This window comes from Eptesicus fuscus, chromosome 5 (assembly GCF_027574615.1).
Source record: "Eptesicus fuscus isolate TK198812 chromosome 5, DD_ASM_mEF_20220401, whole genome shotgun sequence".
In the NCBI taxonomy this organism is placed as follows: domain Eukaryota; kingdom Metazoa; phylum Chordata; class Mammalia; order Chiroptera; family Vespertilionidae; genus Eptesicus; species Eptesicus fuscus.
The window spans coordinates 107,704,110-107,841,609 of NC_072477.1; the positions used below are offsets into that span (position 1 = coordinate 107,704,110).

Consider the following 137,500-nt stretch of genomic DNA (forward strand, 5'->3'; position numbering starts at 1 on the left):
ACTTGCGCTCAGAGGTTGGGGCCTGCACATCCGGGTCCCCACCGGCGCTGGGCGTGTGCTTTGGGGGCCCCGCTGCCGACACCACCACGCGTACCGACGTGGAGTTGGCGCCCAGCTCGTTGTGGGCACGGCACGTGTAGATGCCTGCCTCCTTGGCACTCAGGAGGGGCACCGACAGGGAGCCGTTCGTGAGTGCCAGGAAGCGTGGGGTTGCTGGAGGCGCGGGCCACGCGGGTGCCGGAGACGGAGTTGGAGCCTCCGTCTGCGTGGGCCCCGCCCCGTCTCCTCCCTCCTCCCCGTCTTCTACCGCGTCCCCGACCCCGTAGTCCTCCCAGCTCGAGACCGGCGGCTCTAAGACTACGGTGCCGCCCGGGATCTGAAGCTGCCATTGCAGGCGGGGCGTGGGGTGTCCTTCGGCGATGCAGTGTAGCATGAGCGCCATGCCGGCGCGCAGGGGGCTGCCGGACACCTCGCTGGGCGGCTCGGCGCTCAGACGCACACTGGGCGGCGCGCAGGACAGGGCGGGCAGTCGGTGCACAGGAACGCCCTGCAGCGCGGTCGGCGTGGCGCACGCAATGGAATCCCTCTCGGGTAGCGAGACTCGAGTGCTCTCGGCCCAGGCCTGCAGCCACACCAGGCTGCAGCCGCAGTGGAAAGGGTTGTGATAGAGCTGCAGATGTGACAGCGCACTTAGCGCGTCGAAGGTGCCGGGAGCCAGAGTGCGCAGCCGGTTGTTGTTGATGCGCAGGGAGCGCAAGTCGGGCAGCGCACCGAGCGCGTCCCGAGGGAGCGAGCCCAGGCGGTTGTGGTTCATTTTGAGCAGCTGCAGGGCGCTCAGGTTACGCAGGTCGTTCCAGGGGAAGCTGGACATCAGGTTGTGGCTCAGGTCGAGGTTCTTGAGCTGGCTCAGCACGGCCAGCGCGCCCGGCTCCACGGTGCGCACCTCATTGTGCGCCAGCCACAGCGACGTGACCTGCGTGACGTTGGCAAAGGCCCCGCGCCGAAGCACGGAGATCTTGTTGGCCGACAGACTAAGCGTGGTCACGTTGGCCGGCAGTCCTTCCGGCACCTCGTGAAGCTCCTTGTAGGCGCAGTCAGCGAACTGGTGCGAGTATTTGTCCACGCAAGCGCACGGCTCGGGGCACGCTCCCGCCACTCCCAGCAGCGCCCACACTAGCCATACTGCTCCAAAGGGCACCGCTGCGGGTCCTGCAGGGGGAAGCGGGGAAGAGGGGAGAAGGTGACTCCTGAGCCCCAGCTTCCTTCTCCTATTAAGCTCTGCCTCCCAGAAGCAGCCCAGAGTAGGCCCCCGTCACCTCCTTCAGCCCACGGGGCGTTTCTTGGCCTGGGTGGAGCTCAGTAGAAGCCTCTGGATGAAATGGTTGCTCCCTCTCGGAGCCCCGACTTCCTTTTCCAGCGGCCTTCTACCCGGCTCTGTTTTCTCTATCTACCCCTCACCCTAGTTAGTCCCTCTGCACTGGCGAGGCTGGTGGCCTTGGGCTCTGCACTGAATTTCGAAGCCTTTGTTTAATCCCCTGAAAGGGCTACACAGAAAGGGTTTTTCCTCCGTGACGGTGTCCTCCCCCGTACTCTGTGTCCCAGGTGCAGCACTTGCACACACGCCCATACAAGCGAACCACAATGCAAACACGCTGGGCACCGCCATCAAACCAGCAACGTCTGCAGGGAGTCACAGGCACACAACACGCTTTGTAGACGCACAAAGAGGCACCCAGACGTTAACACATTGTACATGGAGCCCGCATTGTTCTTTCAGCCCAACCTAGCGTTTGTATGGCGCTCTCCACATCGGTGCAAACGCTTTCCTACTCATCGCAGGAAGGGAACAGGACACAAGGACACAGCCCTCATGCAGACCCACCCCCACACAGGGACACAAGGGCGCACTGGCTGGCACACAGCCCTCCGCTGAGACCGGAACCCCAGCGGGTCAGCGATGCGGAGGACTTGCAAGATCCCTGGGAGGCAAGGACGCCTGCTGGCAGGCCCCTCGGCTGCTGCGACCTGAGCTGCCTGCTCTGGGCTGCAGCTCCGTCGGGGGAGAAGTGGGGGTGCTCAGTCAGCCTCCCATCTGAGGAAGGAGGTCTGTATGCATGGACCAGGAACGTTGTGGGAACACTGCTAACGCTCCCGCGCCCCTAGAGCAGAGCCCAGGCAGCTCGCAAGGGAGCAGAGGGGTCCCTAGCCCATGGGTGCTGGGGACTGCCACGAGCTAAGGCGGAGAAGGTTCAAGATTCTGCTCCTTTTCTCAGCTCTAGGATGCCCCAAAGCCCCCTCTCCGATAAAACCTTCTTATCCTCGGCCACACAAATGCACGCACACACAGACTGCCCTTCCGCCTGGGGCGCAGGCAGGTTCTGCGGGGACACCCTGTCTTTGGGAACCCTCGCCCCTCGCTCCACCTTTGCTCCCAGGGGACAGCTCCGCCCCCTCCCTCTTGTCTCCCGGGGTACAGCGAGTTAGGCCGGGTCTCACCACCTGGATCGGGGCTATGGGGCAGTCCGCAGCTTACCCGCCATTTGTCTCCCCAAGCACTGCCTGGGCTTCAACCCCTCCTCCAGACTTGACTTCTCAGAGACGGTGACAGCCCACGGGCGCTTCCCACATCTGTTGCTGCGGCTGTGGGGAAGAGGGAAAGGGACGGGTAAGTTTGGGGTCTCCCTGGCCCTGCAGCCCCACCTCAGTTTTCCTTTCGGGTCCGTTCCCTCCACCTCTCCCTGGCTGCAGACTGAGGAGTCCTTCCGCGCGCTCCCGGCTTGGCAGGGACGCGCACAGCCTCTCCCACCTCCAGCATTCTCCCCGTTTGTTAACGCCATGGAGGCTCTGCCCGGGAGACACCTTTGGCCCCATACCCACCGCCCCCGGCTGGGCTCACTGCAGTCCACCGCACCCCATGACCCATGTCCCCCCGTATTTACACATCTGCAGACATTATCGCTAGTTCTTATCACATCGCCCCCCCCCCCCACACACACACAGACCCTCATTCCCTCGTGTTATAATTATCTATCATGTAATAGTCGCGTCCGTGTGTTGAGCTCTCACTACGGTCACACACATTTCCAAAGGCACACACCTTCACCCGGACACCCCCATTTCCCCATCTCGCACGCACACACGTTCAGGCGTACTCACCCGTGCCTCGGGTCCGCCAGGGCCCCTGAGCTTCGCCGCTAATTGAATCCGAGCCGCTTACAAACCCCACAATACGTGAGACAAACCATCCTGAAAGAATTTGGGGGACGGCAAGGAGCACAACTAAAGGGGTCGTGTTTTGCATTTAAACTCTTTTTGCAAATGTAGGTAAGGAGGCAGACAGACCTCGAGTGGGATGGGCCGGTCTTGCGTGTACCCTTCCTTCCCACACCCCCTCCTCCACCCCCACCCCGGCTAGCCGCCTCCTCCCTGAAGCCACATTCAACACGATGCATAATTGATGGTGTTAGCAGAGCATCTCACCCTCCCTACCATTTTTGCCAGGATCTCGGCGAGGCAAGCCTGGGTCTCTCTCTCCCCCCTCCCCTGCCCCGCCCCACCCCGGCCCCGCCCGTCCAACCTGGCAACTCGAACGTCTGGCCCTGCAGTGCGTGCTGGGGAAGCAAAGCCTCCAGCTCCCCCCCGCCCCCCCCCCCCCCCACACACACACACACAGCCCACCGCCTACCCTGCCCAGTCTTTTAAGCGACTCTACGTTTGGTCTTTTGTGGCTACACTAGCGCTGAAGCCCACTGCCCAGCTCTCAGGCTTGTGCGCGCCGCTGAGGGGCCAGACGGGGCGCGAGGGTGTCAGACTCCGCTCCCAGGAAGCTTGCCTGGGCGCACCGAACGCCTCAGGTCTTGGCGGATGGAGGCGAAGGATGCCCGGGGCAAAAGCGCCGAGAGGATGGCCACAGGACGCCTCTCTTCTTGAGCACAGGGGCTGGGAACCCCGGGACCCTCACGGCCTCACCAGCAAACACACCGCCAGCCCCACAGCGTTTCCGCGGGCCACCGCTCTCCACGTCCCAGTGTCCACACACAGCCACCCTCGACACACAACACTCGCTGTCTCCGACTCTCACGCGTCTCTGGCTAAACCCCGACATTTATCTTAGCGACCAGGAAGCAGCGGCGCGGAGATACCAGGAATTTGGCCAAAAGTTGATTCCTGCCCCTGCACTACCCTCTGCAACCCCGGAGACAGCGTTGCTGTCCGAGTTAGAAAATGGGTACAGGGCCCGGACACACACAGCTCTGAGTCCCCAGTCCTTTCGTGGGCACTGAGCTTTCGGGTCGTCCTGGGCCCCAGCCCTCACCCCGGGCTGGGGGCGGGCGGTCTCCGCGGCGGGTCGTGGGACGCGGGTTAGGCCCTCCGAGCAGCTCAGTTTTCGGGTTTAAACGTGGGGCGTGTTATTGAGCTAGAGGGGTGGGGAGCGCTGCATCTAAGAGGATCCGGGCGCCGAGGGTCCTTTGTAAAGTAAATGCGGACCGACTGGCGCCCCCGCACCCCGCGTTCCTCCCTTTCCCCGCCTCCTACCGCCGCCTCGGGAGGCCGAGCGGGCTGGGACCAGCGCGTCCGCCCAGCCCGGATCGGAGCCAGAACTTCATCCCCTCCTCCTGTGGTCCCCACAGCGGGCCCGGGGGCGGGGGAAGGGGTGAGAGCGCCGCGGCCCGGGTGGGATGGGGGACGGGGGAAGGGTCCACAGTTGGGAAGTGAGTCCCTGCGGTTTGGGCCTGGCTGGGTGGGGGGTGGCTCCGCCGGCCGGGGACCCGGGCCAAGTCTCTTTGTCTGCGGAGCTAGGGGGTCTTCCCAGGAGGGTTGTCTGCGTCCTGGGAGCCCGGGGAGGCGACTCCAAAAGCCCTGACCCGAGAAGAGGGCTCTGGGGGGGGGGGGGGGGGGGACAGAGCCCAGCTCCGAAAATGGAGAGTCCGGTCCGGAGGGCGCGCTCTGGAGCCTCTCCTGGGGGGGGGGGGGGGGGCAGGCTCCCGGGTGTAGGCGCACGGTTTGTGCACCCCTCCCAGTTTCCTCCGCTCCGGGTTCTTTTTGCAGGAGGTGAGCGCAGGGGCGGGGCGTCTCGGAGGGCGGGGGGCGGAGGGCGGAGGGCGGAGGGCAGGGGTGGGTGAGGCGGTGTCGCTCCCTCTCCGCGGACTGTTTCCCGGGACCGCAGGGACTCGTCCCGCCAGCGACCCGGGACCTCCGGGACCCGCGGGCCAAGAGAGAACCTTTTTCTTGCTTTGTGGCCGGGGCTGCCCAAGCCGAGCGAGTTCCGCGGGAGGCCGGGCTCCGGGCGCCGGGACCGCGGCTCAGGGCGGCGGCCACCCGGAGGGGGCGCGGGTCCCACCTCCTGTCCGGAGAGCGCTTTGTTCCCGGACGTGCCCTCGGGGGAGACCCCCACCCAGCCGGCGACGGAGGGCCCGGGGCCCGCCCCGCAGCCGAAGCCGAGCGGCTGGCCGGGTCCGCCGGTAACGGATCCGGGCTCGGCCTCGGAGCGCGGCCGGAAGCCTGAGCGCCAGCCCGGCCGCCCGCCGATGACAGCGGCGACAGCGGCCCGGTCCCCGGGGCTGGGGCAGCGGGACCAGGACACACCCGCCGCCCACGTCCCCGGTCGTTAAAGGAACAGGCCCTCGTCAGGTGGGGGAAGTAGGTGTGAGGGGCGGAAAGAGAGAAGGGTTCAAGGACTCGGCGCGGGTCCCCACGTTCAGAACCTTTGGATCCGGGCTGAGGAGTGTTGGCGAAGTTGGGGTGTGGGCCCTAGACAGGCCCGGAGGCCGAGAGCTGGAGCTGCGGGCAGCCTTTTGCAGAACTCTCTCTAACTTCGACGTGGCGGGCCCTGGCGGTCCTCAGGGTGGGGTGGGTCCAAATCCAGTAGATCCGGGCATTGTCTTCCCGGGCTCGGTCCACTTAGGGTGTCTGGCCCAGGCCTGGTTCGCGCCCGCCCCCTGCTGGACACTGACTGCGGTGCCGAGGCCGGGGACCCGGCCGGAAGGGCTCCTGCTGAAACTCCGGCGCCAAGGCCTGCGGGACGCTCTCCCCCCCCCCCCCCCAGGGCAATGCTCCGAAGCGGGGGACTCTTAACTAAGGCACCGAAGCTTTCTTTCTCATGTCCACCCAGCAAGAGTTAGCTCCAGGAATCTGCAACCTCCTTACCTGTCTAACAGCACAGCCCCCGCTGTGCACCCCACTGTTTCCAGGGCCCAGTAGGCGCCGTCTGAACACTCCCTGAACGGACAGTCCCTGCACAAACCGGCGAGCTTAGTCCTCCCGGGACAGAACCTTCCCCATCCTCCCCCTTGGTGAGCTCCTTCTCTCGGAGCCCTGTTTGAAGCCCTGGAAGACTGTCCTTACGTCTCATGACTGTCGGGGCCCCATAAAATGTCTGAGATTGAAAAATAAAGTCTTTAGGCTCTAAGAGAGGAAAAGAAAACTGCAGTTGGAAGTAATGGATATTTGATTAAGGTTCAGTTACAACCATTGCACGCCGAGTTGTACATGCCTTGCGGCATATGGGTGATTTAATGGATGTGAGAGGGCCTCTAAAAGTAAAAGCCAGGAGGGCCTCAAATATGCCCAGCCTGGCAGCCTGCTCAGGAGACCCTCCCCACAGCTGCCCTACACCCAGAATCTCCTAAACCCTCAGCGCTTCCCACCTTTCAGCTTCTGTAGTCCTGTCACCCCCCCACCCCCGCCCGCCCCTGCCTCTCCCCCCCACACATTCACAGGGTTCCCTTTCAAAAGCGGCTTTCTTTTTCTAACTTCCAGCAGGAAGCCCACCCCTTTGGGAAGCCAGCCTCTGTTTATAACCTCCCTCCTACCTTCCATTTCATCTTTCCTTACATACACTTTACATACTGGTTAGGAGGAAAAGTTCTGCTATCAGACTCCACCATGTACTAGCTGTGTGACCTTGACCAAGTTACTAAACCTCTCTGTGCCTTAGGAAAAAAAGGGTGTGCATAAGAATAACAATATTATTGGGTTGCTATGGAGAATACATGAGTCAATGCATGCAAAGCTCCTAGTACCTAGCAGTAGTCAGATAGTGCTCAGAAATGAGCTATTATTTTTTTCCTTTTTCTTTTTTTAAATATATTTTTATTGATTTCAGAGAGGAAGGGAGGGGGAGAGAGAGATAGAAACATTAATGATGAGAGAGAATCATTTATCAGCTGCCTTCTGCATACTACACACTGGAGATTGAGCCCCCAACCCAGGCATGTGCCCTGACCAGGAATAGAACCATGACCTCCTGGTTCATAGGTCGGTGGATGCTCAACCAGTGAGCCACACCGGCTGGTGTGCTATTATTTTTTCAAAGATAGCTATCATTAGCCATCATCATTGCCTTGCAGAGTTGGGTCCAGCTAGGATGAGATGTTCTGTGCACATACCTTCACATGCTTCTGTCCTGACTCCCCCCCAGGGGAAGGACCTTGGCCCTGCCCTCAAACGTCTCTCTTCACTCCCCATCCCCTCTCCCCCCACCATGGTATAGATAGCAATCAGAAATTACTATTAGGACTTATGAAGGTTTCTAGTCTGAGGTACTTCCTCCTAGATTCCGATGCTGTGGCTGTCTCCGGTGCCCCTACAAGTGACGAGAGGCTTGTAGCTACAGCCTTGGTGGAAGGTTTTTAATTAAAACCACAATCTGTTTAAGTATTTATTGGGTTCTGTGATTTTAATTATTTTCTAGGGGGGCAGGGAATCCACATCTGCATATGGGAAGACTGTTGATTCTGAGGAAAGTAACAACCTGTGGCAGTTTGCTGGAGGCAACTGGGAGGAATTTCCTGAATTGTTCAAATGAAGCTTGACATTATTAATAATCTGGGATCCAGTCTATGACCTTCCTCCTAGAGCTTCCATGAAATTAGCTTAACATGCTGGCAAGGCCCATTATTGCCATCACAATCAATGGCAGCTCTTCCAGTGGCATCTCCTGTAAGTGTAATTATCTCACTGAAGATGAGGAACCCCTGCCTGGGAAAGGCAGCACTCCGGCCTGTGAGGGGCAACAGGCTTAGCTGTCTACCCAGTGCAGGCACCCCCTGGCTCTCTCTCCGGAGGGGAGTCCTGTGCGGCCAGCCCCCTCCATAAAAGGGTGAAGGGAAGGAGGACAGGGAATCATTTCAAGATGCTTTATCTGCAGCAAACACAATTCCCATTTTAAAGGGTTTTAAATGATTAAGTGAGCGAGAAGCAGGGCTGGTAGACTGAATGATATTGGCAGGCCCAGATTCTCTCTGTGTCTCTCCTCTGCCACCCTTAACAGGGTTGCAGCCTGAGACTGTGTTCTTTGGTGCCATTGAAGGGCTCAGCGGCAACTGGGGTCACATGCTTATTGGTAACAGACTGGTGGATAGAGAGACTGGACTCGTTCCAGAAGCCACAGCCTCTTCTTAGGTCTCATCAACACATTGACTTAGGGCTCCCCATCTCTGAGCCAGTCACTGGCAGAAGGGGTGAATTTACTGATTTAGAGTAATGATCATCTAGTCCTGAAATGGATGTTGAGTAGTCAATCTTAATAGTCACTATAAGCAAGAAATCCCCTTTAAAAAGAAGTGTTGGGAAATTGCATGATCAAAGTAATCTAATATTGTGTCAAAATGAATTTAAATGAGACAGGCCATAATTATAATGAACCATTTTAGACACCTTCTTATCTGGAGATAGACCAGTCTATATCCACAGTGTGTGAACAGGATCAGTACTCAGGGTGTGAGCAGAAGTAGGGCTCAGTGTATAACCAGGGTTGGGGTTCAGTGTGTGAGCAGGATCAGACGGCTCTCTTGGATAGACACACATACAAACTAGAGGATTCTCTGCTTTCACAGAATTCTTGAAAGGATAAAAATGTGTTCTTGGAAATGCCCATGCTGGGATCCAAAGCTATATTCAGAGCAATAAAAGCTTCAGTCTTTAGTTGAGTATTTATGAACAGGAGACATTTATGAATTCAAAGATGTCCGTTCCTACCTGACTTCACATCCTGAAGATGTCACCTGGTCCCGTGGCCGAGAAGAGAAGCACTTTCCTGTCCAGACGGAAGACAGAAGGGAGAACTCTACCCTGGTCTTTAACAAGTGCAGGCAGCACAAGGCTCCAGCTGCACATACTCACTGTGTGACCTGCGGCACCCCTAAGAACGGGTTGGATGTGCTCTGAGGCCCGGCCAGTGCTGCTGTTCCCTGACACCCTGGTCCTTGGGTGCTGCGGCTTTAGGAGAAGCAATTTGAGGATGAGTTGGGGCTTCTAGAGGCCTCCACCTGGGCTTCCTGCAGGAGGATGTCTTTATGCCCCTGGGCAGTTTCCTTGTTTTCCATCTCATCACACTTCATCTGCCTCATCTAGTGAGGTCATCAGCACACCTGGGCCCAGGAGCTAACCCTCCCCCTAAAACTATGGGGGGGGGGGTCCTCCTGCTACAAATCACTTCCTGAAGGCCCTTCACATAGCAGGACTTGGGGAGGGGGGGGGGTAGAAAGGGGACAGCATTAGAGATAAAATCTGATTACTGAATAGTATGTGGGCCCAGGAAGAAAGGTCAGTCTGCCAGGAGCTCCCAATGCAGAAGGAAGACAGGACTCTTGCAATTCTAGCCACTGCTTTCTGCTCTGTGACCCTCAGTTCTCTGTTGCCTGGTACCATCGGGGACACAATAAACACAGATTCCGAGACTCATCCGAGGCAACGTACAAGTTCAGGAACTCTCTGCCTGTCCTGTCCCAGGATGCTCTGTGGGGAAATCACCCCTCAAAGTTTGTCCTGATGTAGGCAGGGTAGTGGCTTCAATGAACTCACAGCAACCAGACACTGGCCAGGGCGTGCCCTGGGGACGGAAACTTCCAGGCATTTCCCTCTCTGTGCCTGTAAGCAATCAGCTCCAGTAGCCCAAGGGCAGGCCTGGAAAGAAAGTTGCAGGTGTGAGCTGTCAGAAGCAAAGCACACAGAAGCCAAGGGATGGGCATGCAGAAATGGGTCCCCTACGTCATTCGTTTCACAAGTAGTGATTGAGTGTCCCCATGTTGCCAGGCATGGGTACAGCTGTGAACCAGGCAGACGGCCTCTCTGCTCTAAGAGACATTACAGGCTCCTGCACCTCTCAGCATGTTCAGGCCTCCTTGTGTGAACCTTGGGGCTTCTGGAAGGCTAGCACCCCCAGGACAGGCTCCATCTGCTTCAACAGGTGACCTACCTGGAAAGACAGCCTGCACCCACTGTAATGAACAGGGAGCTGTCCAGAGTCACAGAGCATCAGAGCTTGGAGCCTGGAGGTTCTCTATCCCTACTCCTTCCCTTTATTGGAGAAACTGAAGCCAAGATGGAGGTCACAGAGTAGGTAGGACTGTGAAATGTCCCCAGTGTGCAGCTTCTCTGGTCCAAGACAGGCCAATCTTGGTGGCCATCACTGACCTTGGTTTGAAGGCCCTTGAGACTCTCCGATGAGGCCTCTCTGATGGTTTTTTTCTGGATGAGACAGGTGGTCCAGTTCAGGTCTGTATTAGCCCCCTGTACTCCCCAAGAGACTGAGGTTGTGCCTCAATTGCAGCAGCTCTAGTAATAGCATGCTGGCCACCAGCCGGGCCCCACAGAGAGAGTACCTCCAGCCAGGCAGCTGGTTGGGGCAGAGATCTGGAGGAAGGAGAATGCTTCCTGAGGTGGCATGCTACAGAGGTGCCTCTAATGCTACACCCAGGCAAGGCCAGTTCTAATGGTCACATCTTGGGGACAACCAGGTACAATTCAGTGTAAGGGAGTCTGGAGCAGGAGATCAGGATCAGGAGGTTGTACCTGCTTTTCCACTGACTTTTTGTGAGACTCTGGAAAGGTCTCTTTTCCTGACCTGTCTCTCCTCCTGTGCTGTGGGGCTAAATGTCCCTCCCCACCCACCTAGGGCAGTAGCTTGGATTTCTCATATTTTCACCCCTCAGATCAGTCCTTACCCATTCCAAAATGCAGAAGGTTCTCTCCAAGCAGTGATCTCCCAGGAGGTACAGCCCCAGGCTTAGCTCTCTGCGACCTATCTGAAGGCCCCGAATAGGTTTTCCTGGGAAAGCCAGTGTGGAGGGGCCAGGGAGGGTGAGTTCCTCAGCCTCCTCGCCCTGAGCCCTTATCTCCAGACCCAGCTGGAAACTTGATGTATTTATTTGCTTCTGCCAGGACCGCCTCTGTCCAGCCCCGTCTCTGCCTCTCTGCCGGCACTGAAAGAAAGTGACCTTCCTGCAGATGCTGTGTCTGGTTATCCAGGTGGGGGCTGAGGGAGGGCGTGCTGTAAATCCTTCCAGCCTGCAGGGTGACCCCATCAGGGTAGAGGAGACAGTCCAGGAGGCTTAGGAAGCTGGGAACAGAGGTACCAGGAGAAGTAGTTGGGAACAGAGTCACCTGGATCCTAAATGAACCAAAACCAAGAGAAAGAGGAGAGGGAGAGAAGGGAAGAAGGAAGAGGGAGAGGCGGGGAGTGGAGGGGAGGGTGGGGGAGCAGAGGGGACAGGGAGGGGGTGGGAGAGAAGGAGAAGGGGGAGAATCAACACAATGCATTCTCCTCTAGGGTGTTGGATGTATAGTTATGTTTCACTGAGCATTGCCAATTCACAAAGTTTAGTGCTTTATGTATGTTTTCTCATTTAACCCTCACAATTTTCTTCTTTAAATTAAATCTTTATTGTTGAAAGTATTACATATGTCCCCTCCCCCCCCACATTGACCCCTTCTAGCCCGCCGCCACTGCCTGCCTCAACCTTCATCACCTTATTGTCTGTGTCCATGTGTTATGCATATATGCACTTAAGTTCTTTGATCTCTTCCCACCCACTTACCCTCCCCTGTCCCCTGCCTTCTCACTGAGGTTCCGAAGCCTGTTTTATGCTTCTATGTCTCTGAACCTATTTTGTTCATCAGTTTATTTTGTTGATTAGATTCCACATATGAGTGAGATCATGTGATACTTGTCTTTCTCTGACTGGCTTATTTCACTTAGCATGAGACTCTCCAGGTCCCTCCATGATGTCTCCGAGGGTAAGAGAGTCTTCTTTTTTACTGCTGCCTAGTATTCCATGGTGTACATGTACCACAGCTTTTCCATCCACTCGTCTTCTGATGGGCACTTGGCTGTTTCCAGGCCTTAGATCCTCACAATTTCTGAAGTGTGTTATCAGCCCCAGTTTGCATATGAGACCAGAGGCTAAGCAGTCTATCCAAGGCCACAAGCAGGGCTGGCACTGGAACTGCCCCGTGGCACCCTTTCCCGCTCCCCAGCAGGCGTGGAAAAGGGCACCACCTTGGACGCCTCCTCCGTGGTTGGTCAGGTACGCTCAGGGTTGGGGTCCGCCCTGGTGTCAGCCAGAGCTTTATGGCTGCAGAACTCCAGGAGAGAGTCAGCCCTTGGGTCAATTCTGCCCCCAGACACCCTGCACTCAGTCTGGGCAACAAACACAGTTTTACACAATCAGACAAGTGACACTGAATTTCACAATAACTCCTATCACACTTGTTTAGCTGGCTAGCTTTGAGGAAAATATCTGTGGTTAGCTTTTGCAATCTGCTTGGCTATCAAATTTGGGATATTTATATTTATAAACTGACTTTAGCATAGTTCAGTCTTCAAAGAATTCCTCTGGGCTGAGTTTAAGGAAGTTCCTTGAGCCAAGAATGAAGGAATTTCCCCCTCACTTGTTAGCAAATGCATTTTGTAAGGGAGGGTAGAGACTTCCAAATTTTCCGGTTTGTTTTTTTTAGGCAGGGAGTCAGTTAAAATTCCAAGCCCTTCTCTCAATAGAGTCACCACAGGCATCTCTTTACTCAAGCCCAAAGAGTCTGGAGCTCACACCTGGATTCGGACACAAAAGTAAATGATGGTGCTATCCCCCTCCCTCCCTCTCGCCCTTCCCCAGCCTCATGTTCCACCACCTGCCACCCACCTCAGTCTAGGGCAGTGATGGGCAACCTTTTGAGCTTGGTGTGTCAAACTTCGCCAAAAAACTGAGCATAACTCGGGTAGTGTGTCACTTTGAGGAAAAAACATTATTTCGCAAATGTTTCATCCTCGGCATGTGGCCGCCTCAGCGGCCACGTGTCATCAGAAATGGCTACGCGTGTCAGTGCTGACACGCGTGTCATAGGTTCGCCATCACTGGTCTAGGGAGAACTTTGCCCATGTTCCCTCCCACCTCCCTGCAGCCTGCCTCCCCGCTTCTATGAGCTGAGCCAAATGGAGGGGTTGGGACCAGCAGACACTCCTGACTTGCATCGTGACTGGGGATATGGCCTTCCCTGAAATCATGCATTCTCAACAGGAGCAAGGTTACGCCACAGAGAATAAAAACCGATTCAAGGGGGCCACTAACAATCTTAGATATTCCAGTGGTTTCTGACCCTCCAAAGGACCAGAGTACATGAACAGAGTACATCTGTGTAAGGAAGAAGTCAACTGTTCTTTATTTGCAGGTGACATGATCTTGCATATAGAAAATCCTAAAAGTATCTATAGTATGTAGTATATTTATGGTATTAAATTAATTTTTTTTCTATACTTTATTTTTATTTTTTAAAACCTTGATCTTGATTGCTGAGAGTTTGCCCCCATTGCCTCCCTGCTCTCGGTTCCTGCCCTGCCCCAGGCCTTCACCACCCTATTGTCAGTGTCCATAGGTGCATATAAGATCTTTGGTTAATTTCTTCCCACACCCACCTCACCCCTTCCCTCGGAGATTCATTAGTCTGTTCCATATTTCCATGCTTCTGCTTCTATTTTATTCATCAGTTTATTTTGTTCATTTGGTATTAACATTTCATTGCAAGGAGTCATGACTAGAAAAAAAGGTCAAAAAAGTCAACTTATGGGAGCAAAAATGGAGAAAAAAGATTTGAGAAGCACTAGTCTAAAAGAAAAAATAGATTTAAGGTAAGTTTAAGTGCTGGTACTGGCAGGATGGGGGTGAGCTTTCTGGGGCCTGGATTTTGCATCTGATGAGACCAGCAGACCAGGAGGGCACAGGAAGGAGAGAGCAGAAAACGGACTCCCCCAACACACAGCGATGCACCCGGCAGCGTGGGCCCCAGATGGCTTGTCTAGACACAGGCTCCCTGGGGGCAAATCCCAACTCTGGCACATACAAGCTTAATGACCTTGAACAAGGTGCACAACCTTCCACCCTATGTTCATCTGTAACGTGAGGATGAGAATGTGAGCTCATAGGGATTGGGGGAAACTAAATGAGGTCACCTGTGCTAAATGAGAAAACACCTCGTGTCTGGCACATAATTATCTTTCAGTCATGTTGTCTGGGAGCATTAGTCACCTGGTTTTTCTAGAGGCTCTCACTGGACGTTTGCACCCCATCCTCACCCCCAGCAGTGAGTTAGGCAGAATCCCTGCTGGGTGCTTCTAGAAGAGGCTGCTGGGCCAGGGCACTGCCCTTGGGGTGGCATATTAGGGGTCTTCCCCAGAAGCTCCCGCCCATGTAGGCCTACAGCTGCGAAAGTGACAAGTACCTGTGGCCCCAAAGTGACTCTAACTCCATTCCTAATTCAATTCCTAACTTCATTTCTAACCTTAATCACCAAATATGACCCTACATTTATTATAACCCCAAATCTTAACTTTAGGCCTCACTCTAACTCCTAACCCACCCCATCCTTACCCTAATTCTAACCTGGGCCTTCACCTTTGCTCTAACTCTCATCCATAATCCTCATTCTTTTTTGGGGGGAGGGATAACCTTTGGAACAACCCCCTACCTACTCCCACACACACACACACAATCTTTCCAGGCCCAGGCCTCATTTCTGCCTGGCCCCTAGCCTTCTTCTGAGCCCGAAGACTCCCCTCCTCTTTACTCCCCACCCCTCCAAACCATAATCCTCATTCTAATTACAGTGGTAACCCAGGACTTTCCAAAATTAAGTCACTCACTCCCACAGTCACAAGTTTTACTATACCTTTGTTCCTTCTGATCTTACAGCTACTTAATGTTTGTCCTTAAATTAGACCTTCAGAGAATCTCACTGTAGAATCATTCTGAGCAAGTATATTCCACGAATGATTAACATTTTAAAAATGTTCCTCCAAGCACCATTTACCTAATGACATCTTCTGTGCCACCAGAAGCCCAGGCACCACTAGTTCCCACCCAGGAGAGCAGGGCCTCCACACCAGGCCCGGTGGGGCTGCTGCACCCTCTGCTGGTGGAGTTTGGGAGAAGCTCTAGCTCAGTTCCACTTCCCTCTGGGTGGGGTCCACAGTGTACTCTTTGATTTGGTGTTACTAGTTGTGGGGTTCCCTTAATTGTGAGTTAAGAAAGGCGAGAGAGCCAAAACCGGTTTGGCTCAGTGGATAGAGCATCGGCCTACGGACTGAAGGGTCCCAGGTTCGATTCCGGTCAAGGGCATGTGCCTTGGTTGTGGGCACATCCCCAGTAGGGTGTGCAGGAGGCAGCTGATCGATGTTTCTTTCTCATCGATGTTTCTAACTCTCTCTCCCTCTCCCTTCCTCTCTGTAAAAAATCAATAAAATATATTTAAATAAAAAAAAAAAAAAAGAAAGGTGAGAGAGAGGAGATCATGGCGGCCAAATAGGCAGACCTTTCTTTCACCTGGCCCAGACTGGTGTGGACAAAAGGGGCCACATGCTAACCTGACAGGCTCAGGGAAGGCCTGCATGGCGGTCTTGCAGACTCAGAGAACTAAAGTAACCACAAAGGATGGTCTAAAATTAAACTTTAACTAAAAGCAGTTATGGTGGGTAGTCACCTCCTAGGCCGGTATCTTCACTGACAAGGTCAGCATTTACCTTTACTGAGCCTATCTGTCTTTTTGCATCTATAATAACACTAGAGGCCCAGTGCATGAAATTCGTGCATGGGAGGGGGGACAGGAGGTGGGGGGAGTAAGGGAAGGTGAGCAGGGTCCCTCAGCCCAGCCTGCACCCTCTCCATTCTGGGACCCCTCAGGGGATATCTGACTGCCTGTTTAGGCCCGATCCCAGATAGGGCCTAAACTGGCAGTTGGACATCCCTCTTGTAATCTGGGACCGCTGGCTCCTAACCACTCACCTATCTGCCTGCCTGGTTGCCCCTAACTGCCCTCCCTGGCTGGCCTGGTCACTCCTAACTGCTCTCCCCTGCCGGCCTGGTTGCCCCTAACTGCCTCTGCCTCAATCCCTGCCACCGTGGCTTTTTCCGGAAGGATCTCTGATCTAATTAGCATATTACCCTTTTATTAGTATAGGTAAGTATTTATCATACTATTCTCTACTTTTCTATATGTATTTAAAATACTCCAGAAGATTTTAAGCAAATAAAAAATGGTCAAGTTGCAGAAAAATAGAAGTTTTAAAATACAACCTTGAAAGCAACATTTGCATAAAAGGGCATAAGTTGCAGTCGGCAACAAAACTTGTTGTTAGGATTGCTTGGTTAATATTCTTTTGTTGGAAAGGTGTGGTTTGGGCAAAGGAGAAAAGGAAACCAGCCCTATAAAAGGGAATGTCTGATTGGCTGTTGCCACAGCAGAGAGGGGCAGGTGCGGCAAAGGTTCAGGCTGTCCTACAGGCAAGGATGTCTGTGTGTATGGGACACCAAAGGACACCTGTCACACCTGAAACACAATTTGCTAACACTCACAATTGCAGAGCTCAGGAAGAATCACTGTTTTTAAAACTATTATTTCCCTGACATATAAAATATACATACATATAAATATACATGCCCTCTTCTGAGCTTCCCCTGTCCTCCACTTGGCTATGGCCTTCTTTTCATGTCAGCGAATTGGATGTACAGACATAATTTTTAATGGCTACAGTGTTATCCCTGACTGTTTGACGTTACTATGGTTTACTTCACTAACCCTTTATTGTGGGGCAGGTTGCTTCTGGTTTCCCCTGGCATCAAGAACCACAGTAAACATAATTGCTTATTTGACTGTTTACTTAGGACACATTCACAGACATGGAACTCCTGGCCCAAAGCTAATTCACTTGAATTTTGATCCTCATTTCCAAATTGACTTTCTAGAAAGTGCTTCTGTTTGTTTAGTCCATTGGTTTTAAACCAGATTACACTCCCACAAACAGGGTAAGAGAAAACTGTTCAACGTGCCTTCAGCAAATCACAAACTCTTGCTGAACTTGAGCCACCCCTTCCTGGCATAGCTGTCTGCGCGCTTTTCAGGGCACTTTTGAAGGAAGGAAGGAAAGGGATCCGGCACCCCTGTGGCTCTCCCACGGGGACAGAGCTGGAAAAGCAAAGTTTCCCAAGGAGGTGGAAGCGCAGTGGGGACCCTCCAAGCCGGGGAAGGGGTGCGCCCCGATGCCCCCATGCTCTGGGGCTGGGGCGGGGCACACAGGGCAGGGCCAGTCCTGGGTGGGCCATGGGGTGGGGCGGGGCAGCTTGGCTGTGTCCCCTCTGGCCGCTTTCCCACCAACCCTGAGTGGTAAGAGCCCCCCACGCCCTTCCCTGTCCCCTTTCCTGGGCAGGCAGGTAGGGACAGCCGGTGGTGGGGAGACCACATCGTTGCTCCTAGTCCTGACTCCCAAATCCTGAATGCTGTGCTACTGAGAAACCTTAGGCAAGGACATGCCACCGAGCATGGGACCAGGAGGATCTGGGCTGGAGGGTGAAGTCCAGGGAGGCGCGGGTGGCGTGGCCGAGGGCCCTGTGTGGGTGTGGGTGTGTGAGTGTGTGTGTGTTGCTTGGGTCCACGATCATGCACACACCCACATGCCCGCACTCTGGCTCTGCATCCTCGGCCACCAGGAACCTCCGCGGAGCCTGCCATGAGCTCGGATGCATCCAGTCGCAGCACCAAGCCAAGTCTGAGAAAGTTTCCCCAGACTGACGCCCCGCCTCCCTCCTCCCATCTCCTGCCTCCTGCCTCCCACCTCACACCCGCCCAGGCAGCTACAGGGAGCTCTGGAGGGAGCTCTGAGCCCCAGCTGGGGGCAGTGGCCACAGGGAGCTCTGGGCCTCGGGTTTGAAGGCCAGCCATGCCCCACGATCTCAGAAGACCCAGAGTTCCTCCGCGCCCCAGCTGGGGCCCAGAGCTCCCTTCCACCGCCACACCCTTGCCGGGGCCCAGGGCCCAGTCATTTGGTTGTCCCTCACTGCTCCCCCTGCTGGCCTGGTCACCTCCTGTTTGATTGTCCATTCAGTCATTTAGGTCGTGATGGACCCTGGCTCTTTATATATTAGGATACCCTTTAAAATGTCTAGGAAACTTGTAACTTCCCTTTTTCCAGACCCCTTGGGATACAACCTAATGTGCTGGGTGCCAGGACAAATACCACAAATTCCTTCATTATCATGTTAATCGTTCCTGCACCCACCTAAGTATGTGTCCATCATTTTACTTTTTTTTTTTCTTAAATATATTTTTATTGATTTCAGAGAGGAAGGGCGAAGGAGAGAGAGATAGAAACATCAACGATGAGAGAGAATCATTGATTGGCTGCCTCCTGCACGCCCCCCACTGGGGATCGAGCCTACAACCCGGGCATGTGCCCCTGGCTGGAATCGAACCTGGGACCCCCCAGTCCCCAGGCCGATGCTCTATCCACTGAGCCAAACCAGCCAGGGCTCATTTTACTTTTTAATCCAACCCCAGGAGTTTCCCTGCTTTGCTTTCTCCTGCCTCTCTAGTCTGTCACCAATGGATTTCATGTCACCCACCTACATCCCTTTCCTTTGATTGCAATGTATAAATATAAATGTAACCCACCAATCTCTGGAGCATTATTTCAACTCATTGAGGTTCTGCTTCCTGGCATATGTCAACAGTTTGGTTCAAATAAACTCACAAAAATTCTTTATAGGTTTCAATGGTTTTTACGTTAACATTACTTGGCGTAGTCACGGCAGGATTCCAAAGAAGCTTACCCAGGACCATCACTTGGACTTGGACTTGGTGCTAGGATCCATTGAGCCCGCTGGTTCTCCCCCCATTGGGTAAACTTGGGTGAGTTGTCTCTTGGATCCAGAACCTTCCTTTGCTTTGGTAGAGGGTCTGACTTTATTTGAGCTGTGTTTTAAAATCCTCGAGGTGGAACCAGGGTTGACAGAACCCAGGTTAAGGGTTGACAGAACCCAGGCTAAGGTGGGAGTGGAGGAAAAAATAGGTGGTTGGTTTTGATTTTGGCTTTTCAATTGGAATTGCTGAGAGTCTGAGCAAAAATAACCTTCACTGTATAAATGAACTGAACTCATTCAGCTCCAAAGATGAAGGGGCACATCCTCCCTCCAGTCAGATTCTGTCGTGTTCTTAGGTGACTAAGAATCTTTGTGGAGGTGTCAGAAGTGCAGGAGCCCCATAGGGAAGTCCCAATGCAACTGTAATTAACTAAATGGCTCATCTAGGGGGCCACCATAAGACTTGGTCTGCCTGGGCCCTGAACCTTTCCTGTGGTTTTAGACAGCCGGGAGAGAAACTAAGGCCACATTTGACCCACTACATAACATGTCTAGAAAGTTTGCTCAGACTACAGATATCCAAAATTAAAAAAATAATAATAACGTAGGAAATTGTGCCTCCAAGGCTAGAAGCTCCCCAAAACCCCAGCCCTCATTTAATACTCCTGATAAGAAGCCTTTACTTGCAAGTATTTTACAGAAATGGGAATATTTAACTAGAAAATATCAACTTAGAAATGGCCAAAATGCAGTTTGTTTTGGGTACCTATATTTACATTTTGCATGCAGAAATTAGAAAATGCCGGCTCTGAAATTAAACTGAATGACTATATGGGAAGCATATCCTGATTTGGAAATTAGAAGCTTCTAAGGAAAAGCATAGAAAAAAATTATTCCAATAAGGTGGAAATTAGTAAGAAATTTTAGAGACTGTCTCAGAACTATTCTGAAGTTGTTTTCCCCCCATAGGAAGCATGCCTCTGATTTATCTCCATAGAAAAGAAACAGTAGGTGGCTAGGCCATTACTGAATTTCCCCAGAGCAAACAGAATGTGGGGGTGGGGAGACACGTGGCCCATGGCACATGTCCTAGGAAGATTCCCCAGACAAAGGGAGGTAGAGGCAAATAGAAAAGACCCCAGCCCATTTTTTTGAATAGTCTATTGGGAGTATACTGAAATTCTAGAGAGGGGCAGTTCCTGAACCAGGGACAAGACATTGCTTTGGTAATTTTTAATGCTGGACATTCTCTGGTGTAAACTTTTAGTGTGTTCTATGCACCTGTATAAAAGTGTAGATGTTTTGTGTCTCTTTGTTGTTAACTTGTTTAAAGAAGAGGCAAGTCCCACTTCGGAGAAGCCTAGTTATGTGTGGTGGGGTTGAAATTGTGAGATTGCAGGGACCTCCCAGCAGCTGCCAAGAATTCTTAATCTTGGGGGCTCTTCTTGCTCTCTCTCAGGGTTCAGCCACCAGAAAGAGCTAATGAGATTTCTGTCTGTTTTCTGCAATATGATTTTGGTTTTCTATCTTTTAGGGATTTTGGTTTGCTCTTCTCTTGTTTATGAATATGGGGACAAAGATTACAGGGGGAAGTGGGGATTACAGGCTGGGTTGGGCAACAAGGTTAATGTTTCCATGATAATGGGCAGTTATTGAATGGTGATGGACCGCATTCAAAGGTTGACTCCCAGGTCCCGGGGGCATATGACTCCCAGTCAGGTTAGTACATCCTTTCTTTGAACAAAAAGGGCAATCATGGTTAATAGCATAATTAATACTTCCCATTACCATAACTAGTCCCCAATGTTCTATTTTTTTCCCCATAACACTGGGAGGAACAGATCTGTAGAAGTACCCTCTTGCAGTGAAGGGGGGGGGCACTCCTGTTTTATAAAGGAAAATAAAAATAGTACTTTCACATTAAAGCCACTGAAGGTTGCTGAGTTATCCCTGTTACAAAATTGGTCAAGAAAATGCTTTAGGTAATAATTGGCTTTAAAATCTCAAAGTTGTTAAGGCAAATATAGATATAACTAAAATGAAGAGTATATGGTAAAAAAATATATTTTTTTCAGTGCCTAAATTATATATGCCTAAACATAGTTTTCCAAAGTCTTTGGTAACAAAACTTTGAAGTTTGCTGAATTAAATAATAAAAATTATTAAATACCTAGGTATTTTGAAATAACAGAATACTGAAATATTAATCTGAGTTTGCCTTGTATGAAATATCTATAGGATAGTTTTGAATCTATTAAATAAGTCTTGTATTTTATTTGAAATATATCCTTAAAAATGTGAAAGTATTACTAATCTGAGAAATGCTAAGTATTTAACTTGCCACATAAAAATTTGAGGCTTCTAAGAGTTAAAAGTTCAAACTAAGTTGGGAGAAATTATATGGTTGTGATAATAGAATGCATGAAGTATGGAAATTCATTTTTGAGGAAACTAACTCTTGCATTTTCTCTGGAAAAATTAGTAGTTCAAAATATATTATAGCCCTAGCTGGTTTGGCTCAGTGGATAGAGTCAGCCTGCAGACTGAAGGGTCCCAGGTTCAATTCCAGCCAAGGGCACATGCCTGGGTTGTGGGCTTTTTCCCCAGTGGGGGATGTGCAGGAGGCAGCCAATCAATGATTCTCTCTCATCATTGATGTTTCTTGTGAATATTTCTCTCTTCTCCGCATCCAGCGAGGCTAGAGAGCGGTCCGGTTCCTGAGTAGGGATGGCTGGGGATTGAGAAAATGAAAGAAAGAGACAGACACAGAGATGGAAGGAAAAAGCTGGGGCCGGGTGGGACCACTGTCCTCTGATGGAGAAACAGAGACCCAGAGCCAATACAGCAAAAACCAGGAAGTTTTACTAAAAGCCAAGACAAAGGAGATTATGCACATTCTTGGGTGGGCCTGAGTCGTATTCATTCCTGGTGCTTGGCTTGATTTAAATAACAAAACCCACCCATGGCACCTGGGCTGAAGGTCAAGCTAACAACACTCCTGCCTCTGGCAAAGAGTGTTTCCAGGATGTGGCTCTGCCAACGCCATTGGATTCAGCTGACAATAATTAAAGAAATGCCCATGTGCCTTCCCAGGCACTCTCTACAGTTTCTATCTCTCTTTCACTCTCCCTTCCTCTCTGAAATCAATAAAGATATATTTAAGAAAAAATGTTTATGTGTGTCTGTGTACTATGTGTGGTAAAATTTCAGCCTAGGATATAATATTTTATTGGCCTGAGGGAAAAAAAGGGGGGGGATTAATTCTATAGTCCAAACCAAATTTTTAATATTAAAACTGGTTTAAGCTTAATTGATGTCCGTAGAATAATTACAAAGAGTGTGTGATATAATCTTTGGGTTGTATATATTTGACAGTCTTTCCAAGTTAAATTTCATGACTTTAACTGAGAGATAGCTTTGGGACATTCCAAGGACCCTGGAATGACTCAATGATTTATTCTCTCTTCTTAAAAGAAATATTTTTGAACTAAATTAGGCCAATTTAATATACTTGACATACATGGGAAGCTTTGTCAAATAAAAATTAATAACTATGTCCTATTTATATACATACTAGCGTTCCCATTGCAGGAAAAATCCTGCAATAGGGTTTTCTGCTACACTCTACCCTGCCCCGCCTTCTCCGCCAGCTTGCCTGCTTTTCCCTTCTCCCCCAGCCCCGCCTCCACTCCTCCCTTCTCCCCTGCCCCGCCTTCTCGGCCAGCCAGTCTGCTTTTCCCTTCTCCCCCAGCCCCGCCTCCGCTCCTCCCTTCTCCTCCCCCTCGGCTTGCTTGCTTCTCCACAGCTTTGCTCCCTTCTGCAGCTCTTGGCTTCTTTCTATGCTGTCTTGATATGCAAATTAGCGGCCATCTTGGTTGGGTAATTTGCATACTCGTCCTGATTGGTTGGTGGGCGTGGCTTGGGCGTAGCGAAGGTGCAGTCAATTTGCATATTTGTCTATTATTAGGTAGGATATTTTGTTGAAATTAATGTTATAGAAATTTCAGTCTGCTTCAGAAAGATTCAGAGAAAAGTTCAAACAGGAAACTTTCAGGGGGGTAGCATGTGTCCAGTCATGGACACCAGGCAAGTCAAGAGTCATGATTCCCTCTGGGGGCAACTGCCAGTGATACTTGGGGTATTTGCATTTCACATATTAGAAGTTCATAAATTATTTTTAATGCTCAATACACCACTTGCAGTAAGCCATGTGCCTCATTTTAAAATCTTACCTATTATTTATTCTGTATATGCTGAAATTATAATTGAATCTAAAAGTATACAAATTTTATACTAGTCTCTATGTCATTTTACAGGAATTATTATTTACCAAGAAATTGTTGTCTTGGAATGTTATATTTTATAGAAAAGCAAAGTTTTATCAAATCTATAACCATGCCACTTCTAAATTTTGTCATTCATGGATAGCTGTTGCTTTACTCTGATGCATTTGTAGGTATATTATATCTTTAGAAAAATTCATGAAAAGGACTCTGACTTACTCTAACTTGCAGGCTTCTAAGCAGGCCATATCTTTGAACTGGATGAAGATTTATAGAACTTAAAGGAATAACTGAATTCAAAAAAACTACTGGCAAATAACCAGGATAAACAAAAATAACTATGGGACTAAATGAATTAAGAATAATTATTCTTATGACTCTTTAAAATATTGTTGACTTTTAAATCTTTTGCTTCCCAAATATAAGGAAAAGTAAAAAGAAGACATTCTGCATTGTAGGAACTAACAAATCAGTAAAATTCATTTCACAGTACTTCCAGGAGACAAAAATTCAAAGACTACAACAACCCGGAGATTTTTGTCTATTGGGAAATACATTAATGAAAGACTCTCTCCAACAGTGTTAAAGGGACCTTACCTTATCAGGTTAAGGACATTTGCCTTACCTGATATGGACCACGCATGGACATTTGTCCCTGTCTCTGACACTGGCCTTTATCTCAAGGATGAGAAGCCGCCGACTACGGAGAATGTAGACAGCCATCCCAAGACATCAACAAGGCCTGTGTGCTCACAAATTGATGCTGCTAAACCTTGTTCTTCTATCGCCTAATTGTTATTGATTGAATGTATATAAAAATAATTTTTATACTGCTATTATGCTCCTTATGGTTTCCTAGTGTAAGCAATATCTGTCTCTCTAGACCCCTTTCCCTATTAGACATGAAAAATTTCCCACCTACTAGACAGTGATGTTCTGATTATCACCTATGATAATGAAGTTAATGTTTTGGGGGGGGGTTTTTTTGGCCACTATCAATATAAGCTTTGGTACATTTTTAGGCTATACCTATTATAAAGGACCTACCTTGGACAGACCTCTCTAAGAACACTTCCCTAAGAATTCCCCTGGTAAAATAATATATAGATCTAATCTAGATGAGTATTTTAGATGAATATTATCTAAATATAGGAATGGATAAAATTAACTGCCCAGAAGAAAAATTGGAACTTCTGGATAATAGCAGATACTTGTTTTCCCTCAGATCGTTCCTTATCTAATAATAGACATTTTCTGTTCCTAATCAGTGTTACTAGTTTATTATTGTTACTTTTGTTCCTGGTATGTAAATGTTATACTAGATGCAGAAAAACAAAACTTGACAAACAGCAAAAAGACTCGGATCATGGTGGCTCAAAAATTAGAAATGATCCAGAATACTTTTTAACAAGGACATATAGGATCTGACTGCCTCCCATTTACCTGCTCTTTTTGAATAATAGTAATTCGACCTTAAATGCCATCTAAGGTTATGGTCTTGTCCCATCCCCAGTGGTCCACCCTGTTCAGCAAGACATGCTGACACAGAGACATCCTAGGAATGAGCCTTCCTAGCACCATGGGACTCCATTATCCAACCAAAAAGGTGGTCATCAATGCATCCTTTGGATTGATTTATGACCAAAAGGGGATGTGTGGACGAAAGGGGCCACATGCTAACCTGATAGGCTTAGGGAAGGCCTGCATAGCAGTCTTGCAGACTCAGAGAACTAAAGTAACCACAAAGGATGGTCTGAAATTAAACTTTAACTAAAAGCAGTTATGGTGGGTAGTCACCTCCTAGGCCGGTATCTTCACTGACAAGGTCAACCTTTACCTTAACTGAGCCTATGTGTCTTTTTGCATCTATGATAACACACCCTTTGAAATGTCTGGGTAACTTGTAACTTCCCTTTTTCCGGAGCCCCTGGGGCACAACCAAATGTGCTGGGTGCCAGGACAAATACCACAAATTCCTTCATTATCATGTTAATTGTTCCTGCACCCACCTAAGTATGTGTCCATCATTTTACTTTTTATCCAGTCCCAGGGGCCCCTCCCCCCCACCGCCACTTTGCTTTCTCCCGCCTCTCTAGTCTATCACCAATGGATTTCATGTAACCCACCTGCGTCCCTTTCCTTTGATTGCAATGTATAAATACAAATGTAACCCGCCAATCTCTGGAGCATTATCTCAGTCCGTTGAGGTCCTGCTTCTCGGCATATGTTGACAGTTTGGCTCAAATAAACTTATAAAAATTCTTTACAGGTTTCAATGGTTTTTATGTTAACACTGAAAATAAAACTAAAGCGAGGAACATATACCCGGAATTACCAGCTGAGGTTCAACTGAGGAGGAGACTTATATCAAGGAAGGACAGAAAACACTTGGAGACTGGAAGGAAGGATGAGGTTGCAAGAGGAGCTGAGCCACTTCCAGGGGTGGCAGACTGAGAGTGAGGAGGGAGCTCTTGGCTATAGGAGGGTCTGTTCCTTCAGAAGATAGAGGCCCAGAACCCAGGCTCAGAACCACAGCCTGGAACACCAGAGCTGAGACCGGCAGCCAATGAAACATCCCGTGTGAAAGGCAGCAGAGCTGCTGGCCGCCAGTCTGGAGCTGGCAGACTGGAGCTGGTGGGAGAGAAAGCCTGTTTCGTTTTCTTTCTTTTTTTTTTTTTTTTTTAAACCCAGAGCACAGGAGTTTTCATTTGCAGCTACTCACCTGAGGCTTTGAATAATAGTAATTCGACCTTAAATGCCATCTAAGGTTATGGTCTTGCCCCATCCCCAGTGGTCCACCCTGTTCAGCAAGACATGCTGACACAGACATCCTAGGAATGAGCCATCCGAGGGAGGGCAGTGTGGACTCGAGGTGCCTAAGGAGAGGCTGGGGTGGGAAGCACTGCAGGGAGACGTGGGAAAGCAGCAGCCAGAAACCCTGCATGTGGTCCTACACCCCAAACCTAAACGGCATTTTTCCTGAGAGGAACTAGCTGCTCCCAGTAGCTGCAGGGCAGGAAAAGAAAAAACCCTCCCTACCTGCTACAGCCTGCCCCCCTCAGGAGCTCTGCCTGCCACACCCGCATTTTTCACCTTTTCAGAGGAAACAGAAGCAGAGGCCACGCCTAAGGGTTGAATAGTCTCAGGGAGCACCTGTGACCGGATTGAGGGAGGGGCTGTACACCCCACTGTTCCAGAACACCGGAGAGCTGATAGAAACTCCAGGTTTCCAGCTGAGCCCACCGGACTGCATACGAGGATCTCCACCCAGCCCAGGGCAAACTAATATTTTGGGCCACTTGCAGAGGAGTAGCTCTGGGACAGGGACACACACACACTCCATTCCCTGAAATCTGAACAGTGCCTCCCTATCACAGGAGACCCAGACGTCTAGACTCCCAATTCCACCTAAAGACCTTTCAGAAACAGACTTTTGAGTGATTAAGATTGACAGCTGGCTAGCAGGCAAAGGTGGGCAGAGGTGGATCCCAGAGAACCTGGGGAAGTTTGCTGATCCAGCCCTGGGCCCCATGCTGCTAACAGAGCTGCTTTAGAGGGCAGGTTGGCCTCTCCTGTGTACAGCCAAGTACTATGGAGACAGACACAAACTGAAGATCGCTTGAAGTTTCAAGCAGGTTGCTGAAAGCCAAATGATGACAGTTTCTCATAGTGGTTAACACCCACACACCTCACGGGAAGCCCAGAATTGGCAGACGGAGCAGTCAGCCGGTCATCAGAAGAGCGGGATGCAAAGGAAGCTTCCATGGGGCACTAAACTCCGCTGAAAGGAACGCCACTTCACTTTCTTTTCTTCTTTTTCTCCCCTCTTCTCTTTTCTTTCTCTTTTTTACTTTTTAAAAAATTTATCTTCTTTACCGATCTTCTATATTGACTTGTTATTATTCTAGACTCTATTGTTCTGTTCATATATGTAACTTCCCTCTTCCCTTTTCCTACTCAAAATGTTTTATTTTTATTTTTCACCTGGTTTCTCATCTTTTTCCCTTTTCTTATGCTGGGTTTATTTGCTTTCTCCTCTATTTTCCTTTTCTTTTCTTTCTCCTTTGCTTTAAACTGTTTTCCTCCCCCTATTCCCCTAACCCAGTATTCTTATGTTATTTCAGCTCTGCAACTACTTATTCCTTTTTTCTCCCCTCCCCCCCTTTTTGTGTTTTTTTTGTTTGTTTTGTTTTCTCATATTTTTTCTTCCTTTCTTTTCTTCTGTCATTCCTGCTCTCCTTTTTCTTTTCTAATTCTCTCTTCTCTGGTGGTTGCTTTTGTTGGTGCTGTAGGGATCTTGTGCATATTTTTGTTTTGTTTCTTTTGTTTTGTGTTTTGCTATTGTGTTTTGTTCTGTTTATTCAGCACCTCCACAACAGCTTGCATGATGTGGTCAGTTCCAGGGTGAGCCACATAGTCCACCAGCCTGAGAGGAGATTCCATACGTGAACAGTACAATAACATTAAAGACCCAACTACAACAGGAGGACACAAATAACTCAAGCAAGGGGCTCTCCTAGAGCACCCAGCTCAGATCTAAGAGACTGCACCACTAGGTCCCATAAAACACCTACTACATAAGACCAACCCACAAAGTCTGGGAGGCATAGCAGTTTGATCTAATACATAGAAACAAATACAAAGGGACAGCAAAAATGGGGAGACTAAAAAACAACCCCCAAATGAAAAAGGATGAATTGCTCGAAAAGGAAATAAATGAAATGGAGGCAAGCAATTTGTCAGATAAAGAATTCAAAAATAATGGTAATAAAGGTGCTCAAAAAAAAACTCAGTGAAAACTACAAGCAATTTAATGAGCAATCTAAGAGACTAATATAATGAGAGCTACACCAACATGAAAAGAGAGCTGAAAAAACAAATAAGAATCAATTGGAAATGAGAACTGACATAGCTGAAACAAAGAACACCCTGGAAGGATTCAACAGTAGACTAGAAGAAGATGAGGACTGAATCAGCAAATTAGAAGAGAAGATAGAAAAGACACCTATTCAGAGCAGCAAATGTAAAAAAAAAAAAAATTAAATAGCAGGAGGAGAGTCTAAGGGAGCTTTGGGACAACATGAAATATAATAACATTCACATCATACAGGCAGCAGAAGGAGAATATGAGAAAGAAATAGAGAACTTGTTTGAAGAAATAATGGCAGAAAATTTCCCTAACCTGGTGAAGGAAAAGGCACTCAAGTATGGAAACACAGAGAGTCCCAATTAAGATGAACCCAAGACCCACACCTAGGCACATAATAATTAAATTGTCAAACATTAAAGATAAAGAAAGAATCTGAAAGGCTGCAAGAGAGAGACAGAAAGTTACCTACAAGGGAGTTCCCATTAGACTGTCAGCTGATTTCTCAGTAGAAACACTTCAGGCCAGAAGGGAGTGGCATGAAGTATACAAAGTAATGAAAACCAAGGGACTGAACCCAAGAAAACTCTATCCAGCAAGGCTATCATTCAAAATGGAAGGTGAAATAAAAAGCTTCACAGCCAAAAAAACAAAAACAAAACAAAACCAAAAACCAAAAAACCCACACGCAACAAAAAACCCAGCACTGCAAGAAATGCTAAAAGGACTATTGTAAGAAGAAGAAATAGAAAGAAAGAGAAGAACACAGGCATAAAGAAAAAGAATGGCAACAAGTAAGTACCTATCAATAATAACCTTAAATGTAAATGGCTTAAATGCGCCAATCTAAAGATATAGGGTAGCTGAATTAATAAGAAAACGTGATCCATATATATGCTGTCTACAAGAGACACACCTCAGAACTTTCACTATCACTCACACAGAATGATAGTGAAAGTACCGCAAAAAAATTTCTAGGCAAATGGAAATGAAAAAAAAAAGTTGGGGTGGCAGTACTCATATCTGACAAAATAGACTTAAAAGTGAAGGCCATAACAGGAGACAATGGAGGTCACTTCAACCAAAGGATATAACTCTGGTAAGCATATATGTACCCAATACAGGAGCATCCAAATACATAATAATAATAATAATAATAATAATAATAATAATAAAAAAATAAAAATAAAACTTCTGGAGGATTTTAAGGAAGAGATCCACAGCAATACAATCACATTAAGGGACTTGCATACCCCACTGACATCACTGGAGAGATTTTCTAGACAAAAAATCAGCAAGGAAACAGTGACCTTAAACAACAAAATGGGTTAGATGTCATTAGTTGACAGCTACAGATATACATTCTTCTCAATTCCCCATGGGACATTTTCAAAGTTAGATCACATGTTAGGATACAAACTAACTCTCTACAAGTTCAAGAAGATTGGAATCATATCAAGCATCTTCTCAGATCACAGTGGAATGAAATTAGAAATCAACTACAGTAAAAACACTCAAAAACATTTAAACACATGGAGGCTAAATAGCATGCTATTAAACAATGAATGGGTTACCAAAGAGATCAAGGAATAAATAAAAAAACTTCCTGTAAACAAAGGAAAATGAACACACAACAATCCCTTTTACCATTGCAACAAAAATTTTAAGATGCTTAGGTATAAACTTAACCAAGGAGGTAAAAGACCTGTACTTGGAAAACTACAGGATGTTGACAAAAGAGATAGAGGAAGACATAAACAAGTGGAAGACTATACCATGTTCATGCATTAGAAGAATAAACATCATTAAAACGTCCATACTATTCAGAGCAATCTACAGATTCAATGCTATCCCTACAAAAATACCAAAGGCATATTTCATGGATCTAGAATAAACACTCCAAAAATTTATATGGAACCAAAAAAGATCCCAAATAGCTTCAGCAATCTTGATAAAAAAAGAGACAAAGTTGGAGGAATCACAATACCAGATATCAAGTTATACTATAAAACCACTGTACTCAAAACAACCTAGTACTAGCACAAGAACAGGCATATAGATCAATAGAATTGTAAAGAGAACCAAGAAATTGACCCAAGCCATTATGCTCAATTAGTATTTGACAAAGGAGGCAAGAGCATACAATGGAGTAAAGACAGTCTCTTCAATAAATGGTATTGGGAAAATTGGACAGGTACATAAAAAAAAAGAAAAGAAAAGAAACTAGACCACTAACTTACACCATACAAAAGAGTAAAGTAAAAATGGATAAAAGACTTAAATCTAGCTGAGACCGGTTTGGCTCAGTGGATAGAGCGTCGGCCTGCAGACTCAAGGGTCCCAGGTTCGATTCCAGTCAAGGGCATGTACCTTGGTTGCGGGCACATCCCCAGTAGGGGGTGTGCAGGAGGCAGCTGATCGATGTTTCTCTGTCATCGATGTTTCTAGCTCTCTATCTCTCTCTCTTCCACTCTGTAAAAAATCAATAAAATATATTTCTTTTAAAAAAAGACTTAAATCTAAGTTGTGAAACCATAAAAACCTTAGAAGAAACCATAGGGTACAATATCACAGACATCTGCCCAGCTGGTGTGGCTCAGTGCTTGAGCATTAACTTATGAACCAGGAGTTCAATTCCTGGTCAGGGCACATGCCCGGGTTGCAGGCTTAATCCCCAGGAGGTGTGCAGGAGGCAGCCAATCAATAATTATCTCTCATCATTGATGTTCTATCTCTCTCTCCTCCCTTCCTTTCTGAAATAATTGAAAATATATTTTAAAAAAAGAAATCTCAGACACCTCTCATAGCAATATGTTTACTGATACATCTCCTACGGCAAAGAGAACTAGAGCGGAAATAAATGGACTACACCAAAATAAAGTTTTTGTGCAGCAAAAGAAACCATCAACAAAATAAAAAGAGAGCCCACTGCATGAGAACATATTTGCCAATGATACATCTGATAAGGGGTTAATTTTCAAAAAATATAAGGACCTCATATAACGTAACAAAAGGAAGACAATCCAATTAAAGAATGGGCAAAGGACCTAAATAGACACTTCTCCAAAGTGGACATACAGAAGGACAAGAGACAAATGAAAAATGCTCAGAGTCACTGATCATCTGAGGGATGCAAATTAAAAGGACAATGAGGTATCATTTCACACCTGTCAGAATGGCTATCATCAACAAGTCAATAAATGACAAGTGCTGGCGACGATGTGGAGAAAAAGGAACCCTTGTGCACTGCTGGTGGGAATGTAGACTGGTGCAGCCACCGTGAAGAACAGTATGGAGTTTCCTCAAAAAACTAAAATGGAACTCCCATTTGACCCAGTGATCCCACTTCTAGGACTAAATCCCAAGAAACTAGAAACACCAATCAGAAAGGATATATCCACCCCTATGTTCATAGCAGCACAATTTACAATAGCTAAGATCTGATAATAGCCCAAGTGCCCATTAGAAGATGAGTGGATAAAAAAGCTATGGTACGTTTACACTATGGAATATTATGCAGCTGTAAAAAAGGATCTTTTACCCTTTGAGACAGCATGGAGGAACCTGGAGAGTATCATGCTAAGTGAAATAAGCCAATCAGAGAAACAGGTATCACATGATCTCACTCATATGTGTATTCTAATGAACAAAATAAACTGATGAACAAAATAGATCCAGAGACATAGAACAATGGAACAGACTGATGAATTTCAGAGGTAAGGAGGCGGGTGGGGAGATATTAACCAGGGAAGTTATGATACACAGACAATAGTGTGGTAAAGGCCTGGGAGAGGTATGTGTGGGGTGAAGGGGGTCAATGGGGAAAAAAGTGGGGACATCTATAATACTTTCAACAATAATGGTAAAATTAAAAAAAAAAAAAAAAAGAAAGGATCCTCTTACTCTAGGTGTAGGGGCTGGGGCACTTGGGGTGGGGTAGAAATAAGTCTGAAGTCAGAGAAGGAGGCAGGAGCAGGGCAGGGGCTGGGCCTGCTGGGAGGTTTAGAGTGCAGGATACCTCTGAGGAATGGAGTATTGTCAGGGTTGGGACTAGGGGTCAGAGGGAGTCTAGGGTAGGAATAAGAATGGGAGTGAGGCAGGCCAGTGCTGGATGAGGGGAGGGGTAGGGCAGGAGCATAACAGGGCCCGGAATCAGGTAGCAGCTAGGTGTTAAGCAGGTGGGAGAGCAAGGCTGGAGTTAAAGCAAATTTTTAAGTGACCTTTCTTGGATGTGAGTGAGCCCTCGGGCCTCAGGAGGAGGCACTGGAGCAGTGCTGAGCTGTCACAGGAAGTCTGCTTTCAGCTCCAGGTCTGTGTGGCTGAATTCTCCCATCTGGGTGTACTGGGGACACAGAGACAGCTACTGCTTAGCGACTTCAAGGTGGACTCCCCTGCTCTCCTTCACAGCTCCCTCAGACCCAGGGTCTGACAGATAACTCTGTCCCAGATCTTATTCTTCATCCCTCTGAGACACGCCCATGTACTTTTTCTTGCTGAGCTCTAATATCTGTTTATTTTTCTAACTTATAAAGTAGTAACACTGTCATCTAAGTTGTCTGTAAAATAAGATCTTACATTTGGTGATTCTCCACATATTAAAGAGCTATTTTCACTAACATTTTCTCATTGATTCACATAACATCCTATTAGGTAAAAATGACCTGTACCCCATTTTACAGAGTCAGCGCCGGACGTACCAGACCAGTCATGGGCTACTAGGACTGAAACTCGGTGTTCTAACCTCACGCCCCGCAGTCTCATGGCTAGCTGACATGGATAAACCAGACACAGAATTCAAAACTGAAGCACAGGCGACATGTTTGTGCTTGCTCTGAGAGACTAAACACTTCAGGACTGGAATCTGGGTACCTGGGACAGGGAGATGGGGTTAAGGGTGGTGACAGTGACCGAATCTCATTACTTGGCTGCTCACCCAGGCCAGGGGAGGGCTACCACTTACACTGCCTGGGCCACGGTAAGCCCTGCAGGCACGAATCTGACACCCAAGACAGCAACGCCTTAGTCACACATTGCTACCATCCTAGGTCTCCCCGACCTGCCAAGGGTTTTACCACCTGTGGCTCCGGCACAGACAGGGGACAAGATTACCCAGCAGGGGATAGAGGTGAAGTTCCAACAGACCTTGGTGTCTGGCTCCTGACTCCCTCTAGGGGTAATCCTTGAAGCTGGCGCTTTATTCCCCCCACATGGCTCTCCCTTTGGAGATAATCCTGGGCAGGTCCATGCTTATTACCCCACTTGGAATAGGGGGTTCACATCTGTGAGGCCCTTAGCAATGAGCCTCGTGGGGCTTTCTGCTCTGCTAAGTCCTGACAGGTCCCTACAAAGAACAGTTCCCTGAGGCCTGGAAGCACCCCCTTCACCAGGCAGGATGCTGCTCAGTGACTTTAGGGTGGGCAGCACGAGGCTTTGAAGATTCAAGTCTTTATTAAAGGCTATGGAAGTGGAGAGGGCAGACCAGACTTGATGATAAAAGCTGTGACAAAACGCACCTGAAGGTAGCAGGCATTGTGGGGCTGGGCTTGTGCTAGTGGAGCACTGCCCAGTCCAGGCCCAGGCTGCCTTGTGGCTGCCAAGATGATGGCATCACAGCCCGCCCAGGGCCCCAGGCCCCTCCTCCCTCTTCCCCTCAGTCTGTTCCTGCCAAGCTTCAGAGGCAGCACCTACTGTAAATTGGAAGCCTACTTTAAATGCATCAGAGTTCACTGTTAGATCCAGTGCTCTCGCTGCTCTAGCAAGATTCTGTGTAATTCCTTAATGGGTTTTCAGAGCACCCACAAGATGGGGGCTGAGGTGTGTGCACACAGACTTCACCTTTGTGAAAGCTGAGCCCGTAGAAGCTGGGGGTCTGGGCTGCATCCCAGTAGCAAAAATCGAGGAACAGGGATGGGAAGGGGAGGGGACACTGGTTCTGCCCGTCAGAAGGGATGGATGGCTCTGACCTGCTAGTGTGCTGCTACTGACCTCTGCTGTGCCCTTAGGCTGGGAACCTTAGCTTAGGGGTGGGGGCTAGGGTTCAAGAATGAAACCATCTGTCTACTGCCTAGTGGCATGCTGCCCATTCTAAAATCCCAGAATGGCAGGGTTGAATGGGACTCAGACCATCCAGGCCAACCAGCCATTTTACAGGTGGGGACAAGGGGACTCAGGAAGGGGCCTTATGGTAGGTCAGGACTTGCTCTGCTGCTCCACACTGCTTCTCCTTTGAGTGCAGTCTACACAGCAATGGTCCTGGACTCAGTCGGCATCAGCAACACCTGGACAGCCTGCTAAACTATACAGCTTGCTAGGTGCCACCCCAGAGTCCAGTCCAGTTCCAGAGGTCTGGGGCAGAGGCTATCAGGGGAAACCAGGTGTGGGCCTCTGGACTACACAGAGAGCAGCACCGGGTCAGAGGACATTCCTTGGCCAGGCTGAGGCAGGCAGTGCAGACATGGCCAAGGGCCATGCTGAGAGGGGTCAGTAGCCTGAGGACCAAATGGGCAAAGCCTGGCCTAAGGAGAATGTTTGTGTGGCCAAGAGGAAGGAAGCAAGTGTGGAGGGAAGTGGGCACAGGCATGGCACAGCAGCTTCTGTCTCTGCAGATATGAGGGAAGAGGACAGAGCCAGCCTGCAGGCAGGCAGAGGCTGGGAGAACCCAAGCTCATGAGGGGCAGTTTAGTTTGAAAGGCACTTTGAGTACCTGTGTGGCCACTGGTGTTGCAGGTGGTGTCCACGGGGGCTGTTGGCAGGTCCTCTGGGCAGTGGCTGGGAGTCAGGGAGGAGCTACAGGGACAGAAAATGGCAAGGCCATGTTTCTTCACCCAGGACCTCCCTGGTTCTGGCTCCTGCAAGGGAGGGGCCAACGGCCTGGTGAGTTAACTCACTGGTGCATCAGGGATCTGGTAGCTCCAGGGGGTGGCTGCTTGGCCTTGAATCCTTCTCTGTGGGATTTTTAGAGAAGGGGAATTTGGTCCCAGAGAACAAGACCTAATTCTGGACCAAATGTCAGCTGAGTATTAGGGACCAGGTTCTGGGAATGCTGTGATGAGCAGGGCCTGGCTGAAGGACAACATCCCTCTGTCCCCAGAGATTCTAAGTCAGTCATCCCCTCATCTCAGCTGTTCTGGGAAGCCCTTTGGGCCAACCTGTGGCTAGCAAGAGGGGTAGAGATGCCTTCTCCCTCGGCCAAGGCTGGCCTTTCCATCAGGCTTTTGAAGTAGGTACTCATAGCTTGCAAGTTGAGAGCAGGCTGTGCAGGGGGCGATGCAGTGGCCTGTAGATACCGACTGTACTTCTTCAAGCCCCCCTGTGGGTCTCGACTGTGTGCAGTCAGCAGCTCCATGAAGCTCACGTTGTGGAGGGCCAGGAGGCGGGCCTCGGCCCGGGGCAGGACGGCTGCCTGCACCAGGGGCTGCAGGGATGCGAAGCACTGCAGGCTGCTGAAGTAGTAGAAATGCGGGGCCAGCTGGGGGCCCGGGGAGACCTCAAGGAGGCGGCACAGGTCACGCATGGTCAGCACAGCGGCCAGTGCACTGTGTTCACTCATGTTTCTTGCCAGGTAGGTCTTGGCCAAACTCTTGAGTTTGAAGCTGCTGGCCTGGGGCACTCGCTCCTGGATGAGGGGCAGAGTGGCCAGGAAGCCGGAGATGGCCTCCTGGAACTCCCATAGCTTGTTCATGTCTTCCAGGGCCCGGAAGAAGTTGGGGAGGCCGGGCCCCCACAGCTTGTAGCAGGCCAGGATGGGCCGGCACATGGAGCGCAGGAAGCGGAGGAAGTGCTGTAGCCCCACCTCCAGGGAGACAGCCTTGGAGTAGACGCTGAAGGCCGCTGGTTGGATGAGCACTCGGAATTTGCTCTCCTGGTTCACGGCTGCCAGCTGCCTAATCTTCTGGGCTGGGCAGGAGAGAAGGGCAGGATGAGGTCCTAGGGACATGGGAGGCACTGGGAGGGATTGGGGGACCTCCAGGGCTGCTGACCCACTATCCAGACACCCCACCTCGGGGTCTGCTGTCAGGAACCAAACATCAGCCTCCAAACATTTGCAATTCTGCCCCCGGCTCTGAAGATTCAAGTCTTCTCTAAAGGTCACTAGAGAACCCACTTTCATTGTCAATCTTGAGGTCAGATTGAGGCAGCCAGAGGCTGGGAGAACCCAAGGGGAAGCTGCTGACGACACATTGCATTGATGAGGGAAGTGGACAGAGCGGCCTTCAGGCAGGCAGAGGCTGGGAGGAGGTCTGCTGCCCTCAAATGCCTTGCTCACTGGCTGCGAGTCCAGCTTCCCCCTCCCCTGCTACCTGCCTCGGAGTTCACCAAACCCTTTAGATCCAGGTCCCTCCTGTCTCTCTTCTGTCAGCCTCACCCCATTACCCTTGAGACCCCTCAGAGTTTATACCTAGCCCTCTACTTCCTACCTTTGGCCTCCAGTCCCATCAATCACTTAGCTAAGGCTCCCAGCCAGTTGGAACCCTGAGACATACAACACACCTGCCCAATCTACTGCACTCAGAGTGTGGCCCAGAGCCATTGGTGAAGTCTGTGAGTGACTTCCCTGTCCTGTGGGCACACCTGCTGCTTCTGGCTGGCTGGCTGGGCTAGCCCCAGGCTGAGACTGTGCCATAAGGCAGGGCCTCAGCAAATTCTACAGGAGTTGAGGGGCTTCTGGGAGAGAGGTCATATCTCTCTATGACCTCAGCTCTGTTGACCTCCCCATGCAGCCCCCTGTGGAATGGGCCTTGTACCTAGAAATGTGCAATCACACAGCCCAAGGCCTGGCTTGAATTGCTGGTCTCATAGCAGTGATTTTTTAACAAACACTGGGTTTCTGTTTAAAGGTGTCGTCCCAAGGCTCTCTATGGAAGAGAAGCACTCCTCAGAGTTGTGAACTCCTGGAGGCGCTTGCCTCACACTGTCAGGCGCTGGTCAAACCACGGAATGGGACTCCTGGGAGTCCCAGGGGAGATGCAGTGCGCACTTGCTCCCCACTCTCTGGCTGTGGTCATTGGCCAGAGCTCAGGGCTCTCCTGGACCCTGCAGATGGTTCTGCCTGTACTTATCTTGGGGACCTAGAGACTAAGTTAGAAAGGGGTGGGAATGGTCATTAGAGAACCCACTTTCATTGTCAATCTTGAGGTCAAAGAAAACCAGGGGCCTGACTTCTGATTGGAGGTCTGTGAGGCTCTCATCCAGGACCCTGAGGGAGTTGGGGCCCTCCAGCTGAAGGTCACTGGACTCGCTGCTGCTGTCATCCAGCTCTCGGAAAGACTGCAACACAGAAAAACCAACAGGTCAGGGGTCCGGAGGGTGAGAGGAAGCATATTGGTCGTGGGAGCATGTGCTGGTAAGCAGGTGTGTGTAGTCACATGTGTGTGAACATGAGCAAGTTGGCACGGCCTGGACATCTGCATGCACATGACCAAGGGCATGTTATTGGGGAAGGGAAGGTGTATGTCTAGGTGAGTACACATGCATGGGAATGTGTGCATGATAGGACACAGATACACATGTGCACTTGTGCAGGCTGTGTTTTAGCCAGTGCACATGCATTAATGAGGAGGGGTAAGAGGATGAGATCATGTGGGCAAGTGTGTGTATATCTGGGTATGCATGGGGTGGTGTGAATTTGTGAACCTGTATTAACACCAAGTGTGTGTGGGGTGTGGAGGCTTGGGAGCGGGGCCAGTGCTCTGTGGGTACAGCTCGAGGTGCCTGTTCCTCACTTGATCTCTGAGCAGACTCAGAAGAAACACAAACTGGGGACAGGAGGAAAGAGTCTCATCTTGAACCTTAGATGTTTCTCTGGAAGGGGCCGAGCCTGGCTTTTCTTGTTCCAAAAGCCCGCTGAGGTATCAGTGTCCTATGCAAAGGGGAGGGGGAGGGCTGCTTAGCTTCTAGGACACACACCTAGGTGGACACACAGAGCCCAGCACTGAGAGCAGTGGAGGGATAAAGCTCAGAGCCTAGAAGCTGCCAGACAGCAACCAGGAGCTGGCTGCTTAGGGAAGCCTGAGGCTCCCCCGGGGTGAGCACAGATTGGAAGGTCTCTGGTGTAGGGGAAGGGCTCCAGCTTCCAAGGGGCTGGAGCTACAGAGGGAGAAGTATTCTCTCATAATGTAGAGTTAATTGCTCGTTATCTGCACAACTGCCAAACCCAGATGTTGTCTTTGGTGGCCTGCTCAGAACCTCCTGTGAATTCCACCTATGGACATCAGCCAGAGACCAGGAGGGAAGGGCATGGCAAGCGTCCGGGGCTGGCTGTGGGAACTGCTGGGACCCAGGTCAGAGCAGGCCTTGGTCTTTCCTTTTATGGACTGCCTCTGGCTGGCTGACAGAGTTGGCTTCACTTGGGACTGTATGAGGCCTCCATGAACCCTGGCTCTGACTAATGGCCCTGGGAGATAATTAGCACATTCTCATAGGCCCTTCTACTTTCCAGGTGAAACATTTAATGAATAAAAATTGAACCAAAAGCTAAGTCATTATTAACCAGAGCTGACATGTGCTGGATATTCCTAGGAGTGGCTGAGTTCTACTTTTGTTTGTGTTGCATAGCCCTACCCCAGGCTCATCACCAACTGCTTCCCAGTCAGTGACAGAGTATTCAATAGAAGTCCATCCAGAGCTGGTTTTACTTAGAGAAGCCTGAGTTCCTGGACTTTAGACAGAAGGCCCTAATAAGAGATTTGGTCAAATGCCTTGCATATCAGTATCCTTGAATCTGCCACATGTCCAAGGCTAATTTCACATAACTGGCTCTGACTCTGTCTCACTGTCCTGGCCTCCTCCCTCTCTTGTAAGGAGTCTTCTACAGAATCTTCCTTGAAGTTTATAGCTGGTGGAGAGCTGAACTCCCCTTGCTATGTCCTTGCCTTGGCCTCAGCTGAAGATCCATTCCCTTCACTGAATCCTCTCTGCCACCCACTGACATAATACACTAGGCTTTCTCTTCTGCCTTCTTTTGGCTCCAAACATGCAGTGGCCCTGAGGGCTTCCACCTGCCTCCTTCCTTCTGGTGTCTCGGTGTCTCTTCAGACCTTAGAGCCAGAATATTTCTTTAGGATATTCTCTTCCAAGTTAAGCTCCCTGGAGAGCAGCACAACTGCATCTTTGGGCCTGCTCCCCCATCTTTATAGGGGGGTCATTTATGATGGCCATCAGAACCTCATTTTTAGAGCCTGCCATTGTCCTGGGTCATTTTCTTTTACAGTCATGGAACAGTCCTGTCTGAATTTACAGAAGACCCTGCAGGCTTCCCTAATGAAAGGGACCACCTCCTTTTCGCTGAGCTTGTCCATGGAGGAAAGCTGGACCAGCCCCACTCCTCTTGCTCCCAGATTCCTCTTGCCCTCGGGGACTTCCATAAAGTATGACTTCTCTGTGGGCTGGTCTCCTGGGAACACCTTCCACTGAACTCCAGCCATCTGTAAACTCAATTCCCCCACCCTGGGAAGTACCGGCACATTTAAAAAAGACTTTTCTAAAGGGCAATCGGCATATAGAGGCCCAGACACAAAACACCTTTCTACCCCTGCTCACTAAGGAAAAGCCTCATGTTCCGCCCCACACACCTCAACCTACTCCACAATCAGCATAATTGAGTGGGTGGGGGAGCAGAAAGGGACAGTGTGAGAAAACAGACCCCAAGAAGCCAGGAAGGGGCCTTTCCTTGGTAAAAGCGGAGGTTTCTTGGCTGGGAAAGGAATGGGGCAGAAATGGAGTGGGGACAGGTGGAGTCCCTGTATGAGGATGAGAAAGTGAGCAGTGGGGGAACACTTTGCGCACCTAGGGAGCGGGAGAGGATGACAGCTGAAAGAGGAGCGGGATTTAAAAGTGCTGCTATGTGTTATGAGTTGGATCTCTTTGAAAGATGCCAAGAAATACAGGAATTTATTCTTTATTATACTTGGCTAATGGACTGTGTTTCCTTGATCCAGTTATCTTCTCCCCTTCTGGGTAGTATCGCAGGAGGTATGTGTCACCTCCACTCAAAACTGATACATACACATCTTAGCAGCCCTTCTCTGACAGGACTGTGCAACTGAATCCCCCAACTCCTTCAGGGTTCTCTCTTTCGGCTCTGCATTTGCAGCTTAACAGACTCTTGATGGCCAGCCTCCATCCCAGACCAATTCAATTAGGGTCTCTGTGGATGGGACCTTGGAATCTGTCACTGGTAAAACCCCAAGGGATCAGCATCAGGCAGGGTTGTGAAGGATTGTCCTAAGTACTGATTTAGTCCATTCAGCCAGATAGGAGCCAAACCCCTTGATATTCAGCATCTAGTAACCAGAAGACATCTGCCTAGTACCTGACATTATTGCTTACCAAGAGTCGCCAGCTCCTAAGGGACTTTATCACAGCCAAGCTTAAGCAACAGCAGGGATCAGTTTGGCAAGACATGCACTGCTAGTTTTTGCAGATACAAAACCCCAGCTCTCTCTTGAAAAGTCTGGAAGGCAGAGAAACCAAATTGGCGGCATAGGTAAACACCTGAACTTGCTGCCTCGCACAACCACTTCAAAACTACAACCACAGGAAGGCTGACTGAGTGGAAATTCTACAACTAGAAGGGAAGAGAAAAGCTCACTGAGACTCACAGGAGCTGCAGAAGTAAAGGCAGAGGTATGGAGGCACATGCGCGGAGAGGGCTGGCAACTGAGGACATGGCTGTCTTTTTCAAGCAGGAGGAAGACACAAGCTCCCGACTGCTCTGAACTCCAGTTTCGGGCAAGACTCTGGGGACCCAGACTCATACGGGGAGAAACTGGACTGTCTGGCATCAGGTGGAACTGGAGGGGGGCTCTCTCTCAGAGGTGCTTGCAGCGATTACTGTGGGACACTGAGACCTGGGGGCCTCTTAGGACAGGGCGGAAGGGAAGCTTGCTGTTTGCTCCGCCCTGAGACCCCACCCCACCCAAGCTGTGCGCAGAGGCTTTTGCATATGAATGGCCTGGCCCTTTGCAATCTAAAATTACCTAAAAAACTGCAGCTGAGTCAGAGAGCCCCAGAACATCCAAAAGAAGGCCCAAGGCCCCACAGCAGCTTGCATTGCTTCACAGCTGGGCCTCATCTGGGCACCTCCAAATCCCAAACAAAGAAGAGGAATCTGCAGATCTCTCTGTAGCTGCTGCTGGGTGGCCTCAGGCAGAGGCTAAATTAGCACCTCCTTGGAGATCCAAGAGCCAGTGTACCCAGTGGTCAGAGTGGGACCATCCAGATTACAACTCCTCAGATCCATAAGGGACACACTCAGGGGGCAGACTCAGTGAGCATCAAAGCCCCACTGAAGCAAGTCCTGCCTCATAAGGGTGTCTCCAGCACAGTTCTCTCATTGTAGACACAGCTGATCCTCACAGCCAAATGGCCTGGAGGTCAATTCCTCCCAGTGATACCAACAACAATCAAGTCTTAACTACAACAAGACTGTGCACACAGCCCACAAAGGGATGCACCAAGAGTGTCCACCTCAGGTAACTGGGGAGGCTGAGCCACTGGGCCCTATAGGACACCTAGCACACAAAGCCACTCTATCAACTCAGAGAAGCAGCCAAAATGTGGAGACAAAGAAATAGATCAGAAACGAAAGAAAAGGAGAAAACAAACTACTGGATATAGAGTTCAAAACCACGGTTATAAGGTTTTTCAAAAATTTTCTAGAAACTGCCAATAAATTTAGTGAGACCCTCAAGGATATGAAAAAAGACCAACTAGAAATTAAGCTTACACTGACTGAAATAAAGAATAATATACGGAGACCCAACAGCAGACTAGAGGATCGCAAGAATCAAGTCAAAGATTTGAAATACAAAGAAGCAAAAAACACCCAACCAGAAAAGCAAAAAGCAAAAAGAATCCAAAAATATGAAGATAGTGTAAGAAGCCTCTGGGACAACTTCAAGCGAACCAACATCAGAATTATGGGGGTGCCAGAAGAAGAGAGAGAGCAAGATACTGAGAACCTATTTGAAGAAATAATGACAGAAAACTTCCCCCACCTGGTGAAAGAAATAGACTTACAAGTTCAGGAAGCACACAGAACCCCAAACAAAAGGAACCCAAAGAGGACCACACCAAGACACATCATAATAAAAATGCCAAGAGCAAAAGACAAAGAGAGAATATTAAAAGCAGCAAGATAAAAACAATTAGTTACCTACAAGGGAGTATCCATACGATTGTCAGCTGATTTCTCAACAGAAACTATGCAGGCCAGAAGGGAGTGGCAAGAAATATTCAAAGTGATGAATAGCAAGAACCTACAACCAAGATTACTTTACCCAGCAAAGCTATCATTCAGAATTGAAGGTCAGATAAAGAGCTTCACAGATAAGAAAAAGCTAAAGGAGTTCATCACTGCCAAACCAGTATTATATGAAATGCTGAAAGGTATTCTTTAAGAAGAGGAAGAAGAAGAAAAAGGTAAAGATAAAAATTATGAACAACAAATACATATCTAACAACAAGTGATTCTAAAAATCAAGTGAATAAAAAATCTGATGAACAGAATAAACTGGTGAATATAATAGAATCAGGGGCATAGAAAGGGAGTGGACTGACAATTCTTGGGAGGAAAGGGGTGTGGGGATGCGGGAAGAGACTGGACAAAAATCGTACACCTATGGATGAGGACAATGGGGGGCGTAAGGGCATGGGGTGGGGTGGGAACTGGGTGGAGGGGAGCTATGGGGGGGTGGGAAGAGGAACAACTATAATAATCTGAACAATAAAGTTTTATTTTAAAAAATTAACTTTTTTAAAAAGCAAGTCTGGAAGGCCCCAGAGATGCTTCACCTGTATCTGTGAATGGGCCAACCTCGTTAGCTCACCGGTGGCCCAATGCCCACTATTCCAGCCCCTCTGCAGGCGGCTACACGGCTCCCATCTCCCCAGAGGAGCACCTGTTTTTCTGATACACACTCACCAGCATCACTGTCCTTTCCCGGATCAGCTGCTCCCACAGGCCTCCCTTCCACTGCCACTTCGGACATAGCCCCTCCGCCCCTCCTCGATAGGCCCCCTCCTGCTTCCACTTGGTCTTCCCGATGCCAGGCCCTGGGGCCAATCAACTGTCAGAAGAGTGGTGAGAACACCTGTTTGTTTTTTCTGCTTTGGGTCCTAACACAGGGCTCATGGCAGAGGCACTGCTGACCCCAGGTGTCCACCACCAAGCCTGGGTCTCACCCCTCCACCCAACTACTGCCTCATCTGGAAGGGGCGAGGCCTCTTTCAGAGTAGTCTCCCCTTCACTCAGTCTCTCCCTGACCCAGCAGGCCTGCACCAGAGCCTCCAGACATGTCTACATTGCAGCAACTGACACACCTACAGCCCAAGCAAAGGGGGGGAGGGGGTGCGGGGGGGTTGTTTACACGCCGTTACGCTTGGAAGATGTGGCATGTTAGCAGGTTGGTATTCTACAACTGTCACTGGAAGGTGAGAGAAAGGCCATGGAGAGGAAAGGGCATGGGAATGCAGGAGCCTAGAGCACCCCGGGAATGTCACCCTGCCCCTCCCTCCAAGCTGCTTCGAAAACTCTAGGAGCACCAGGGGTCTGGAAGGGGCATGGAGGGTGGGTAAGAAATGCGCCAGGAGGACCTCATTTGTTTTCTTTTAAAATTTCTTCAAAACGTTTGGGACTTCTGTAATGGTTAACTGAAAACTGTCTGATGAATACCTACACAAAAGCCATTGTTCCTCTGGCTCTCTCCATGCCTCCAGAGCTGGTCTCCAAGGTGAGCAGCTAATTCTTCATCACCTGCAATGCCCTCAGGCACCACCTGGCTCCTTGCCCACAGCTGAAGATCAGCCTGATACCCACCACCCAAACACAGCTGGAGTCAGTTCCTCCGTTTGACTCTCAGGGAGTCTGGGGAGACCAGTGGCATCTAGTCCTTTTTTCTATCATCTCTTCCCATGCTTCTACCTCCACCCAGACTCAATTTTGTTTTAACCTTATCAAGATTATGGGATGGAAAAAAGTGCCCAGATTTCAGAACATGAAAAGACAAGTCTCAAAAATGGATTGGCTGCGAGGAATAGAAGGGGGGGGGGGGGGCGGGGGAGGAGCGGTTCTGGGCAGCTCCGAGGTCTCAGCTTGTATAACTGGGCAGATGGCGCAATTCACCAAGCAGAGCAAGAGATGAGTTTGAGGTCTCTCTGGGACATCCGAGTACAGCTGTAGAAGCTCTGGCTGTACTGGTTTTGTATAACAGCCTCTGGCTGTAAGTGAAGACGAAGGCCTGGCTCATATTATAGGAGGTATACAGACCAAAAGGGAAGAGGGCCCCAAACCAAAGCCGGAACATTTAAAGGACAGAGACCTTGATGGAGAGGAGCAGCAGCCAGGATGTAGGAGGGAGAGGAGGGAGCCCTCCGGAACCAAGAGGAAGCAGTCTCTCAGGAGGCTCCACTGCTGGTCAAGAGTAACGACTGAAGGTGACCATTGGACTTGGAGGCAGGGAGGTTACCTGGTGCTGGTGGGCAGGGTCCACTGGCACAATGAGGGAGAGCAGGGAAGTGGGTGAGCAAGGAACACCAGGGAGGTAAGGAAAGAGAAGTTCTGGGATGGAAAGACTTCCTTCAGCATGTTGAGTTATGGCTCGTAAGGAAGTGGAAGTATCTGAAGATGGAGATGAGGACCGGCAGATGGGGTAGGCTCTCCAGGAGGCAGGGGTGCTGGGGCCAGGGCAGAGGAGTCCCAGACAGGTGGATGTCCCTCTACCCTAACAGGACAGGGGGAGGAATGTGATGGGGTCAGGTCAATCTGTCGTTGGATATTGGATAGCAAGATGTCAACGGCTCCCTTGCCATCTGAAGGTTCCTGTTGTCTTCCTAGGGCAGAGGGTGTGGTCACCTGCTGAGAGTGAGGGTGGGGACGAGGGCCCAGATCTCAGGCTGTGGAGGTTCAGTGAGCTGAGGTGGAGGGTGGGAGAGGGCCTTCGACTGACTACCCTTTGTGGTTTTCCTCCCATTGATTTTCTCCAACAGAATTTGGCTCTGGGTAGCAGTGCACAGGCAACCTACTAAATCCCACCAGGGCTGTTTGTGAAGGGCAGGCCTAAGTGGAGGCCAGGAGGAGCTGGGTGGGAGAGAGTGGAGGTACTGGAAGTTACTGATGGAAAGCTCAAGGGACGGAAGGCGGTGGTCAGACTTGAGTGGGCCAGTTTAGAGATGGACAGTTCAGTGATGGTGAGGTTCCAGGGGTGGCCTGGCGGTGAAGCCCCCGAGAGGTCAAGGAGCAGAGAGGCTGGGGTAGAGGATGCTGTAGCCCCCCAAGAGGAAGGGAGAGGAACCTTAGAGGCAGGTGCCAGTCTTCCCTGCGTAGGGAAAGTAGGAAGACATCTGATATGAGCTAGGGAAGTGGGGTTCACCTCAAGACCTGGAACCTCAAAGGCACAGGCAATCCTATCAGATGGTGGGACTGAAACAGCCCAGGAGACACAGAGGGCCTTGGCCCCACCTCCTACCTCTGACGTGGCAGAAAGAGGGACAGAGTAACCCTACAGGAAACCAAGTTTCAGGGCAGGGAAGTGACAAAAGCCAAGTCCAGCAAGGAATCTGTTGGTCACGGTCTTTCAACAAACATTTATTGAGCAGCCACATCTGCCAGGTCCTAGGATTGACACAGTCCCTCCCCTCATGGTCTTAGATCCTGACAGAAGCCCAGTGGAAAGGCCTGGGGTAGGGGGATGGGGCAGTGGGAGGTACAAAGGTTGAAAGAAGCTTTCATTGAGCAGAGGCCCAGACATGTGAGGAGTGGTGGCCTGAATCTGTCATGCCCTCTCAACTAACAAGGACTAAAGTCTCCTTGCCCAGAGTCTATGCAACCATTCCATCCTCAGTTCACTCTTTGACTAAGATGTACGAATGCCTACAGCTTATAGGGCCTTTAGGTGTGTGGGCCAGGCTGGGCAGAGGGAGGGAGGAGGGTGCAGAGCAGGGCGTGGGTGTTGGCCCAAGGTTATAAGAGGATGGTGGCCAGCGGTTGTAGAGGGAGGCACTCGGGGCTCTCAGAGGCTTGTCTGAGGGGGACCTGGGCTGGTGGGGGGCCTCTCTGAGGACGGAAGTGATGGGGATGCATTTGGAGGGATTTCCTGGATTTGGGGATTCTCTACAGGGGTCCTGTCAGAATCCTGGGGGGAGATTCCTGCCCCAAGAATCTGGGGTGATTGGCCTCCTGCCCTGACTCCCGTGAAAGAGGCATCAATCTGGGGAGCAACAGAGGAGGGAGCAAAAGCAAAGAAGTTGTTGAGCCACTGAGCTACGTGGGAGGACCCCCGGAGGGAGTGGCCCAGAGACCGCCCTGCCTGTCGCACCAGTCGGGGTTGGCTGATGGCTGGCTTTTGGAGGCAAGCAAGACACTCCTGGGGGGTGGCAGACTGGACGGGAGGCTCAGTAATGGTAAGGGCAGTGGCTTGGGCCATCGGGGAAGGACAAGTCCACAGGGGGGCACGATGCGGTTTGAGTGGCCAGTGGATGTGACCAAGGCGGATGGCTCTTTGTATCCTGCGAGACAGGTGGCTGATCCCACGGTGGATGGCAGCATGCTCCTGTGGCCCGGCAGGCTGGCTGGGCGATGTGGCATCGGGGATGGCTTGCTTGGTGGGACTGTGGGGAGGCCAAGCCAGGAAGTGGCATGTACCTCGGGGCAGACGGGAGGCCCGGCAGGTGTGGGATGCTCTTAGTGCTCTCAGCGGGGGGTGGGCTGGCCGGGAGTATGTCGCAGCGGTCTCCGTGGGCTCCAAGCTCTTTCCAATACAGAACCTCAGATTGAGGGCTGGAAGGGGCTCAGGGACCACCCAATCCAACCTTTCCCTCTCTTCGGATCCTCTTTCCCCTACACAGGGGACTGCCCGTTAACAAACCTCAGGGACAGAAGGGACACAACCCACAAGCCACTGTCCCATTACAGGATGGCTTTAAAGAAGTTCTTTCTTATCTGGAGTGAAATTTGCTTGTGTGAGCCCTACGTGGTGCTGCCCTGTGCCCTTACAATCCCTCACATTGGCCCTCACTGTGTCCACCCTCCTTGTTGAGAAGGGGACAGAAATATATAAGGAAGCTCTCACCAAAGGCCATGTCTAGCCCACAAAAGAGACAGCTCTGGAAGGAAGGTCTCTATCAGCAGTTTAGAAGAGAATATATGGTTACTGAAGGCCCCCCATCTGGAGGGAGGGCTGGGGTGGTCCAGGCCCACAGGCCTTTGAAGATTATCCTTAGGACAGCTCAGGACTGAGAGTCACCTGCTGTGACTGTGTCCCCGAACGGGGGGAGGCAGGAATCCCGGGCCAAACTTCTGGGCCACTCACCGAGTTTTCAGCATCTGAGTCCTCGGAGCTGCTGATCACCACAATGCGCTCCTCTGAAACAGGCGGGGGAGGCAGCGTCAGGCCTGCTAGGAACGCCCGATCCCACCCATCCCAGCCCAGTTCTCCCTTTCACTCACTCTCCCTGACCCAGCAGGCCTGCACTAGCCTACACAGCTCCAGGCACAAAATGCTCACTGCTGCAGGAGCCAGTTTCTCTGGGGACCTTTGCTGGCCAGTGGACTGGGTGGGTGATGTGTGGCCTGCAAGAGGGGATGTCAACATGCACTGTGTGTGCCTGTGGAATCTGGTTTTTCACAGTGGCTTTCCATACATGCCTGCTGGCCCTGTCTGTGAGTACCTAACGCAGCTGCTGGCCCTGTGAGTACCTAACGCAGCCGCTGGCCCTGTCCGTGAGTACCTAACACAGCTGCTGGCCCTGTCTGTGAGTACCTAACGCAGCTGCTGGCCCTGTGAGTACCTAACGCAGCTGCTGGCCCTGTGAGTACCTAACGCAGCTGCTGACTCTGTGAGTACCTAACGCAGCCGCTGGCCCTGTGAGTACCTAACGCAGCTGCTGGCCCTGTGAGTACCTAACGCAGCTGCTGGCCCTGTGAGTACCTAACGCAGCCGCTGGTCCTGTCTGTGAGTACCTAACACAGCCGCTGGCCCTGTCTGTGAGTACCTAACACAGCTGCTGGCCCTGTGAGTACCTAATGCAGCCGCTGGCCCTGTCTGTGAGTACCTAACACAGCTGCTGGCCCTGTGAGTACCTAATGCAGCCGCTGGCCCTGTCTGTGAGTACCCAACGCAGCTGCTGGCCCTGTGAGTACCTAATGCAGCCGCTGGCCCTGTCTATGAGTACCTAACACAGCTGCTGGCCCTGTGAGTACCTAACGCAGCTGCTGGCCCTGTGAGTACCTAATGCAGCCGCTGGCCCTGTCTGTGAGTACCTAACACAGCTGCTGGCCCTGTCTGTGAGTACCTAACGCAGCCGCTGGTCCTGTCTGTGAGTACCTAACGCAGCCGCTGGCCCTGTGAGTACCTAATGCAGCCGCTGGCCCTGTCTGTGAGTACCTAACACAGCTGCTGGCCCTGTGAGTACCTAACGCAGCCGCTGGCCCTGTCTGTGAGTACCTAACGCAGCTGCTGGCCCTGTCTGTGAGTACCTAACGCAGCCGCTGGCCCTGTCTGTGAGTACCTAACGCAGCCGCTGGCCCTGTGAGTACCTAACGCAGCCGCTGGCCCTGTCTGTGAGTACCTAACGCAGCTGCTGGCCCTGTGAGTACCTAACGCAGCTGCTGGCCCTGTGAGTACCTAACGCAGCTGCTGGCCCTGTCTGTGAGTACCTAACGCAGCTGCTGGCCCTGTCTGTGAGTACCTAACGCAGCTGCTGGCCCTGTCTGTGAGTACCTAACGCAGCTGCTGGCCCTGTCTGTGAGTACCTAACGCAGCTGCTGGCCCTGTCTGTGAGTACCTAACGCAGCTGCTGGCCCTGTGAGTACCTAACGCAGCTGCTGGCCCTGTCTGTGAGTACCTAACGCAGCTGCTGGCCCTGTGAGTACCTAACGCAGCTGCTGGCCCTGTCTGTGAGTACCTAACGCAGCTGCTGGCCCTGTGAGTACCTAACGCAGCTGCTGGCCCTGAAAGCGGACTTTGCTCCCTGTGTTGGCCTGGCAAACACCGCCTGGTTTGGAACCTTTTGGGACCCTCAAGATGCTCATTGGCGTGTTCTAGTTCTCAGACTGTGGGAACGTTCAGTTAAACAATAGCCTACATCTAGTTAAAACCTTTTGATCTGCCATTAGCATTTGTGAGCAAGGAATATCAGTTAGGGCTGGGTGTGTGAGCAGGGTCAGGGCCCAGGCTGGGACCTAGGATGAGAACAAGGCTGGACTGTCTCGAACATTCCAGAATTCTATGGGTTGACCGCTAGTCTTGCCAAAGGACTTCCTATTTGGCAGTGTCCCTGAAAGATATCTAGGACAAATGAGAGCCCTCAGGCGGTAGGCTTTGCAGAAAAATTTGGGAACAGATGGGTCCATGGCCTTTACTCAAGTCCTCTCTGGGAACGTGCTGGACACCCACCAAACAAACATTTCATGGGGAGACCCACGCCGTGCAGAGGCATGGTGCTAGGATCCGCAGGAGTGTGTTGGGGGAAGGAGCTAAGGAACTGTGAACTTCAGCTCCTGGTGCTCCCCACACTGGAATCCCATCAAGCACATGGTGAAATAAGCCACATGCACTCTCAACCCCCAGGCAAACCGTGGGCTCTCCTTGCCCCGTCTGGTAGCAGCTGAGGGCAGGACAGAGGGAATGCTGTTGGCTTTGGGCTCCCTGGGTGGTCAGGATGCAGAACAGGGGCCCCACCCAGCCCCTGGAAAACAGCATGCAGGCCTCGGCCTCTGCTGCCCTGACCTCCCTACCTGCCTCCCCAGAGTCGCCAGTCTCATGGTTGCTGTTGAGCAGTAATTCCTCATTTCCTGCGGAGTGGCTCTCAGGGCTCTGGGACCCCTCCAGGGGCAGAGGTGAGACTGCCTTGGAGGTGCTGGGCCTGGGCTGCTCGGGGGAGCTCAGGGACAACCTGGCCTCCTTCTCCTCCTCGGACTCCATCTTGATAACCTTCCTGCGGCACTCGGTCTGGCAGGACTTCCTCCTCTTCTGTGGCGTGGCTGTGTTGGAGACCTCCTGTGCAGTGGGAAGTCACAGTGCCAGGTCAGGAGCCTCCAGGGGCCCTAAGGTGGTGGGCAGAGACCTAGACCTGGGTGGCAGGGGCCTGTGCCTTCCTCTCTGCCTCTCTCCACTCAGAAAGTCCTCCCAGGTTGCCATGCACACTGGCCCTGCCTACTAACCACTGGCCTCTGCCTGCCCTGAGAGTGGCTCATATGCTTAGTATAGAAGGGAACTTCCTGACAGGGCAGCAGAGGGAAAGGAAGGGCACAGAGCAGGTGCTGACTGAGGTCTGGGTTCTCACTCAGCTCCACCTCTTACTGCTTGCTGGGATCTGGGCTCTCAGGACGGGAGGCAGTACTGCAGAAAACTTACCTCTCTACAGGAGGGGTCTTCGATGGAGTAGGCATACATTGGCACAGGGTGTGTCCCAGGCACCGACTGTACCACGGCCACGGGTTGAGCCTCAGCCAGCCCCAGGGCCTGCACCTGAGCTATCTGTGCCCCTGCTGGCTGCAAAGTCAGAAAAGGAGAATCAGAAATGACTGTGCAGCAGGTAAGGGCTGGAAACCTAGGCCTGGGGTCAGCCCAATTCCCAAGGCCTCACCCACCTCCGGTACAGGCTGCTCAGTCCGAAGCCTAGAGACCCTGGGACCAGGAGTCTTCCCCACACCCTCCATGACTTCACCTCATGACCCTGAGGTGCTGGCATCCAGGAATCACTGCCCATCAACTCCTCAAGGCTTGCTCGACATCTAGCCTACACAGCTCCAGGGACAAAACGCTCACCGCTGCAGGAGCCAGTTTCTCTACAGCAGCCAAGTTGTAATAGAAAGGACACCCTTCCATTGAGCTGAAACTGGCCTCCCGTGGCCTTCACTCTGCCCGAGGGGCTTTAACTCTGCCTGGGTCAGAATAGCATTGACGCATCTTGGACAAATCCCTTAAAACTCCCGGGGCCTCAAGCCCTCTCTGTAAATGGGATAATCGCGCTCTACCTCACAGGGAGTGCGGATGAAGGACATTACTAAGTAAAATGCTAGAAAGAGCACCTGGCACTTAGTACCTGGTGGCGATGACCGTGTTTTATTGCCGCTCTGTGCCAGGCTCAGTGCAGGTGCTTCAGGTACCCATCCCCCATCCCCAAATGAAGTAGAGGCGGCTCCTTAAAAAGTCTGACAGAATTTTCATGATTCAACAAATCTACTCCTAAGTATGTACCCAAAGGAACAGAAAACAGATGCTTAAACAAAAACTTGCATATGAATGTTCACAGCAACACTATTCACAAGAGCCAAAAATGTCTATCAATAAAACATGGCACACCCATATAGTGGAGTATTATTCAGCCATAAAAAAGAATAACATTCTGATACACACACATGAATGAACCTTGAACACGTTATGCTGAGTGAAAAGAAGCCAGCCACAAAAGGATACCTATTGTACATTTCCATTCATGTGAAATATCCAGAATAGCTAAATGTGTACATGTAGAAAGCAGCATGTGGTTGCCAAGGGGTGGGGGTAGGCACAATGGGGAGTGACTGCTTCATGGCTTCGGGGTTTCCTTTCCGGGCAATGGAAATGTTCTGGAACTAGATAGTTGGGATGGTTGTACAAGATTGTGAGTGTAGCCGAAACCGGTTTAGCTCAGTGGATAGAGCGTCGGTCTGTGGACTGAAAGGTCCCAGGTTCGATTCCGGTCAAGGGCATGTATCTTGGTTGCGGGCACATCCCCGATGGGGGGTGTGCAGGAGGCAGCTGGTCGATGTTTCTCTCTCATCGATGTTTCTAGCTCTCTATCCCTCTTCCTTCCTCTCTGTGGAAAATCAATAAAATATATTTAAAAAAAAAAAAAAAGATTGTGAGTGTAGCCCTGGCTGGTGTGCTCAGTGGTTAGAGCATCAGCCCGCATACCAAAGGGTTGTGGGTTCAATTCCCAGTCAGGGGCATGTACCTAGGTTGCAGGTCAATCCCCGACCCTGGTCGAGGAGGCAACCAACTGTTGTGTCTCTCTCATGTTGATTTTTTTTTTCTCTCCCTCCCTCACTCCTTCCACTCTCTCTAAAAATCAATAGAAAAATACCCTTGGGAGAGGATTAACAAAAAAGATTGTGAGTGTACTAAACGTAACTGAACTTTGTACTTTAAAATGGTTAAAATAGTTTTCTAGGGGGCCAATGGGGGAAAAATGGGGACACATGTAATACTTTCAATAATAAAGATTAAAAAAATAAAAGTTTTCTTATGTGAATTTTACCACAATAAAAATAAATTACAGTTTTAAAACAAGAGGTAAGTACCACCCTATGATCATCACACACCTACAGAGAAGGAAACTGAAGCACAACAGAGGGCAAGTTACTTCCTATGGTCACAGACCGAGTGAGGGCCTGGTCTAGGGTTTGAACAGTGTTGTGAAATGGAGGTTCCCTTCCAGTGCCCACGCAACTTGCTTTTTCTTCAGTCACTGTCTCCTTTGCGTCCCTCCCACCACCCTTCCCTATTGTGTGGAACTGAATGGCTTGTTAACCATGAGGGAGAATGTGGGAAGCGCTCCTTCGAGAGGAGAGGCCCACACTCCTGACCACTGGTGCTTCCGATTCTACGTGACGATCAGCAGTCAGGAGCATGCAGCAGAGGGGCCCTTCGTCAAGGAGCGCTGCATTGGAAAGCCAGGTGACCGACGGTGAGACTACCAGGCCCGGGACACTTTCCTAATTGGAACAAGCTTTGCCCCTCCTGTGAGGGGGAAGATGACCAGGCCTACTCCCAGAGGACACCAGCGATGACCTGGCCACACCCAGCTGGGGTAGACAGGAAGGCCCAGTACGACGGGGCCACGTGCTGGGTACCGGGCCGGGGCCAGGCAGGGCTCTTTTTGGCATCATCCGTGCTCTGATGTGGGCTGTGGACAGTCTGCTATAATGGATTGGCTGCCTTCTTTCTTCCCTCATTCCTCGGTTTCTCTTGCACAACATATTTACACAAAGGGGTCAGAGAATGCTGCCTGTGTGGGGGAAGGGCAGAGAATGGACAATCTCTGACTCCAGGAAAGGGCACAGTCTATAGTGAGTGCTCTACGCCAGTGTCTTTCAAACTATGTTTACTGTGACTCATTAGTAGATCGTGAAAGCAATCAAGTGGGTCATGACCTGCATGTTTTATATTACATAGAACAGGAAATACAGTAATCCCATGTAATAAGTGTCACTTGTTTTGCAAAACTTCTGTTTTAACTGTGTATGTCTACAGAGTGTAGGCTAGATGTAAAATATATTTTTTACAATGGGTGATGGTCAGAAAGTTTAAACCATCTATTATGTATTAAAAAAAAAAAAAAGGAGCCCTGGCCAGTGTGACTCGGTTGGTTGAGCATCATCCCATGCACTGAAAGGTGGCTCAATTCCCAGTCAGGGCACATGGGTTGCAGGTTCAATCCCTGGGCACATGCGTGGGTTGTGGGGTGCGTGCGGGCGGCAACTGATAGATGTATCTCTTTCCCATAGATGTTTTCCTCTCTCCCTCTCCCTCTCCCTTCCTCTTTCTCTAAAATATCAATGGGGACATTAAAAATAAGTATGGGTGAGAAAGTGGAATAATTGGAACCCCTGTGTACTGTTGGTAGAAATGTAGAATGAATGGTACAGCCACTATGGAAAATTTCAGGGCAGTTCCTCAACAAATTAAAAATAGAATTACCAGCCCTAACTGGTTTGGCTCAGTGGATAGAGCGTCAGCCTGTGGACTCAAGGGTCCCAGGTTCAATTCCGGTCAAGGGCATGTACCTTGGTTGCGGGCACATCCCTGGTCGGGGTGTGCAGGAGGCAGCTGGTCGATGTTTCTCTCTCATTGATGTTTCTAACTCTCTAGCCCTCTCCCTTCCTCTCTGTAAAAAAAAAAAAAATCAATAAAATATATTTTAAAAAAAATAGAATTACCATATAATCCAGCAATTCCACTTAGAGGTGAATTTTATGTTACGTGTATCTTGTCACCATTAGAAAACTTGTTTTAAGTTGAAAAGATCCTGTTCTACCTCTCTTGTCGGGCTCTTCAGGCTCAGGTCAGTAAAAGACCCTTCCCTATGGGCCGTGAACTCCCCAAAGGCAGGGTTTGTTCCTCTTTGCCTCCATTCTACCCTCCCTGACACCCACCCCCAAAGTTAATGAAGCAGTAAGAAAAAAAAATATCATGATGACTGATTTATAATTGTTTTATAGCTTTAAAATTTTTTATTTTTTTCATTGAAGTATTGTAACATCATTGCAAAAAGCATCAATGGGAAACAAAAGGGGGGGATGCCGAGCTACCCCACTCCCCCAGAAGTTCTAGGTAAGCCTGGAGGCATGTTTGTCATTTCTGCCTAGGCATACAGTTGTAATAAAAGTTAACCAACAGTTTCAGGAGGGATGAGTGTTGGCACCAGAGGCCCAGACAGGGATGTGGATCCGGGAGTTGCCTTCCTCCTGGTTGATGGACCTAACTCGACTGGAACAAACTAGACCTGCCTGCCTCATTCGAGCTGCCTCACTCTTTTTTTGCACTCACAGCATTACTCCCTTCCTTTTTCCCAGCTCCACCTGCCGCCTACCCCCTCCTCCAGCCTATTACTTAAAGACCACAAGAGGCTCTGCAAAAAAGAGCATTCTTCTCATGCTCCAAGTTCAAACTACTTAGTAGTGGGTAGTGAGAAGTCACCTCAAGATGAAGACATGGCAAAATGCCTAGACCTCACATGGACAGTATGGCTTTCTTGCTGTTCATCAACCAGCAACTGGCACCTGGAAGACAGCTGAGATCTGTGGACCCAGGGCACTTTCCACTATTATTCATATGCTTTCTTTGGGGACATTATCCTAGCCCCGTATGTAATACAAAACAACTTAAATATCCATCAACAGAAAACTGGCTAAATAAAGCATGCTATAGTCAATGGTCCACCATGCAAGTGTAAAAGGCACCAGGAAGGAATACGTGATTGGGTGCTATGTATACATGGTACTATGCTATCTATGTGCAAAAAGAGAATGGAAAAAGCAAATATCTATAATTGTATTTACTTATAATTACATAAAGAAATTCTGGAAGGAAATGTAATGTTAAAAAAAGATAGGTATGTGAGCATAAGAACTGACAGATGGGGGCAAAGATGGGAGTGAGACATTTCTCTCTGTTTTTATTTCTGACCGTATGATTATATTTCCTATCCAACAATTAAAATGTCTTTTTTTGGGTCACCTTTGGAGCTATGTATATGGGGATGTGATACCCAAGGCAGGAGTTGCTTCTAGTCCCGCCCCAGCTCAGCAGGTGGCCTCCGGTTAAGCCACTCTTTCTGGATATTACCTTCATCTTCTGTAAAAGGGGGGGGGGGGGAGGTTTAGACTCTATGCTCTCTCCTAGCTGTAAAATACTCTTATCTAAAAGTCCTTCCTCCTCCAGGAAGCCTATCCTGATTGCCTTAGCCTTCGGCATTCTCCCTCTCCTATGGGCCATGCCATAGTAAAGCGAATCCATCCTGACCACCCACACCAGAAGACCTGCTTTTCATGGATGTCTGGTCAGTTCTGGACAGGCAGGCACATGCAAACCTGGATAAGCAGGATGGGGAGGAGACCAGATTCCTGGTTCTGGAAGGAACCGAGGAAACTGATCCTGGTGGAGAGTGCCAGGCATGTAAGCACCCAAGAGGGCAAGTCAAAGGGTCCCCAGGGAAACACTCTAAGTCAGAGCAGTCCAGAGATGGAGTGGCAACCTCAAGAATGAGTGAGCTTCCTGTCCTTAAGGGTGTGTGCGTGAAAGCTGAACGGTGGCAGGTCAGGGGCACTGCAAAGTGAACGCAACATTAGAGGAGGAACGGGTAGCTTCCAACTCTTGAGAAACTATGGTTCTTGGATATATGCCAACCCCGAAATCACACCAATCGACCCCAGGCTGCTGGGTGGAGGCCTGACTCCTGGCCTCATTCTCTTTCTTTCCAAGAGTCATGTGGGGGAAGAAGAGGGAAAGGTCCACACATGGACCCCAGGGAAAGGCTCAAATATCTGGGGTGGGGTGCAGGGAAGGGAGAGGGCATCAGGGGTACCCATCAGTGATCACTTCCTTCGCCTTCTGTCCACTCCTAAGGCCTAACTGCTCCTGAACCCATCAAGAGCTCCTGTCCCATCAGAGCTACAGTGGCATTTAGGAGCCCAGAGAAAGCCACGGGTCCTCTCTCCCACGGAAAGCTCCAGTCCAGCCCTTGCTGTTCATTTGTCAGGCACTCTCCTTACTCTATTACCTGCAGGTACAGGGACAAAACTCAGTTTACTCTCTGCCTGACCTTCTGGACTGTACTGCCCCCCTGTCAGGCCGCAAACCCATCTCACCAGATCAACGTCAGCAGGCTCCCTGGGAGTGCTGGTAGCCCCTGGGCCGGCTCTCCTGGGTGGAGCTGCACCTGCAGAACACAGAGAAGGTCATAAGCAGGCTAGGGACACTCCTGGTCAGAGGGCTCCCGGCCTGGGACAGTAAAAGAGGGAGAGGGATGTGCCTATTGCTTTTCTTGGATGCCATTCTCCAGGGCCTCTCACACACTGGAGCCCTCCACGGAGGGGCCCTGACTGCAGCGGGCATGAACCCCGCCAGAGGGAGGAAGGGGTGGCATTAGCATTAGTGAGCACTTGCCTTTCGCCCCGAACAAGTACACCTCTCTCCACCTCTAGGCCAACACCAGAGCCAAACGTGAACGATGCCAAGGGTGTTACTGCTCGCTGACTCCTCTGCGGACAGAGCTCCATGACACGCTTCTGCCCGCAGCCTGGGCTTCACTAAATCTAATCCACATCGCTCAGGCTTTAGATTAAAACATGTAACCCCTCTCTTTGTCTCTGCCGGTGACAACCCCCAAGGCAAGCTGTCTAACAGTGTGTGGGGCCATTGCCTGTATGCAGGGTGACACTCACTGCCTTATGGCGAAGGCACAAGCCCATGCCACTCTAGGACCTCACTTTGATGAGCCCATACCCGTCAGTTCCAAGCACAGGAAGGAGCGAGCACCTGCCCAGGGCCTTCAGATTCTTAGCTCCCCTCCCCTTTTTCATACCAGCTGTCCAGAGCTGATTCCACTCCAGAGATTTTCTCAAAAAACCATTAAAGCCTCCTCACCCTGAGGCCCTCTCGCACATCCCCACCCCTTTCAAGTTTCTTGAGAGTCCCCTGCCGTATCCAGCTCTTTGGAGCTGCTATGAGGCCTGGGTCTGTCTCTTTCTCCCGCTGTGTGATATGCCCCATTTTGTCCCCCAGTTGGAATGGACAACTTGAGGTGAGGAACTGGTCTGCTCTTTTCCACCTCCCAAGTGCCCAATACCAGGCAGGGCCCACAAAGTGGCAGTTGGTCCAGATGGCAGGCCATTCTGGTGGCAAATAACCTCCACTGAGCCATAGTGTTCTTTGGGGTAAGCACCCAGCCACCCCCGGGGTTTTTCCCAGCCACCCCCGGGGTTTTTCCCAGTCCCCATCTGCGTGACCTCCTATTCTAGTTGACGTCTCTGTGCGGAACACTTAAGAGAATCTCCTGGAGTGGTCGGTCCCTCTGGGGCTAAAATGATATTGGGTCTAGTTCTCAGCACTGTAGTTTCTTAACTTCCCCAAGGGTCACAAGATCACGGCTAATTCACAGGGTCTTGTACATTAGTAAAACATGACCCCTCTGAGTGGCTGCAGCCCCAAGTCAGGGGCTCCATTCTACCTTATCCTGCGTCCTGGAACCTTCGATGTGATCAAATCCACGAGACAGTAAGAAAGCCCGTTCCCCTTTCTGTCACAGGAGATGATCTTTCCTGCCCCGCCCTCCTCAGGGAGCAGCAAGGCACAGGCCCTAACCGGTAAAAAGCCAGCCACCTCGGTGCTTACCCGTCCCCTGGGTGATGCACGAGGCGAGGTCCTGCAGGCGCTCCTTGAGTTCTTCGAAGCTGTCCGTGCGCACCGCGGCCTGCGGGCCCCGGGGCTCCTCTTGGCGCAGGCGGCGCAGCGCCTCCCGCAGGAAGCCGTGCATGTCCAGCACCTCCTGGTCCGAGGCGTAGCGCTTCATCCTCTGCACCAGCACGCTGCCCGTGCGGATGCGCTGCAGCACGGCGTCCAGCTGGCCCAGCTGGCCCGCGATCTTCTCGTACTCGCTCTGATACCGCGCGTTCACTGCCTCCAGCAGCTCCTTTTCCTGCGCCAGCACGTGGGCTACGAGCTCGCGCACGCGAGAGCGGATCAGCTCCTCCATGTTGGTGCGCACGCGCCCCAGCTGGCTGACGGCTGACCGCATCTGCGTCTGCGCCCCGCCGAAGGCGCTGTCCTGCTCCTGCAATGCCTGCGTCATGGTGTCCAGCTCCTCCTGCCGCTGCTGGATCTCTGAGGCGATGTCGCACTTGAGGTCACTGTGACCGCTGTCCAGGAGCGCACAAGAGCAGCACAGCGGCTTGGAGCAGCCTCGGCAGTAGATGCTGCGGACATAAAAGGCAGGCCTGACTTAGGGCTCTCCTACTTTCCTCCCCCTTTCTTTATTCATCCCTCTTAAAAAATTTACAAAATTTGGAATCATGGTGTTTCCAGGTTTGTGCTTTCCCCAATTCAGTGTCTGTGGTTATGGTGGTGGTATACAAACTACCAATCAAACATTAGACTATGAAAGTTACTAAAGTGACAGTGGCTGGTAGTCTCCATCCATGAAACAATGCAAAGACATTTTTAAAACATCAATCCTCTCTTCCCACCACTTCTGAATTTCCTTTTCTCACGTCCGAGGTAACCAGGTGACCATCCTGGGTACATCCTTTCACACCTCTCTCCATTCACACCACTTCACACAAATAGCCAGACTCTGCTGCTTGCAGGATTCTAAGGACTTGGTACATTTCAGCCCACTTCATCCTTGCTAGATCTAGCCAGTTAGGGGAGAATGATTGTTATCCTCATTTCACAGATAAAGAAAATCAGACATTCAGAGGTTTAAAGGTTGACTCAAATAAATACAGCAATTTTGGGGGGTTGATACTTTGTAACTTCCTCCTCTAATTTAACTTTCATTCAGGATATTGTTCTGGGTTTTTTAAGTATAAAGCTAATGTATTTTCTTTAAGAGCTCATTATATTCCAGAAGGACCACAACTGATTCAATCATTCTCCTGTTAACAGACATAACAATGACTTCCTGTTTATGCATTTTTTTCTTTTTCTTTTTGGCCAATATGGACAATACTTTATGTAACCTAATGCATGGATGTTTTTGCTCCTATGAAATAGATGACCAAAAAATGTATTGCTAAATCAAAGAATGTGTATATTTTTATTTTCTTAATAGATTTCAGCTAGCAGAAATCTGTCTGGATAAGGTATGGTCAGTTTGCATATTACTTCTCATCATGGAGCTCCTTGTGGGCTGGAGTCTACCTCACCTCTTGCTCCCCCGAAATGTTAAGAATGCAATAGGTGCTCATTAAGTGTCCCTTGAATGAGGGTAAAGGAATCCTAGGCCAAGGAGGACATTCCTGGTTCTGGACAGCCCCTTAATGGGTCATTCCAATGCAGGGTCTACAACTCAGCCTTATCAGAAGGCTGGGGGCTTTTGGACCTAGGAAGTTTGATTCAGGCCCACCAACTCACTTAATACCAATTGTCTACTTCCATCAGAGGGGCAGTGGTGACCACTTTCCCTAGGGAGGCCCCACTCAGGGCAGTGGGGGCCTAGAAATAGAACCCAAAAGAGACTGTGGTTGACCCAGAAAGTCTTGTTCTCCTTCCAGCCAGGCTACCTGAGGTGTGCCCCTCCCAGCTTTGAACACTCTTTCTAAGGAAGGGAGGCCAACTTCAGACTCAGCCCCTTTTTTTAATGGATCCAAAGAGGGAAAATGACAACTGGCTCTAGTTCTCCTTCCTTTATTTCTATATCTTGTAAAGTTGCCCAATTTATTAGTATTCTGTTCTTTAATTTAAAAAATAGGTAATACATTCACAAAGTTCAAACATGAAAGCAATCTAAAGGGCATACAATGAAATATCTTCCTGCATGTTTATCTTGCCCCATCCATAATTACTTTTATTAATTTATGTGTCCTTCAAAGGTTTCTTCATCCTATCTAATAAAAGAGTAATATGCAAACTGACCATACCTCTGCTAGACCCACAAGCCATGCCCACCAGCCAATCAGGAGCGAGTATGCTGGTTTGCCCTGAAGGGTGTCCTGGATCAGGGTGGGGGTTCCCTTGGGGCGTGGGGTGGCCTGGGCGAGGGGCCTGTGGTGGTTTGCAGGCTGGCCACACACCCCGGCGACCCAAGCAGAGGCCCTGGTATCTGGGGTTTATTTATCTTCTATAATTGAAACTTTGTAGCAGAGGCAAGGCAGGCCAGGGCTGCGGGAGCTTGGCTTCCTCCATCGCCAGGGGCAACTCAAGCCTCCTGCTCTCTCCAGCTCCGTGGCTGTCGCCATTTTTGTTGGGATTTATTTATCTTCTATAATTGAAACTTTGTAGCCTTGAGTATAAGCCTGGGCCGGCCAGGATGGCAGGGAAGCTTGGCTTCCTTCATTGCCGGGGAAACCCAAGTCTCCTGCTTGCTGCAGCTCCGTGGCTGCAGCCATCTTGGTTGGGTTAATTTGCATACTCGCTCCTGATTGGCTGGTGGGCATGGCTTGTGGGTCTAGCAGAGGTATGGTCAGTTTGCATATTACTCTTTTATTAGATAGGATGAAGAAACCTTTGAAGGACACATAAATTAATAAAAGTAATTATGGATGGGGCAAGATAAACATGCAGGAAGATATTTCATTGTATGCCCTTTAGATTGCTTTCATGTTTGAACTTTGTGAATGTATTACCTATTTTTTAAATTAAAGAACAGAATACTAATAAATTGGGCAACTTTACAAGATATAGAAATAAAGGAAGGAGAACTAGAGCCAGTTGTCATTTTCCCTCTTTGGATCCATTAAAAAAAGGGGCTGAGTCTGAAGTTGGCCTCCCTTCCTTAGAAAGAGTGTTCAAAGCTGGGAGGGGCACACCTCAGGTAGCCTGGCTGGAAGGAGAACAAGACTTTCTGGGTTAACCACAGTCTCTTTTGGGTTCTATTTCTAGGTCCCCACTGCCCTGAGTGGGGCCTCCCTAGGGAAAGTGGTCACCACTGCCCCTCTGATGGAAGTAGACAATTGGTATTAAGTGAGTTGGTGGGCCTGAATCAAACTTCCTAGGTCCAAAAGCCCCCAGCCTTCTGATAAGGCTGAGTTGTAGACCCTGCATTGGAATGACCCATTAAGGGGCTGTCCAGAACCAGGAATGTCCTCCTTGGCCTAGGATTCCTTTACCCTCATTCAAGGGACACTTAATGAGCACCTATTGCATTCTTAACATTTCGGGGGAGCAAGAGGTGAGGTAGACTCCAGCCCACAAGGAGCTCCATGATGAGAACCCAGACTTATCCAGACAAAGAGTAGCTCTGGAAAGCAAAATGAAAGTTATTTGTTCCTGGAATACTAAAAAGAATGAACTAAAACACCACATAATTAATAAGTTGCTCAGCAAAGTGGCTAGATTATCTCAGAATTAAGAAAATAACTTAATTCTATCCCAGCAAAGCAAATGAAAATATGGGAAAAAATTTCTATGTTCTCAGTCACAACAGCAATTTTTAAACTGTTAAAAAAAAAAAAAAAGACAAGCAAAAAAAACCCTAGACATAATCCTAATAAGAAATATGGAAAAAAAATTAAATTACAAAAAATAAAAATAATTTAAAAAAAGAAATATAAAGGACTATATGGAGTAAAGGACAAAAACACCCACTGAGAGTGAAAGTCTAAAAAAACAGAAAAGTGTATCAAGGTCCCAATTGGAGAGACTAAATATTTTAATATTAATTCTCCTCAAGTTAATATAAAGGTTTAAAGCAATTAGTCAAATTACAAATGAGATTTTGTTTTTTATTTTTATTATTTTACAATCCTTATTGTTGAGAGTATTACAGATCTGGCCCTTTCTTCCCCCCAATGTCCCCCTCCACCTAGTTCCCGCCCCATCCTAGGCTTTCACCACCTTACTGTATGTGTCCATAGGTTAACATCTTTGATTAATCTCTTACTGTCCCCCCCCCCATCCCTTTCCCTCTGAGATTCGTGAGTCTATTCCATGCTTCCATGCCTCTGATTCTATTTTATTCAACAGTTTATTTTGTTCATTAGATTTCTTATTCATTTATTTTGATTTTTAGATTTAATTATTGATAGATATGTATTTGTTGCCATTTTATTGTTCATATTTTTTATTTTATTTTTTTCCCAATTTTTTTTATTAAGGTATTATATGTGTACATATTTTACCATTACCTCCCCCCACCCCCCTCCCATATATGCCCTCACCCCCCAGAGTTTTGCATCCATTGGTTATGCTTATATGCATGCATACAAGTCCTTTGATTGATCTCTTATCTCCCCCACCTCTCCCTAACTTTCCCCCTGTAATTTGACAGTCTGTTTGATGCTTTACTGTCTCTGTATCTATCTTTTTGTTCAAGTTTATAATGTTCTTTATTACCCATAAATGAGTGAGATCATGTGGTATTTTTCTTTCATTGACTGACTTATTTCACTTAACATAATGTTCTCCAATTCCATCCAGGTTGCTGCAAATGATGAGAATTCCTTCTTTTTTATGGCAGCATAGTATTCCATTGTGTAGATGTACCACAGTTTTCTGATCCAGTCATCTGCTGACGGGCACCTAGGCTGTTTCCAAATCTTAGCTATGGTGAATTGTGCTGCTATGAACATAGGGGTGCATATATCCTTACTGATTGGTGTTTCTAGTTTCTTCGGATATATTCCCAGGAGTGGGATTACTGGGTCAAATGGGAGTTCCATTTTCAGTTTTTTGAGGAAGCTCCATACTGTTCTCCACAGTGGCTGCACCAGTCTGCATTCCCACCAGCAGTGCATGAGGGTTCCTTTTTCTCCGCATCCTCGCTGTTCATATTTTTTAAATCTCTTCTTCTCTCCATCTTCTTCTTTTTACTCTTCTTAAAAAATACTCTTCAACATTTCATGTTATACTGGTTTGGTAGCGATGAACTTCTTTAGCTCTGTCTTGTTTGTGAAGCTCTATCTAACCCTCAATTCTAAATGAGAGCTTTGCTGGGTAGAGTAATCTTGGTTATAGTTCCTTGCTATTCATCACTTTGAATATTTCTTGCCACTCCTTTCTGGCCTGCAAAATTTCTGTTGAGAACTCAGCTGACAGTTATATGGGTGCTCCCTTGTAGGTAACTAACTGTTTTTCTCTTGCTGCTTTTAATATTCTCTCTTTGTCTTTTGCCCTTGGCATTTTAATTATGATGTGTCTTGGTGTGGTCCTCTTTGGATTCCTTTTGTTTGGTGTTCTCTGCGCTTCCTAGACTTGTAAGTCTATTTCTTTCACCAGGTGGGGGGAGTTTTCTGTCATTATTTCTTCAAATAGGTTTTCAGTATCTTGCTCTCTCTTTTCTTCTGGCACCCCCATAATTCGGATGTTGGTACGCTTGAAGTTGTCCCAGAGGCTCCTTACACTATCTTCATATTTTTGGATTCTTTTTTTCTTTTTGTTTTTCCGGTTGGGTGTTTTTTGCTTCTTCATATTTCAAATCTTTGACTTGATTCTTGCGATCCTCTAGTCTGCTGTTGGGTCTCTGTATATTATTCTTTATTTCAGTCAGTGTATGCTTAATTTCTAGTTAGTCCTTTTTCATATTCTTGAGGGTCTCACTAAATTTATTGGCGGTTTCTAGAAGATTCTTGAGTAGCCTTATAACCGTGGTTTTGAACTCTATATCCAGTAGTTTGCTTTCCTCCATTTCTTTCATTTGTGACTTGTTTTTTTGTCTCCACATTTTGGCTGCTTCCCTGTGTTGATAGTGTGGCTTTGTGTCCTAGGTGTCCAATAGGGCCCAGAGGCTCAGCCTCCCCAGTTACCTGAGGTGGACACTCTTTGTGCACCCCTTTGTGGGCTGTGTGCACAGTCTTGTTGTAATTAAGCCTTGATTGTTGTTGGTATCACTGGGAGGAATTGACCTCCAGGCCATTTGGCTGTGAGGATCAGTTGTGTCTATGATGGGAGAACTTCTGTGCTGGAGACATCCTTATGGGGCAAGACTTGCTTCAGTGGGGCTTTGGCGCTCATTGAGTCTGCCCCCTGAGTGTGTCTCTTATGGATGTGAAGAGTTTTACTCTGGTATGGTCCCACTCTGACCACTGGGTACACTGGCTCTTGGATCTCCAAGGAGCTGCTAATTTAACCTCTGCCTGAGGCCACCCAGCAGGAGCTACAAAGAGATCTGCAGATTCCTTCTCTTTGTTTGGGGTTTGGAGGTGCCCAGATGAAGCCTAGCTGTGAAGCAATGCAAGCTGCTGTCGAGCCTTGGATCTTCTTTTAAGGGAGTCTTTTGGAGGCTCTGGGGCTCTTTGACCCAGCTGCAGTATGTTAGGTTTCAGATTGCAAAGGGCCAGGCCATTCATATGCAAAAGCCTCTGTGCAAAGCTTAGGGCGGGGTTGTAAATTGGGTGGGGCAGGGTCTCAGGGAATCACCAGGGTGGAGCAAACAGCAATGGCTGATCGTCAGCCCTGCCTGGAAGAGGTCCCATGTCTCTTGTCCCGTGGCACCATGCAGGAACAATGATTGCTGCAAGCACCTCTGAGAGAAAGCTGCCCTCGAGTTCCATCTGATGCCAGACAGTCCAGTTTCTCCCGGTATGAGTCTGGGTCCCCAGAGTCTCGCCTGAAACTGGAGTTCAGAGCAGTCAGGAGCTTGTATCTCCCTCCTGATTGTAAAAGACAACAGAGTACTCAGTTGCCAGCCCTTTCTGCGCACGCGCCTCCATACCTCTGCACTTCACTTCTGCACCTCCGCAGCTCCTCCGAGTCTCAGTGTGCTTTTCTCTTTCCTTCTAGTTGTATAATTTCCACTCAGCCAGCCTTCCCATGGTTCTTGATGATACCTGTTTTGTCTTTTAGTTGTAGTTTTGAAGTGGTTGTGCGAGGCAGCAAGTTCAGGTGTTTACCAATGCCGCCATCTTGGTTTCTCCCATTTCTTTCATTTTTGACATGTTTCTTTGTCTCTGCCTTTTGGCTGTTTCCCTGTGTTTGTTTCTATGTATTAGGTAGAGCTGCTATGTCTCCTGGAATTGGTAGAGTGTAGTATGTGTCCTGTAGTGTCCAGTGGCTCAGCCTCCCCAATCACCTGAGCTGGGCACTCTACGTGTGCCCCTGTGTGGGCTGTGTGCACAGTCTTGTAGTTGAGCCTTGAGGGCTGTTGGCATCACTGGGAGGAGTTGACCTCCAGGCCAATTCACTGTGAGGACCAGCTGTGGCTACAGTGGGAAAGCTGCTATGCAGGAACCACCCCTATGGAGCAGGACTTGCTTCAGTGGGGCTTTGTGCTCATTGAGTCTGTGTCTTTAGTGTGTCACTTATGGATTTGTAGAGTTGTAATCTGCCATGGTCTGAAGCTGTCCACTGGGTGCACTGGCTCTAGGGCCTTCAGGGAGGAGCAAAGTCAGCCTCTGCCTGGGGCCACCAGGCAGGAGCTATAGAAGGATCTGCAGACGGTTGTTATTTGCTGTTTGTATTGTGCTTGCAGGCCCAGCTGTGAAGCAAGGCAGGCTGATGCTAGTGTCAGGTCTTGGGCCTTTTATTGACAGGTTTGGGGCATGCTGTCACCAGCTGCAGCTTGTTTGAGAGATTTTAGCAAAAGTCCACAAATGAGATTTTGAAACTTAACCAACTGATTCTAAATTTCACATGATGGAATAAATGGATCAAACAGGTAAGAAATTTCTGAAAAATCAGTGTAAGGAAGAGGAATTTTCTCTGCTAGATAACACATTATAGAACTTTTATTATTAAAAGTGTAGAACTAGTCTAAAATTCAAGAGAAAGATCAGCAGAACAGACCAGATAGTCCTGAAATAGGCCCTGACATCTATAAGAATGGTATTTTATACAATGAAGAAAGCATGCCAAACTAATGGCTATTAAAGGGATTTTCAACAATTGGAATCAGGGGAAGATGGCTGGTATTGGGGGCGGGGGGGGGGGGGGGGGGGAGATCAAGTTAGAGCTTTGCTTTATTCACACTCCAAGATACATTTCTGATGACTCACAGAGTTAATTTAAATGTGAAGATGCTTCCATAGATATACTATAGTTGACTAACTATTCTCATAATAGTAAAGATCTTAATGTTACAGAAGACCAGAGAAAAACAAAGCAATGCTTAGAGAAAGGGGAGTTACATTTTATTATAATTATACACAGGCCCAGAGAAAAATGTGTCTTTCAAATTCTGAGCCCCCATATGGAGGAGACTTTTTCTATTTATATCTTTTCTAGCTCTTTGTCTCCCAAATTTGGAATGAGTCTTCCGGGCCTTCTGGGAAAGAAGGCCTGCTTGCTGGGAAGGGGCCATGAGACCATATCTCAAGGCCTGGCCTGGTGCCAGCACTGACAGCTTTGTCTGGGGCATAGTCTATGGCCTCTCTGGAATGGGAGTAGTCTTATTTTCCTTATTATTTAAGCAAGCAAGCATTTACAGAAGCCAAAATAGCAGGGTTAAAATTTCAAACAGCAGTTTTTATATAAGATGAATGCTTCATTATAACCACAAAAGAAATGGAAGAAATCATATAATCAACAGATGCAACATTCTAAGAACTCAAAACTGTATATTTTTTGGAAAGATATTCACAGTATCCTATAATAAGAAAAGCAAGTTACGGGACATAAGTTATTTATTTTGTTTTAGATGATTACAGAGATAGCAGTAAGGAAAGGAAAAGGTGTATATTGATAAGAGTTACCTCTTTATCTTTTCACCTATTTAGATTTTCCAAAAGTTCCCCAAATTAATTTTAGGTGAAGGAATTTGGATTTTAAATAGGAATCAATGGGGAACCCTTGAAGAATATCCACTCTAGGAATTACCACAAAGCTTTCTCCTCTTCCCTGAGATGTACTGTTTCACTTACCCCTTTATGGGTGTACAGTGAATTGACTACATTGTTAATATTTTACATGAAACCCCAACATGTTTCCTGGGTTTTCAGTCTTCCCATCCTAACGCTGCCTCTGTCTAAACTGTCATGCCAGAAGCCACCTGAAAGCAGAAAGGGTATGAGTTCTGGCGGAGGATAGACTCCTGAATCTGAGCTCTTTCAATTCCTAGCTAAGAGGCCTTGAATAAATTACTGTCTCTGGGTCTTAATTTGCCCACCCACAAAATGGGGATAAGGATGCCTCTCTCATAGACTGTTGCAAGGACAAAGATAGGCTGGTGTATGTGAGGTGACCAGCATGGTGCCAGGTACACATGGGACATTCTGGAGCCATTAAAAAAGAGGGGGCATTAACTACACATATACACATGGGTAACCCCACTGTTGGTGGGTGAATCTTTCCACCTCAGACAGTAAGGAAACGTCACCACTAAGTGGGGTCCCTGGGCTGTCCCCTTCCCAGTGTGGACAAAAACCACCCCAGTCCAGCCACACCTCCTGCTGGGACCAGAGCAGGAGGCTACTTCTGTTGTTCTAGGAAATAGGGTATCTCAGAAACGCAGGAAGCAAAAGCCCTATAAAAATAGGATTAGTGGAGGACAGCCAGCCCCAGAGCAGGACTTCAGGGCAAGGCCTGGCTTGCCTGAACAGCAACTGAAAAACTCCCCACTTCACCACCTCTGTGCCCCGCCTCACAAGAGTGGACGGGGAGCTTTCACTTTGGAGAAGTAGCAAAAGGAGCAGCCTCTTTTGGAAACTCAAATAATTAGCTAGAGGGCAGTTAAAGGGACTGAGTCATCAGTCTTTTACACAGTGGTATGAAATGCATTTAATCAGACTGGTTTCCTGCTATGCCCTGGAGGAAACAAGACTTCGGAAGCCAGGAGAGGAGATAGGTAATTATAGAGCCTGGGATACCTGTAGAGAGTGAAAGCATTATTCCTATGGCCCTCCCTCTTCCAACTATTCATTGGTTGAGAAGAAGATGACTGAGATGGGAGAACCTGGAGGCTCTGAGAGGAAGATACTAAAGATACTAATTAAGATACTAGTTAAGAGAAGCAGCAAGGAAAGGTGAATGGGAGAAACCTTCTCTGTTTCACACTGTTGTCTTATGCTGGCTCCACATCTATGAATGAGGACAAGAAAATTTGTGCTTTTTCTTCCCCACTCTTCTGTGTGGGTCCCTGCTCCCAAGACATAGGGCTAGTATATCCATGGTACACAATGTTCTGTGGGCCACATAACTCGTTCAGTAAGTAGCAGATACACTGCTGTGTGGTGCCCCTGCCCCTCCTCCCTCTTTATGGCAGTGAGTGGCACTATCTACAACTCAAAGGTCACTCAAGCCAGAGACCAGGGGAATTCCAGATTCCTCCCTGTCCTCTATTGCTTCAGCAAGAACTCATCATTGCCTTGTTGATTCTACCTTCATTTACTTAAAAAAAAATGTACTGAGTACCAACTACAAGTATGTGCAGGCATGCGGATAGGATATAAAGGTCACTAAGGCAGAATCCTGGTTCCTAAATGAGTTCCATTGCTACTGCCTTTGTTCTTGCCCCACTAGGGCTTATCTCCTTTGGCACTGTTCCCTAACAGGTCTCCCGGCCTCTGGTCTCTCTAATCACCCCTTCCCAGTGCCACCAAGACGATATTTCTAAAATGTGATCATTGTCATATGCTGAGGAGGCTGCAGTGATGCACCTCAGAAGTACAGTTGGAAGAGTATCAAGTGCAAGACGTTTGTAAAGCATCCTATAAGTTACATGTTCATAAAGGAGATTCCCTTTTGGGAACAGTTAGGTCACTTGGGGAAATTTATTGAGTTTTATAATAATGCACTACAATTATATTAGTGAACATTAATGCAACATGAATTTACATGCCAGTAAACGTTACAAGACAGTAAGACAAAGTTTATCACATAGATAAGTACAGTGATTATCAAGCTATTTAAACCTAATCTCATTTCAGGAAATGAAATGGCAAGAAATAGCAATCGCTAAAACAACCAATTAATTAAAACCATGAATAAGAAAAATGGTACTTGATAGTTAAGGTAACAATAATTTCATACAATATGAGTTAAGTAACACGGTATAAACAGGCACTGCTTCTCTTTAGTCATACCAACCTCGAAATACCCCACCAACTCCAACAGCTTTGGCAGGATAAACCCAATTATAAAATATGCCAAAGCAGGAATTGGTTAGAAAATTAAATGACTAAAGTTAATAATTAAATGTTAACAGAATCTGGTGACATAGAAACAGGCAGTGAAATTTATGTGACACAAACCATTTTGATATTCTCAAGTACCTTTATAAAAATGTGTGTACAATGATTTTATGTAGCTTTGAATGTGTACTGTGGTTTTGCTCTTCATTACTCATTCAATAGTCATTAAGTAAGTTCCCCCAAATTATAGTAATATTGTTCAGATTAGTAATCTGAAAAAAAACTTAAAATAATAAATTAAAAATTGTAATACTAATGGTAATAGAGCAAAAAGAGGAAAATAAGGAGGGAGAGGAGATATAAGAAAACTTCACTGAAATAAACAGAATTATTAGATTGAAGGAGCATGCCAGGTTCCAAAATAATTTGATATAAAATGCTCAACACCAAGACAGCTTGATTAAATTAATGAACTTCAAGAATGAAAAAGATCTCTAGGCATTAAGACTGAAAAAGCAAATATATTGGGCCTCAGACCTCTCCTCATGAACAGTTGATGTTGGAAGACAATGCAGCCAAGTCTACAAAGTTCTAAAAGAAAAAGTGTGATGCAGGGATAGTATTAGACTCGGGCAAGATGTCATTCAAGTATAAGAGCAACCAACAGACATCCTCAACACCAAGAGAGAGGAATTCAGAACACAGCCGTCCTTCTGGGAAGAAAAACTGCTGATTGACAACATGCATCCAACCAAGAGCTGAATAAAAAAAAAAAAAAAAAATCCATGAAAGGTGATGTCACAGTAAAAGGACCAGTGCTGTCTATTGGAGCAATTGTGACATGGAACCAAGCCTAGATACATGGCAGGGGGCCATCCGGACCTTTCACAGCAGGGCTCAGTCACTGTCTGAAATGGAAGCATTTCGTTATAAGCACTTAATGTCTTAATAATTGTTTTACTTAATCTTAAAGAGATCTTTTAGGAAAATATTTTAGGATGAAGAAATATTTCTTTGAAGCTTAGCAGATCCAATTTTACTTCAGTTCCTTTTCCTTCCATTAATGTAAAGGGAAATTAAATTTTAATACTGCCTGAATAGCATGCTTCCTCTTAGTAATCTAATTCTAAGGGAATGTGACTTATAGAATCCCTTTTTGCAACTCCACCCAGTTATCCGTTGATGAGTGCCTGAATGCAGAGGCCACCAACAGCAGGAAAGGAGCACCGTGGGCAGACAGGTGATCCGGCATCCTGTGTGGCCCCGACCTGGGCAAGCCCTCCTGTCTGGGTTAGCTCCATGAATGCTCTCACCTCTTGCCTCATTTATACGAGGATAACAGTTCTCTCTTCCTCAAAAATCTTAGGTGATACAAACAATTTACATACCAGTAAATTACTGGCAGAAGAATGTGGGACTTAAGGTAACAGCACAGGAAAAATATCTCAAAAGATAGGACAGTGCTCTATTGTGTTAACAAGAGGATGAATCCAACCAGACAGTGCATTCTCTGACCATGTTGGCAAAGGGAAGCCTCCTGTTGGAAAGGGGCTGCCCAGGCACCAAGGAGTCAGGGAGCTTCACTTGAGGCCGGCAGCGACCTGTTCTGCACTTTAGTTTCTGCTCCCCTGCATTCCACACACCTGGAATCTTCCTCTTCTTTGCTTTCACTTGCAGTGGCTGCTGGACATTTTTCCACGACACATGAAGGACATACTCCTCTTTCTTTCTGTACCATGCAGAACTGGGCTTCACCTTTAGGGAGCCCCACGCCCCGTTCTCAGCCCGTGAGGGAAAAGGTTCTTATTCTCTGACAGTGGGTTTGAGGATTGGAGCTGCTGCAATCATTTGGCAGCCAAGAAGGATGGAGCTGAGGTGGAGGAAATCCATGTCACAAGAAAAACAACAAAGAAAATAGGTCCTGGTGACACAATTTCAATATCTAATAAGGTTAGGCCAGAGGCCAGCTCCACACCTATTCACTTAAGTCATTCACTCATTTTGTGCTTAAGCCACTAACTGAAAATGTGCCACTAATTTATACATTTGTCTTAGTTAAAACTAATACACACAAACCTTTAAGGTCAAGGTACAGCTCAAATGTCAACTCTTTCATCCTCCCAATTAAACATAACTTTCCCCTCCTTAAAACTGCCTCTGCACTTTATCTGAGCGTGTTTTCCAATGAGTAATGGTCCCTGCCATAGAGCACAGGGCTGTGTGGACCCACAACTTACTGTAGACAGAAACCCTCCGTAGATCTAGACTTCCAAGACAGGGATTCTTATTCTCCCAGCAAGTTATCACAATGCTGGGCATGAAATAAATGTTCAATAAAAGATTGTTCAATGGCTGGCTGGACAGAAGGATGGATGTGGTTCCAGGTAATTTAATCTTATGAGTTAGAAATCAATGACAAAAGCCTGTTACTTTCCAGTCTTATTGTTAAAAATTCTTATAAAATGTCTATAGCCTCCATCCCTGAGCAGCAAAGCCTACTCTTTACAGATGGAGAAAGCAGAGATCTTGGCTTGGGTTACTTTAAATTCTTGCTTCTTTCTCCAAAACATAAAAGGGCACATTGGGGGGCGGGAGGGAGAATCCCTTTTACTCACATATTATTCAACCAAATCTACCTTTGATCTCCCAACCCCCCCTCCACGAAAGGAAAGGCAGCTGTTCCTGGCTCTGAAACCAAGTCTCCTGGGTGAATTCACAGAGAAACTTGAAAGTGGGTCATCTGACTGTCCTAACTGCCGGCAGCAGCCTTTGTTCTGCCCATGTGATGCTCTTTTTAGGCCTGCCTTCAATCCCAGGGAGATCACCAATCACCAATAAGATGCAAATTTACTGATAACTTCGCGGAGGGTACCAGGAGGACACCAGACAGGGAAGGGATAAGAAGCCAGCCAGACACCTAGAATGCAGAGAGCAAGGGAGCTCCTTCGAGTTTGCATCCTTGGCTCCTGGCGCCCCCACCCCAACCCAGCCCTGACCCTACGCAGGCCCAGAAGGATCTGTCTTTTCCATTTCCTCTTTAGCCAGCAGACCTCCCGTTCCTTGCCACAAGCTTTGCCACTGCATGACATCCACCTCTGCCCGGAACCCTTCCCTGGCCTGCCCAGCATGCCTCTCCCCAACCTGCTGCCCTGATTCCAACTTCTGGTCTTGGGGACTTTTTTCTCAGTTTATGATCTCATCATACCTCCCAAACTTTATTAATCAGTCTTTTGTTTTCTCCACTCTATAATTAAAGCTCTTTCTGGCTACAACCTTGAAGGCCTGGATTATTTACCCCACCCAATCTGGTCAAGCTTCGAGATATGACGCCCAGACATGGGTCTCAGCTCCACCTGCATCCCAGACCCATATTACTCTTGGGTGGGAAGAGTACTCGGTGTCCCTATCACACATGATGGAAAGGGTGGAAGTCACCTTGACCTCTAGGTCAGACAGGCAGATCTCACTCCCACCTGCACCATGACCTCAGTCTCCTAATTCGGCTCACTCTTCCTTGCTTCAGATTCTTTGCTTCAGTTTCTTTTGGACACACAAATCCAACAACATGGTGGTAAATCTCCTCCAATTATTTATGGAATTAAGTGAAATATAAATAAGCATGCAGCTAAAGAAGCAAATACTGGTCGCCCTGTTTCCAAACTCACCCATTTCAATCACAGTAGCACAGTACAGAGAGGACCTGATCTTTCTACTCTCTGCATTCACACCCATCCGCGGATTTCCAACAGAGTCCCATAAGGTGACATGCACACTGTGCTTTATAAGTCATTCACTCCCGTCTGGCCTGCATGTTTTCTGTTGAGAAATTAGCTGATAATCGTATGGGAGCTCCCTTGTAGGTAACGAACTGTTTTTCTCTTGCTGCTTGTAAGATTCTCTCTTTGTCTTTTGCTCTTGGCATTTTAATTATGATGTGTCTTGGTGTGGTCCTCTTTGGATTCCTTTTGTTTGGGGTTCTGTGCGCTTCCTGGACTTGTAAGTCTATTTCTTTCATCAAGGTGGGGGAAGTTTTCGGTTCATTATTTCTTCAAATAGGTTTTCAGCATCTTGCTCTCTCTCTTCTTCTGGTACCCCCATAATTCTGATGTTGGTTCGCTTGAAGTTGTCCCAGAGGCTTCTTACACTATCTTCAACTTTCTGAATTCTCTTCTCTTCATGCTTCTCTGGAGGAGTGTCCTTGGCCTCTTTGTATTCCAAATCTTTGAGTTGATTCTTGCAATCCTCTAGTCTGCTTTTGGGTCTCTGTATATTTTTTATCTCAGTCAGTGTATGTTTAATTTCTAGTTGGTCCTTTTTCATATCCTCGAGGGTCTCATTGAATTTATCGGCCTTTTCCATGAAATTCTTGAAAAACCTTATAACTGTGGTTTTGAACTCTATGTCCAGTCGCTTGTTCTCCTCCATTTCTTTGGTTTGTGATCTGTTTCCTTGCCTTCTCATATTCTCTGCTTCCCTGAGTTGGTAGGGTAGCTTTGTGTACTAGGTGTCCTATTGGTTCAACGGGTCAGCCTCCCAGTTACCTGAGGTGGACACTCTTGGTGTACCCTTGTGTACTGTGTGTCCCCCAGCAGGAGCTACAGCAAGAACTAGTTTTCTCCTCCTTTGCTTGGGCGGTTTTGGAGCAGTCTGACTGGAGCTGCAGTTAATTTGGTTGAGCTGCCACAGAACAGGCCATTTATATGCAAAAGCCGCTGTGTGGAGCCTGGGTGGGTTTGTAGAATGTGCGGAGCGGGGCCTCAGGGCGGGGCGGGGTCTCAGGGCGTCACTAGGCTGGGGCGTGGCCAACGGCGATGGCTGGCGTCAGCTGTCTCTGCCTTTCCCGTTTCCAAGTCCCTGCGCCCTGCGCTCCAGCGCAGTAAACAATGATTGCTGGGCACACCACCGCAAAAAAGTCACTCTCACTTTCCGACCCGATGGCCGAGAGTCCAGCCTCTCCCCGTAGGTGTCTGGGTCCCCCGAGTGTCCCCAGAAACTGGATTTCACAGTGATCGGGAGCTTGTCTCCCTGCGGGTTGAAGAAAAACCGCGCGCCCAGTCGCCCGCTGCCAGCCCGATTCGTGCGCCTCCGTACCTCAGCTCCCTAGCGTCTGTGCTCCTTTCTCTTCCTAGTTGTAAATCTTCCACTCAGCCAGCTTTCCCGTGGTTCTGGGTGGTAGACGCTCTGTCCCTTAGTTGTACCCTTGAAATTGTTGTGTGAGGCAGCAGATTAGCTATGCCGCCATCTTGGTTCCTCTCTCTGTTTCTTTTTTTTTTTTTTTTTTAATTGAATTTATTGGGGTGACATTGGTTCACAAAACCATATAGGTTTCAAGTGTACAACTCAACAAAACATCATCTGCACATTGCTTTGTGCACACCTTTACCTGCAGTTTCTGAAAGGCAGCCGTCTCCATGCTACCTCAGCCTGCTCCTCCCACCTCCAAGCCCTTTCTCCTTCCTTATATGTCAGGCTATGTGGACACCCTCTTGGAGCTGCCTTCCCCAGCAGATTTAGGCTGGGCAAGTGGCCTTTTCTGAGATCACTTGCCTTTGTGCCTACCTTCCTTCTTCCTTCTGCCCTTAAACTGACTGAGCACACACCAGACAGAGATAGTGGCAAGGGAGAATGTAAACTCGAGGGCAGTATAATAAAGGGAATTATCAAAGCACAGAGTGACTGATGATGGTGAGCGGGTTTCCTCATAGCACCCTGCAGCCCAGAATGTTAAGAGCAGACCTTGTTCCTTCACCAGACTGTGATCTCATGGAGGGCCAGGGCTGTATCTGTTCATATTTATGCCCTACTAGAAGCCCAGTGCGTGAAATTCGTGCACTCGGGTGGAGGCAGGGGGAGGGGGCAGGGGGGAGAGTCTCCCTCAGCCTGGCCTGTGCCCTCTCACAGCCTGGAACCCTCCGAGGATGTCCGACTGGGGAGCGGGCCTAAGCCATCAGTCAGACGTCCTTAGTGCTGCTGCGGAGCCACTGCCGCTGCGCTCACCAGCCTTGAGCCCGGCTTCTGGCTGAGCGGCGCTCCCCCTGTGGAAGCACACTGACCACCAGAGGGCAGCTCCCGCGTTGAGCGTCGGCTCCCTGGTGGTCAGTGCACGTCATAGCGACCAGTCGTTCCGCCATTCAGCTGATTTGCATGTTAGCCTTTTATTACATAGGATTACATAGCAGAGGCCTGCCACACAGTAGGAAGGTGGGCTGAAAGAATGGATTCCACAGACATGGTGACCAAATGCAACGGCCCCACTTTAAGACCAACTCTGGTGCTGCTCTTTAACGTGTATCCTAATCAGCTCAATGTCCAAGGGTAGAATGATTTATTCCTGAAGAAAGTTGTGGGTTATTTCTAGGACCGAGGTTTTGTGCAGAAAAAGCAAGTTGAGTTTTTTTCAGTAACCACTGGTAAATTGTGAACAGTGTGAACTGTGTATGATTTTTAGCAATAGGCTCAAATTTTTTAGCCATCTGCCATGCTCACAGGTCCAGAATCCTGCCCTCTTGCTGGCTGAACCAGCCTTGTCTATTGTACTTGGGGATAAATCCACCCCTGACCCCCCCACCCTAGAGGTGGGGCTACTTGTATGCTACCACCATCTGGAGGAGAGGCCCCATCCTCACTGTAGGAGTGGGAGGTGGAAACTGTGGTTTATAGAACTGCTGCCAGCATCAGTTATTAAAACTATACAAACTAGATATCAACATTCACATGTGAGTAGACGACAAGGAACCACAGGACCTATAAAAAGAATCAGCAGCCAAAATGAGCAAATCTAATTCTCAGCTCACACTTAAAAAAGGGTAATACAGGAAAACATAAAACATCTAAAAATTGTTTCCCTTTTTTTTTAATCCTCCCCTGAGGATATTTTTCCATTGATTTTTAGAGAGCGTGAAAGGTAGGAAGGGAGGGAGAAAGAGAGAGAAACGTCCATGTGAGAGAAACACATCAATTGGTTGCCTCTCGTCCACGCCCAACTGGGACAGGGATCAAATCTGCACTCCAGGTACAAGCCCTTGACCAGGAATCAAACCCGAGTGTGGTCTGCAGGCCGACGGTCTAACGACTGACCCACACTGGCCAGAGCCTAAGTTTATTTTTCAGGGAGATTAAAGAACATGCTGCATAGAACAGGGTGATAAGAAAAGCATACTGAGAACATGAACCATTTTTTAGCAATTAAAACCCCACGATTCCTAAGAAAAACAAAACTCATCATAGGTAGTAAATAGTAGAAAGGGATCGTCGGCCTGCGGACTGAAAGGTCCCAGGTTCGATTCCGGTCAAGGGCATGTACCTTGGTTGCGGGCACATCCCCAGTAGGGGGTGTGCAGGAGGCAGCTGATGGATGTTTCTCTATCATCGATGTTTCTAGCTCTCTATCCCTCTCTCTTCCTCTCTGTAAAAAATCAATAAAATATATTTAAAAAAAATAGTAGAAAGGGGTCTCCTAAAAAAAAGTTGGTAAATTATAAAATTGATTCAAGGAACTCTGAGAATCTGAAAGAAAAAAAGCAAAGTAAAAGAACTAATAAAAAAAAGGATAAGAGATGTAAGAAATGGATTTGGAGTTCCAATATCCATATAGCAATAGTTGAAAAAGAAAAAAAAACAAGCAAATGAAGGGAAATCAATATATAAAAAAGCAGAAGACAACATCTTTGAAATGAAGAAAGACTTGACTTTTCAGATGAACACTGTAATAGAGGAGCATTGGGGAAAAAAAGACCTATATCTAATACAGCCTGATCAATCAATGCAAGAAAAAAGAAAATAATTATATGAAATCCTTAGCAAACTAAAACTGATTGATCACAAAGAAAAAATATTAGACAATAACTGAATTTCTCATCTGCAACACTGGGAGTCTGAAATTTATAAAGCGATGTTTACATATTCTAAGATGAAGGAATTGTGATGGTGACCCCATAGTTTTACACCTAACAAAACTTTCCTTTATGTGACAGCAAAAGAACATGCAAGTTAAGACACTTAAGGCCTCAGAAAGTAAATTTTTTGAAAAACAAACAAAAAATTATTCAAAATAGTTCGCCAATGGGAAATCAATCACATTAAATATTTCAAGAAAGGGGAAGATATGCTCTAAAAAAATTGTGAGCAATGAGAGAAATTAAACTCTAACATATATATAACAAGTAAGTTATAATCCTACCTAATAATAGAGTAATATGCAAATTGACCGTACCTTCGCTACACCCACAAGCCACGCCCACCAACCACGCCCACCAGGAAACCGTTGCAGGGACGTTGGGGTGTGGCGGAGCACAAGGCCGGGAAAGCCTCTGCCTGAGGCTTTCCCGGCCTTAGGCACCAGCGGGGAGCCTGCATGGATCGCAGGCAACCACGGGGGTCGGCTCCTACGATCCGTAGCAGGGAGGCTGGGGTGCAGCAGAGCCAAGGCCACCGCCCGGGGCCAAGCCCCGACCCTGAAAGAAGGCAGAAGGCAGTGGCCACAGCCAAGGCCTGGGTCCCCGGTGCCGGCAGAAAACTGGTGCAGGCAGCCAGGTGAATGAAGGTCTATTGCACGAATCTTCGTGCAAACGGGTTGCCAGTGTGATTAATAAACTGTTAAGAAAAGTTGCTTAGGTTTGACGTTCTGATCGACGTTTCTCATCAAACCTCAGGGAAGGTGGGAGTCAGTGAAAGTAAGGGGGAGAGATCAACCAAGGGACTTGTGTGCATGCATATGAGTCTAATCAATGGACACAGACAACCGGGGGGTGGGGCATTAATGAGGGGTGGGGGATAATGAGGGAATAAGGACACATATGTAAAAAAAAAAATTAAAACAATTTTTTTAAAATAAAAATAAATAAAAATGTATGTTTGTTGAAGAAAAAAAAGAAAGAAAAGTTGCTTAGAAAAGAAGAGGCATAAAAATTTGGTAATAATCTAGAAATAAAATTTCATGTATTTTAACTAAATCTGGGTGTAGGAAAATAAAAGAAGGGAGAAGAAAAAGTATGCTAAAGTTTATCTTATCTGGAAGAATAGTGGCAATCTACTCTTGATAAATGTATATACATACACACAAATATGATGTAATATGCTTGCTAAAAATTTAAACAAGAGTAACAAGAATATATATAACATACAATATATGCATATTTTATATACTAGTAGCCTGGTGCATGAAATTCATGCACGGGGGTGGGAGGGTGTCCCTCAGTCTGGCCTGCACCCTCTCCAATCTGGGACATCCCTCTCGCAATCCAAGACCACTGGCTCCTAACCGCATACCTGCCTGCCTGCCTGATCGCCCCTAACCACTCTGCCTGCCAGCCTGCTTGCCCCCAACTGACCCTGCCCCCCGCTGGCCTGATCACCCCCAACTGCCCTCCCCTCCTGGCCTGATTGTCCTTAACCGCCTCTGCCTTGGCCCCGCCACCATGGCTTTGTCCGGAAGGTCTCCTAGTCTAATTAGCATATTACCTTTTTATTAGTATAGACAGAGGCCTGGTGCATGGGTGGGGGCCAGATGGTCTGCCCTGAAGGGGGTCCTGGATCAGGGTGGGAGTCCCCTTGGGGGTGGGGCCAGTCTGGGCAAGGGGCTGAAGGCCATTTTCAGGCTGGCCACACATCCTTCGGGGGTGGGGGGGGTCCCTTGCTAGGGGATGTGGCCAGCCTGGGTGAGGGGCTGAGGGCTGTTTGGGGGTGGTTTACAGGCCGGCCAAGCCTCCGGCTTTGTCAGGAAGGACGTCTGGAAGGTCTCCAGAAGTCTCCCGGTCTAATTAGCATATTACTCTTTATTAATATAGATGGAGATGGATAGACAGATAGATAGAAATGTGTTACTCTAAAGAATACACATTTAAAAAAATTCTAGGAATATACTAGTTCAAGGAATATGCTAGGCCCCCCAAAAAACCTCAATATAGTCTAAGATATAGAACTCTCACATATTAAGTGATCAGACTATAGAAATTAACATCAAATACAGAAAGAAAACATTACAAGCCACTTGAAAAGAAAACATTAATATTAATAAGGAATATATGACCAAAAGCTAGTATTTTGAAAAGATCACTAAAATAACCACAAATATATATTAAAAATAAGAAAGAAGATATAGTTACAGGTATAGTTACAGTAAAAGGAGGTTTTTAAATTATGAAAGACAACTCAGGATGAACTGGAAAATGTTCCAGAAAATCTGTCAAGACCCAAAGTAGATCAATACCATGGAAAAATAATCTACTCTTCAAAAAAGGCACCAGTCTCAGAGAGTTTTTCAAGAAACTTCTATAAGCCTCAATTGCTTATATCCTTTAAATTGTAGAGCAGAGAAAGGATATAAGTAGTAAGATTTTAATATTTATTGTAAACATGTGCAAGGCGCTATGCTAAGTAATTTATATACATCACTAGAGGCCCGGTGCACGGCATCATCTGGTCTGGACAGTTGTTCTGCTGTTTGGTCTTTATTATACCGGATTATGTTCATGAGAGGAAAGCTTACAAATTCATTGAAAAACGTTAGTATAAAATGGATAAGAAAACTTGAAAAAGAAATCACACATATTCATAAAAATTGATCACATCTATAAATACAGATAATACCCTAAATAAAATATAAATGGAGGAGGAACCAAGATGGCGGCAAAGTTAAACAACTAAACTGCCGCCTCGCACAACAATTTCAAAAATACAACTAAAAAACAAAACGTCTACCACCCAGAACCACGGGAAAGCTGGCTGAGTGGTAGATTTACAACTAAGAAGAGAAGGGAGCGCAAACGCTGGGGAGCTGAGGTACGGAGGCGCACGCGAAGCGGGCTGGCAGCAGGCGACTGGGCACGAGGCTTTTCTTCAAACCGAAGGAAGACAAACTCCCGATCACTCTGAATTCCAGTTTCTGGGGACACGTGGGGACCCAGACGCCTACGGGGAGAAGCTGGACTCTCGGCCATCGGTCAGAGAGTAAGAGTGACTTTCTTGCAGAGGTGCGCCCAGCAATCAGGGTTTGCTGCGCTGGAGCGCGGGACACAGGGACTTGGAAATGCAGAAAGGCAGAGACGGCTGAAGGCAGCCACGGCCGTTGGCCACACCCCAGCCTAGTGATGCCCTGAGACCCCACCCTGCCCTGAGACCCCGCCCCGCACATTCTACAAACCCGCCCAGGCTCCAAACAGCGGCTTTTACATATAAATGGCCTGTTCTGTGGCAGCTCAACCAAATTAACTGCAGCTCCAGTCAGACTGCTCCAAAACCGCCCAAGCAAAGAGGAGAAAACTGTAGCTCTTGCTGTAGCTCCTGCTGGGAGGCCTCAGACCTGCACCCCATTGGAGATCCAGACACTAGGGTATCTAGTGGTCAGTGTGGACGACACCAGATTTCAACCACTCTCATAAGGGACACATTCAAGTGGCAGACTCAGTGAGCACCAAAGCCCTACTGTGTCTCCAGCACAGCAATTCTTCCGTTATAGACACAGCAGGTCCTCACAGCCAATTGGCCTGGAGGTCAATTCCTCCCAGTGTACCAACAGCAATCAAGGCTTTTAACTACACCAAGACTTTCCACTCAGCCCACAAAGGGGTGTACCAAGAGCGACCACCTAGAGTGATTGGGGAAGCTGAGCTACCGGCCCCTATAGGTCACTGACCACACAAAGCCACTCCATCAACACAGGGAGGCAGCCAAAATGCAGAGACACCGAAGTATGTCACGAGTAGGAGATGGAGGAAAGCAAACTAATGGACGACACAGTGTTCAGAACCACATTTATAAGGTTACTCAAGAATCTTCTAAAAACCGCTGAGAAACTTGAAGAGACCTTCAAGGACCTTAATGAGAATACCAAAAAAATGGAAAAGGACCAGTCAGAAATTATGCATACACTGTCTGAAATAAAGAATATACAGAGTAGACCACCGCACCCGAAGAGTCAAACCAAAGATCTGGAATATGAGGAAGAAAAAAACACCCAACCAGAGAGGCAGAAAGAAAGAAGAATCCAAAAGTGTGAGGATAGCATAAGGAGCCTCTGAGATGGCTTTAAGCGTACCAATATCCGAATTTTTGGGGTGCCAGAAGAAGAGAGAGAGCAAGATACTGAAAACCTATTTGAAGAAATAATGAGAAAACTTCCCCACCTGGTGAAAGAAATAGACTTACAAGTCCAGGAAGTGCACAGAACCCCAAACAAGAGGAATCCAAAGAGGACCACACCAAGACACATCATAATTAAAATGCCAATGGCAAAAGACAAAGAGAGAATCTTACAAGCAGCAAGAGAAAAACAGTTCGTTACCTACAAGGGAGCACCCATACGACTGTCAGCTGATTTCTCAACAGAAACTATGCAGGCCAGACAGGAATGGCAAGAAATATTCAAAGTGATGAATAGCAAGAACCTACAACCAAGACTACTCTACCCAGCAAAGTTATCCTTCAGAATTGAAGGGCAGATAAAGAGCTTCACAGATAAGAAAAAGCTAAAGGAGTTCATCACCACCAAACCAGTATTATATGAAATGCTGAAAGGTATTCTTTAAAAAGAGGAAAAATGTAAAGATAAAAATTATGAACAACAAATACATATCAACAAGTGATCCTAAAAATCAAGTGAATTAAAAATCTGAGGAACAGAATAAACTGGTGAACATAATAGAATCAGAGGCATAGAATGGGAGTGGATTGATAATTCTCAGGGGGAAAGGGGTGTCTGTGTGGGGGGTATGGGAAGAGACTGGACAAAAATCATACACCTATGGATAAGGACAACAGGGGGGAGGTAAAGATAGGGGGGGTGGGAACTGGGTGGTGGGGAGATATGTGGGGAAAAAGGAGAAACAATTGTAATAATCTAAACAATAAAGATTTATTAAAAAAATAAAATAATTTAAAAAATAAAATATAAATGAAAACTAGTTATGAATTAAAACAATAACAGCATATTATGACAAAATAGAGATTTCCTCCTGGGAATTAAAAAATGGCTCAACATAAAGAAACCTATTAATATAATTCATAATACTAACAGGTGAAGGGACACCTTAATAGAGTCCAAAGGAACACTCATTCCCGAGTGTTTAACAAATACTTTTATTTGTTAAAAATAAAACAAAATTCTTAGTAAACAAGAAATGGAAAAGCAACTTTCTCAATGTGATTTTTATTTTTTTATTTTTTAATATACTTTTATTGATTTCAGAGAGGAAGGGAGAGAGACATAGAAACATCAATGATGAGAGAATATCATTGATTGGCTGTGTCCTGCACATCCCCTACTGGGGATCGAGCCCGCAACCCAAGCATGTGCCCTTGACCAGAATCGAAGCCGGGACCTTCCAGTCCACAGTCCAATGCTCTATCTATCCTTTGAGCCAAACCAGTTAGGGCCCTCAATGTGATTTTTAAAAGCTACCCAAGGAAGTCAATAATAAGCATCATGCTAAACAAGAAAACATAAGAAAACTTTTCATGAACAATAGGAACAAGATAAAGTTGCTTTTTCTAAATACTATTATTCAATACTGTTTTGGCCAATGAAACAAAGCCACAAAATAATGTGTGTAAATACTGAAATAAAAAGTTTTTATTATTTGCAGATGATTGTTACCTAGAAAAACTAAAAGAATAAATGGAAAAAGTTACAGAATAAAAGAGTTCGAACCCTAGCCAGTTTGGCTCAGTGGATAGAGCATTGGCCTGCAGACTGAAGGGTCCTGGGTTTGATTGAGGCCAAGGGGACATGCCCAGGGTTGCAGGCTCAATCCCCAGTAGGGGGCGTGCAGGAGGCAGCCAATCAATGATTCTCTCTCATCACTGATGTTTCTATCTCTCTCACCTTCCTTCTTCTCTGAAATAAATAAAAATATATTTAAAAAAAAGAGTTCGATATAATTGGCTAGCTATAATTAATACACATATGTTGAGAGGATTAGTGAATGCTAAATGATAACCAATTAGAAATTATAATTAACATTCTATTCTCAATATTATTAAATATTCAAAATTTAACTATAATTTTAAAACCCAAAAGATATAACTAGAGATGAGGGCAATTCACCCCATTTTTACTGCAATTTCAATCAAAATCCCAATGAATATGTAAGTTCTGAAACTACATAAGAAAAGCAAGTTATTTTTGAAAAATGGGAACTTGCCCTATCAGATACAAAGCCACAGCATACGGATTAGCATAGGAATAGTGAGATCACTGGCACAGAACAGAGACTTACAAACATACTCATGATTACATGGGCATTTAGTACATGATTAAAAGGGCATTTCAAATCGGGGCAAGAGTGGACTATTAAAATCTCTCAATGAAAGTTGAGAAAACTGGCTTTTCATTTGGAGAGAAAAAAGTGAAGGTTTCTACCTTATATATACCACACACAAAAATAAATACTATTTGAATTAAAGATTTAATTATAAAAATAAAGACATACAATTATTAAAATAGAATATAAGAAAATATTTTTAACATTGGTATGGGAAAAACAAATCTTTCCTAAGATGGCCAAAGCTAGAAAATACAAAGCAGGGTGGGATGTCCGGCCCGCGGGCTGTATGAGGCCCGTGAAACCATTCGGTCCGGCCCTGCCAAGGCATAGGGGTGAGTTAGTTAAATGTCTGACCAACTGTAGCAGGCTAATTTGTAAGTTGATAATTTTGTAAGGCCCTCGAATGATGTTATAAATATCCAAATCGCCCTTGGCAGAAAAAAAGGTTCCCCGTCCTTTCTATAAAGGGAGATTGATGGATTGGACTACATAAAACTAAAAACTTAAACGCCAATACCTTATGCTGTGTGAAGTATTGTGTGCACTGTAACAGCCTCCTACAATTAAAGAGATTAATTCCTCCAAGGGGAAAAAAGGCAAAGGACCCAAATAGGAAACTCACAAATGAAGACAAAATGGTAAATAAACATATGAAAAGCCGATGAACCTCAACCTTAAAACTAAGCAAAGAAATCCAAATTCAAATGAAAATATCACTGTTGAGGAATTGGGGGGGGGGGGGGGGGGGGGAGGGGGGGAGAGGCGGTGGGAAGTGCGGGTGGTAAGCCCCCTGGCAGAAAGTGAGCCACAGTCAGCTCAGCAGGAATGCAGTTCTCAGGGGGTCTCCTATTCTCCACTTTAGAATTACATCCCCAAGAACAAGCACACAATCCGTAAGAAACTTATTGGGGGAGGGTGGCCCAAAGTTCACACAGGTATGTTACTCTTTTGGCCAAAAGGGATATAAATAAGACCTCAAAAGACTATATAACTTCTATCTTTGTATATATTCACAAAGAAACTTTGGAAACATTCAAAACTAGTGACAATGATTACCTGGATGGAAGGAGGAAGAAGTGGTGGGAATTAGGCAGATTATAAAGAGAAACAGAGACTTAGCTCTCCCTACGTAAGTTTTGTTTGTAATAAATATACTATTATTTTTAACTATATAAATAGTATATTTTAAAAAATAATTGAAATCTTATGCTGTTTAATAAAAATAATGATAACTGGAATTTTTTCCATACATACATTCCCAGAAGCGCGCTGGTTAGGTTTTGACTTCTCAGACAGAAACTGCCTGCCTCTCTCCCACCTTAGGATCCAGCTGTACAGAGATCCCATCACAGCGCCCATGTAAAATTTCACTTTCTAAAAGGCAGTTTGGTAGCATGTACCGAAATGTAAAATTCTCATGCCCCTTAACCCAGCAATGGCATTTCTAAAAATTCATCCTAGAGGAATTACGGACGAGGGTGGGAAGATGCTGCTGCAGTGCTGTTCACTAGGGGAGGGAACTATTGCCATCCCCCAGCGGGGCAGGGCGTGCGGTAAACGGTGACCGGCGCTGCCCACGATACCTGTTTGCGGACCCCGCCTGCAGTTACAAGACGCTCCGCTCCTCGTCCCACCTCCTCAGCTTTGTGACTCCAGGTCCCTCCTCCCCCCGCCGGCTCACCTGGTCAGGGTGGGGCTGCGGTGGTTGGAGTTGGAGCAGAAGATGTTGTTGGACTTGCGCGTGGCGTCCAGGAACTGGCCCACGGCCTGGCCGCGGAGCTCCGCCAGGGGCCGGGCCTCGTGCTTGAGGAACCACTGGTGCGCCTCGCAGCACTTGGCGCACAGGAGCTGCTCGCACTCGAAGCACCAGAAGTCCGCCGGCTCCTTGCAGCGGGTGCAGGCGGCCTGCGCGTCCACAATCTGCCGGTGCACGGCCAGGCGCCGCTGCAGACTCTCAAAGAAGACGTTGTCCAGGGCCGGGCCCGCGGCGGCGGGAGGAAGGGCCGCCGGGCAGACGGGGCACGGCCTGTCCGCGGGCTCCAGGCATCCCGAGCACAGTGTGTGCAGGCAGAGCAGCAGCTTCGGGCACTTGGCCTCGGCCTGGCAGCCCTGGCAGCGCAGGAACCGGAACTCCTCCTCCGCCGTTTGCTGGGGGCCGGAGGAGAGGGCTGAGACCTTCCGTCCCGGGAGTCCCCTCCACCACCCGCACAGTCACCCGTCCCCGTGGCTGGAGGCTGGAATGGGACTCCGTATTTCAGTCCCGGCAGTCACTGGATGATGAAAATCCAGGCTTGCCAGTATTTCCATTCCCCATTTACTCAGGCCTTCCCACCCTAATTCCACAATATATTGAGTATCTGCTTCCCATCAGACACAATACCAGGCCCTGAGATACAAGGATAAATAGGGTACCTCTCCCCCTACTATCACTGAACTCAGTTTAGAAAAAAAGATACATGAAGTATCAACCTTCTATCAAGTTTGGCGGTTCCTCATAAAGGTAAACTGCCTTTTGGAGGAACTACCATAGGATTTGGCAATTCCACTCCTAGACATATATCCAAAAGCACTGAAACCACTGACCCACAGATACATATATACCCAAATTCTCAGGACACACTATTCCCAACAGCCCACGTGTCCATTAAAGGCTAAACAAAGGGAGTACACACAACGAGATATTCCTCAACCTTCCCATTAAGGAGGGACATTATGCTAAATGAACTAAGCCGGACATAGGACAAATACACGATTCCACTTATATGAAATACCTAGAGCAGGCAAATTCACGGAGACAGAGTAGATTAGAGCTTCCCAGGGGCTGGAGGAAGGGGAGAATAGGGAGCTATTGGCTAAAGGGTACAGAGCTTGTCTGGCGTGATGAAAAAGTTCTGGAAATAGGTGGTGAGGGTTACACAGCATTGTGAATGTACTTAATGCTACTAAATATATACTTAGAAGTGGTTAAAATGGCAAATCTTGTGTATATTTTACCACAATTTTTAAAATGCAAAAAAGTACTTAATACAGTGCATGGCACGTGATAAGTGCTCAGAGTTAACTAGTGATATTAAGCAATGTTATTCCTAGCTGTACTATGCAAATAACACAAATTACTGCAACTGGTGTTCTTTGTGCTTTTAAAGGGGCCCGGAAGAACATAGAGCAAGTGATCTAAGAAGCTCCTTCTTGGGGTGGGAGGTGGGGTTTGTCAGGAAAAGGCTGAGGGAAAGATTCCAGGTGGAAAACCTGCCTTGGGAAGGGGCGGGCGGGCAAGGTGTTGCAGAAGTGTCTGGAAGGCGTCCTGGAGCTGCGAGGCCTGAACTCAGTCACCACTCCCCTTCGGAGCTGGTACTTGGGTTTCGTTTTCCCCAACGTGAGCTCTCCGCCATCTCCCCCCCCCCCCCGCCCTCGCCTCCTCCACCACCCGCAGGAGCCACGCCGGGGAGGGCGACTACTCTGGGCCCTCGGACAGGGCGCAGGGGCTCAGTGCCGGCGCGGTGGGGAGTCCGGTCCGAGGTGCCCGGGGTCGGTGGAGGACAGCCCGGAGGCTCCCCGGTGGTCCTCCCCATCCCTCCGCTCTCACTCCCACTCCAGCCAAGAGTCTGGTCTCCCCCTGCGCCCGCTCCCTTCTCGCCTTCCCTCCCGCCGCAGCCGACGGCAGAGCCCAAGCCCCCGCCCCGACCCGGCAGTACCTCCGTGGGGCTGCGGTCCGGGCCGGGCTGCTGGCCCTCGCAGGGGGACGCCGGGGGCGGCATGGGGGACGTGCGGGGCGGTGTGGAGTCCTGCCGGGTCCCCGGAGAGCGGGCGGGCGCGGGCTCCGGCTGCATGGACCCGGTAGCGATTCTCAGTTTTGATCTTGGGGGCGGGAGAAGCTCGCGGAGACACGCGCCCGAGGACTGAATTTCCGGAGCCGTCCGAAGGGGAGGTGCGGGTTCTGGGCCGGTCACCGGAAAGGAAGGGAAACAGTAACTGGGGGCGGTTCTGGGGCGGAGAGGACAACCTGGGGGTTTGGAAGACACGCCCACGGCGGGTTGGAGGGAGGGAGGGAGGGAGAGAGAGAGAGAGAGAGAGAGAGAGAGAGAGAGAGAGAGAGCAGTAGACGCACAGCGGCCTGGGGAACAGGAAAGGGTCCGAGCTGACCCGAGAGGCAGCCCCGCCCTGGGCTGCGGGCCCTGCAGCGGCTCGCAGCAGCACAGCTTTGTGCCAGCCCGCAGCTGGGAGCCTGGGCCACAGAGATGAGTGACGCGGCCCTGGCTTTGGGAGGATCCCACCCAGATCCAGTGGAAGGACAGGCCCCAAAAGGAGATTTTCACACAGCGCTGAGACTGGCTGGACAGGGTTCCTCCGCTGGGACTCGGGACAGTGGGAATTCACCAGGGACTCAAACATTGGGAAGACCCTTTAAACAGAGAAGAGTGCGTGAGAGGCATGAAGGTTTGAGACAGGACTTAAGAGGAGTCCCCTGAGCAATGTGAGCCCAGAAAGGACTGGACCAGACCACAGATACGGGGTGGACCGTTTTGTGGACTGAGAGTCAGTCTGGTGCCTGGGAACATCGTGATCCTCTGTGCGTGTTAGGAAAGGCACTCTGACAACCTGGGGCCGGGGGCCTGATCTAGGGCGGTGGCCGTGGGATGCAAGGGGGCCTGAGTCAGAGGCACTGGGAGGACACTGAGAGCAGATGAGGGGAACAGGATGGTGCCTTGGTGACAGTTGGAAAGGCTGGTGAATTTTAGGCCGTGGGGGATGGGGGAAGAAGGGGGAAAGCTGGTGACACGGTATGAAGAGTGAGGAGAGAGAGCAAGTTAGCTTTTGGCCAACAGAAAAGTATGCCAGACGCCCAGGTGGTGAGGGAGAAAGCACAGCTCCAGGTAGCCGCCCTGAGCCATCCCTTGGCTTCACATTTCAAACCATCCCACCACTGTGTACCCATTCTGTGCTGTTCCAGCTTGGAGCAGACCAGGAGGGGTGGTGACAGGGCTTTGCTCTTGTAAAGGCGTGTAGTCTGCAGGCCTGTGAGGGAGCGGGAGAGGCCTCAGGAGCCTGCCCTAACTTCCAGCCCCAGCGGTACCCCTAGGCCCTAGGGCTTTAGAATCAGGCCACCAAACTAGGAAAAACCAAAGATGGTGAGCAGCCACCTGCAGAAGGGACCTGCAACCAGGCTATTGCTGAGGGGCTGAGGGGCAGGAGGAGGCAACTAGCATGTGGCTGCGACAGGAAAGTTTTACTAATCTCTGCTCGTTTCGGAAGACAGCCGCCTCAATGCCCTATTAGAAGTGAACGCTTCTCAGAGCAAACTCCCATCTGCCTGTGGGTTTTCTCACACCGCGGAGAGGCAAGCTACCTCTAGGTAACTGCATCAAGAGATATGCTGCTTCTGGACCTAAGGACTGAGACTCTCACCTCTCGATGCTCTGGAAGGTCTGCCCCGTCGTTAACTCTGTGCTAACTCCTCGTTCTTACTTTTCCGTGCTCCCCGAGGTCTCACATGAAATTTTTCTCTTTTTGTGCCAAAGTGCAGGTCCTCCCGCCCCACCTTGAGCACGGTGACCTATCAACAAATAAGTACTGAGATCCACTCTGTGCCGACTCTGCTTGCCGGGCTGGGGGTACACAAAGCGGAATAATTTGCTGACTAGGCCCTGGAGCAGGCGTCCTCAAACACGGCCCACGGGCCGCATGCGGGTGTTTTTGCCGTTTTGTTTTTTTACTTCAAAATAAGATATGTGCAGTGTGCATAGGACTTTGTGCATAGTTTTTTTAAACTATAGTCCGGCCCTCCAGCGGTCTGAGGGACAGTGAGCTGGCCCCCTGTTTAAAAAGTGTGAGGACCCCTGCCCTGGAGAAACGTTCATTCTAGATAAGCCTCCACTCCCCTCCCGGCATACCCACCTCCCCGCCCCCAGGATTTGAGTTTGGAGAGGGAATGGTACAGCTTCCTTGGTTCTGGGTGAGATTCGGCTCCTGAAAAATCCCTTTCAAAGCCAACTTCCCTCCCGATCCCTTTCCAAAGCCGAGGGGAAGCGGCAGGAGGAGGCCAGGACCGCCGTCCTCCCAGCCCCGCGGCCGCAGTGCGGTCCTCCCAGCGCAGGGGGCGGTGCGCGGCCGCGGGAGAAGCGGAAGCCGAGGCCGGGAGGGCGGGGCGGAGGCGGGAGGTCACTTCCGGCACCGGCTACACTTGTGCTTAGAGCCCCGCTCCTCCGGCCTGGGCACCGGGCGCCGTCCTTGGGGGACGTTGACTTTCCCGCAGTCGCACTTGGGCTTCCTGGGGCCCAGAAGGGCCGCTCGTTCCGGGAGCGGCGGGTGGGGCCGGGGGCTGGTGGGTGGCTGTCCGCGCCCAGGGACCCGGGGCCCGACGGCATCCCCAGGCCCGAGCTCTGTGCTGGTCCGGCGTAGTCGCTCCCGGAGAGCAGGGAGCGAGAGGAAACGCTACGTGGAGAGGGGCCTGTGCCGGACGTTGGGATGCTGGCGCCGATCCCCCTTCTGGGGTTTGGGGGCTGCAGCCTTCAGTTCTCATCCTCCAAGGAGCCCCCCTCCATCCGCCCCCACACACCTCACTCCTCCTTGGCTCAGCCCTTTAGGCCTCGGCTGAGGTTGCAAGTACCCGTCTTGACGAGAAAGAAACCAAGGTCTAGGCATAGAAGATCATCTGCTGGCCAGGGGCACTTGGCTGCTAAGAAGTGGCAGAACCCCCTCCGCCCCCTCGCGCCTCTAGATTCCCCGAGCTTGAGCTCCTCTCTTTCCTGGTGGAGGTGCACAGGCCAAGAAAGGCTCTCAGCTGCCTCAGTTGTGTGTCAGCTCTGGCCCTGTCTTGCTCCAAAGCCTTGAATGCCACATTTCAGATCCCACATTCCCTAGCGGCCTAGCCTGGCACCCGAACACTGGAGGATTTGGTCCCTCCCCTAACCCTCCTGTAATGACAGCTGCCTCAGCCAAGGGTTCCCTTTCTGCAGGGGCCATGAGATGAGCCTCATCTTCCTGGTTCCTCTCTCCCCCACCTCCCACCTGAAGCTCTTCAACTAAAGCATGTATTTGATGGCCCTTAGGGGGTAAAGAATTGTGAGCTGGGAAAGAACAACCTAGCCCTCACCCATGGCTCTTATTGATCGGTGAGCCATTAATGCTTTATCCCTTTAGGCAAAAGGACTCCTTGAAAGCACACGTCTGGGGCTTATGATAGAGGAGGGATGGGTTATGCCAGCAGCATTCAGTTCAACCCAACTGTGTGTACAGATTCCCACCCACTCCTGGCTCTGTACCAAGTTACTATAAATCAGACAAGAAGATTGATTCCTGCTCAGCCCAATAAGGAGGGCATCGCATGGTTCTGCTTCTCAGATCCAAGGACCATTGTCCAGCAGAGAAAGCCTTGTGAAGGCTGGACTTGGGAGAGATGAGTTTTGATGGGTGGGAAGAGGGAATAGTCCTTAATTATCACCTACCCAAAGATAGGGGAATATTAAGCAAGGAGGCAGACAGCTCTGAGAAGGAAGAGAGGTGGGCAAAAGGTACACTTGACCATGTTCACTGCCTGCTGCTGTCCGGCCAGCCGATCGGTGTTCCTTGACTGCCTTTGTTCTCTTGCTTCAGATGTACCTCACACCTGGTCTTCCTGCCTCTCCCACAGCCTCATCAGTCTCCTGGGTTCTTGCTGCTGGTGGTCACCTTCCCCATTTCTGGCTGGTTCGCCCTGGACACCCCCAAGGTGTTTGGGCCATACTGAGCATTGATGGATGAACTTTTTGTCCTTTGTCTTCTTTCCTTAAGTATATTATCACACTTCTGTGAAATGGGCAGGGCCAGGACACATCTTTCAGTTGAGGAAACAAGCTCATATTTGTCCAAAGTCATTCAGGAACCAAACTCCCAAGTCCTGGGTTCTGGACAATAGTGTTAAGGTGCATACAGATATCTTTGCCAAACCTTCCTGCCTTTGGATTAGGCTAAATTGGAAATGGAAAGCATTAAAATTGGCCCCGTAGATAATGAGTGAAAGGAATTCAGGCCTTGTTTTTATAGGGGGTGTCTGCAGATGGGAAAGGATGAACTATAGTTGAGGGTCACACCTGAAAGCTGCAGTGAAGTGGAAGCCAGGCAGGCCCTGCTCTTTGTGCGGCCCTAGGCCATGGTCAATTTTTCTGGAAAGACTTCGTGTTTGGTGTAGTCTGGAAGAAAGTCCTTAGAAAGTCCTAAATCCTAGTCCTAACACTGCCACTGAAACAAATACTGTGACCTTGGGCAAGTCACTTTGCTTCTCTGGGCCTTCGTTCCTCAATGTAGTTGTATTTACTTCTTTGCGGACTCCAGCACCTGAAGTTGGCAAAGCCCTTTGCTTGGGGTTGCTGGTAGAGCAGCCCAGAATTTGATCCTAACTAATTCAAGGACAGACAGTTTTCTGGTTTGAGTCACATCTAGCTTCAGACCACAGAAAAGATCTCTAAGGATCAAGTCAATACAGTGTGATAGTGGAGAGCATGGCCACTGGAGTCATTCAGATCTTTTCAGTTAGGGACTGTGATTTTTGAGCAAGTCACTTAACCCCTCAGAGCCTTGTTTTCTCATGTAAAAACAGTTTAAGTATACCTGACATTGCCCAGGGCAAGGGGGAGAGAGGTGAGGGAGGGCCCTGGGCAGACATCAATGCCAATCCGGGCTCACCACACTCAACCCTTCCTTTGCCGTTGTGAGCAGATTGTGCCCACCTATGATCAGTTGATCGTGTTTCTATTGGGCTGGATCCGTACCCCTCAGGAGCCCGGCATGGTTCTGCTCCTGCCTTCACTGACTCCTTTCACAGGGTGGATCTGAGGACACGAGCTTTCAGTGTCCCTCCTGCAAGGTGAGGGGCTTCTTGGCTCTCCTGGACAGAGAGAATGGGGGCTGTACAGAGTATATCCTGGGTGCCAGTGCCTTGGCCTGTGAGTAGCCATCAGAGGCAAGAGAAGGGGAGTGGGGAGGAGAGCAGAAAATACCTAACCCCATGTACCTGGGGACACCATTTGTCCATGAGGCTCTAGTGACCAGGTAGTGGATCAAGCTGGGTGGTCTCAGTGCATCTGATCTCCCGCAGCTTCAGCCCCTTGAAAGTCTTCTCTTTGATGCCCCCTGCCCCCAATCTAAGAATGGGGCCGTGCTCTCCACGGGGGCCAATGTCCAGGTTAGGGCTCCAGTATTGTCAGTGATGACTGTGAGGGACCTGAACACAGCCATGGCCCAGAATGCCATGACCAAGGCCCTGCTCAAGAGGCCTCTGTGGACAATCCAGCTGGAGAAGCTCAAGGTCAGCAACCAGCTCCTGGTAGGCAGCACTTCTCAGGGCAGAATTTGGTGGCTGGCACCTGGGCCTCCCTCTGCCTGCGGACACTTTGAGCAAAGCAGCAGATTGTTCTAGGCATCAGTCTCCCCGTGCCTGAAGAGTGTGACAGCCTGTGAAGAGCCAGTGGTATGGGTGGGACTATGAGTATGTATGTAGCACTTCATTATCTATTTGCCTATCAATGGACACTTAAGTTGCTTCCATACTGTAGCTATTGTAAATAATGCTGCAATGAACATAGATATGTATATAACAGTTTGAATTAGTGTTTTGGATTTCTTCAGACATAGACCCAGAACTGGGATTGCTGGTTTATAGAGTAGTTCTATTTTTAGTTTTTGTGAGGAATCTCCATACTGTTTTCCATAGTGGCCATGTTAGATAGAACAAGGGTCTCAACGTCTGGGTGTTTTTACTAAATGCCATTCTTGCTAAGTGTTAAAATGTAGCACAATATTTTGCAGAAGCAGCTGTACACAGGATGAGCTTGACAGGAACCCTACCGTATTAAGTGTAGCCAACTGCAAAGAAGAAATCAACATTTAATTAACCAAATCTATCTATATAAAAGGCTAAGTGACTGACCGTCCGACTGACCTGCAGGTACATATGACGCACACTGGCAATTTAAAAATAAATGTTGACTTGCACATGTGCAATACATATAAAGCTCTCGCTGGTGTCAATTGCATGCATGTGTTTCCATGTCATTGTCGATCGTGAATTTGGTTGTTTTTGTTGAAATAATTTGTAATGGATCTATTATTGAAGCTACCTTTGGAAATACTATATCTATAGATAATATTAAAACTATATCTAAACACACGATTCTTTGTCCAAAAAATGATCACATTCATAAATTAAATTAAGAAATTTTGGATATACTGGATGGAGATTTCCACATCTATTTGAGTGACAATTCCATTGATTCAACGGATGATGCTGAAAAGGAAAATTTTCCCATTGAATTTCTTATAGTATTACTCCTTCAGGAATGCCATGTCATAAATTAAAATTGAAAGTCGGTGCAATCATCATGCTACTGAGAAATATTAATAGTAAATGTGGTCTTTGTAATGGTACTAGATTTATTATCAAAAGATTGCGACCTAACATAATCGAAGCTGAAGTATTAACAGGATCTGCAGAGGGAGAGGTTGTTCTGATTCCAATAATTGATTTGTCCCCGTCTGACACTGGCCTCCCATTTAAATTAATTCAAAGACAGTTTCCCGTGATGCCAGCATTTGCGATGACTATTAATAAACCACAAGGACAAACTCTAGACAGAGTAGGAATAGTCCTACCTGAACCCGTTTTCAGACATGGTCAGCTATATGTTGCTTTCTCTCGAGTTCGAAGAGCATGTGACGTTAAAGTTAAAGCTGTACCAGTAAATACTTCATCACAAGGGAAATTAGTCAAGCACTCTGAAAGTGTTTGTGGTATACAGGGAGATATTAGAATAAGTTTAATCAATTTATCAGTCATTGTTTTTATCACTGTTGTTTTTATATCATGTTGTTATTGTTTATTGATCAGTTTATATATTATTTTCATATACTAGTACATTTTACTAATTTTCTTTCATCTCTGGCACTTCTATTATAGACAAAGGGTGAACAGTGATATTACAATATTTCTTCTAATTAATGTCCTTTCAATGTGCACGAATCTGTGCACCAGGCCACTAGTATGTATAAAGCAATAGCTAAGGCTACCATCAGGGATGTGAATCTCCTGTCTCCTTTATGTGCTGCAAGTAAATAAAACTAAAGATAATCAATGCACCCCAAGCGGTGAACTCCTTGAGTTAGGTAACAGGTGCACCAATCTGCATTCCCAGCAACAGTGCACAGGGTTCCCTTTTCTGACACCCTCACCAACTTGTTTGTTGATTTATTGATAATAGCCATTTAGACAGGTGATAGCTTATTGTGGTTTGAATTTGCATTTCTTTGATTATTAGTGACTTTGAACATCGTTTCATATATTTGTGTCTTCTTTGGAGAAATTGTCTATTCAGGTCCTCTGCCCATTTTTTAATTGGATTGTTTGTGGGGGTTTTTTGTGTGTCAAGTTGTATATATGAGTTTCTTATGTATTTTGGGTAGTAACCCTTTCTTGGATGTATCACTGGCAAATATCTTCTCCCATTCAATAGGTTATATTTTTGTTTTGTTCTAATTATGTGAAAAATGCCTTTGGTATTTTGATAAGAATTGCATTGAATCTCTAGATTATTTGGGGTAGTATAGACATTTTAACCATGTTAATTCTTCTTATCCATGAGCACAGTATATACTTTCATTTGTTTATATCTTATTCAATTTCTTTTTTCAATGTCATAGTACTCCAAGTACAGGTCTTTTACCTTCCTTGGTTAAATTTATTCCTAGGTATTTTATTCTTTCTGATGCAATTGTAAATGGGATTTTCTTTCTTCTTTTTAAAATATATTTTTATTGATTTTCAGAGAGGAAGAGAGAGACAGGAACATCAATGGTGAGAGAGAATCATTTATAGGCTGCCTCCTGCATGCCCCCCACTGGGGATCGAGCCCACAACCCAGGCATGTGTCCTTGGCCGGAATAGAACCTGGGACCCTTCATTCCACAGGCCAATGCTCTATCCACTAAGCTAAACCTGTTAGGGCTTGGATTTTCTTAATTTCTCTTTCTGATAGTTTGTTATTTGTGTATTAAAATGTAACCAATGCCTGAATATCAGTTTTGTATCCTGCGACTTTACTTAATTCACTTATTCTAGTAGGTGTTTTTTTTTTTTTTTAATCTTATACAGGTTCCCTGTATAGTATCATTGTTATATGGTAGGCAGCTATCAATCGGAGCCTGGCTGGCCACTTCAGAGAGGCAGGCTAGGCCAGGGCTGTGTAAAGGACACTGGTGTGGAAATCCAGGAGTGCCCTGCAGACTCCAACCAACTCCCGCCTATGTGTGGGTGCTGTGTCCAACATAGGGAGGTGGGCTGAGATCTATAGCATCTCTAGGCTTTCTGGTGGTGGATCCTGCTGCACTCTCCCCACTACATAGATAGTCAGAGAGCACCAAGAATCTCCCCCATTGGCCATGATTGCTCTGGCGGAGGTTCTTACACCAAGCTGCCAAAAAGCTAGAAAGATGAATGAACAGGGCCCCAGTGCTGAAAGCTAGCAAGATAATTGGATAGAAAAAAGCCCTTCCTTCCCTATCTCTGTAAGAACTCTGGGCTTGAGCAGGAAGGGGAGATGGTCTTTGAGACTGGAGTCCACCATTTTCCCAGGTCCCGGCACCTGAATAAAACTTCTTTCCTTTTGCACCAGTGCCTGTCTCACAAGTTTGGCTTTTGGGTGGAACCTGTGTTTTTCGTTACTTCATATCATCTGCAAATAATGACAGTTTTACTTCTTTCCAATTTGGCTGCCTTTCCTCCCTCCCTCCCTCTCCCTCCCTCCCTCCCTCCCTCCCTCCCTTTCTTCCTTCCTTCCTTCCTTCCTTCCTTCCTTCCTTCCTTCCTTCCTTCCTTCCTTCCTTCCGATTGTTGTGTTGACTTTCAATACCATCTATCTATCTATCTATCTATCTATCTATCTATCATCTATCTATCTATCTATCTATCTATCTATCTATCTATCTATCTATCTATCTAAACTCTAATATGCAAATAGACCAAACAGCAGAACAACCAAACAACTGCACAACCAGTCGCTAATGATGTGTGCTGACCACCAGGGGGCACACACATGGTGGGTGTAGGCAGTAGGCAGCAGAGTGCAGAATGTGGTGGGCGTCAGCCGCGGCAGAATGGTGGATCAGGTGAGTGGGGGTGCCAGACCAAGGCAGGTGCTGATCACTGTCATTGGGGTGAGCTTCTGATGACTGAAAAGTCTTTGCTCCCGCATGTCGCGGTCCCGCCTGGCACTGTCCCCACTCGCACCCACTGCTGGCGCCAGAGCCGCTGCTCGCACCTGCTGCCAGTGCCCGGGGCCGGCTCTGATTGCTAGGCACTGTCAGCGGGTGCGAGTGGTGGCTGCCAGCCCTCATCACCCCTGAGGGCTTCTCCACCTCCCCCTGCTCCTGAGGGGCGAGGGGGTCAGCAGCCGCCTCTCGCACCCGCAGCTGGTGCAGGAGCTGCCTCTTGCAGCCACTGTGGCACCAGCCCCGATGACTCTGTGCCATCAGCAGGTGCAAGAGGGCTGGCACCGTCGGCGCATGGGAGCGGCGGTGGCAGGAACAGGCTGCCAGCAGACGGGACCAGGGGGTCGTGGCGGGAGGGGCCGGGCGGGGGCACAGAGGATGGGCTGAGACCCACCCCTGTGCCCACCGCAGCCTTGCGGCCCACAGTTCCTTTCAAGGTGCATGAATTCATGCACTGGGCCCCTACTCCTATATAATAAAAGGCTAATATGCAAATCGACCAAACGGCGGAATGACCAGTCGCTATGACGTGCACTGGCCACCAGGAGGCAGATGCTCAACACAGGAGCTGCCCCAGGTGGTTAGTGTGCTCCCACAGGGGGAGTGCCGCTCATCCAAAAGCTGGGCTCACAGCTGGCGAGCACAGCAGCGGTGGTGGGAGCCTCGCCTGCCACTGTGGCAGCACTAAGGACCTCTTGGGGGATGTCTGACTGCCAACTTAGGCTCCCTGGGCAGGCCTAGGCTGGCAGTCAGACATCCCCCAAGAGGTCTCGGACTGCTAGAGGGTGCAGGCCAGGCTGAGAGAAACCTCCCTTCCCTCCAGTGCCTGAAGGTCATGTACCGGGCCTCTAGTATTGAATAAAAGTGGTGACAGTCTTGGTAGAGAATGCTTTTAGCTTTTCCCTAAAGAGTATGATGTTAGCTGTGAGTTTGTTAGATGTGGCCTTTATTATACTGAGATGTTTCCTCTATTCCCATTTTACTGAGGGTTTTTATCATAAATGGATGTTGTCATATGCTTTTTCTACATCTATTGATATGATCATATGATTTTCATCCTTCATTTTATTTTTGTGGTGTATCATGATAATTGATTTGCAGATATTGAACCAGTTTTGGTTCCCAGGAATAAATCCCACTTGATCATGGTGATATGATCAAGTGGGATTTATCAAGATATGATCTTTTTAATATATTGCTGAATTTGATTTGCTAATATTTTAGTAAGGATTTTCTATTTCTATTTTCATCAGGGTATTGGTCTATAACCTTTTTGTTGTTCTGTCTTTGGCTTTGGTATTGCTGGCCTCATAAAATGAGTTCGGGAACCTTCTTTTGGCATAGTTTGAGAAGGAGAGGTGTTAATTCTTCTTTGAATGTTTGGTAAAATTCACCTCTGAAGCCATCCAGTCCTCAACTTTTGTTTGTTAGGAGTTTTTTTATTACTAATTTGATTTCGTTAGTAGTTATTGATATGTTCACAATTTCTGTTTCTTGTTGAGTCAGCCTTGGAAGATAGTATGTTTCTAGGAATTTATACATTTCTTCTCAGTTGTCCAATTTGTTGGCATGTAGTGTTCATAATATTTTCTTATAATCATTTGTATTTCTCTGGTGTCAGTTGTTATTTCTCTTTTATTTCTGATTTTACTTATTTGGTTCTCTTGCTTTTTTTTTTTTTTTCTTGATAAGCCTGGTTAATGTTTTATCAACTTTATTTAACTTTTTCTACTTTTTTTAGGTGGAAGGTTAGATTGTTTATTTGAGATTTTTCTTGTTTCTCAAGGTAGGCCTTCATTGCTATGAATTTTCCTCTTAGAACTGCATTGGCTGTGTCCCATAGATTTTTGGGGTGTTGTGTTTTTAATTTTATTTGTCTCAAGATATCTTTTTATTTCTTCTTTGATCCATTGTTAACGCATTTGTTGTATAATAACATGTTATTTAGCCTCCATGTGTTTGTGTATATTTCAGTTTTCTTCTTCTAATTGATTTCTAGTTTCATACCATTGTGTTTAAAGAAGATGCTTGCTACGATTTAAATCTTATTAAATTTATTGAGAATTGTTTTGTGGCCCAGCATGTGGTCTATCCTTGAAAATGTTCCATGTACACTTGAAAATTATATTCTGCTTCTTTGGGGTGAACTATTCTTAAAATACCTATTAAGTCCATTTGGTCTAATGTATCATATAAGGCTATTGTTTTCTTGTTGGTTTTCTGTCTGGAAGATCTATCCATTGATGTCAATGGGTTATTAAAGTCCCTTATGATGACTGTACTACTGTAGATCTCTCTCTTTATGTCTGCCAATATTTGCTTTATATATTTAGGGGTTCCCACATTGGGTGTGTAAATATTTGAAGGGTTATATCTTCTTATTGGATTGACCCCTTTATCATTATGAAATGTCTCTTTTTGTCTTTGTTGTTTTAAAGTCTATCTAGTCTATATATCTCTAATATATCAATCCCAGCTTTTTGTTGTTGTTATGTTTGGTATGAAATACCTTTTTTCATCCCTTTCAGTCTGTGTGTGTCTTTGTATCTGAAGTGGGTCTCTTGTAGGCAGTATATGCATGGGTCTTGTTTACTTACCCATTCAGCCACCCTATATCTTTTTATTGTATCATTTAATCAATTACATTTAAAGTGATAGGTATGTAGTTATTGCCATTTTATTATTCATATATTTTATCTCTTTTTTCTTCTTCTTAAATGCAGGAAGCCACCACTTGCCAATACTGTCAGTGCACCAAGGAACACGGAAAGCTGATGGACCTTGGGCATTAATAGGGCTGATGCTAAGCACCGAGTGTTGAGATAATGGTGGCTCAAGGCAATTCCCTAACCTGATAATCCCTTTACTGTTTACCACACTTTACCTTTTTTTTTAAATATATTTTATTAATTTTTTACAGAGAGGAAGGGAGAGGGATAGAGAGCTAGAAACATCGATGAGAGAGAAACATCGATCGGCTGCCTCTTGCACACCCCCTACTGGGGATGTGCCCGCAACCAAGGTACATGCCCTTGACCGGAATTGAACCTGGGACCCTTGAGTCCGCAGGCCGACGCTCTATCCACTGAGCCAAACCGGTTTCGGCCTACCACACTTTACCTTTGATATGCCTGTATGCATTGCTAAAGGGAAAATATGTATTCAAGTAAAGAAATAGCGGACCAGGCCAGGTTTCGGTGTGCCTCTTCAAGAAAGAGGTCTCCATGTGGTCCCCAATGCCTTCTAAATCCATATTTCTTGTATAGTATTTTCATTTGTGTGTCGGCCCCTCCTTCAGATCCTGAACCCTGCCGCGAAGGTCGTGGCACTTAAAGAATTCTCTTTAACCTTTCTTCAAATAATACTGGTTTGGTGGTGATGAATTCCTTTGGCTTTTTCTTGTCTTAGAAACACTTTCTCTTTCCTTTGATTTTAAATTATAGTCCTGCTGGGTAGAATAATCTTGGTTGTAGGTACTTGCTTTTAATCACTTGGAATATTTTGTGCTAATCTCTCCTGGCCTGCAAAGTTTTTGTTGAAAAGTAAGCTGATTATCTTCTGGGAGCTCCCTTTTAGGAGCTTTTCTTTTGGTGCTTTTAAGATTCTCTCTTTATCCTTTACCTTTGGCATTTTAATTTGATGAGTCTTGTGTGGGTCTCTTTGGGTTCATCTTGTTTGGGACTGTGCCCTTCCTGGATTTGTATGTCTATTTCCTTTGCCAAGTCAGGAAACGTCAATCATTATTGCTTCAAATAGGTTTTCAATTTCTTACTCTTTCTCTTTTCCTTCGGGAACCCCTACAATGCACATATTTTATGCTTGTTGTTGTCCCAGAGGTTTCTTAAACTATCCTCTTTAATTTTTTTTTTCTTTTTGCTGTGCAGAAAACTGAGAGAAGCAGTTTGGGGGAGTCAGTATCACACCAAGATGTTAGAATCATTTAGGGGCCATTTCCCAGACACAGTTGGCTGCTGGTAAAGTAGAATCAGTGCCTCTGGTTAAAATGAAATCTCAGGAAAGCCTGCACAACTCCCTAAGCCCTGGTTCAGGTATACATTTCTCATTCTCACTCTCCTTTTTGCCTACATTTCATCTGGAAGGATTGAAAACTCCCCACCTCTTACTTGCTAGACTCTCCTTAGCTGCTCCAGGCCAGCTGCTTTACCTCTCACTGCCTTGGTCCAGCCTCCCACCCTCACCTATCACTTTCTGCAGCAGGCTTTGCTTCCTAAGCCTTAGGAGAAAAAAGTCTAGGACAAGAACTCTTTCATCTCCCTCCAGCATCACCCTTCAAAATCATCGACATATGTGCTTTTTTGTTTTTTAATCCTCACCCAAGGATGTTTCCATTGATTTTAGAAAGGAGAGAGAAACATCAATTGGTTGCTTCCCACCTGGGTATGTACCCTGACCAGGAATTGAACCCATGACCTTTCATTGTACGGGATGATTCTCTAACCAACTGAGCCACACCAGCCAGGGCTGTGCTATTTTTCCTGCCATGTTGGAAGCATCTACTTCCTCTGTCTGAGGTTCATCCTTGCACCAACAATGCTCTGGCCCAGAACCTGGCTCACTTTATCCATCCATCCATCCTCTCTTCTTCTTGCCTTTCTGCCTCTCTCTCCTTTCCTTCCTTCCCCCCTGTTCTTAGTCTGGGCTTCCCTTAGGCTCCTAAGACAGTCACACAGTGAACTCCCTCTTGCTAATGCAGAGGGCACTTTTCAGTCCTTCCTCTATTTCACCCGGTGGCAGACTTTGACACGGTGCACCCATCCTTCTCTTACTGTAGATCCATCATCTGCTTCCCTGGGCTTCCATTACTCTGCACCCCAGCTTCCTCTTTCCTTTCTGGTCACTCTTGTTACTCCTGCCCTTTAGTTTCCAGATTTCTGTCAATGGCCTCTTTTTGTCTATGACCTCCTGGGGCCGTTACTACCTCTGGACACTAATGATTTTCACCACTCTGCACTAGTCCTACTCTCTCCTGCACCCTGGACCCATTTATCCAACTGCCTATTGGGCAGTTGGCTGTGCCATACACACCTCAAGCTTAATGCATTAAACAAAAATTATCATCCCTCCCCTACCTGCTTCCAATTCTGCGTCACCTGCTGTGTTCCCTTCTGGACGAATACCCACACTCACAATTCACACCAGAAACCTTGCAGTGACTTTTGCGGCAAGATTCAGGATCTGAAGGAGGGGCTGACACACAAATGAAAATGCTATACAAGAAATATGAATTTAGAAGGCATTGGGGGCCAGGTGGAGCCTCTTTCTTGAAGAGACACACCAAGATGGGGCCCTGTCTGCTTTTTATTCAACTTTAGATACACATCTTGCCCTCAGTAAAGCATGGCAAACAAGAAGCAGACAGACAGTCTCAAAGGTCAGTAAAGACCAGTAAGGTCCAGTAAACATTTACTTGGAGGCCGTCAGGTCAAGAGATTGCTTCAAGCTACCACTATCTCAACAGGAACAATCGGTGCCCAGTGTCAGCCCTGCTAACGCTCAAGGTCCATCAGCCTCCTGTGTTCCGTGGTGCACGCTCATGACAGTGTTGGCAAGCTGTGGCTTCCCACAAACCTGACTTCTCTGACTCCTCCTCACTGCTCTGTCTCTCATCACACATCTGGGCAGCTGACGAGCCCAGTGGTGCTCTTTCTCTAGTATCTTGCTGCAGCTTCATTTAGTTTACAGAATTGTTCTCCTTGGATATATCTTAGCTCCATGGCCACCTGTCTGCCTGATACCAGATCCACATCATTTCTGTTGGCAATTTGAAACAACATCCTACTTTGGTCTCTGTGCCTCCACCCTCAGCCCCCTCCAGCCCAGTGTCCACATGGCAGCCAAGAGAATCTTTCCAACAAGCAAGTCTTCTCTGTTAACTCCCTGCTAAACACCTCTCTGGGGCTCCTTGTGCCTCAGAATAAATCCAGATGAGCAGGAACAGCTACCTCTGATCCCCTCAGCTGTCTCCAGCCTCCCAGCCCACACTTGAGGGCTTAACTAAAGGGAACTCGCAGTCCCAGAATGTTCTAGCCTCTCATGTCCGAGCTTGTGCACATTCTGCCCTTCACCTGTATAATTCCCTGCCTCATGTCCTCACTGGCCCTCTCCTGGCTGCTTACTGCCAGTAGCACACAGCTGGATTGTATTGTTCTGTGCCCATGTTCCCAAGCAGAGACTTGTCAAGGGGGTGCCTCGTGAGCCTGCCCAAAGGAGGTGCTCCGGACAGTGTGCTGCCTGATTTCCGTTGATCCCCACACTGTCCTCCCACTGGAAAGCAGCAACAGCACAGGGCCTGGGGGCTTGAGGTGGACCAGGTGGGGCTGGCAGTGAGGCTGTGCGACAGCCACCCCAGGACAGTTCGGCTGGGCCAGCTGGGCAGTCCCCGCCAGCAGCTGGCTCTCCGCTTCCTGGGGAGGCGCATTTACTCACTGGCAGGAAGTACCCTGCCCCCAGGGCCAGGTGAGGAGCCTCCTGCAAAGGGTGGGGGCTCAGCAGGGCACTCAGCTTGGTGTCCAGCACAGGCTGAGCTTTGCTACTTGCTCCCTTAAGCAAGCACCTTTATGCAGTCCATACTCTGCGTGTCTCTTCAGGCCACTCGGATTCTGGAGCTGACTAGAACTAAGGCAGTGGGAAGAGCTTAGGTGTCTCTAAGTGCGTGGAGGCCATGGTAGAAGAGATTTACATTCAGACTGAATAGCTTAGAAATGGGGTTTGGGAATTAAGGATGAAAACTTAAGAGTGGCTTCTTAGCAGAGTAGGGAGTTGAACACAGGCCTGAAGGGGGTGTAAGGGAACTACTGGGAAGGTATGGAGGCCACAGTGATCCTGACCTTGGCAGCAAATTGACCTCCCCTCTCTGCCACTTCCCCAACCCTGTGGACTACCCCCACAGATACCTTGGAGATGGTGAGCAAAGTTGAGTTGCCTGCCCCTCACATTGGTGCTAGGCCCAGCTTGAAGCAGCCCGTGGCCGAGGGACTGCTGACTACTCTGCAGCCCCACCTGGTCAGCCAAGTTCGGGCCTGCTGCCAGTTCAATGATGTCCTTCCCAGTGACACCCAGAGCACCGACTTCCTGGACCTAACTACAGGTGCAAGTGCCTCCCCACCCACTCCTTCCCACCATGGTTGCTTGTAGCCCCTGCCCTCCACCCTGGATCCATTTTTATCTTTTTTTAAAGTATATTTGTATTGATTTCAGAGAGGAAGAGAGAGGGAGAAAGAGATAGAAACATCAATGATGAGAGAGAATCATTGATCCACTGCCTCCTGTACACCCCACACTGGGGATTGAGCCCACAAGCCAGGCATGTGCCCTGACGAGAAATCGAATGTGAACTCCTGGTAGACACTCAACAACTCAGCCATGCTGGCTGGGCCCAGGTCCTTTTTTAGGTTACTCCTGATCCTGCCAACAGTTTAGAGTGAACCCATAGCAGTCAGGGGCTCAGACACCATTTGCAGAGAATGATTATCCAGACCTCTGTCTCCCTACCCTGTCCTCTTCGGCAGGACAACTCAGATAGCCAGGCTTCCTGTACCAAGAGCCCTGCACATGCTGTAGGCCTACTGTGTGCCAGGCCTTGTGCTGAGCACTTTTTGCTCATTAGCTCACCTACTTCTCACTGTGTGCCTATGATTTAGGTTGTATCATCATTCCCATTCCCCAGTTGGAAACTGAGGCTTGGATCAATTACATAGTCAATAGCATTTGAACGCAGGGTACTAGAACCTGAATGCTTAATCACTACTTTCTACTCCTCCAGTGGGACATGCTAACCCCCTTTACCCCATGGCATGCCTATCCCCCTACTCAAGGTGAAGGGCAACCTAGGAATGGCCATGAAACCGGAGCTGTCCTTAGGGCCCTGAAGTAGCAGCCTTGGCTGACCATCCACAGCCCAGCCTAAGCCTGGCACGAAGCCAGAGGGGCATCTTGGAGGAAGAGGCATTGGCGCTACACCTCAGATTACTGAGGCCCTGAGAAGGATCGGGCCCAGTCAGTAGTCCATGAATGGAGGCTGGGAGACACTGGCGGCAGGGCGAGGCTGAGTCAGGCTGCCCTGCCCTTCTGACCTACAGTGGTTCTCTGGACAAACCTTTGCTCATCCCGATCCCCTGCTGAGTAACCACCCTGAGATCGGTACACAGCACCGTGACAGGAGAGGCAGGTCTTCTCTGCGGTGCTGGCTAGCTGACTGGAGAGGCAGGGCCCACAGAAACAGCCTGGCAGCAGCTGATTTGGTCCCAGTATGAGGGAGCAAAGCATGTGGCTTAGGCTCCCAGCTCCAGAGTGTGTGTGTGTGTGTGTGTTTGGGGCAGGGTGCGGGGGGATCAGAGGTTGGGGGATGGAGGAAGAGGTGGCCACCAAGGAGAGGTCACTGCTGGAGGGGTCTGGGGATCAGGCAGGTCCCACCTTCCAGATTGCAATTCAGATCTAGGCCAGTGGGGGTGGGGTGAGAAAGGGTCCTGCCTCTCCTGCCAGGGCGTGAGACCTCTTGACTCTGACTCGTCCAACAGTCTGTCTTGTGGGGCCTAGGGCAGCATGAAGGGGAGCCCTGCCCTTCCTATGGTGCTTAGCAGAGGTTTGAAACTCAAACAAACGTGTGGACAATGTACTGGAGAGCAGTGGGGTGTGGGGATGGATGTTCCCCAATGTCCCTAGTGTCTGCAGCCAGGGACCAGGGCCCTGAAGGCTGACAAACCCTCATGATGCTGTAAATTATCCACAGGTCCCATTTCTGCCCAGGGATTTCAAAGCCCCTGGGGCAGGAGCAGGCACTCTGTTCCTCTTGAGAGTCAGGAGGTGTGCCAGGAAAGAGGGGGTATGCGTGTGTCAGAGCTGGTCCCGAAACACCTAATGTGAGGCAGGGTGGAGTCGCCACATTCAGGAGAGGTTTCAGGGCTGCTCTCAGCTTCCTGTCCTTTTACACTTGGGTGTCCCTGGTGTCCGGCCTGGCTCTCTGCTTCAGTGTCCCAGCCCAACCCCAGGGACCCTTTGACTTCTCCATTCCTCAGAAATGAATCTCAAAAAAAAAAAAAGAAAAGAAAAGAAAAGAAAAGAAAGAAAGAAAGAAAGAAAGAAAGAAAGAAAGAAAGAAAGAAAGGGAGGAAGGACGAAAGAAAGAGAAATGACTCTCACTTCCTGAAGAGGCTTGTGAGGAACCCCCACAGAAATCTGAGCCCTCCCCTGAGGAACAGCCTCTGGCATCAGGCCTTCCTCAGGACCCTCTCCAGCTTTCTTGGCATCAGGCTTTGTCCCTCTTGTCTGTCCTCCCGGCACAGACTGCACACCCACTGGGGTCAGGTCCGGGTCACAGCTCCAGAGCCCCTCCCCAGAGGGCCAAAGCTTCAGCCTGCTGTTCCTGCCCTGCCCCTCCACTCACCTAGAGGGCCAGGCTGTCATTCAAAAGCCTTCCCACTCATCCCAGCCAGCCATACTCCCACCTCTCGGAGGCCTAATGGGCATTGTCCTCCTCCCTCTCACTTGGGCTTCCCCTTCACTTTGGGGTGCTCGTTATGTCCCTTCCCCACGGTCTGAGTCAGTTCCTTGCAAAAGTGCCTGCCCTCCTGGTGGAACCATGAGCTTCATGTGTGAGAGATCTGCCTCTGTTCCCTCCATGGCTACACATGGCTCACCAAGTGTTACAAGGGGCAGGCACTTTCCTGTAAACGCTTAAAGAAAACGGAAACTCCCCAGTCTCTGGGCGTGGGAGGACCGACATAACGTTTAGAGGAAACTGAAAGCTGCAGGTGTCTGTATGGTGGAGAGCGAGTCCTCTGCCAGCCAGTATACCCCATCTTGGAACTGTTTGCTACTCTGGTGAGGCCAGCAGTCCAGGGAAGGGAGCCCACAGGTTCAGAGTCCCTGACTTTCAGAAGACTGAGCAGACCTTGCAGTCCCCACGGGAGAATGAGGGGTTCCTAACAGGGTCAGGGTGTGGGGAGGGAGGGGGCGTCAGTCAGAGAAGGGTTCTTGAAGAGGTGTTGCCAGAGACTTGCCGCTCTGTGAGTGAGGAGAGGAGAAGTGGGGGGACATTGGGCAGAAGGGAAAGCCCCTGTGAGGGCAGGGACAGGAGAAGCAACTGTGCACCTCCGATATGGGGACTAGAACCTGAAGTATGAGTGGGGACAAAAATAGTAACTATTATTGTGTGCCAAGAACGTCCCTCTGGTGGACTAGACACTGCCTATATATCACAATAGTCATGCTGTGTTCACATATTAATATATAATACTAGAGTCCCGGTGCATGAAATCGTGCACAGGTAGGGTCCCTAGGCCTGGCTGGCGATCAGGGCCGATCTGTGGGGTGACTGGCAGGGCAATGAGGGGGCCCTGCTGGCACCAGCCTTGGCCGGCCTGGCGCCACCTGATCGCCAGCCCTGCCCTCTGCTGCTGCCAGTTGCCTCCCTCTGCGGGGCGACCAGCAGGGTGACCGGGGGACCCCTGCTGGCACCCACCTTGGCTGGCCTGGAGCCTGCGGGCTGGGAGCAGCTCCTGCATTGAGCATCTGCCCCCTGGTGGTCAGTGTGTGTCATAGCAACCAGTTGTTCGATTTGCATATTAGGCTTTTATTATATAGGATACTAGAGGCCCGGTGCATGAAATTCATGCATGGGGGTGTGTGTCCCTCAGCCCAACCTGCACCCTCTCTAACCTGGGACCCCTTGGGGGATGTTCGACTGCCGGGCCTAAACAGGCAGTCAGACATTCCTCTCACAGTCCTGGACTGCTGGTTCCCAACTGCTCGCCTGCCTGCCTGATTGCCCCTAACCACTTCTGCCTGCCAGCATGATCACCCCCTAACCACTCCCCTGCCAGCCTGATCGATGCCTAACTGCTCTCCTGCTGGCCTGATCATCCCCAACTGCCCTCCCCTGACAGCCCGGTCACCCCCAAATGCCCTCCCCTACATATTCCCTCTTTATTGGATAGAATTTTTCCTTTAACATATTGGACAGCCCTAACTGGTTTGGCTCAGTGGATGGAGCAACAGCCTGCAGACTCAAGGGACCCAGGTTCGATTCCAGTCAAGGGCATGTACCTTGGTTGGGGGCACATACCCAGTGGGGACTGTGCAGAAGGCAGCTGATCGATGTCTCTCTCTCATAGATGTTTCTAGCTCTCTATCCCTTTCCCTTCCTCTCTGTAAAACATCAATAAAATATATATAAAAAAAGAAACATGTAAGATTCCTCCATATCTGCCTGGCTGGTGTGACTCAGTGGCTGAGACCCCAGGCTGGGGGCGTGGACCCAAACTGCCGCTTGGTGCTAGAGCATTCCCAAGTGGCTGCAGATAGTGATGCGAGGACGTTCCCGCCCCGCCCCCAGCCACTTGGCACCTGCACTCATAGGCTCAGAGTGGCCAGGGGGCGTTCTGGGACCCCTGCCGCTCAGGGCCTATAGGCCTACAGGCTAGGAGCAGCCTGGGTCCAGAGGATGTTCCCAGGACCCAGGCCAATGAGCAGCTACTATGCAAATTAACCGCCATCTTTGTTGGGTTAATTTACATACTCATTCTGATTGGCTGTAGGCGTAGCGTAGGTAAGGTCAATTAGCATTTTTCTCTTTTATTAGTGTAGATTATTTTGATGTTACTTTTAAAATATTTAAATTTTGAATAGCTAGTGTGCTGAGCCAGCTCAGCCAGGTTCAGTGAGCCTGAGAGGGGGCGATGAAGGATTGAGAAAAGACAGACAAGAGAAGAAAGCTGGGTCTGGGTGGGACGCTGTCCTCTCTGATGGAGAACTAGCTACAGTGCCACAGCCTGTAAGCTGTCTCTTTATTTTATAGCCAGATGCCACGAGGCAAAGTAAGGGCGTGGTTACAAAGTTCTCGTGGGTTTCGAATCTACTCAATTACATGCACCTGAACTCTATCAAGCCCATATCACTCAGGCACGTGGGGCCACATGTTTGGACCATAGGTATTACAGGCATAGCCTCTGGCTATAATTGTGCTGGGAGGGCTCTGCCCTCCAAGCTGGGACTTGCACTTGGCCATGAGAGGACTGTGCCCTCTCATTAGTCTGAGGCTTGAAACTGTCCAAACACTGTAGCTGCTCTCCACAAGCGAGTACAGTCACATGGATCAAAAAGTTTAAAAAATTAAAAAGGCATACTATGAAATTGTCCTTCATACTCCTGACTCCATCCACGTTTCCCACATCTTCCTCCTAACAGGTACCCTTTGTATTAGTTTCTTGGTTATTCTTCCAGAAGTTTGTTTTTTTTTTTTTTTTAAATGTATATATAAGAAAATCCCGCTGAAACCGGTTTGGCTCAGTGGATAGAGCATCGGCCTGCAGACTGAAAGGCCCCAGGTTCGATTCTGGTCAAGGGCATGTACCTTGGTTGTGGGCACATCCCCAGTAGGGGGTGTGCAGGAGGCATCTGGTCGATGTTTCTCTCTCATCGATGTTTCTAGCTCTCTATCCCTCTCCCTTCCTCTCTGTAAAAAATCAATAAAATATATTTAAAAAAAAAAGAAAATCCAAATATGTATCCTCTGTGTGTGTGTTGTTTTTTTTTACACAAGTTGCAACATAACAAACACATATTGCTTTGTTCACATTAAACCTTGAGCTTTATCCCATATTAGCACATAAATGATCCCCATTTGGTTTTGTAATTACATATGATTCCATTGTATGGACATATCACTATTTAACCTATCTTGCATTTAGATTATGTTTTGCGTTTTGTTCTTTCAAACAATGTTGCAGTAATAATTTTTAAATATGCCACTTAAACTGTGTTTATCAGTAGCATAAAATCCTAGGAGGGAAATTGCTAGGTCAAAGCATTTATAATTTAACTAGAGGCCTGGTGCACGAAATTGTGTGCACTCGGCGGGGTGGGGGGGGGTTGTCTGTCAGTCCGGCCTGCACCCTCTCACAGTCCCGGAGCCCTCAGGGGATGTCCAACTGATGGCTTAGGCTCGCTCCCCAGCAGTCAGACATCCTTAGCACTGCTGCAGAGGTGGGAGAGGCTCCTGCCACTGCCACTGCACTCACCAGCCGTGAGCCCAGCTTCTGGCTGAGTGCACTGACCACCAGGAGGCAGCTTCTGCATTGAGCGTCTGCCCGCTGGTGGCCAGTTCGCATCATAGTGACCAGTAGTTCTGCTGTTCGGTCGATTTGCATATTAGCCTTTAATTATATAGGATAAATGCCCAAACACACTCTTTGGAGTTTATTTCAATTTAAACTCCCATCATCAGTGATTGAGAGTGTGTTTTTCTCATAGCCATTCCAGCATGGAGTGTTATTTGATGGACATATGTTTCATTTGAGTAAATACTTAGGAGGAGAATTTCTGGGTCAACATGTGTCCCTGGATCCGGGTGAGGCCTCGTGCACCTAGGCCCGGGTGAGGCCATGGGCCCCTGGGTCTGGGAGAGGCCATGCGCCCCCGGGTCCGGGTGAGGCCATGTGTCCCTGGATCCGGGTGAGGCCTCACGCACCCAGGCCCAGGTGAGGCCACGTGCCCTGGGTCTGGGAGAGGCCACGCGCCCCCGGGTCCGGGTGAGGCCATGTGTCCCTGGATCCGGATGAGGCTGGGTCCCGGGTCCGGGTAAGGCCATGTGCCCCTGGGTCTGGGAGAGGCCACGCGCCCCCGGGTCCGGGTGAGGCCATGTGTCCCTGGATCCGGGTGAGGCCTCGCGCACCTAGGCCCAGGTGAGGCCACGTGCCCCTGGGTCTGGGAGAGGCCACGTGCCCCCGGGTCCGGGTGAGGCCATGTGTCCCTGGATCCGGGTGAGGCTGGGTCCTGGGTCCGGGTGAGGCCATGTGTCCCTGGATCCAGGTGAGGCCTCGCACACCTAGGTCCGGGTGAGGCCACGTGCCCCTGGGTCTGGGAGAGGCCACGCGCCCCCGGGTCCGGGTGAGGCCATGTGTCCCTGGATCCGGGTGAGGCCTCGCGCACCTAGGCCCAGGTGAGGCCACGGGCCCCTGGGTCTGGGAGAGGCCATGCGCCCCTGGGTACGGGTGAAGCCGGATCCTGGGTCCGGGTGAGGCCGTGTGCCCCTGGATCCATCCGGGTGAGGCTGGGTCCCGGTCCCGGGTGAGGCCACGCGCCCCTTGGGTCTGGGTGAGGCCACGTTCCCCTTAGTCCGGGTGAAGCCGTGCCCCTGGGTCCGGCCGAGACCAAACCAGAGGGAGTCGGACCTCCGTTACCACCATTTGTCCACCATCCAGAGCTGAGGGGTCAGTGCTGACATGTACACATAAGGAACTGGTGGACATTGAAATTGGGTCTGAAAAGAACTGTTGGTCCAGAAAGAAACTCACTACAGACTGATTCATTTGCCTGTCAGCATAACTATTATTGCTCCTCTCACATTCAGTTCTTATAAGTATATATCTAGTGACATATGATCTCGCTCATCTAGGGGAAATGATGAACAACATAGACTGAGGAACAAGAACAGAACCAGAAACAAGGAGGCATCGATCGGACTATCGGGCCTCAGAGGGAGGATAGGGGAGGTTGGGAGGAGGGGGGAGAGATCAACCAAAGGACTTGTGTGCATGCATATGAGCCTATCCAACGGTTAAGTTCAACAGGGGGTGGGGGCATCCGTGGGAAGGAGTGTGGGATGGGAATGGGGGGATGAGGACAAATATGTGACACTTTAATTTTTTTTTTTTTTTGCTGTTCTAAGTTTTTATTAACAGGACTTTAAAAACAAGCATCCATTCCAGTGCTGGGGCTGAGAGCAGGAGAAAAGGGGAGGGGGGACAGGGGACAAGGAAGGAAATCCGCTCTATTGGTAATACAGCTCCAGGTTCATCCCATCATGGATTTCATAGTCCCCCAGAGAAACGTGGTCCTTAAAAATCGTGTACCACTTCTTCAACACGATCTTGTTCCAACGGGTCCCCGTTTGGGCTGCGATCAGCTTCTTGAGGTCCCCGATGGTGTCATCGGTGTTGCACTTGACGCGGACCTTCTTCCCCAGACGGTCGTTGCAAACAACCTCGATCATCCTGGAATCACCTGGAACCTGCCGACGCCACAACCTCTTCGCTCGACAGCAAAGCGGGGACTAATATGTGACACTTTAATCAATAAAGAAATTAAAAAAAAAAAAATGGGAACAACCACCTCTAGTCTCCCTGTGCAGATTGAATACGGGAGACAGGAAAATGGCGAAGCTCCATTTATGTGCAAGAGAGGGTCCTTAAAAAGTTGTGCATAAATTGTTTACCTGTCTTTTCTGAACGAAAAATTAGATGGAATCAAAACAAAAAACAAAAAAAGAAAGTGCCAAACCAATTCCACAGTGGTGGTGCCAACCTTGAGCCTCATTCCTATGTGCTTATTGGGCATATGTCTTGTGAAGTGTCCAGATATTTGTTACATTTAAAAGTTGGTATACATAGTATGAGTACTAGTTTTATTGGTATACATAGTATGAGTACTAGTTTTATTGGTATACATAGTATGAGTACTAGTTTTATTGGTATACATAGTATGAGTACTAGTTTTATTGGTATACATAGTATGAGTACTAGTTTTATTGGTATACATAGTATGAGTACTAGTTTTATTGGTATACATAGTATGAGTACTAGTTTTAAGAGTTCTTAGTATACTCTGACTACAAGTCTTTTAGCAGATGCGTATATTTGGAATATTTTCTCTCAGCTTGCCTTTCTTCTTGATGCTTTAACTTGACAAATAGCAGTTTTTAATTTTGATGAAGTTCAATCTATAATATTTTAATGGTTAGAAGTTTTATGTCCTGTCTTAGAAGTCTTTGCTCATTCTAAGATCTTGAAGATTTTCTCCTATGTTTTCTTCTAAAAGTTTATAGATTCAGCTATTAGGTAATTTTGAGTTCCTTTTTGGGTACGGTGTGAGGTAAAAGATAGAGGTTCTTTTTTCCTCCGTGTAGATATCCAATTATCCAGCACTTTTTTTGTTGAAAAGGTATCTTTTCCTCATTGAATTACCTTGAAACCTTTCCGTTGTTTTTTCTCTTATTTTGAATGAAGTTGAACATTTTGTAATATGTTTAAGAGTCATTGTGTTTCCTTTTCTATGAACTGCCGTTTCATTGATTTTGACCATTCTTCTAGCATTGGTTGGTTCTATTTTTGTCTTTGTATCTGGGAGCTCTTTAAATACACAGAAGATGAGCTGTTTTTTATATGAGTTGTAAAGTTCTTTCTTAAAACCCAATTTGTTGTTTGTATTTTGACTTTGCTTATGATATTATCCCATGAAATTTAAAAAATGTATTTGAATTAATAAATATTTTATTTTATGGCTCTTAGATCTTGAATCAAGTAAAAAAAACCATTCTGAGATTATAAAGGAATTCCAAGTATTCTTATAATTTTATTTTTTACATGTAAATTTTTGACCCATTTGGAATTTAAATGAGACAGAGAGAGAGAGAGAGAGAGAGAGAGAGAGAGAGAAGAATTGAGAAAGAAGGAAGGGAATAAGGATGGGCTAAACATGTACCCGCCCTCATACAAAGCCTAGCACATAGTGTGGGCAGGGTAGGTGTGGTTCTGGGAAGGTAATTAACTGTAACAAAGTCAAGGGAAAGAAGTGCTGGCAATAAAATTTTAGTCACTGGGTCACTCACATAGGCCTCCCGGTTGATCCCTCAGGTGAGGCCTCTAAACCAAAAGCCATGAACTGAGAGTGGTAAGGAGGTGGGACTTCTGGGAGATTGTTTATGTATTGAGGCTGGGAGAACATTTCTGTCTCTTTCTGGTGAATGATTCTAGATTCCCTTCCTAAGCCAAGTGGAACCCAGCTGGCCAGCCAGGACAGTGAGTCTTTAAGTGAGGCCAGTGCTTCAATGTTGGCAAGAAGCTGGGATAAGCCTGCAAAGCCAAGGCTGGGTGGGGGTGGTTCTGGAGAACCTCAGGGTCCCAAGCTGGAAGGGAGCAAATGATTGACCCACCTACCTCATTTCACAGGTGGGAAGACCCAGGCCTGCAGGCCCAGAGACAACCTTCCCAGCGGTTCTCAAGGTCCTGGGGCTTCCTGCTGCTCTGCCAAGCCTGGCTCCGCTGTACGGGGGCGGGACAAGGGCAGACATTCGCCATCCCTGTTGCTCTAGAGTCTCTGCCACTCAGCCAGGAGAGAGAGAGGAAAGTGAGAGGAAGCGAGGGGCAGGCAGGAGGCTGAAGATAAAAGGGGCTTGCCCATCACAGTCTTCTGCTGGGAGCTAGCTCCTTGGACTAGGACTCCAACTTGCATTCATTGACTTTCCAGAGCCTGGCAGTGTCTGCCATATAATAGACATCAGCAACTGGTTTTTAAAACTTGTTAAATATGAGGGAGCATAAGGTTTGTTGAGGAAGATGAGGTAGAGAGAGAGAGTCAAGGAAAGAGAGATGGGGATAGGGAGCGAAGAGGGAGCCTGGAGGGTGAACATGGAGACAAAACCACAGAGAGACAGGGACAGAGAGGGAGCAGGAGCCACACCGCTGTCCGCCACGGCGGTGCACACAGCCCGGTGGTCACCCTGGAGGGGCCGGAGTCGCTAGAGGAGGAGATGCTTTGGGAGGGTCTCTGGGGCGCCTCAGCTCCCTGGTCTGAACCTTGTCTCCCTGAAGGGGGAACTACAGAGGCCTGGTTATGAGCTTGTGCACCATCTTGTGGCAATTTTGGGGATAGCTGGTTTTCTCATTCCAGATGTAGCTTTCAAGGATCTGGAAGGATGGCTAGGGGCAGTGGAGAGAAAGAGAAGAGAGGAAAGAAGCCTGAGGCCCAGGCCTTGGAAATGATACCTTGCCTGGCCATTCCCATATACATTCACACACACACACACACACACACACACACCCCTATGTGCCCAGGCCCAGGCTGAACTTGGTGGTAGAGGGGGTTAGGGAGGGCATTGGGGAGGAGGATGATGGGAGGGTTTAGCTAGAAGACGTTGGGGAAGGTTGAGTAGAGGGACCCAGAAACTTCAGCTCATGGAGTTAAGCCTGTAAAATGGGGATAATTATATCAAAGGACATTTTAAGACTTTCCTAGGATGAGGTGCTATTACTTTTGGAGGTTCCTCCCAAACAATTATTGAAACACACAGAATTGCTACATTAAATATAACATATTACTGTAAAATGATATGAAGTGATTTTTTTGGTAAGCTTGCCTTGGAAATTATTTGGCTAAGAGTAACTCATTTACAGCACAATTATCTGTAAGTTTTCAGCACCCCAGCATTCACTTGCATTTTTAAGTACTTGCAGAATTTAAAAAAAACTCCAATCTAAAAATTATTTCCAAACATAATGAAATTCTTATGAAAATTAATTTAATAATGAAAGAAGTTGACACAGAATTAGTGACATAAATTAACAACTGATGACATTTTATAGATATCTGATTAGACATTAATTAGCTTGGGTTATTCTGAAGTTTTTGTATCTGGAGCCAGAATTTTTTCACTTTTAAACATTTATGTAGATCCCTGAGAAGTTCTAGGGCTCTGGGCAATGTGTCCCTTTGGATTATCTTATCTGGAAAATAAGTGGCTCTGATAATGCCTACCCTACAGAAGAGCTATCAAGAATAAAATAGGATAATATATAAAAGCACTTAGCACAGTGCCCAGTAAACTCCAAGCATCTAATAAAAATTAAGTAAATGTTCTATCTGAACACACACATACTCACATATTCATTCACTTATTCATTAAAAAATTGTACTGGGCTAGACAAGGCAATGTTCTAGGTGCTGGAATCATAGTGAACAAATCAACCAAGACTCCCATCCTTGTAGAATTTACATTCTAGTTGGGAGTTACTGGTATACTTAAACAATAAGCATTAAAAATAAGAAAATTATTCAGTGTGTTAGAAGGCCATTAATACCTTGGGAGAGTGCCTGGCATGTTCTAGAAAAGCAAAGAGGCCGATGTGGCTGGAGTTGAGAGGGGGGAGAGTGGGAGATGATGGTAGAGGTGAAGATGGGGCCAGTTCATGTAGGGCCCTGTAGGCGATCGATGGGATGCCACAGGAGAGTTCTAGCAGAGGAATGGGAGAGTCTGAATATACAAATGGCCCATGGCCAGACCATGTATAAAAGTAGAACTCTGACCCCAAACTGCAACAACCTGCCTAGGAAACATGCCTCTCATACAATAACCAGCCCAGGAAGCTGCCTGTTGGAGTTCAGACAGCTATCTCTGGTGACAATCCAGAAAGCTAAACTGACTTTTGTAACAATCGTTCCCAACTGGGCAGCATTTGATTCAGAACTGACAGTTTCCCTAACTTTCGTTCCTGTTTCCAACTTAGAACCAGCCAGAAGAAGCCAATCACACAGCTTGCCCTGCTTTTAGTGAGCCCAGTGACAGCTTCTCCGGTCACCAGCCTTCCTTTTCCCACTGTAAAGCTTTCCCACATCTCTGCCTCCTCGGAGTCTCTGCCAACATACATAAAGTGACAAGGCTGCCTCCTTGCTGGAGCCAGCTCGGAATAAATAGCCTTTGCTTTTCTCATTTGGCTGGTCCTTATTTCCACAAGTGACAGGAACTGCCTAAAAGCTGCTCTACTGAGAATAAAAGCACGGAGACCCATTAAGAGGCCATTGCAATAATTCAATAAGAGGTGAGAGTGACTTAAACCAGGGTGGTACCAGGGCAAGTGATTAGAAGGGGTTGGATTCTAGTTATATGTATTTTAATTTTTCTATTTTTATTATAGAATCACAGGCAGTTGCAAATAAATGCACAGAGAAGTCCTGTGTACCCCTCCCCCAGCCATGTTCCTTCAACATCTCATATAACCACAACATGGTATCAAAACAAAGACACTGACATTGGCACACTCCACAGAGTTTATTCAGATTTCACCAGTTATGTGTACACTCGTGTGAGTGTGAGTGTGTGTGTGTGTGTGTGTGTGTGTCCCTACACAAGACTGTCACATGGGTAGCCTGGAGTAACCAGCAAAACAATCAAGAGGTTGTGTACCATTATCAGGAGATCCCTCCTGTCACCCCTTTTTAGCCACACCTTCCCTCCTATTCCTAACCCCTGACAACCACTCATCTGTACTCTTCTTCCATAAATGAAATAATGCAGGATGTATCCTTTCAAGGCTGGTTTTTTCATTCAGCATAATTCCCTGGAAAGTAGTCCAAGCTGTGGCTCATACCAATAGTTCATTCCTTTTCATGGCTGAGTAGTGTTCTAGGGTATGGATAGACCACAGTTTGTTTAACCATTCGCTCTTGGAAGATATCTGGGTAGTTTTCAGGCTTGGGCTATTACAAATAAAGCTAGTGTGAACATTTGTGTACAAGTTCCTCCATGAAAATAACCATATATATATATATATATATATATATATATATATATATATATATATATATATAACAGCTTTATTGAGATATAATTCACACACCATAAAATTTACCTATTTAAAATGTATAGTTCAAAGTTTGAAGTATATTCACAGAGTTGTGCAACTATCATCACAATCAATTTTAGGACATTTCATTACCACCTCCCCCCCAAAAAACAACAACACACAAACCTATTAATGATTACTCCCTATATCCTTCCAATGACACTCCTCCTAATCCTACTCACTATTTCACTTTTTTTCTATAGTTTTTCCTATTCATATAAATGGAATCATACAATATGCAGTCCTCTGTGACTGGCTTTTCTCACTTAGCATAATGTTTTCAAGGTTCATCCATGTTGTAGTTATATTAATACTAGAGGCCTGTTGCATGAAATTCGTGCACAGAGAGGAGGGCTGTCCCTCAGACCAGCCTGTACCCTCTCCAATCTGGGTGTCCCTCAGACCAGCCTGTACCCTCTCCAATCTGGGTGTCCCTCAGACCAGCCTGTACCCTCTCCTCGAGGGATGTCCGACTGCCCGGTGGGATCAGGCCTAAATGGGCAGTCGGACATCCCTCTCACAATCCAGGACTGCTGGCTCCCAACTGCTCGCCTGCCTGCCTTCCTGATTGCTCCTAACCGCTTCTGCCTGCCAGCCTGATCACCCCCTAACCACTCCGTTGCCAGCCTGATTGATGCCTAACTGCTCCCCTGCCAGCCTTTCTGCCCCCAACTTACCTCCTCTGCCGTCCTGGTCACCCCTAACTGCCCTCTCTTGCAGGGTTGATCACCTCCAACTGCCCTCCCTTGCAGGCTTGATCCCTCTCAACTGCCCTCCTTTGCAGGCCTGGTGCCTCCCAACTGCCCTCATCTTGTGTCCACATGGGAGCAGAATCTTTGACCACATGGGGGCATCCATATTTTGTGTTGGAGTGATAGTCAATCTGCAAATTACTCTTTTATTAGATAGGATAGAGGCCTGGTGCAGGGGTGGGGGCCAGCTGGTTTGCCCTGAAGGGTGTCCTGGATCAGGATGGGGGTTCCCTAGGGGTGTGGGGCTGCCTGAGCAAGGGGCCTGTGGTGGTTTGCAGGCCAGCCACGCCCCCTGGTGACCCAAGAGGAGGCCCTGGTATCTGGAATTTATTTTCCTTCTACAATTGAAACTTTGTAGCCTGGAGCGGAGCCAAGCCTCCTGCTCTCTCCGCGGTGGCAGCCATTTCTGTTGGGATTATAATTGAAACTTTGTAGCCTTAAGCGAAGGCCTGGGCCTGGCCAGGGTGTGCGGAAAGCTTTACTTTCTCCATTGCCGGGGACAACCCTGGCCTGCTCTCTCCAGCTCCGTGGCTGCCGCCATTTCTGTTAAGATTTGTTTACCTTCTATAATTGAAACTTTGTAGCTTGAGTGGAGGCTTAGACCTAGCAAGGGCAGGCGGAAAGCTTGGCTTCCTCCCTTGCCTGGGAAACCTTGCTCTCTGTGGCTGTAGCCATCTTGGTTGGGTTTATTTGCATACTCACCCTGATTGGCTGGTGGGCGTGGCTTAGGTGTAGCGAAGGTGCAGTCAATTTGCATATTACCCTTTTATTAGGTAGGATTTCATTCTTCTAATTGCTGAATAAAATTCTATTATATGGCTATACCACATTTTGTTTATCCATTCATCAGTTGATGATTATTTGGGTTATTTCTACTTTTTTGGATATTGTGAGTAATACTGTTATCAACATTTATGTATTAGTTTTTGTGTTTATATATTTTTTTAATTCTCTTCAATATATATCTATGGGAATTCTCGGTCATGTGGTAACTCTATGTTTAACCTTTGAGAAACTGCCAAGCAGTTTTCAAATGCAGCAACAACATTTTACATTTTTACCAGCAATGTATGAGGATTTCAATTTCTCTGCATCCTTACTGACATTTGTTAGTGCCTTTTTCATTATAATAATACCGAATGTCAAGTGCTATCTCATTATGGTTTTGATTGGTGAAGGGGTTCAGAACACACCTCTCCAAGTTGGGCTACTTGGCACATGGATTATTTTGAGCTGAAGGCAAGCAAGGCCCTGCAGGCTCAAGAGAAACTTATCTCTCCCTTAAGGAACTTAAATTGGGGTCCTTGCCCATAATAAAAGTTATCACCAGAAATACTTTTTTATGATCTATCTTGCCCCGGCCAGCGGGGTCTTCTAACGAGGGTACCGAGGCAGCGCACCTAAGAGAATGAGAGACAGACAAGGGACGCAGAAGAATGGAGGCAGGACAAAAGGGTTTCTGATCAAGCCTCGAAATTTTATTCTTTTTTTTATTTCATTTTTTATTTGTATTTTATTTTATTTTATTTTTAAATTTCTTTATTGATTAAGGTGTCACATATTTGTCCTCATCCCCCCATTCCCATCCCACACCCCTCCCCACGGATGCCCCAACCCCCTGTTGAACTTAACCATTGGTTAGGCTCATATGCATGCACACAAGTCCTTTGGTTGACCTCTCCCCCCTCCCCCCACCCTCCCCTATTCTCCCTCTGAGGCCCGCTAGTCCGATCGATGCCTCCTTGTTTCTGGTTCTGCTCTTGTTCATCAGTCTATGTTGTTCATCATTTCCCCTAGATGAGTGAGATCATGTGTCACTAGAGATATACTTATAAGAACTGAATGTGAGAGGAGCACTAATAGTTATGCTGACAGGCAAATGAATCAGTCTGTAGTGTGTTTCTTTCTGGACCAAGAGTTCTTTTGAGACCCAATATCAATGTCCACCAGTTCCTTATGTGTACATGTCGGCACTGACCCCTCAGCTCTGGATGGTGGACAAATGGTGGTAACGGAGGTCCGACTCCCTCTGGTTTGGTCTCGGCCGGACCCAGGGGCACGGCTTCACCTGGACTCAGGGGCACGTGGCCTCACCCGGACCCAGGTACGCGCGGCCTCACCCGGACCCGGGACCCAGCCTTACCCGGATCCAGGGGCACACGGCCTCACCCGGACCCGGGATCCAGCTTCACCTGGACCCAGGGGCGCGTGGCCTCACCCGGACCCAGGTGCGCGCGGCCTCACCCGGACCCGGGACCCAGCCTCACCCGGATCCAGGGGCACACGGCCTCACCCGGACCCGGGATCCAGCTTCACCCGGACTCAGGGGCGTGAGGCCTCACCCGGACCCAGGGGTGCGTGGCCTCACCTGGACCCAGGTGCGTGCGGCCTTACCTGGATCCGGGACCCAGCCTCACCCAGATCCAGGGGCACACGGCCTCACCCGGACCCGGGATCAAGCTTCACCTGGACCCAGGGGCGCGTGGCCTCACCCAGACCCAGGGGCGCGCAGCCTCACCCAGACCTGGGACACAGCCTCACCCAGATCTAGGGACACATGGCCTCACCTGGACCCGGGATCCCGCTACACCCGGACCCAGGGGTGCGAGGCCTCACCCGGACCCAGGTGCGAGCGGCCTCACCCAGAAGCGGGACCCAGCCTCACCCAGATCCAGGGGCACACGGCCTCACCCGGACCCAGGGGCACACGGCCTCACCCGGACCCGGGATCCAGCTTCACCCGGACCCAGGGGTGTGTAGCCTCTCCCAGACCCAGGGGCACATGGCCTCACCCGGACCCAGGTGCACACGGCCTCACCCGGACCCGGGATCCAGCTTCACCCAGACCCAGGGGCGCGTGACCTCACCCGGACCCAGGGGCGCGTCCTCTCCCAGACCCAGGGGTGTCGAAATTTTATTCTTACAGTGTTCCTTATATGTGGTTTCTAGAAGGGGAGATGCCTAGGAGGGGTGGGGGCTGAACGGGTCATGTGGACTTAGATAATCGGCTAAAGTCGTAAAGGGTGCTGACTATAGATAAAGGGTGTGGCGGTGGAAGGGCGGCTACAGAAGGAATGCTTTGTCCTCAGGCAAGAGGAAGTGGGCCTAGTTTCCGTGAGTTTCTGTTTCAGTAACTTACTGAAGTAAGGTCAGAGTTAATCCTTTGACCAACTCTTGGCTCCTGACACTATCTATAAGACATGGAACACATCTACTTATTGAACATCTGCTCTTCTTATTGTCCTGCATATGACCTTCCTTCCCTCTGAAGCCTCGGGCTCCTGACCTCACTCCTTAGCTCAGGAAGTTATATATACCTCATTTACCTTTCTGTCTTGAACCTCTCATGTATATTCTGGATACTAATTCCTTATCAAACATATAATTTGTAGATAGTTTCCTCATTTTGTGGGTTGTCTTTTGACTTTTTTTTTTAATCCTCACCCAAGGATATTTTTTCCATTGATTTCTAGAGAGAGTGGAAGGAAGGAAAGGGGAAGGGAAAGAGAGATAAGAGAGAAATATCGATTGGCTGCCTCCCACACACATCCCTACCTGGGCTGGGGAATCTGTAACCAAGGTACATGCCCTTGACCAGGAATTGAACCCACGATCTGCAGGCGGATGCTCTAACCACTGAGCTAAATAAGCCAGGGCTTCACTTCCTTGATAGTATCTCCTTTTTTATTTTTTAAAATAATTCTTTATTGTTGAAAGTTTTACATATGTCTCCTTTTTCTCCCATTGAACTCTCCCCAGCACATGCCCCTACCCCGCTATTGTCTGTGTCCATTGGTCATGCTCATATGCATGGATACAAGTCCTTTGGTTGATCTCTTATCCCCACCCCTGCCACCCTTCCCCTGCCTTCCCTTTGAGAATTGACAGTCCTATGCTTCTGTGTTCCTGGATCTATTTTTGTTCATTAGTTTATATTGTTCTTTATATTCCACAAATGAGTGAGACCATATAACATTTATCTTTCTCTAACTGGCTTATTTTTCTTAGGATAATGCTCTCCAGGTCCATGCATGCTGCTGCAAATGGTAAGAGTTCCTTCCTTTTTACAGCAGCGTAGTACTCCATTGTGTAGATGTACAGAAGCATGGTGGTCCCTCCTTTGGAAAACTGCTGTTTGAAACTGCTATTCGAACTACTCTGTTCTTTTTAGACAGTCTCTTATTCTGTAGGTCAACTCTGTTATTTTTAGATAGTCTCTTATTCTGAAAAATATCTTTGTTTTTTTTAAGCTTAAATAATAGAAAAGATAGCCAAAACCGGTTTGGCTCAGTGGATAGAGCGTCAGCCTGCGGACTCAAGGGTCCCAGGTTCGATTCCGGTCAAGGGCATGTACCTTGGTTGCGGGCACATCCCCAGTAGGGGGTGTGCAAGAGGCAGCTGATCAATGTTTCTCTCTCATCGATGTTTCTAACTCTCTATCCCTCTCTCTTCCTCTCTGTAAAAAATCAATAAAATATATTAAAAAGAAAAATAAATAATAGAAAAGATAAACCTAACTGTCTGACCTTGCAAGCTAGCCATCTAACATAAAGGGCTAATACGCTGATACTGATAATACTCCTATGCCAGGTGTCTGTATAAATATGATATGTACTCAAGGTTACAGGTGTTTGTTAGATATGATATGTACTCAAGGTTACAAATTGTCTGTAAAAATAACTTACACAAAGACCTAAAAAGATATAAAGAGATTCCTCCTTTGGGTGTTCAGAATTTGACAGAGGTAATCTGCTCTGAACCTGTGTGCAATAAAGATGACTCCTAACTAATTGGCTCATTAAGGCATCTTGTCCAGTGTGATACAATAGTACCACAGTTTTTTAATCCATTCACCTGCTGATGGGCACTTATGCTGTTTTCAAATCTTAGCTATTGTAAATTGTGCTGCTATGAACATAGAGGTGCATATATTCTCTCTAATTGGTGTTTCTGATTTCTTGGGATATATCTCTAGAAGTGGGATTACTGGGTCAAATGGGAGTTCCATTTTTAATTTTTTGAGGAAACTCCATACTGTTCTCCACAGTGGCTGCACCAGTCTGCATTCCCACTAGCAGTGCAGGAGGGTTCCTTTTTCTCCGAATCCTCGCCAGCACTTGTCATTGGTTGATTTGTTGATGATAGCCATTCTCACAGGTGTGAGGTGGTATCTCATTGTCATTTTGATTTGCATTTCTCAGATGATTAGTGACTTTGAGCATGTTTTCATGTCTCTTGGCCTTTTGTATGTCCTCTTTCAAAAAGTGTCTATTTAGGTCCTTTGCCCATTTTTTTGATTGGATTGTTTATCTTCCTTTTGTTAAGTTGTATGAGTTCCCTATACATTTTGGAGATTAAACCCTTATCAAATGTAACATTGACAAATATGTTCTCACATGCAGTGGGCTTTTTGTTGTTTTGTTGGTTTCTTTTGCTGTGCAGATGCTTTTTATTTTGATGTAGTCCCATTTGTTTATTTTCTCCTTAGTTTCCATTGCCCTAGGAGCTGTATCGGTAAAGATATTGCTACAACAAATGTCTGATATTTTTCTGCCTATGGATTCTTCTAAGATTTTTATGGTTTCCCATCTTTCGTTTAAGTCTTTTATCCATTTTGAGTTTATTTTGTGTATGGTGTAAGTTGGTAACTTAGTTTCATTGAAGAGACTGTCTTGACTCCATTGTATGCTCTTGCCTCCTTTGTCAAATATTAATTGAGCATAAAGGCTTGGGTCGATCTCTGGGCTCCCTGGAAGGTATTTAGGGGCTAACCACTGTCAGGCACTGTCTTTCGCAATCCACCACTCTGCTTGTGTCTGTCTCCACAGGCCTTGGTTGCAAGCAGGTGGAACCAATCTGCCCATTTTGCCTGTCAGCCAGCTGTCAATCTTAACCACTCGAGTCTGTTTCTGTCAGGGTTTTAGGTAGGTGGGGTTGGTGCTGTTTCACTATCCGGGGATCAGATGGATGTATTTTCCCTGACCCAGAGCTACTCCTCCACGAGTGGCCCAAATATAGCTCTGGCCTTGGCTGGTCAGAGATCCTTGTATGGAGACCAATGGGGTGGCTGGAAAACTGGTTTTTATCAGTCTGATTCCCAGAATAGTGGAGTGAACGGCCCCTCCTCCAACCCAGCCACTGAGGGTCTTTGGGGCTATTGAGAGCCTTTGTTTCCTTTGTATAGCTCAGAATGCAGGCAGGGTATGGCAGGCTGTATTCCCTGCCTTGAGGCCACTGGGAGGGAGTATCTCTTCTGGGAAGAAATGGCTGCTTAGGTTTGGAGGGTTAGGGAGAGTCTTGGTCACATCTCACTGCTCTACCTCCCTCCCCAGCCTCTCCTCAGGCTACACAAATCTGTGCCTCTCCCTGCACCGGAGCCTTGGGTGAGTTTTTGCAGCTGAAAAGTCCTATATTTTGGGTTTAGAGAATAAAAGCAAAGACAAAACGAAAGCAAAACCATGAAATTGCGGGTTTCTTTTCCGCCCCCTCTTTGCCCCCCCCCCCAGCCCACAGGCACCATGCCACTCGGGCCGTTTTTCAGGACATCTTTCGCCCTCCATGGCTGTAGTCCCAGGTCTAGATTCCCTGGGCGCCAGCAGCCCTGTGGGTTTTCCTTTTCACAATTTGGTGTTACACCTGTCACCAAGGGACATGGCTTTGGTGCAATGCAGCCTCTACCTCACCTTCTTGGCCCGGGGCTGGGCATTCCTCTCCAGTTCAGATCCCCACTCCTATCATTCTCCAGGCATCCTCTGCCCTTCCTTATTGAAAATTGTCTCCTCATCTATGTCTAATTTGTTAATTCTGAGCGGATGTTTCTAATTTAGTTGCTTTTCCAGCCTGGTCCTAGGAGGAGGTACACAACACATCAGCCTATCCACCCACCATTTTTTCTTCTCTTGATATTATCTTTTGAAGCACAAATGTAAAAATGTATGCCCACCTGGTGTGGCTCAGTAGTTGAGCATCAACCTGGCAGGTGAGATACCATGATCATGAAGGTGGCTTTCCCAAGATGAGGCTTATCCATTGTGTTCCAGATGTGCTGACCCTTGCAATTCCCCAACTGTGGGAACTCGATTGCATAATTTATAGTAGTGGCACTCTCCCTTAGTAGATTTCAGGCTTTGGTGAGCAATAGAACCATAAGGAGCACATATTAAAAATGCCAAAATAAGTCTTTACTAGTGTTGCAGAAGACCAAAGAAATACCAAGCACACATCCTAGAGAAAGGGAGGGACCCATTTATTAACACTAGTGGACTCCGGGAATAATTTCCAAATCAGAGTGAAGAAACACGCAGAGGGCTTCACTTTTATAACCTTCTGGGGTCTTTGTCTCGCAGATATGGTTCTGTCCCCTTTTGTGGGCTTACAGGAAGCCCTAGGTGTTGGGGGTCCCCAGGCCATATCCGGTGATCTGTCCTGGGGCCAGAAATAACGACCCCCCCCCCCCCCGGGCAGTGCATTGTTCACAGTTTTTATGGCCTGACACACACAGTTTCTTCCTCATTTCCCCCCACCCACCCCCACCCCCTTGTCCCACAAGCTTCTTTTAGCCTTGTGGAGCAATGACCACGGGATGTTATGGTGAACAGGGGTGACGACCGCTCTTAGCTACTTCCTGCTGGAAAGGGACGATGACCAAGGGGTTAGCATCCACTTCTTCCTCTCAGAGGGGTTTGTAGGGAGTTCTTCTGGTTTGTAGGGCCATCTGAAGTTTAAAGGCATTCCTGTCCAGTTTGCAGGAAGGAAGAGGTAAGCAGTGGTCCCACACGCGTAGAATGTTCCTGCAGGGGGCACCAGGGGTAGGTGGTGTTTTCAGCCTTGGGGGCAGAGTTGCATAGTTCATCTGGGAGGTGACCTGTTGGATGTTGGCCCTGTGTACTGCTGAAACAAATAGGAGCAACATTAGTTAGCTGCACATTGGCCATGACAGGTCCTATTATTATGTTTTTTTCTGTCCAATACAACCCCCCCCCCCCCCCCACACACACACACGTGCATTTGGTAGTAGAGTTGTAACATGCCACAGGCTGATAAGTATAGCTAACGAAAATCTGGTTTGATTGGTTTTCTCATGGACTACCCGGTCTAGCATATTTGGGTAGCGAGTTTCTAAGCAAGGAGCAAAGGATGGCATGACAAGGTGTAATCCAACAATTTATGATAAGGCCTGTTTCCTTGCTGTGTGGGGAGCAGTAATTTTATGGTGTTTCTGTGTCCCAGCAAAAGCAGATGAGTTCTCCTCCTGGTACTAGTCTCAGATTCCGCTGGCACTAAAAAAGACAAAATAAGAATTATTAGATAAAACCAGTGATTATCCAGAAATACTAGAGCATGTTACGTTAGGAGATAAGAAAGGAAGATTAGTGTTAGGGAGAATTCAGCAGGGTGTTATCTGAATTCCTTGGAGCAGGTTGCTCGGCCAGGTCTGCTGTCTTCTTGAGGGTGATCCGCAGAGGGTGTTTCTGGTCAGAGGTCACCTTCCACTCAGACTGGATGTCACTCGGCTGGTGGCCTGCCTTCACCCGGGAGTGGTGGATCCAGGTGTTTAGTCCTGCAACCTTAAGAGCTGTGGGGGTGGTTAATATGACCTGATAGGGTCCCTTCCAGGTAGGCTTGAGGGGCTCCTTTTTCCAGTCCTTTACCCAAACCTGGTCTCCAGGTTTATAAGGATGTACGGCTGTTCCTAGAGAGATGGGTAGTCGGTCAATAACCCACCTGTGGACCTCAAAGACAGTTTTTCCCAAGTCCTTGTAGTTGTTTCTGGATTTCTAAGTTCCCTATTTCCCCCAAATCTCCCTTTGGCCGAATTAAGGGAGGGGGTCTACTGTATAGAATTTCAAAGGGAGAGAAACCTACCCTGGTCCTTGGGGCGCAGCGTACCGATAGGAGTACAAGAGGCAAGATATCTGTCCAGGGTAAGGTTGTCTCTTGGCATAGCTTAGCCATAGCCTGCTTTAGAGTCTGGTTCAAGTGCTCCACTTTCCCTGAACTCTGAGGCCTGTAAGCTGTATATAGATTCCATTTAATTCCTAAAGCCTTGGCTACCTGTTGTACTATTTCTGCTACAAAGGCTGGGCCATTATCGGACCCTATGGTCAGAGGCATTCCATACTGTGGAATTATATCCTTCAGCAATGCCTTAGTGACTTCTCTCGCCTTTTCAGTGTGAGTGGGATATGCCTCCATCCATCCTGAAAAGGTGCAAATAAAGACTAGCAGGTATTTATTCCCTCTGCTAGGCCCCATTTCTGTAAAATCTACTTCTAAGTCCTCAGAAGGAGCTTGTCCACAGCACTGAACTCCTATTGGTCCCACAGGACCCTGTTTGGCATTGTTCTGAGCACAGAGGAGGCAACGTTGAGAGACTGAGGCCCACAAGGAGGGAAGACGGGCAATCAGGTAGCATCTGCCTAACAAAGCTTCTAGGGCAGTCTTCCCTAAATGAGTGAGCTCATGCTGCTGGAGGACTACCTTATGGGCTAACTGTTCTGGGACATAGACCCTATGATCTGGGAGTATCCACCAGCCTTCCTTCGTTCTCTTGCCCCCTTCTTGCTGGGCCCATTTCTCTTCCTGAGGAGTGTAGTTTGGAGGTTCAGGTAATTCGGGGGCCAACATGATCCGTGTTGGTGCTGCTTGTTCTTTAGCAGCCAGCTTGGCTGCGGCGTCAGCACGCTGGTTTCCTTCTGACACTGAGTCTTTCCCTTTCTGGTGACCTTTGCAGTGGATGACGGCTATTTCCTTAGGCTCCCAGACTGCTTCTAGTAACTTTAAAATCTCATTCTGATTTTTTATTCCATTTCCTCCGGCCGTCAGGAGCCCCCTTTCCTTGTATATAGCCCCATGGACATGCAGGGTAGCGAAGGCATAGCGCGAGTCAGTGTAGATGTTGGCACGCTTATCTTTACTGAGCTCTAAGGCTCTGGCGAGGGCCCAAAGTTCTGCCCTCTGCGCTGACCATCCTTCAGGCAGGGCCTGTGCCTCGATTGTCTCACAGTTTGATACCACTGCATATCCGGCTCGTCTTTTTCCTTCATCTAAGAAGCTGCTGCCGTCTGTGAACAATACCAAGTCTGTGTTTTGCAGGGGCCTATCCCTTAGGTCTGGCTGGCTGGAATAATCCTCCTCTAGGACTTCCAGGCAATCATGCTCAGGGGCCCCCTCAGCGATGGGTAGAAAGGTGGCAGGATTAAGTGTTCTCACCGCTTCTAGTACTCGCGGATTCTCACATAACAGCCCTTGATACTGAGTCATTCAAGCATGAGTCAGCCAGTGCTGCCCCCTAGCTTCCATCAGGGTGACAACAGCATGAGGTACTTTTACATTTAAGTTTTGTCCTAAGGTAAGCTTATCTGCTTCCTTGATTAATAATGCCATGGCTGCAAGGCCTCTGAGGCACGGGGGCCACCCGGAGGCTACTGGGTCAATCACATGGAGAGATAAGCTACTGGTCTTTGCCAGGGTCCAAACTCCTGGGTTAGAACTCCTAGGGCTACCCCGCTGTTCTCATGAACAAAAAGATTAAAGTCTCGCGTCACATCTGGTAGCCCTAGTGCCGGGGCCTCAGTGAGCTTTGCCTTTATGGTGATGAAGGCTTTCTCCTGTTTGGGACCCCAGTCGATGGGTGCCTTCTCTTCTCCTCTTAAAGCTTCATAGAGAGGCTTGGCTAGGTCTGAAAATCCTGGATCCAAATTCGACAAAACCCTGCTGCTCCCAGGAATTCCCGAATCTGCCGCCGGGTGCTAGGGACTGGGATGGCACATACTGCCTGCTTCCTTTCAGTCCCCAGCCTTCGTTTCTCTTGGGTGATCCAGAAGCCTAGATACTTGACTTCTTTCTGACAAATCTGTGCCTTTTTCTTAGACACCCGATGACCTGTTTCAGTTAGGAGTCTCAGAAGGGCTCGTGTTCCCTCCCAGCACTGAGCTCGTGTGGAGCTGGCCAGTAGGAGGTCATCTACATCCTGGAGTAGAACTCACCCCAAGTCCTGTCCTGGGAACTTAGATCAGAGGCTAGTGCTCCACTAAAGAGAGTAGGGGAGTTGTTGAACCCTGTGGCAGTCTGGTCCAGGTGAACTGCTCCTTGGCCCCTGTAGTTGGGTTTTCCCATTCGAAAGCAAAGAGAGGCTGACTGGAAGGTGCTAATCAAAGACAGAAAAAGGCATCTTTCAGATCTAGGCATGTAAACCATTCCGCCTCTGATGGGATGAGTCCCAGAAGAGTGTAGGGCAGTAGTTCTCAACCTTTCTAATGCCGCGACCCTTTAATGCAGTTCCTCATGTTGTGGTGACCCCCAACCATAAAATTATTTTCGTTGCTACTTCATAACTGTAATTTTGCTACTGTTATGAATCGTAATGTAAATATCTGTGTTTTCCGATGGTCTTAGGCTCTACAGCAGCGGTTCTCAATCTGTGGGTCATGAAGAAAAGAGAATACAAAGAAGGGCCAATATAATAGCAGTGGCTTTTAGAGGCTCAGGCTCCAAATGACCCACAGGTTGAGAACCGCTGCTGTAGAGCCTAAGACCATCGGAAAACACAGATATTTACATTACGATTCATAACAGTAGCAAAATTACAGTTATGAAGTAGCAACGAAAATAATTTTATGGTTGGGGGTCACCACAACATGAGGAACTGCATTAAAGGGTCGCGGCATTAGAAAGGTTGAGAACCACTGGTGTAGGGGTTCGGCAGTGCTGAATGCAGGGTTATAACAGCCTCATTAACAGCCCATAGATCCTGCACCGGGCGGTAGTCATTAGTCCCAGGCTTTTTGACAGGCAAGAGAGGCGTGTTCCATGGAGACCTGCATCGTTTAACAAGTCCCCACTGAAGCAGCCAGTCTAAGTGGACCTGGATTCCTAGGCGTGCTTCCCTTGGAATTGGATATTGGCGGATTTTAACAGGCTGTGCCCCAGGCTCTAACTCGATTAGCACCGAGGCATGGTCCTTAGCCAGGCCTGGAGGATTCCCTTCTGCCCAGACCAGCGGGAATTCCTTCTCTAATTCAGGTTCTAATGGTGAGGCCTTTGTCTGGGGGCTATAAAGTCTCCATACTTCCTCCCTTGGCACTGCTAAGTACAGCATCATTGGGGAGGTCTCCTCACCTAGGCGAAGCTGTGCTGAGCCATCTGGAGCAAAAGGGATTTCTGTCCCTGTTTTGGCTAAAAGGTCTCTACCCATTAGAGGCACTGGACAGTCTGGCAAGTACAGGAATTCATGAATTACTTGATGACCTCCAAGTTGGCATCGGAGAGGGCAGCAGAATGGTCTATGGGTCTGGTCCCCACTAGCTCCAATAACGGTGACCTCCTTTCCTGAGAGAGGCGCTACTTTCTGTGTGACTACTGAGTGCTCAGCTCCTGTATCAACCATAAAGTCCACAGTCTGGCCCCCAATTTTCATTCTGACCATGGGCTCATGGGGGCCTAGCTAAAGTGAGCCCGGTCTGTCCTAGTCGGAATCAGCCATTGCTAGCCCAATGAGATCTGCTTCAGGTGGCTCTGGTTGATAGCAACTGGGTGGAAAAGGGGGCCCAGTCTTTTTACTTCACCATTTGGGACATTCATTCTTCCAGTGTCCTGTCTCCTTACAATAGGCACACTGGTCTCGTCTCAGGCTCGCTCTTCCTTTTCCCCCTGGTCTGTATCCTTGCTGATCTGTCTGGGAGCCTGAGCCTCTAAAAGCCACTGCTATTATATTGGCCCTTCTTTGTATTCTCTTTTCTTCCTCCTTCCTTGCTGCACTGTCTCGATTGATGAAAACCTTGTTAGCTATCTCTAGCAGTTCAGTAGCATTCTTTCCTGCAAACCCTTCCAGTTTCTGTAATTTTCTCCTTATGTCAGGCTGGGCTTGGCCTACAAAAGCGGCATTTACCATGGTTTGATTTTCTGGGGCCTCAGGTCTAAAGGGGGTGTAGATCTGGTATGCCTCACATAGTCTCTCATAGAAAGCTGCTGGACTTTCGTCAGGCTTCTGGAAAACCTCGGAGATTTTAGCCATGTTGTGGGCTTCTTGGCTCCGGCCCTGACCCCCTGGAGGAAGGCCAGCCGATATCTTTCTAGCCTGGTCCTTCCATCTTCTGAGTTCGGGTTCCAATCAGGTTCCTCATCTGGGAAGGCCTCCCTGGCCCATCTGTCTGTATGTAATATTCCTGCCGGGGCCTGGGTCTGGAGCCACTTCCGAGCCTCTGTTACTACTCTCATGTGCTCCTCAGTGTTAAAGAACATGAAAAGGAGCTGCTGCAGTCCACCCAGGTGGGCTTCTGGGTCTGGAAAATCGTTTCTAGGAGGTCTATCATGGCCTGAGGTTTTTCAGAATAAGCTGGGGTGTGATGTTTCCAATTCAGGATGTCACTGGTGGTAAAGGGCTGATAATAGTAGACTGGCCCTCCCTCCTGCAAGGTCCCATCTTTGCCAACTACTTTGGCACCCCGAATCTCCCTTAGAGGCATCTGACGTGCTGGTTGTGGCCTGGGCCCTTGATCGGCTGAACGCAAGAGCCGCCCAACTGGCTCTGGAGAGCCTGGTTGAGGAGAAACGGAAGGGGGCAGTGTTTCTGGACCTTTCAGACCAGCTGGGGAAGCACTTGGTGCTGCCAGTGGCACATATGGAGATGGTGAAACTAGCGGGACTTCCTCAGAGGATCTTGGCTGAACAAGGGGTTGGGTTCCCTTCTGAGAGACCTGTTTCTTTTCTCCTACTACTAAAACCTTACAGAACCGGACCCAAGGCAGCAAGGTTTGAGCAATTCCTAACCAGCTGTCTATGTAAGGGAACTGATCTGGGTGTCTGGGGTCTGTCGTGACTACATTCCAGACCACCCTGACCAGTCCTACATCTAAAGAGCCTTCCAGGGGCCAGCCAACCCCAAAGGCTGGCCATTCTAATTCACAGAATTTCCTCAGTGTTTTGGGGTTCATTTTAATTCCATAGTCCTCAATAAAACCCTTTTCAAAATTTTCCAACATGCAATTGAGAACAGTGGGTTTACTTTGTCCCAACCCCATGATGATCAGTGGTGAGAGACAGACAAGGGTGCAGGGAAATTTACTAAAAGCCTGGAGGGTCTCCTTAAAGAAAAGATCCTTAATCAGCACAGGCAGGGGCAGGGCGGGTAAAATCTCTCCACCCAGCGGAGCTGTGAGCCCCGCCCCTGAAAGTCCCAGCCAGCCAAAAGAGACAAGAAAAGCCGAAAATACCTTTAAATCTACCCCAGAATTCCAAAATTTCAACCTAACAAAGCAAAATCACAGAGCAAACCAAAGCCCCTAGTACACAAACATAGACGGAAATTTTTATCAACTATCCCTCCGTGATAGAGAGCAAACGTCTCTGAGAAAACTAACTCAACAGCACTGCTTGAGACTTTTGCAGACCATCATGGTTCAGCCTTCAGTAAATCAAACGTTTTAACCAGATGAGCAAACAGAAAATCAAAGTAGCTTTCGCTTTGTTAACGAAAAAACCATTGAAACCTGTAGAGAATTTTAGTGAGTTTATTTGAGCCAAACTGTCGACATATGCCGGGAAGCAGAACCTCAATGAATTGAGATAATGCTCCAAAGAATGGCGGGTTACATCTGTATTTATACATTGTCATCAAAGGAGGGACATAGGTCGGCTACATGAAATTCATTGGTGATGGATTAAGGAGGTGGGATAAAGTCAAACGGTGGGAAACCCCTGGGATTGGATAAAAAGCAAAATGATGGACACATACTTAGGTGGGTACAGGAACAATTAACATGATAATGAAGGAATTTGAAGTATCTGTCCTGGCGCCCACCACATTTGGTTGTGCCCCAGGGGCTCCAGCAAAAGAAGGAAGTTACAAGTTACCCAGACATCTCACAGACATCTCACAGATATGTTATCTTAGAGGCAAAAAGGCAAATGGGCTCAGGAAAGATCTAAGTTGATCTTTGTCAGGGAAGATATCGGACTAGGACATGACTGCCCACTATAACCTGTTTGTAGTCAAATATTTAATTTTCAAACCATCCTTTGTGGTTATTTCAGGTCTCTGAGTTTGCAAGAGTGCCACGCAGGCCTCCCCTGAGCTTGTCAGGTTAGCATGTGGCTCCTTCCGTTCACAGCTTTCACACAGACCAGTGAATCAGCAGATAATTATGCCAAGACAGACAAACATCCGTACTCACACTCTCTCAGTAGACTAGCCCAGATTGGAGCTGAGCAGATAATGCCCAACTCCCCAGATGGGCATGGGGGCACTCCTGGCACCCACACCCCAGAACAGAATTCTCAACCGACGTCTCGGTGAGAACCTACTGGAGGAATTAAGACTTTGTCCAGCCCCTCTTCTCGGTAGCAAATTGGCTAGTCCCACACACAAACAAACAGAAGAGTGAGCCCATAATTCCTTAATCGAATCTGAATTCACTCACCTCTGGAGTCCTGATTCCTGATTTACCTGACAAAGTCCTATGACTTCCGGAGAGGTGATCAAGCTCCCCCTTCCACTCACTTGGAGTGGGCCTGACTGACTGGGGTCCCTACCTTACCAATTCTATCAACAGGTCCAGAGGTGTCCGTCTATTTTCTCGAGCTGCCGGCTGGGTCCTGGGTTGAGGTCGGGGAGTGCCTGGAGTACCCCCTGGTTCAATTCTGCTAAAATCACCAGCGCTCGCCTTCTGGAGGCCTGTCCCGCGCCCCCGGACCCAAACCCCATCAACTCACCGGAGGCAAGAGCCAAACGCAGTTATCTTCCCGGTTCAGGAAACCAAATGTTGCAGAAGACCAAAGAAATACCAAGCACGCTTCCTAGAGAAAGGGAGGGACCCCGTTTATTAACACTAGTGGACTCCGGGAATAATTTCCAAATCAGAGTGAAGAAACACGAAGAGGGCTTCACTTTTTATAACCTTCTGGGGTCTTTGTCTGGCAGATATGGTTCCGCCCCCTTTTGTGGGCTTACAGGAAGGCCCCAGGTGTTGGGGGTCCCCAGGCCATATCCGATGAGCTGTCCTGGGGCCAGTGATAACGACCCCCCCCCCCCCCATGGGCAGTGCATTGTTCACAGTTTTTATGGCCTGACAAGCCTTGCAACACCAGTTTCCTCCTCACTAGTATTTCTCTGGGATAATTGCAGTTGTGGGGCCCTTGGTGAGTCCATTGTTTTGTTTTGAAAGGAACTGGTTATATTTTGAAAATAGAACAAAGGATGTGGGTATGGGAGGAAAGAGAGGAGTTGGAGATGGCTTGAAATGGAACTGATACACTCAGAACAGAGCTGGAATGGAGTAGGGACTCAGTGAATGTCAGCTAAACAAGTGACAGCAAAGACAACCCAAACTATGGGGCAATGAAAAAACCCATGAGACACTATTGGCCATGCACATTGCCTCAGAGGCAGTAGGAGTCACTCAGAAGGCACTTGGTGTACAGAAACCCCTTTGAGTTCCACTTCCTTTTAGGATGTAGAAAGCCACAAGAGAATGTCACTCCCAATCTAACAACAAGAAAAAGCCAGACAATCTACAAAAGTATGGATTTTAAACCCATCAGAGAGCTGAGGATGTCATAGGTAACCAGGAGAACTGGCTCCCAGCATGACAGGCTCTTTGAGAAATGATGGGACAAACAGTTTTGCCCTGACAGAGCATGTGGGAGGTGTGAGGGAATTTGTCCCCCCCCACCATTTCCTAAGAGGAGGATTGGAGGGGGAGCAGGAGGAACAGAAGAGGGGAGAGGCCCTTTCACACACTTGGTGGCACATACATACAAGAGGCGATTGGAGGACAGGCACACAACTCATCTACTTTGGGAGGAGGTTCTTTCAAATAAAGCCATTGGGGGTGATAAGAAGCAGAAATTAAACCCACTGCTTCTGGGGAAAGGATAAAAGTCAACTCCTGTGGGAGGGGCTCTCCTGTTCAAGTCCCACCAGAGATACAAGGTCAGCAACACTGCTTAGGTGTAGAGCGCCTGGGAAAGGCCCTTGAGCTGATTGTCATCTGAGTCCTAGCAGAGCCAAGCACTGGAAACACACCTTGAACGAAGGGAGCCACATGCTAACCTGACAAGCTCAGGGGGGGCCTGCGTGGCAGTCTTACAAACTCAGAGACCTATAGTAACCACAAAGGATGGTCTGAAAATTAAATATTTAACTACAAACAGGTTATGGTGGGTAGTCATGTCCTAGTCCGATATCTTCCCTGACAAAGATCAACTTAGATCTTCTTTCCTGAGCCCATTTGCCTTTTTGCCTCTAAGATAACATATCTGTGAGATGTCTGGGTAACTTGTAACTTCCTTCTTTTGCTGGAGCCCCTGGGGCACAACCAAATGTGGTGGGCGCCAGGACAGATACTTCAAATTCCTTCATTATCATGTTAATTGTTCCTGTACCCACCTAAGTATGTGTCCATCATTTTGCTTTTTATCCAATCCCAGGGGTTTCCCACCGTGACATGCGTGTCATAGGTTCGCCATCACTGCTCTAGGCGGTTGAGCAAGCAGAACTGAGAACAGTAACAGCAGCTACTCTAGGGCAAGAGCAAGAGCACATGGAGGGCCCCCTCTGGGGAGGCAGACGAACACCCTGGAAAGCTAAGGGTGGAACAGCAACAGTGAGAAAAACCCTCTGGAACCCCACCCAGGCTATCAATGAGAAGCCTAAACTTAAAGACCTAGGTAGGTTAATAGTAAAAGAATGATAAAAAGACATGCCACGCCAAAACTAATCCAAAGAAAGCTGAAGTATCTGTATTAATATGAGGCAAAGTAGACTTTGGAATACAGAATATTTCCAGGAATAAAGAGGAACAATGCATAATGATAAAGAGGTCAAGTTCATCGAGAAGAAAAGCAACCTCAGTGTGTATGTACTGGGAACATGCCCTCAGGATACATACAGTTACAACTGATAGAACTGAAAGGAGAAATAGGCAAACCCACTTCTCTCTCAATACTTGGAATGAGTGAGTAGACAGAAAATCAGTTTAGATATGGATAGCTCAAATAACAGTATAAACCAACTTAACCTAATTGACACTTAGAGATCAATCCACCCAACTGAAGCAAAATATACATTCTTTTCAAGGCATATGGAACAACACCAAGATAGTGATACGGAATTTTTGGACTGGAACCAGATTCTTTGTCTGCCGGAATCGAAGAATGAATCCACAGACAGAAAGTGGTATAGCAAAGGTGGAGATTTATTGAAGAACAAGTACAGACTCCCACATGGGGAGAGGAAAAGAGTCCCACAGAATGGACTCCCACATGGGGAGGGGGGAAAGGGTCCCCCTGAGTTCTTTTCCCCTATGGCTTATAATGTTACAGAAAACTGGAGAAGAACAAAGCAATACTTAGAGAGATGGAGTTACATTTATTACGTGCTGGTCTAGAGAAAATGTCTCTCAAATTCTGGGCCCCAACATGGAGGAACTTTCCTTATTTGTATGTTTTTACCTTCTTTGTCTCCCAAATATGGGGTGTTTCCGCCCTCTTTGAAAGTTCTTAAAGAGCCCCTATGTGCTGGAGCCTTGAGACCTCAGCCAAAGGCCTGGCCTGGTGCCAGCACTGATAACCCCATCCTGGGAAGCTTTAATGGCCTCTCTGAAGTGGGAGTAGTCTTATTTTCCTTATTATTTAAGCAAGCAAGCAATTACAGAAGCCAAATAGCAGGGTTAAAATTTCAAACATCAGTTTTTATATAAGATGGATGCTTCAATAAAGGCTATAGATCCTGGTGCCTTGATATCCCCTCTAATTGGTCACCATTCCCTTAGATTGGTTACTATAGTAACTCCTGCACTCAAAGGTTGAACCTCACATGGGACATGTGAGGTTCTCTCCCCCTCCTTCCTTATTGTTTTTCTATTCCCTTTGGGCTTTCTTCCTCTCCTTATGGATGAAGGGCTTCCTTCTCTTTATTCTGTAAATATAGACCTTTTGCTGTTCCCAGCTTCCTCATTCTATGGAAATGTATCTGTTGCAGCTTTCCAGCTCCCCCATTCTATGGAAATATACCTTCTGGTGCTCTGCAGCCCTGTGCTTTCCTCCATGGTCCCCTTAATTTCCAAAATTTCTACAATTTCCTAAACCTGTCCTATCTTACCCCTAAAATTCCAGTTTCAATAGATCGTGTTCTGAGCCATAAGACAAATCTCAAAAAAATTTAAAATAATTAAAATCATACAAATATGTCCTCTCATCATAATGAAGTTAAACTATAAATTGGTAACTGAAAGGTATCTGGAAAATCCCCATATATTTGGAAATTAAGCAACACAGCCATACATATAAAGAGCCAGGGTCCTAACAACCAAAGGCTCGACCAACCGGAAGTCAGTCAGCACTGACTGCAGTGCTGTGGGTGTCCCGACCCAGCACTGACTGCCAAGGGGGCTGCTAATCAGGCCAGAAGAGAGGGAGGCAGGGTCTGATCTGTAGCCTCCGTGGCAGCTGTTGATCAGCACTTGCCTCTCTCTTTCCCTCCTGGCCTGGCCAGCAGCCACACCTCTCTTTCTCTCGGGCTCCATTGGGGCTGCTGATCAGCCCTACCTCTCTGATCAGGCCCGTTGATAGGCCCCGAGATGCT

General features: G+C 48.2%; 4 protein-coding genes and 1 non-coding gene across 7 annotated transcripts in view; 2 read left to right on the top strand and 3 right to left on the bottom strand.

Annotated features, from left to right (window-relative positions):
- Positions 1-2,557, bottom strand: part of ISLR2 (immunoglobulin superfamily containing leucine rich repeat 2) — a 3,591-nt gene extending 1,034 nt beyond the window's left edge. Inside the window, exons 1-2 of the mRNA XM_008157088.3 lie at positions 2,534-2,557; positions 1-1,209 (exon numbers count right to left, since the gene is read on the bottom strand). The exon at positions 1-1,209 is cut by the window's left edge and continues 1,034 nt beyond it. Coding sequence (XP_008155310.3) covers positions 1-1,209; positions 2,534-2,540 — 1,216 coding nt within the window. The 5' untranslated portion in view covers positions 2,541-2,557. The remainder of the gene's footprint in view (positions 1,210-2,533) is intronic.
- A 31,928-nt stretch (positions 2,558-34,485) lies between these two features.
- On the bottom strand, positions 34,486-87,456 carry PML (PML nuclear body scaffold). Of its 3 annotated transcripts, XM_008157073.3 has the most exons (9): positions 87,212-87,456; positions 85,198-85,664; positions 57,929-58,509; positions 56,404-56,474; positions 50,405-50,542; positions 49,786-50,047; positions 47,360-47,412; positions 37,169-37,319; positions 34,486-35,948 (listed from the first exon to the last, which is right to left on the bottom strand). In XM_008157073.3, exons 1-9 carry the CDS (start codon positions 87,344-87,346, stop codon positions 35,170-35,172), a joined length of 2,637 nt encoding a protein of 878 aa, XP_008155295.2. In that variant the 5' UTR covers positions 87,347-87,456; the 3' UTR covers positions 34,486-35,169. The 3 variants fall into 3 exon arrangements, with proteins under 3 accessions (XP_008155295.2, XP_027989198.2, XP_027989207.2); XM_028133397.2 differs by lacking the exons at positions 34,486-35,948; positions 37,169-37,319 and adding an exon at positions 45,623-46,798; XM_028133406.2 differs by lacking the exons at positions 34,486-35,948; positions 37,169-37,319; positions 47,360-47,412; positions 49,786-50,047; positions 50,405-50,542 and adding an exon at positions 55,415-55,861.
- A 3,250-nt stretch (positions 87,457-90,706) lies between these two features.
- Positions 90,707-104,295, top strand: STOML1 (stomatin like 1). Its single transcript, XM_054715665.1, is given in 11 exon segments — positions 90,707-90,746; positions 91,110-91,154; positions 91,157-91,224; positions 92,211-92,295; positions 92,298-92,358; positions 92,607-92,817; positions 103,049-103,094; positions 103,097-103,139; positions 103,141-103,229; positions 103,663-103,860; positions 104,282-104,295. Coding segments are annotated over 11 exon segments (900 nt in total).
- A 7,123-nt stretch (positions 104,296-111,418) lies between these two features.
- LOC129149038 (ubiquitin-like protein 5) lies at positions 111,419-111,818 on the bottom strand. The gene has a single exon (XM_054715630.1). The coding sequence runs from the start codon at positions 111,760-111,762 to the stop codon at positions 111,541-111,543; it is 222 nt and encodes a 73-aa protein (XP_054571605.1). The 5' UTR covers positions 111,763-111,818; the 3' UTR covers positions 111,419-111,540.
- Positions 111,819-124,882: 13,064 nt separating this feature from the next.
- On the top strand, positions 124,883-125,042 carry LOC114229927 (U1 spliceosomal RNA). The gene has a single exon (XR_003615801.2). It is a non-coding gene; the product is annotated as a U1 spliceosomal RNA (small nuclear RNA).
- Positions 125,043-137,500: the final 12,458 nt, after the last annotated feature.

Excerpts from the sequence above, each read along its gene's own strand:
- PML (XM_008157073.3), bottom strand. The coding sequence starts at position 87,346 with ATGCAGCCGGAGCCCGCGCCCGCCCGCTCTCCGGGGACCCGGCAGGAC. Across the intron at positions 58,510-85,197 it reads CGCAGCCCCACCCTGACCAG|CATCTACTGCCGAGGCTGCT; the intron begins GTGAGCCGGCGG and ends TTATGTCCGCAG. Across the intron at positions 50,543-56,403 it reads AGCCTGCTGACGTTGATCTG|CCAGCAGGGGCACAGATAGC; the intron begins GTGAGATGGGTT and ends CTGACTTTGCAG.
- LOC129149038 (XM_054715630.1), bottom strand. The coding sequence starts at position 111,762 with ATGATCGAGGTTGTTTGCAACGACCGTCTGGGGAAGAAGGTCCGCGTC.